This window comes from Pinus tabuliformis, chromosome 4_1 (assembly GCF_031772625.1).
Source record: "Pinus tabuliformis cultivar Carrire ecotype Pingquan chromosome 4_1, CPIR1, whole genome shotgun sequence".
In the NCBI taxonomy this organism is placed as follows: domain Eukaryota; kingdom Viridiplantae; phylum Streptophyta; class Pinopsida; order Pinales; family Pinaceae; genus Pinus; species Pinus tabuliformis.
Genome location: NC_142303.1, coordinates 770,272,241 through 770,416,419, shown reverse-complemented (window position 1 = coordinate 770,416,419; position 144,179 = coordinate 770,272,241). Strand labels below are relative to the sequence as shown.

At 38.4% G+C, this 144,179-nt stretch overlaps 3 pseudogenes; all 3 read left to right on the top strand.

Moving 5' to 3' along the window:
• The first annotated feature begins 56,433 nt into the window (after positions 1–56,433).
• On the top strand, positions 56,434–111,016 carry LOC149178420 (ent-kaurene oxidase-like; annotated as a pseudogene).
• LOC149178422 (uncharacterized) lies at positions 96,092–97,049 on the top strand (annotated as a pseudogene).
• Positions 97,182–107,666, top strand: LOC149178421 (uncharacterized; annotated as a pseudogene).
• Positions 111,017–144,179: the final 33,163 nt, after the last annotated feature.

Genomic DNA, 144,179 nt, shown 5'->3' with positions numbered 1-144,179 from the left:
CAAGGTTCAAGCTCGTTAAAAAATAAACCTGCCAACTAAGCATATGTTCCCCCAGAGTTCAAGCTCAGTAAAAAATGAACCCACCTTCAATAAATAACCCTCGTGTTCGCAATTACATCAGCCTTTTGAGCCTTGGTTGTGTTCCTACCATCACCTCCATTATTTTGGCCGATCATACACTTTCACTTCATTATTTACCATTTTGAGGAACATTTGCGATGAGTGGTCTTGTTATCCACCCTCTTCACATCACCATGTTTTGAGAAGTTCCAAGATTACTCGCTACCCTAAATTCCATTCGTTCCTCAAAAAATGAGTCCACTTTAAACTCTTTTTAGACTAATTAAATATGAAAAGATTGTTGAGAAATTAGCCTCTCCAGCTCGCTAATGTGATTGGAAGTGCCATCCCTCCTGTATATTTTAAACTTTTCAGAACTAAGGGATTATCTCATGAAAAAGTTTGAGCGCCTGTCTTTGTCAGCTCGCTAAAGTGATTGGAAAATTCATCCATTTTGTATTATTTTAATCTTTTTCAGACTTAAGGGATTATGCTACGAAAAAGAACTATTGGACTTTTCTTTTAGTCCCTTTTCACACTCTCTGAACATGAAAAGGACTGAGTTATCTTTGTCGTTAAACTCGTTAAAACAATAGCGACAAACTTGTCCACCCAGAGAAGAACAGGTTTCACTGTCATTAGACTTGGTAAACATAGCGACAGGTTTGCCCGAAGGGCAAATTATAGAACAAGCATATGTTATCATCCTCAAGCTTGACAAAAATAAAGAGGTATTGGTCAGCAATTACTAGGGAAAAAGGGAAGAAAACTTAAAGAATTTTATGGTAGCAGGTCGCTCTTGAACATGACACTTTCACTCCATCACCATGATTGAGTCAGGTTGGGTTATTCCGTTCACCGTTCATATCGCCATTGGTCCTCTGTGCCATCCATATTTTGGGGTTAACGCTACCAATCCATCTCAGTGTCGCCAATATGTTCAAGAGAACTCATTTAGAGAATTCACCATCCAGTCAATGCCTCATCCACTACAATACTTTCGCCCTCCATTTTTCATGACCACCATCCCTGAACCTTGTATCATCAGATTGTTTTCACCTCCAGAAAATCATTTGCTTCTTTTCGTGTCATAGATGTGGGATACATTAAGGGCCTCCTACAACGGGTCACTTCTTGTCGACATTAGCTCATTATCCAAGAAGTTGACTTAGAAACAACCCTTCAGTACTTTGAAGCTTGCATGCCTCAATGGCATGTTTCTCACTTCCAGTGACAGGTTTACTACCAATCCTAGTGGGACTAGCAAATCGAAAAGACACTACTTTTCCTGGAAACAATATCCCACCGTGAAGGGGCAAAGCAAAGGCGTTGAAGGACCTAGATACCACCAAATTTATGGTCTTTACACCACTGCTGCCAGAGAAGGTGTTGTTTGAAGGCACACTATTAGGGCACATTCCCTCACTGAATAAGGAGTTTGGTCAGCCATAATCGGAGACATAGTCGGTCATTGGATTCAAGGAGATGGTGATGTGACCTAGTGAAACCCCTTGGGATTTGGATCAGAGATTGAAAAGCACAATTCGTAAGGCTAACATGACATTGATAGATGCACAACATTGCATGTGGTTTGTGGCATCTTTGACACCACATCTGAGGATGACGCTATCACAGCAAAAGATCTCAACCCAAGCTAGAGCATTAGAGACCATATCAAGATTGCACAAAACCCCAATACAGGATGCAGGGTTGGGAGTTCAGCAAATCCACGTGAAAATACAAAACCTATGTTTAGAGATGTGAAGTTTGAAACAAGGACAGGCGCCTAGATCAGAATTGTGTGAAGAGGTGTGGTGTATCAAATGCAAGAGCCCGAGCCATGATAAGGATCACTGTTTAGTCTTTGCGAACTATGTGATGACGGGGGGACCAATACCATTGCGACCAGAGGTACAAGCAGGGCCAAGAGCAGTGCCCATACTCTGGTGCATGATCTGTCAAGTGGGAGGAAAGCATTCCATGGACAACTGTCATCTATTACAAAACCTGAGATAACCCCCCAGTAGTTATTCTAGAAATTTCGTAGGACAATTGGCCACGATGAAAGAAACTGCTGAAGTGATGAGTTGTTGTTGAGTTGGTGTACAAGATGCAGATGTAGGCGCGCAGGTAGGATCCTGCTACAGCAATAGCAAAGGGTGGATTTCAGGGATGCGAACAGGGACGAGGGGGAATGGGACCCGGACGCGGATGCGGACAATTAATATACTATAATTGTGGGGGACTAGAGCATTATGCGCATGATTGCACAAACCCTACTAGAGGCTGTTTCCCATACTGTTACCAGTTTGACCACGAAGAAGTTGATTGCCCCACGCTAATTGCTCAGATGTGGGAAAATGCGGTGCTCCTGGCTACTCCAACTCAGAACATCCAAATGATGAAGGCTGAACCACACGCGGAAGACCCTAACGTGAATATGATGGTCAGAAGTGATGCAACTACCAGAGAAGATAAAGGGAAACAACCAGAGGAGGATGCATGGGTTCGTAAGGCTCCCACAAAACAACTGGAATTTGATTTCGAGCACGCAAAGGAAACATTTATGGAGGCCAAGAAGAACTTCGCGGAAGCTTCTACTTCAAGTAGCAAGGATCAAACAGAGTCAGAGAGGGATACTTCTATGCTAACTACCTTCTTAGAGGCATGCATGAAGCTACTGCGGGACACCAAAGCAGTGAAGGGATTGCAAGAGTCAATAACTCAGTGCACAGGATCAGATGAACCTCGAATGGTCCAGAAGTTGGGCAAGCATACGTTGCAAATTGGGCGGGAAATGCGCTTGACTGCCAAGATTGGGGACTATGAGATTGGTAAGGTTGTTCTAAACTTGGGATCAGACGTGAATGTCCTACCTAAACAAACCTGGGAGCACATGGGCAGACCTGCACTGCAATGGTCCCCTATCCAACTACGAATGGCGAACCAACAGAAGATCTTGCCTATGAGGAGACTGCAAGGAGTTACAATAGATATTAATAGTGTAAGTACACAAACAAATTTTGAGGTCATAGAAATTGTGGATGACAACAACCCATATCCTACATTGTTAGGAATAGACTTGGCAATGGATATGAATTGAGTCATCAACCTAAAGAAACAAAAGATGATATTCGAGAAAAAAATATCTCCGCGTAGTGGTTTTGCTAGACCTAGCCGAAGGGGCACATTATACCTAACCCATTCTTGATGAGGACAGTGATGATGAATTGGACTATATCTACCAGACCACAGCATAGGATTAGGACCGAGTGAATTTGACAGCAGATGGAAGAATCTCATGGGACCGTGACAGTTCCTGCACCTCAGACTCAGATGAAGAGATTAAGCAATGGCAAAACTGACTGCATGAGGTAACAACAATAAACTGTAACAGGATAGTTAGGGAGCGACCAGTTGTTGAGGATGCCATGAAGGATGATGAGCCAGTTGACCCATGCGAAACAACGAATCTGAGATGAAAGCCGCAGGATGGAGCCGTGAATACACCGTGCGTGAAAATTGTTCACGAATAGAATACATACCCAAAGATTTGCCGCAGATGTCAAAGGCAGATGCACCTACGGGTTAGAGGGCAATCCAATTTTCCAGTTGTCCACGATAAAGTCGGGAGGGGAATAGGGGGAAGCACACTCAGCGTCTGTTCAAAAAAATGACCCACTAGGAAGTTGCGGATACCACGGGTGCGATGGGCCTATAGTAGAAGAAAGGCACAGATAAGAGTGTCAATAATTAAACAGGAGGGAGCCCAGAATAAGCGGGGTAGGAGCAGGCCTCATGAAATTAAAGCACTATGGGCACGACTAAGAAAGAAAAGTGCGCTAGGCGGGGAAGGAATTAGCAAGATGAAAAGTAGCGATGCCCATGGAGGTTGAGCAGATCTACACCTAAGGGAATCAGGCCCAGTCGGGTATGTCACAGAACGGGAATGAGCGTGACCTTACTATCATGGCTGTGCCTGTACCTACACAAGGATACACCCCACACAACAGTGCGCGAAGAACTAATGGCTACAAAGACACTTAGAAGGTGTTGGCAGCCCAGGCTAGCAGGCAAAAATTGTACCAGGGTGCGACCACCTGACTAGCTGTAGACAACATTGTCTCAGCACCCCAAGCAGTTGAAAGGAGGCGCGGGACTCTAAACAAGTCTGTGAGAGGATGGCACAGAAAAAGGGTTTGGTACAGAGTCATTCGGTCCACAAGCTCACAGCTGCGGCTGACAGATGGCGATACCGTGCAGAAAGGTCGAAAGGTGATCGTTAACACCAATGTTCCTAACAAGAAAGTTGAGTTGTGTCAAAGAGGAGGGGCCGGCGGGCCATTAAGATGAAAGTTCTGAGCTAGATACAAAAATATTTGTCGCCTAGACTTTTTTAATAAGTGGGAAGGGTAGGGAAGGAATCCATTCAAAATTACATGTTCCTCTAACAACCTATGGATGGCACCAAGATCTCTGAGCTTTGAACCAGTAATGACCAGTAAGCACTCGACTACTAGGTATTCCATGAGTACCACGGCGAGAACCCGAGCATGATTCATGAAAGAACTATACTCCACCTAGGAGGAGCTAGATGAAGCCGCCACAATCCCCGAACTCCCGAAATCCCCATGCACTTTGTGCCTCAGAAAAAAAAGAAGCCAACAGGGCCAGTCAGGATATCACCAAGATTCAATAAGTTATTAGGAGTTAAAAAGGGCAAAGAAATCACCATCAAAACAGAGGAGGACGATGAAGATTTGAAAGCTTTGATACCGAACGACTTGGACACTACAAAGAATACGCTCCAGACCTCGCTTCTTCTAGATGAGATACAGTTCGATGGGTTGCCACTGGGCCGAGTTCTGAGCATCAAGTTCAATTATTGGGACCTTGCAGATAGCGACAAGTTACCCGAATTGACCGAAGATAAATTACTACCATAGAAGTGGTTACTAGGTGTGGGTAAGGTAGGATTACTTAATCTAAGGTTGATACCTAAGTATCACCGCATGGCCATCACCATATTCATTATCCGGTAGTTACCCTGTCTGGTACATGATGGGTATCTCTGGTTGGAGGAGCCGATTCCTATCACAGCTGATTTAGTACACCAGATTACCCACTTTCCTGTAAAAGGGAATGACCCCACAAACATAGTTGGAACAAGTAGCGATGTGGGTCTCGCCGAAACAATGAAGGCTAAATATAAGTTGGAGAAGTGGAAGCGGGGGTATGTAATAGCAAGCATCAAAGATCGAGGGGTATGAATCACCACCCAGTTACTAGCCAGTAAACTAATGAGGAAATGCCGTGTAGATGAAGTACCAACTCCTATCATTGCGCTTGTAGAATAGTGCGCGAATGGGGTTCAGTTCAACTAGGCACAGTTCTTATGCGACGAATTTTTGAAAAATTGTCAGGAAGCATAGGACAAAGGTAAGACATTTTATTGTGCATGGTTGCTACTATCAATCCTTCTGGTTGCAAGAGAACTACCGTAGGGTAGCCAGTTTCCCAGCATTGAAGATAGTCTACTAGAAGCAGTGTAGTATACTTCGCTCTAGGCTACAGAGGACATAGCAAGCGTTTCTGACATCAAGGTTTTCGGACCTTCATGGAGGGGAGTATCCAGACAAAGATCGCTCATAGGCCACAGATATCTCCAACAATATACGACAATCTGTAAAGCATGGTTGAGTTCAAAGTGGACACGCATAACTTATATATCCGAGCGCGGAAGGATCCAAAGCGAGCATGGGTCACGCTTCTGTTCATTGCAACAGATGATGCTATTTATGAGGTATTGGCAACATGGACTCTAGAGTGACACACCCTAGACAAGGTCATACTAGAAAGAATGGCAACACAGCAGCGAAAGAAGGAACTCCAGTAGCGACTCACTCAATTAGACCCATCAGGGACAACATGCAGCTTCGCAGACGAAGGCAACGAAGGAAGTGATAGTCGAAGAAATCAAGGAAGATCAGGAAATGGCCTCAGAACAGGACATGCAACAGGAAAAGGAGATACAGGAATGCACGAACCATATTATAGAATCACCCAAGACAAGCGACCATGCAACAAAGAATCACCGTACATGCACAAGAAGTCAAACACAACAAAAGCTTTGGAAAAAGAGTTTATTGATAGAAACGGACTAGCGAGTAATGTCCCTACCAATGCATGGATGGACCTGATCATAGAGCAAAAAATTGTGTTGGGGGAGATTCGAGCACAATTGTAGGCATTACAGGTGTGACCCCGGGCGGGGAATCCTAAAATTAACAGAGGACATAGCCACAACTGAGCAGATGGTGTGCACAAATACAATGAACACCTTAGCGTTGCCAGTGGGCACTGTCTTAGTGGAAGTAGAGGGGGATGTGCGAGGTTGGTGGTTGAATCTAGCCACTCTTCCTAGAGAAACCCTGTACCAACTTCAAGATGGGGTAACCAGTGAACTTCAAGCCTGGGAAGGTCGTGCCCTCCAAACATTGATGGAGCACAAGGCAAATCTGGAGCAGGTCACTCTCCAGCGAGATGACTTGATCACACACAACCAAGAAGTGGAACAAGCCATGATGGAAGCCTACAGCAAGGCACCATAGTTAGTTATCCCAGCTGAACTTCCAACAACTGACAAGATTCAACGCATGGACACAGGATTCTGAACGGTCCAAGAGGACGTCGTGAATGCTCAATGGGAATTAAATCTACAAATTTTAGAGCTTAGGCTAAAGGTGCAATTGGCCACATCACTACAAATTTGGGAGTAGCACTATAGTAAAATTCAAGCAGGACTGGAAATGATACAATGCGCTGTCCAAGATTGCTGAGGACTGCTAGATAAATCCCTCCTTACACTCACCTCCCTCCAGGAAGAGCCAACCATACAACAAATAGAAACCAAAGTGTGGGAGTTGTAGTAGGCTTATGACACAGTCCGAGGGACTGCGCAGATGGTCACTATCATGTAGAGGTTGGCTAAAATGAAAGAGGCGTAGGCTCTCAAGGCACAAGTTGACATTGCGCGACAAAAGGAGGTAGTGCTTAAAGAACGCATCCAGCCTTGGATTGATAAAGCATTCACGGTCTCCACAGCCATCGAAGGAAGGTTAGCGCACATGATGGTAGTAGGTCATCCCAAATAGGCAACTGCAAGTGATACGGATGCATCAATAGCTCACCTAGAACAAGTACAGAGGATAGTGATAGAGTTTGTTGCAAGCATAAACGACGCGCAGAAGTTGCTAACCGACCTCTGCGCAAAGATTGTCACACTAGCCGAGTGACTCAAGATGAGTCAAAATGATTGTGTTGGGGGACTGTTGGGTAGCAGAGGGCCCGCTTAACAGTTTTGGTGCTCAAGACCCACAATTTTGGGAAAAGGTATGGTAAGGACTCCGCGAAGTGCGCGGAGCATGAAATGTAAATGAGTCAAGTCAAAGGGTTGTCCGCCCAAAAATAATGTAAAATAATAGTAAGTGATTCGACCTGCCCATGGTCCGCAGGCCACGGAAATGTATAAATAGAGCAAGGCTCTAGAGTTAGAAGTTAGCTTTTGGTATGAACTTTTGGATCGGGAATGTGATGGGTTTTTGAATAAAGAAGTCTTGGAGCATCTGTAAGTTCAAGTCAAGGGTGTTGGTAGGTAGATAGAGGCTCTACAACTATGTGTGTAGAGGCCTGGTAGAGTTCACAGTTGTGTGCACGGACCCCTATAGCTAAGTGTGCAGGGCGGATCTGGATGTATTGGCGAAAGAGTTGAATAAAGATAAGTTGTTTCTGAAATACTATGCTGAATCTGGAATATTGTGGATCTGGTTAATTTATGATTAATATATCTGTTTGATCTATGTGCTTATGCTTATGTTATGAGTTTATGGAAATCTATAACTTTTATGGGTGCACGAATTGGTTATCTCTATTAAATGTTTGCTTAAAGATCGTAAAAGGTAGATCTGATCTATAATAACTCATTAGTAACAAGTATCAAGGAATTGCCTTATTTCAGATCTACATGGAAGCAGAGTAGCGCGAGGCCACAAAACGGTGCATGAACCCTCCAGACCACATCAAGACATCCCAAGGGTGTAGAAACCTAGTTTCAACACCCTCCCATACTACCTCAGGTGAGACCTCAGTCCGCGCGTTGTGGGCTATTGCCGAAAGGGCTGGTAGCTACGGGATTTGTTAGGCTAAATAACTCTTTCAAACCTCGGTCAGACCCATATAAGCTAACATCTTTTCCTGCAAGATCATGTGGAAGTGTTGCATGGATAAGGTTTTAGTGTCTATGATTTCATTAGCTACATAATGTGTTAAGGGTGTGTAGTACAACTGGGCACAGTACCTCTACAAGGAGTTTTTGGTGGAGGCCTAAGACGAGAGAAATTCATTTCATTATCCTTGGCTACTACTATTGATTGTGCTAGTCTCATGGAGGCTACCATAAGACGATTAATTCTCTCCACAAGAACCTGATTTACTAGAAGCTGCAAAGTTCGCTTTGCTATGGGTGACAAAGGACCCTATGTGGGTCGTGGATCTTAAACGTTTTAGGTGTTGGTTGATATGGATCTCTGCTTGCTGATCAGCTAGAGCCTGAGGCTGTCACTCAACCTATATGAATAACTATAATATTAGGTAGAGTTCAAGGCGAACTTTCACAATGTGTTCATCCACGTGAGATGGGATCCAAAGAAAACATGGTACAAGTTACCCTACCTAGTGAGTGAGGCAGACGAAGAGGAGGTCGTTCGGAAATCGCCAAGGGAGTGGCTACACACCTCAGATATCAGTGCAGGTACAAGAAAGGTAGGGGAAAGTTCCTTTGCACTGTCCATAGCAACACAAAAGCAAAAGGCAGTTGTGCACATTGCAACTCAAGAGAAAGTTGCACAATAAAAGAAGGAAGTTGTGGCCAAGGCAGTTGCTGAAAAAGAGCAGGTCACCAAAGAGACTACTATCAATGTTGAGAAGTCTGCTTCTCAGCACACTGAGGACCAGAAGGAGTCTGATGTTGAACGAGGTAGGGATTTAGAGCAGGGCACCCCCTTTAGAGTGCAGAAGTGCTCCAAGGAGAAAACTTTAGGGCCTATGAATAAACAGAAGTCTGACAGGCATGCACATATCAATCCAATGGTCCTCACTGAGGGGGACTTGGAAAAAATCAGAGAAGGTTTGTGACAGCACAACAAAACTGTGGATGCATTTCAAGTAGCAGTATTAGCAGGCGCTGGGAAGTGTGCAAAAGGATCTCTACGATCTGCAAATTCAAATGGGATAGCTGCAAGCGAGCATGGGCCATGCGAGAAAGATTCAGGTGAGCCTACAACAAGTGAGTGCAACTGTGCTAGATATATATTAGACTCTAGATCTCAGAGTCATTCAATTGCCAAAGGGGTCCCTGCATGCACAGTCAGAGGAAGCGAACACCTAGTTGTCATAGCTCAAGGATCTGGGTTTCAATCTCACAAAACTCCCTATCTAGACCCTCCATGAACTACACCAAGGAGTATCCAACAAGCTAAAGGTCCTGGAGTAGCACACGCTAGTGGTGATCAGCTAGGTCAAGACCAACAATGTGTAGATATTTGCAAAAAAGGTGTAGGCATTGAAGGAGAAGGAAGAAATGGCCACGCACATCCAAAACTTGGAAGCAACAATTACATAAGCATGTAATATGTTGTGAGAGCTCAACATTCCCGAAGACGCAGAGTCAACATCAAAGATTCAGAAGGTTGATGCAGCAGTCAGGGAATCAGTCAATTTCCAGTTGCATACAGAGATCAGATTGACTTCGGTGAGCCTAGAGCGTTGGAGGAGGCCATCCGAAAGTTGAAGCATTATTATGAGCAGTTGAGGCACAAAGTTGAGCCTAAGCATGACTTGAAAAGAAATGAGAAAGCTAAAGGAAAATGGCCACCAAAGAGAGGAAGACCCCAAGATGCAAGTAAGAAAGAAAATGCAATTCCTTACAAGAGATTCAATATAGTTGAAAAGGGATGTGGAGAGTAGCAAGCTAGAGGAAGTGGTAGGGAATCATTGCAGTGTTGGATATGTGGTAAGGATCATCATAAGAGGGATTGCACACAGTCTCAAAGTGGTGGTATACCCCAGATCGATAGTTCTTAGGAGGTGCATACAATTGGTGATGTTGGTCATAACATTCATTGGATCTATGTAGTTGTGAACAATAGGCAGGCAAACCATCAGTCAACAATCATTGAGATGGACAATAAGCTTTCTAATCAAGTTGTTTCTATTTTGGTTGATGTTAGATGTAAATATAGTTATATTAACCCTAACCTGGTGGATAAGTGTGGTTCGAGAAAGGGAGTGAATGCAAAATCTTGGTTCATACAGTTGGCTATAGGTATACCTCGCCAATTCTACGAACCTCAGGTTGAAAATTAATGACAGGGGTTTAACTCACAATTAAATCACCCAACACTTCGTATGAAGGAATTATTTTGATTACATGATTATTCAGAAAACATGAAAGCAAAGATAGCCACTTTGAGTCTCAAAGGTAAAGAAAATATTTGGTGGGAAGACGTGAAGAATGTAAAAGGTATACATGAGGAGGATTTGACTTGGCATGCATTTGAAAGGCTCTTTAAGAAGAAGTAATTGTTGAAGAGGTATTATGATGACAGAGATAAGGAGCTTTATGGGTTCCAGATGGGTCATATGACAGATGATATGTATACTAACATGTCTTTGGAGTTTTTCTAATATGTGCATTATCTTAAGGAGGAGAAGGCCAAGGTTCAAGGATTCATCATTGGATTTCTAGTTGCATATAGAGATCAGATTGAGTTTGATGAGCCTAGATCATTAGAGGAGGCCATCTGAAAGTTGAAGCATTATTATGAGCAGTTGAAGTGCAAAGTCGATCTTAAGCATGATTTGAAAAGAAATGAGAAAGCGAAAGGAAAATGGCCACCAAAGAGAGGAAGACCCCAAGATGTAAGTCAGAAAGAAAATGCAATTCCTTATAGGAGATTCAATACGGCTGAGAAGGGACATGGAGAGTAGAAAGCTAGAGGTAGTGGTAGGGAATCATTGTTGTGTTGGATATGTGGTAAGGATAATTGTAAAAGGGATTGTACACAATCTCAGAGTGGTGCTATACACCAGATCGATAGTGCTTAGGAGGTGCATACATTTGGTGATGTTGGTCATGGCATTCTTCTGATCTATGTAGTTGTGAACAATAGGCAAGCGAACCATCAGTCATCGATCATCGAGATGGACAATAAGCTTTCTAGTCAAGTTGTTTCTATTTTGATTGATCTTTGATCTAAATATAGTTATATTAATCCTAAACTGGTTGATAAGTGTGGTTTGATAAAGGGAGTGAATTCAGAATCTTGGTTGGTACAGTTAGTTATCAAATGGCACATGGAGATTTAGCTCATCAATGTAAAGAGAGAGGCTGAAAAGGCTAAGGCCTTACTTGATGAGGCATATGCACAATATGGTGAACATATTGATGAATAGGTTCCAAGAAGAAGGCGAAGGACTAGAGGCCTAAAGAGATCTTTGGAGCTAGAAAAGCAAAGGGAAGTGAAACTAGCCAATGAGCTCACCCTAAATGAGCAATTTGCCAAAATGGTAAATGAGAACCGGGAACATTGGCTCGAGAGGGTGAACACTGATCTTGAGAGCCTCTTAGACAAGGCCAAAAGGGATATTAATATTCAGAGAAGGATGGCAAAGTATTATGCCATGAGAAACAAAATTGTAAGTGCCAAGCTATAAAGAGCTCATGCACAGATTGAAGCCTTGACCAAGCAAGAGGAGAAAAGGAGGCTAGACATTCTTGCCGAGGCATCACTCCATGCCTCAAACATATGATCAGCCATCATCCCACCAATTTTGATAATTTTTGAGAAAATTCTGCAAATTATGAATTTCCGTGTTTTTTGAGGCATTTTTGGCACAATCAAAAGGTCAAACATGTTGGGGCATCTTATGAGAAAAATGTCAGCATATTTGGATTTAGAGTGATGAGGACATGAACCTTGTGCATTTGGAGACAAATGGGCCAGCCAAAAAGGTAAAAAACCACCAAAAAACCACCTCTCTACCTCATTTTTGGCTTGGGCAATGCGTGTTTACCAGTCTTGGGAGTTTGTGTTTTTTACAAGGAAAATGAGCCCAAAATTAAAAAATGAAGATTTATCTAGAAGATAGACTTGAAGATATTTCTAACAAGCTATCTTGGAGCAAATTCGGACACCGAGAAGGCACCCAAAATTAGTCCTAAACTTCGAGGGCATGTTTGACACCGAAAGGGTGTGTTTGACAAAGAGAGGGTGCGTTTGACAATCTTCCCCAATTTTCACTATTTCTCTCCGAATTGATTTTCACCTATGGGAAATTGATGTTTACTCATGTAATTGATAGGGATTATGTAATTATTATGTTTTTTACTTTTATCTAGGGTAAATACATTAGTTAAAGGGCCTACATCACTTATAATGAATCAATTTTCTTAAGTTAGGGATGAGTCAATTTGACCACCGTATACCATAGATATCAGTTTAGTCTTTCTTGCAACTGCTCCTCCTCTCATGGATTCGACCCCTGAGACTAGGATGAGTTGGTTTAAGGCCTATATTGTCTATTTTCTTAGTCATTTTACAGGTTGGAATCTCTTGGATTTTGTAATAGCTTTCATACTTTGGCATGGAATATATTGGATGAAGTTACAACTATTTTGGTGGGATTCCTGTGGCATGGTATTTTGATCTTGTTTCATCTTCAGATTCATATGTGTGAATATTGTGTTCCTTTCATGATCCATGTCACTCTAATTATGTTTGATTTTCAAATTGTGATAAGCAGAATTCATCATTGCATGCTCTGTTTTGGGAAAATCATCATAGATTGTTTCATTTCTCTAGTTTTAAAAGAATTCATGACCCTCGTGCTCTTTTTAGAATCTTGTCAGGCGGAAAGAGTCGATTGTGCGGACACAACCAACCTCCCTAGGAGCCTAAGACTCTCTAGTGACAAACAAGACAAACAAGAGCAATCCTTCTCTAAACATGCATTTACTATATAAGAAATCAAGTGTTTAGATCCTACCTGTAGTCCCACGCTATTGTAGCAGTCCAGGTCCACTGATCCGGATGAGCTCCTCCTTCACTTTGAAACCTGCATCCACTAACAATCAAACGATTAAATAGCACTTGATAATCTCATAGAATAAAACATATTTAACACATAGACCAAGGAGTACATGAAACAACTCATAAATAACAAGTTATTGAGAAGAATGGACTCATTTGCATTAATAGGTAACAAAAGGAACAAATACAACCTGAGCCTTGGTGTTGTGCAAGTCCCTCCCAGGGTCCATCAAGAGTTCTCCTTTACTTTGACAAAGCTCACCCACTTCCAAATAGAACAAGAAAAGATGGCAATCTCTCCTCACAAGCTTCTAAATGGGAGTCCTAATTCCTGCAGCATCTACCCATAGAAATGTATAGCTTCCAACCTCTTTTCCTTCTGGCCCAATGCCTGTATTTATAGTGCTCAAGAGGAAGTTAATCAGGTCCACCATCAATGGGATAATCCCCTCTTTGGATGGGATAGCTCCCTTATTGATGGGATAAGTTCCTCTTTGGTAGGGGTGCATGAACCATCTGGAGGCGCTCAATACACGTCGAACAACCTTCTAGAATGCTCTAGAAATGACCACAAGTAACTTTTTAAAGATGAAACTTGCGCATTTTGACCTTTACAGGGGGACGCACCTGCCCCTTTACATACAGAGCGTCCAAAGACGCAGCTTTTGTGAACATTGGGTGCGTACCCGCAGGTAAGGTTGAGAGAACCTGCATACCCAGAGATAAATACATTTGTAAAGACTTTCTCTCTTTTTGGAGTTTGACATGGAGAGCAGAGGCATAAGACTTGCCTAAGAGGATAGCATGACTGTTGATAGAGCCATACTAACTGTAAATAGCCATGGTGACATTTTTTAGTGTAACAGATTGCCCCCTAAAGTGCGAAGCCTGTAATAGATTAGGGTTTTGTATTATCTAGGAAGGGTGAAGCGCTTTATCATTTCAAGGATTATCTCGTGGAGAGCCTGGTCAGAACCTGCAATTTTCAACACAAAATACATGTATAAGATTATATCATCACTGAGGTAGGCATTCCCATACTCAGATCAAAACTTTAACTAACAGACTAACTACTCTGATACAGGAATGATCTTGCAGTACATCATAATCATAGACTTTTGTAGACACAGTATGGGTGCAGCCATCTGTTTATGATTAGTCTACTTAGATAATGAATACAAAACTCCTCGCAGCCTGGATGGTGGAAACTAGATCCAGGTTCTTCATTTCTACTTCCCGAATTGGTACGATTCTAGCCATGCGAATAAATGAGTTGATGTCGAACATGGTAGAAACCACTTGATTACCAGTCGATGATGTAAACTGTTAACAAGTGTGAGAGAGACCACCAGTAATGTCAATGGTTCTCAAAGTACCCAGTACAATCCATGAGATGTGAATGAATGAGTTGATGTCGAACATTTCACAGAATCCTTCGATCGAAAGTCAATGATGTAAACTGACGTCAAAGGCGAGAAACCTGCCATTGATGCATGCAGACTTCAAGGTACTGACGATTTCTAAGTCATCACTCTAGATAATGTGCTGATGTCGATAGAAAGCGACCCGTTGCAGGCAAGCCCACAACACGAAATCATTGTTCAAGTTGAAGAAACGTTGCTGTAAGGACTGACTCAGGGATGGTCAAATGGATGACAAGTATTTTGCAGATGAAAGTTTTTCTTGCAGACCTCTTGAACACATAACGACACGACAGATGGTTTGGTGATGAATAACTCAAAGTTAATCCCCGAAACCCGGCTGAAGACTTTCAAAGTGGTTTGATCAACTGTGAGGTAAAGGATTTCCCAACCTAGGTGAATGAAAAGTGTCGTGTCCAAGAGTGGTAATAAAGTTTCTTCTGAGACAAAAGATAACAAATAGGCTCATTCTTCTCTCTTTTCCCCCACCATTTCTGGCAAGTACCTCTTTATTTTTAACAAGCTTGAGGAGGATAGCATATGCTTGATTATAAGCTCATCCTTCGGATGAGTCCAACCTAGTTCTGATTCGAACCCTAGGAAGGAGTGGTTCGTTCCTATTTGTAATTGAACAGGTCCTTTACTGTGAAATGTTTAACGAGCCCAGTATAGGAGAAACTCGGCGTTTTTCAATTTTAGAGAGTCTGAAAAACTTAAGAAGACTCCAAATTGAACTTTTTCGTAGATTTGTGTCCCTCAAGCCCAAAAAAGTATAAAATAATACCTGGGGGAACCGCTTGATCTTGCGACCAAGGAGTACTTTCATAATTAGTGTCACTGACCTGAAAAGTAAAAAGCGATCAAGGACACGTCGTTTTATTTCCGTATCGAGTTTGAAATGACAAAAACCCGACAATCTTTTCCTGTTTTTACGGTCAGAAAAGAGCTATAAGGGGACCGTCTTTTAATTTCGTTTTAATGAGTGTAAAAGAAACGGTCGGCAATCTTTTCATATTTTAGGAGTCAGAAAAGGGCTTAAAAGATGACTCTGATATTTTGGTTCGTGAAAAATGACACTTTTCCCTCTAAATCCCTTTGTCCTGCACAAAAATGACACATTACTCATACCTGTTTAAGATAGGCAAAAATACATTGAAAAATATCCTTCCATGGTGAAAAATAAACAAACCTAGCATTCATTCATCCAAAAAACCTATAAAAAGACATTTTACCATGTCATTTTTAACATTTTACTGTTGAGGTTGAAAAAAGGGCTTTTGGCAAGAAACTTCCCGTGGTCGTTGCGGAGAATCCGACCGTCAGAATTGAACGCCGTCTCTTCCAGGTATTTCACAACAATCTCCTCTTCAATTTCATCCGATTAAAATTGTGTTTTAGGTTTTAGTTTTGATTTTTGGGGGGTTTTGGGTTTCAAAAATCGCTCTGCGGGGTACGCAGGTGCCCTTAGGGTGACCTGCGTCACAGCCCACCTTCAGGCCAGCTGCGTCCCGACGCTCTGTGTTCTAAACGCGGGGTGCGTCCCCCGCGAAAGGCGGAATTTGAAACCCCAAACTCCACAAACAATCATTTAAATTTTCCCAAATCAATTCTAATCATTGTTTCTTGGTGTGTAGGGCACTCACCATGTTGGATTGGAGAGAAAGAGAGCACGAGGACGTTGATTTAGCCGCAATTAATCATCAACCTTCCATTGATGCCCTAAAAGCATGCGGACTATATAAATACTGGGCCATCCCTGGCATGAGGGCTCAGGTGAGATTCTTGGAGTGGCTGGTTGAGAGATGGAACATTCATGAGCAATGTTTTTACATCGGAGGGCACCAGCTCGAGATAGATCCCTCTGACATATACTTTCTCACTGGCTTGCCAAATAGAGGCAAGCAACTCAATCTAGCCGGGACTAGGCCGGGTGGCCAATCCCTTGCTAGTCTCCGGGCAGATTGGTGCACACCCAATGCACACCATACGAAAGGCGTAGAAATCAAACACATCTCTCTGCGTGAATTCAAGGTTATAGCTTTCACGGTTACCAAAATTTGCGGTGCAGCCGCTTTACATATTGCCACCGGGTCCCAAATGCGGATGGCGATTGACTGTTTCCAAGGCACCATTTTCAACTGGTGTGATGTTGTGTCGGCCAATATGAAGGGCCAACTGACTAGGGCAAAGAATGGACAACTGAAGACCTTTGGATATGGGCCTCTAGTTGTGAGCTTTGCCTTAGAGAGAGTTCCGATGCTGATGCCTCAGCAACTTACTGTTGAAGTCTTGGGTCCTCGGGAGCCAAAGCTGATACGATGGGTTATGGTGATGGCCCGGCATCCTGACGAGGGCGCGGTGGTTGTTCGATTCCCTGATAGTTATTTTCACTGGTTAGAGGACCAGGTTTTTTCGATCCAGGACTTTCCGTATGCCGGAGTAGATTTTCGAGGTGATCCGGACATGGTTCTTCCACAGGGAGAACAATGGGACGACAGAGGTACTTCATTTTTCACAAGTTTTCAAATTATATATATATATTTTTTGTTTTTTATATATATCGTCTCAAAACTGACAGTAAAAATTTTCAAAATGCAGATGTTGGTCCACAGCGCCCAACCAACCTCCGGCCTTTTGAGAGGAGACATCCAGTTGCACCGGTACTGGCCCCATAGGACACGGCTGCAGAGTCACTAGCTGAGTTGGAGCAGGATCTAGAGCGTCTGACGGTGGATATACCTGAGACTACCATAGATGATATTCCTATCAGACTTCAGCGCTATGTAGTCGCAGTCCCTGGACCGTTTAGGAGGTTTTTGTGTAAGGTAGCCCGTGCAGTGGTGTCGTATAGGGAGCACCACCAGTGATTGACTAGTCACTTTTGTAGACACATGTGACATTTTGGCTTTTTGTACTTATCATTTTTGCCGATCATAAGGTGTTTTTCAACCTATGATCGAAGACGATGTATATTTTTTGACACACTCCTATCTATATATATATATATCACTATTACCGGCTTATCTTGTTTAACATATGTGATGAAATGTTTTTAAATTTACTTGCATGATTATCGTAAATGTCTGTCCAACATTCGAGAAGCAATTGCATCTGCTAATGTATTTAAAGACCTTGGAATATGCTGATATTCAATGTAATCAAATTCACGTTCCAAGAGACGCACTCTCAAAAACAACCTTAATAACACAGGATTTCTAATGGCATATACTCTATTAAGCTGTAATACAACAAGTTCAGAATCTAACCTCACTATCAAACGTCGAATTCCAAATGAAATAGATTCGGATAATAATTCAACCACTGCACGGTATTCTACAATGTTGTTCGTTGTTTGACCGAGGCTTACCCCATGCATAGAAACTAACTCGTCAGAGGGCGAATAGATAACCCAAGCTGCGGAAGAGACATTCCGTGTACTACGATAAGCACCATCAGCAAATCCAATGTATTTTTGGAGAGGCGTCGACATCTGCAATATCAAGAGTAAAACCAAGATAAGCCAGAATAACGACGAAAAACACACTCTCTAAGCTAAGCACACTAACTAAACTAACAAACACGCTAGCTAGAAAGAAAATCTAACCTAACTAAAAATTCTCCATACCCACCATTTAAGCATAATACCTCTTTAGGTAAAGTCCATTTCTGGGTTTACCCAAAGAGTCCCCATCAAAATCTACCAGCTCATAAGCCCCTTTTGCTAGCTTTCGCTTTACAATGTAGGGTCCATGCCACATAGGAACGAATTTTCCAACACCTAGCTTATCGTTAGCTTGATCATATAATAGCACTAGGTCTCCCTCCGAAAAACTTCGAGGGGTCACATTTCTATCATACTGAGCTTTCATTCGCTTCGCGTGAGTCTCGATTGCCAATGCAGCGTCACGTCGAGTCTCATCTAATTTAGCTAAGTATAATAAACGTTTCTCCTCTTCGGAAGTAGCTGGAAGTAATTCGACAGCCATTTGAAGTGATGGGATTTCGCATTCAATGGGTAACACAGCTTCCAAGCCATAAACTAGCTGGAAAGGAGTGAACCCTGTTGAAGTTTTCACTGAGGTTCGGTATGCCCATAGCGCCGAAAATAACATGTTGTGCCAATTCGACCGATGAATACCAATGGTTCGTCGGATCATGATAACCAGAACTTTGTTGATAGACTCAACCAAACCGTTGGCTTGCGGATAATAAGGAGTAGAGCTATCGTGGCGCAAACCAAGTTGGCTTGTAAGCTCAGTCATCATGATGTTTCGAAAATGGCTCCCATGGTCAGTAATGATTGCTTGTGGGACACCAAACCTAGTTATAATATGATTGAATACGAAAACTGCAGCTGTTTTGCCGCTTGCGTCGAATGTAGGCATCGCCTCGGCCCATTTAGTAAAATAATCAACCGCCCTGTTGAAGTTTTCACTGAGGTTCGGTATGCCCATAGCGCCGAAAATAACATGTTGTGCCAATTCGACCGATGAATACCAATGGTTCATCGGATCATGATAACCAGAACTTTGTTGATAGACTCAACCAAACCGTTGGCTTGCGGATAATAAGGAGTAGAGCTATCGTGGCGCAAACCAAGTTGGCTTGTAAGCTCAGTCATCATGATGTTTCAAAAATGGCTCCCATGGTCAGTAATGATTGCTTGTGGGACACCAAACCTAGTTATAATATGATTGAATACGAAAACTACAGTTGTTTTGCCGCTTGCGTCGAATGTAGGCATCGCCTCGGCCCATTTAGTAAAATAATCAACCGCGAGGATGATATACGCATGCCCCCCGGCCAAGTGAGTGTTACAAGTAATAAAATCGATACCCCATTTGGCGAATGGACCAACGGCAATTATAGGGTGGAGAAGAGCAGGTGGTGCGCGCATCTTGCGATCAAACACTTGACAGTTGTGGCACTTCCGGACTGCAATGATATAATCTTTAAACATAGACGGCCAGAAATAGCCAGCGCGCAACACCTTCTGAGCTGTGGCATACCCAGACATATGACCGCCACAGGCTTCTGAGCTGTGCGTCCCCCTGTAAAGGTCAAAATGCACAAGTTTCATCTTTAAAAAGTTACTTGTGGTCATTTCTAGAGCATTCTAGAAGGTTGTTCGACGTGTATTGAGCGCCTCCAGATGGTTCATGCACCCCTACCAAAGAGGAACTTATCCCATCAATAAGGGAGCTATCCCATCCAAAGAGGGGATTATCCCATTGATGGTGGACCTGATTAACTTCCTCTTGAGCACTATAAATACAGGCATTGGGCCAAAAGGAGAAGAGGTTGGAAGCTATACATTTCTATGGGTAGATGCTGCAGGAATTAGGACTCCCATTTAGAAGCTTGTGAGGAGAGATTGCCATCTTTGCATGAACCATCTGGAGGCGCTCAATACACATCGAACAACCTTCTAGAATGCTCTAGAAATGACCACAAGTAACTTTTTAAAGATGAAACTTGCGCAAATGATCCTCTTCACAAATAAGACAAGGATATCGAGGTTTGCGCTTTTCGTCATTGGTTTCCGACTTTTCCGTTTTCTCCTTCGGAGCCTTGTCTGCTTTAGCCTTCTTCTTTCCTTTCTTCTTTCCACCATTTTTTGATTTGGCCGTAGATGACTCTACAGCGTGAATATCGGCGGTAAGTTCAGGAGAAGACTCTCCTGTCGGGGAATCGGGAAAAGTGATTATAGGAGTAGTCGAAGCCTTGGAAGACTTCTTCTTGCTCTTTGTATTCACGATACCAATCATACCATCAGCGGCATGAGATCCCGAAGGAGCAGCAGCGATTTGATTCGATTTTGGAAGATCCGGAATCTTCTCGTGTAACGTACCCGACTGAGTGTAAACTAAGTCAAGGTATTGCGCCTGAGCAATGACTTGCTCCTCAGTAACTACTCCGGCCTTAGCTACATCTTTAGTAATCTTCGGTAATAATGATTTAACAAACCATTCAGCTAAGATTTGGTCCGGGATAAAAACTTTCACTAACCTTCTTCGACATCTCCACTCATGAATATGATCAGAAATATACGTGGACGTCGATTGTTTTAGTGAAGTTAATAACTCCGTGTCGTTATCGTATCTGACCGGCAACTGAAAGTGAGTTAGGAACAAAGTAGCTAACTTGCTGAAATTGTAAAAAGAGGCCCGTGGTAACTCAATGTACCACTTGGCCGCGAGACCAATGAGTGTACGCTGGAAAAGACGTAAGCGGATCGAATCATCCGAGATAGAATTTGAAGCACACCAGAGGTGGTAAGTCATCACATGATTGGACGGATCCTCTCCAGACTTACCTTTGAACTTCGGTATATCACTGGGCAACTTATTTGGCATTGGCAGCCAGAACTGAAGATATTGAATTGGATCGTTCGTTAGGCGCGTCAAGTCTGGTAAATCCAAAGTTGCGATAAACGGTAACTGCCGGTTAGGATCTCTAAAACTCTGGGTCACAAGACCAGTCCCAGGAGGAGGATATCCAGGATAACTAGGAACATGAGTCGCATTTGGGATATTATATCCTCCTGGAAAACCAGGATTAACCGGACCGTACTGGGGTTGTTGAGGTTGTTGATAAGTGTACCCAGGATACGGTTGATACTGGTAAACCGGTTGTTGGACAGCTTGCCCAGGTTGGTACTGTCCCTGGTACTGTTGGTGAACAAATTGAGGTTGAGTAGTGACAACGGTACTTATACCAGGCTGACCTGTAGGCATCTGGACCGTGGTTTGAATCGTAGATCCAGACAACGGTAAAGATGTCTGAGGAGTGGTTGCAGAGACAGTAGAAACCGGAGCTGTCGATACTCCAGAAGTAAGTATGGTAGATGTGGCGGTAGTTGCAGCAGCCGTTTGAGATGGAGTACTAGGTGCAATTGGCGGCTGAGTAACTACCGAAGTTACAGAAGTTTGAAGATTTGACTGGACAGGTTGCGGTTGCTGGGGTGGACCAGAAACTACGGGTTGTCCAGCTTGAGGTACCAACTGTAAACTTGGCTGCAACACCTGTTGACCTTGTGATGGATCCCACATTAACATTCTGGGGTATTGACCCGTAACAGGTTGAGGATACTGAGATCCATAACCGGATTGAGGATAGGATTGATAATTGTAAGGTGCAGTTCCCATACTTGGAACATATGACTGACCTTGAGGCGGTTGATAGCCTTGACTCGAGTATTGACCTTGAGGTAAATACGGATACTGGGGTTGACCTTGACCTTGAGGTTGGTACCCTTGAGGTTGATACCCTTGGGGTTGATACCCTTGGGGTTGCCATCCTTGAGGTTGCCATCCTTGAGGTTGATATTGATACTGAGGTTGACCCTGGGGTACATATTGAGGCTGGGGTTGACCTTGAGGCATGTATTGCACCATAGGTGCATACTGACCTTGAGGTTGCCCCCCAGACACGATTTTTGTACCTTGAGGTTGCCCCCAGGCGTTAACTGAGGTTGCCCCCCAGGCGGTAATTGGCCACCTTGAGGTTGGGAAACGGGAACTGAACCTGACATCATGTAAATGTCTCCTACACCCAATGGTACATTACCATTGTTTCCAGCTAATAACCCATGATCAACGGGTTGAGGAGATGCCCCCGCAAAGGTACCAGAAAGTGATTGATACCCGGTGGGAACAAAAGGACCGCCATGTAAGAAAGATTCAGGACTTTGAGTAAACACGGACGACTGACCAGACATATTTACAGGAGTATAAATACCTCCAGGTGGAAAAGGAGTACGAGGTGTACGAAAAACCTACCCCTGAGTTGTCTAAATAATTGGTTAACGAAAGGTACCAAGTAGTACTTCTAGGAGGACTGTAAAAGATGGATTCACGCTCCCTTAGATCAATAGTAAGTTGATCTTCAAGGTTAGAGACGCCTATTTCTTCCTCTGGAGCAAGTTCTTCTATAGCAATCAAACCAGTAGGAAGATTTTTGGTGATAACTCGTTCTATTCTTGGTGAATCTGGAACACTAGAAGTCAGAGTAACAGGTTCAGATATTTCAGGTTCTTCGCCTGTATCACTAGCAGACGAAAAACTACCAACAAGTTCAGAAACTGTAATAGCTTCGGGATTATAACTTGTCTCTAAGCCTTGGTAATCTGAATGGACTACCAAGGAAGATTCTCCTTCTTCAGGTGAACCTACTCTACTGCCACTAGGAGGAGTTACAAGGACCTTTAAACCTTCTAGATTACCGGGGTCGTCTCAAGGAGGTGATCCCCTAAGTCTACGGGATCTTCTCAACAATTCGGCCACAGAAACAACTTCAGGAGACTGGCCCCAAAGTCTACGGGACTGTCTTGGTAATTCCGCCACAGCTAAAAACTTTTAACTACTACACACGAAAACAAAGTAAAATCTCAAATCAAACCACCTAAAGTCTCTAAAGAACCAAACAAATTTGAATCACACGCCTAAAGAATCTAGGGTGTCAAACCAAGCACAAACAGTAGCCTTCCAGACTGAAAACGCTAGTTGGTGATGAAGCCCAACATCGCCGGATTCAGTACAGAAGTGGCAGGTGGAACAGTTACCCCGGCAACCTGCTTAATGAATAGACCGGCACAAGTTCTTCCACTTTAACCGTCTCGAGTGAAGTGAACCCCCTAGAAAATCCAAGTGAGTCTAGCCGACGTCTGCTCTAGGTACAGTGGGATCTTCCCTCCACCGTCACCTCGGTAGAATCCTAAAGATAATGGTCACTAAGGTTACCAACCGCAACAAATGCACCTGGGGGAACAGTCTACACTCCGACAGCACGCAAGGGCAGAGTATCAAGCTCAATCCCCTTGCCGGTTCCTTGACAATAATCCAAGGTTTACCGACAAGTGACCCCTGGCTCCTCGACAATGGTTAATCCGAGGTTTACCGTTTGTAATACGTGTGTGTCTGGCGTCGTTCCCAACGAGGGGGGATTGATCCCCTCACTGGTTCGGACACGAGCTCGTGCTTCTCCTTTAAGAGGAGCTTTCCCAGAGTACAAATGAGACAATTGGATTTATTCTATCACAAGATAAGCTACTTGTTTGGTTTTGTTGTCTTGGAGAGTTAATTACTCACCTACTCCAAGACACTAGCCTGATCTAAATTGGTGTTTCAGAGCCCTAGTAAATAAAAGTTACTACGTCGATTTTACTTTAAGCGTTAATTTTATGGTTTTTCTTACAGACAAAAGGTAGCGGAAGTGAAACCAATGGTGTGTAGACTCAACTCAAACCACTACAAAGATGCACCTAAGATGATTTACGCTACTTTCCTTTTTTCAATGAAATTCCTAACTAAGAGAGTTGAGAAATGCAAATTTTATAGAAAACAACTTTCTTAGTAAAGAAAATCAAAGAAACAATTCTCTTTATCTTTCCAAGCATACAAACATGACCACTCCTTACGTGCACGAAAAACTCTTTTTCTTTCAAAATGCCTCAAAGCTACTTGAAACAAAACTTTTCAAAGGAGATGTTTTTGTATTTTCTCTTTTTAATAAAGCATATAAATCTATTTTAACTAAAATCAATCTTAAAAACTATACAATCTATGAAAACTTGACTCACAAGCAAATCAAAAAGAAATTTACTCTAAGCAAATCTAACGAGGCAAAAGCCCACAAAGATGATTCTAGGTTGTTTTACTTGACCAAAATCAAGTCAAGGACTAGCTAATGCAGAATCAAAAGACTAGTCAAAACAAAACTCAAATCTTTTTGTTCTTTTTGTAAAATGGAATTCAAGACTTAATCAACAAGCACTTCGAAATTTGCCCAAGAGACCAATCAAAGGTAACTTGCTCTCACAGGTAGACTTTATGACAGGTCTGACTTCTAAGAATGCTGACAAAACCAGAGAGATCTAAGGCTTGACAACTTCTACCGCCAAAGTCACTACAAGACCTACTCAAAAATCAAACCCTAGGGCTTAAACTTCTATGAAAACCACTAAAACACTCAATGCTATCGAAACAAGTTCAGGTGAAGATCTTTGACAAGAGACTAATGGATCTGGGCAGTAAAAACTAAGAAAAAGCAAAATCTAAGAGAAAAAATGCAAAAAATGGAATTTTCTCAAATTTTAGCAGGGGACGCAGGCAACCCGTTAAAACAGGTGCGGGCCCGCTCTGTGCACACAGCGACAGTGCGTCCAGGGACGCACTGTGCAATACTTAGAGGGTGCGTCCTACTGGAAAATTCAAGAAAAACTAAAATGAATCTAACCCTAGGCTAACCCACCCAAAAACAAAGTCACAGAGCCAAAAACCAGAAAAATAAACCAATTTTCTCAGAGCAAAGTTCATACAAAGGAAAAGACTTTCACATCAATGGAGTCCCCAGCGGAGTCGCCAATTTGTCAGGCGGAAAGAGTCGATTGTGCGGACACAACCAACCTCCCTAGGAGCCTAAGACTCTCTAGTGAAAAACAAGACAAACAAGAGCAATCCTTCTCTAAACATGCATTTACTATATAAGAAATCAAGTGTTTAGATCCTACCTGTAGTCCCACGCTGTTGTAGCAGTCCAGCTCCGCTGATCCGGATGAGCTCCTCCTTCACTTTGAAACCTGCATCCACTAACAATCAAACGATTAAATAGCACTTGATAATCTCATAGAATAAAACATATTTAACACATAGACCAAGGAGTACATGAAACAACTCATAAATAACAAGTTATTGAGAAGAATGGACTCATTTGCATTAATAGGTAACAAAAGGAATAAATACAACCTGAGCCTTGGTGTTGTGCAAGTCCCTCCCAGGGTCCATCAAGAGTTCTCCTTTACTTTGACAAAGCTCACCCACTTCCAAATAGAACAAGAAAAGATGGCAATCTCTCCTCACAAGCTTCTAAATGGGAGTCCTAATTCCTGCAGCATCTACCCATAGAAATGTATAGCTTCCGACCTCTTCTCCTTCTGGCCCAATGCCTGTATTTATAGTGCTCAAGAGGAAGTTAATCAGGTCCACCATCAATGGGATAATCCCCTCTTTGGATGGGATAGCTCCCTTATTGATGGGATAAGTTCCTCTTTGGTAGGGGTGCATGAACCATCTGGAGGCGCTCAATACACGTCGAACAACCTTCTAGAATGCTCTAGAAATGACCACAAGTAACTTTTTAAAGATGAAACTTGCGCATTTTGACCTTTACAGGGTGACGCACCTGCCCCTTTACATACAGAGCGTCCAAAGACGCAGCTTTTGTGAACATTGGGTGCGTACCCGCAGGTAAGGTTGAGAGAACCTGCGTACCCAGAGATAAATACATTTGTAAAGACTTTCTCTCTTTTTGGAGTTTGACATGGAGAGCAGAGGCATAAGACTTGCCTAAGAGGATAGCATGACTGTTGATAGAGCCATACTAACTGTAAATAGCCATGGTGACATTTATTAGCGTAACAAATCTCATTAGTCTAAACCATCTCATCACTATACTATGAATTTTAAAGTACCTTGCCTATCTTGCCCCATTAGATGTCTGCAATTCTGATTCACTTTGCCCTGACCTAGTTCATTCTCTGACCTAGTTCACTCATCCTTGTGACTACCCAACCAAATCAAATCAAACAACCCTATGCACTTTACATCTAGCCTAAAACCCTAATCTATCCAACCCTCTTGGCTATGATCCTTTAGAGAGAGCCCTCTCCAACTTGGAAGGGCTAGCTACCAAGTCAAAAGGTTGTTCTGTGGTTACCTCAGCTAGACTCTTTCTCAGCCTTGGAGATCTGGAGGATTGATAACACCTTCACAGAACCAAAGTGGATTGCTTTGACAAGGTCATTAAGTGTGTGGATGATAGTGGGGAAAAGATGACTTTGTAGGGAAAGAAGAATCCTACATTAGCGAGGATAGTTATCGCTATGCTAGCTAAGAATAGTTGCAACAGGGATGTGTGATGTTTGTGATACACATTTCTAGTGACAAGGGTAAGGAGGTTGAGGATGCTAATGTGTTAAGCAAGTACACAATTTTGTGGTAGTTACAAGATATATTTCATGAGGATAGTATAGAGTTGCCACCTCATTAGGAGGTAGACTTTTCAATTGAGTTTTTTCTAGGGACAGCTCCAGCATCAAAAACACCTTGCCAGATGAGTACACCTGAGTTGGTAGAGTTGAAGTTGTAGTTAGAGATGCTTGACAAGGGAAACATTAGGCCAAGTGTATCTCCTTGGGGCACATCAATGTTATTAATGAAGAAGAAATATGGTACTCAGATTGTGCATTGACTACATGCAATTGGACATAGTAACGATCAAGAACAGGGACCTGTTGCCCAGGATTGAGTATTTGCTTGATCAATTAAAGGGAGAAATAATGTTCTCTAAGATCGACTTGAGATTAGGATACCATCAGGTACGCATCAAGGAAGAAGATATCTTCAAGACTGCATTTAGGATCAGGTATGGGCATTATGAGTTTGTTGTTGTTCCATTCGGCTTGACTAATTCTCCAACTACCTTCACATGTTTGATGGATAGTGTGTTGCATCATTATCTGGACAATTTTATTGCTATGTTCATTAATGACATTCTAGTATATTCGAAGAATGAGGAAGAACATGCAGAGCATTTAAGAGTAGTATTGATATTACTAAGAGAGCATCAGTGGTATACTAAACTTAGAAAGTGCAACTTCTTTCAGACTCCGATACATTATTTGTGGCATGTTGTCTCCAAGGATGGCATAGCAGTGGATCCAGAAAACATAAGGGCTATTATGGAGTGGGAAGCTCCTAAGAATGTTGATGAGGTGAGATCATTTATGGGATTGGAAAGTTACCGCACGAGGTTCATCAGGAATTTCTCATGCATTACATATCATATCATGTCATTGCATTGGAAAGGTAAGAAGTTTGAATGGACAAAGGAGTGTGAGGCTTGTTTTGAGGAGCTTAACCAATTGTTGACACATGCATTGGTTTTAAACATTGTAGATTCGGTCAAGCAGTTTTTAGTGTGTATAGAAGTTTGCAAGAGAGGACTTGCTGGAGTTCGCATGCAAGAAGGATAGGTAGTGTGTCGTGACTAGCTGAAACTGAATGAGCATGAGCAGAACTATTTGACACATGATCTTGAGCTACCAATGATTATACATGCATTGAAGATGTTGAGGCACTATCTCCTTGGAAAGAGGTTTACATTAATGAGCAATCACAATGGGTTGAGGTGTTTGTTTGATCACTCGAATCTAAATTCCAGGAAAGCTAGATGGTTTCCTACCCTTAGTGAATTCGACTTCGAGATTGGATACATAAAGGGGAAGGAGAACGAGGTTGCAAATGTTCTTTGCAAGAAGGTACATGTAAATCATGTAGCACCCATGAGCTCTTATGGGACAAAGTTACAGGATAGGATCTTGCAGGAAAGACAATAGAATCAAAAATACATGAATATTATGCACAGGTTACAACAGAGAATAGTTATAGGTACAGGTGTAGGTATAGGTATAGGTGATTGAGATGCAGACTATCATCTCACGGGAAATGGTTCGCTGATATTAAGAGACATGATCTATGCATTGAATTATAGTGAGGTCAAGAATATTATCTTTAGGGACTTTCATGTCAATCTATACTTGAGTCATCCAGGATATCAAATGACATTGATAGCAGTAAAGAAGTTATACTATTAGCTGAATATAAAGAAGTGGCATATTTCGTGGTTAGATGTTTAGATTATCAGCAAGTCAAGAAGGAATGTAAGCATCTAGGTATTTTACTACATCGTATAGTGATTCCGGAATGCAAATGGGAAGTTATTTCCATGGATTTCCTTAGAGGTCTTCTGAGGGCAGTGAGGTAACACAAGTGTTCATCAGAGAGATAGTGAGACTACATGGTGTTTGAAGGAAGATTGTGTCAGACAGGGATGTAAAGTTCACTTGCAAGTTTTGGAAGGAGCCAATTGCAGGCTTGGGTACAGAGTTGGCCTTCAGTACATCTTATCATCTATAGACAGATGGACAGATAGAGAGGGTCAATAGGATCTTGGAGGATATTTTGAGGATGTACGTGATGCACTAGAAAAGGAAATGGGTGGATTATCTTCCATTTCTTGAGTTAGCATACAACAATGGTTATCAGGAGTCATTGAGGATGAGTCCTTTCGAGGCATTGTATGGGCGGAGTTGTAACACTCCCATCAACTGGAGTGATCTAGTTAACATGGTACTTATTGTACCAGACATGTTGATAAACATGGAGAAGGAAATGTAATCTATAAAGAAGAATCTAAAGGTAGCACTGGATAGAAAAAATATTTATGCGTATTAGAATAGGGTGTTGAAGGAGTTTCAGGGTGGGCACCATGTGTATTTGCGCATCAAGCCCAAGAAAATCTCTTTTAGGATTGGTTCATGTGCCAAGTTGACACCACAATATTGTGGGCCTTTTGAGATCCTTGAGAGGATTGGACCAGTGGAATATCTACTTGCACTACCACCAACAATGAAATTCCATGATGTTTTCCATAACTCATTGCTTAAGAAGTATAAAAAGGATGTTGATCATGTTATTGATTGGTCTGTATTATAGGTGGAGCAAGAAGGAGAGTTCCAGCTAGAGCCTTTGTGCATATTGCAGCGGGAACATCTCATGCTTAGGAACAGAGCCATAGAGCAATTGAAAGTGCATTGGAAGCATTTTGGGCCTGAGGAAGCTACATGGGAGATGGCGGATCAGATACGGGCCTTGTATCCTTCATTGTCTATCGATTGAGGCAAAGCAATTTTGGTTTGATGTTTGTATATGTTTTGCATATTGTTTGTTGATGTTTTGGTACATGTATGTATATGTATACGTATGTAAATACCACCATGATCTAAGTTATAAAGATCTAATAAGCAGTATGGGTGTCATGTTATTATGGTTGTTATATTTTCATGTTGTCATGATGTTTTTATTTTGAGCATGTCTTCCATTGTAGATACTACATCAACCTAAGTTATAAATTTGCATGAGTAATATGCTTTCCTTTCAGCGGTTTTGCTAAGGTCATACTGTGGTTTAATACTGAGGATGATGTTCCCAAGGGGAAGTGTTTTGTAATAGCCATGGCAAAAAAGTTCATGTAATAAAAGTTAAAAAAAGGAAAATAAGACCACGGGTAAGGGACACCTATTCCAAGTTGAATGTTGGGAAAATATATCCTAGTGGGCATCACGGGATGTGTGTTTTAGCTAAGGAAATTTGGCAAAGCATAAGGAAAAGGCATTAAAAGAAAAAAGGCATTTTTGGTACATTTATTTATGAAAATAAAAGAAATTAGGAGAAAAAGGAAGGCAAAAGGTCACAAGTTGCATGTGAGGAGGAAATTGAAGGAAAATAATGGAAAATTAATATAACAGAGGCCTCATTAATAAAAAGGCTTCTGAGGATCAGTTGGTAACCCTTTTTCAGTTTAATTTTGGAGCTCTCTCATTATTATCTCTATCTCTCTCCGCTTTCTCTCTCAATCTTGGTCACTTAGAGTTTTCTTGGAGCACTCTAGGTTTTGATCAATGAAGGAAAAGCAAGAAAAGGGACAAGAAGGAAAGCAAGGATCAAGGAAAGGAAAGAAGGATCAAGCAACTTCAGCATCAATACTTGCATACAACCTTTCGTATGTGTGATTTCCTAGCTGGTTTGGACATGCATGGCTCTGCATGTTGGTGTATAATGGTTCTGTTGTAGTTGGTGGAATGGTTTTCATGGGTTATGAGAGTGGTTTTCAGCCTAGCCTTGCATTTTTCTAGATGCCATGGGATGTGGGGATGTTTATCTCAATTTTGAGCTTTGGTTTGCCACATCGATTTCAGAATCCAGGTCAGAGGTGGTCTGAAGGTTCATTCCCAAAGGCCTAGGAATCCCTTGACTGGTTTTGGAGGGTGTTGATGGTGCTGGACTCGCTAACATCTCAAAGAATCTCCTTGGTAAGATGTCCCAACTAGGCCTCAAACTGTTTGGAGTAGGAGTCCCAGTAGTGGGTAGTATGGTATCACCTTGACTGTGGTTGTGCCTAGAGGTAAGTAAGATGTCTTTATTGGAAGAAAGGGTGTGACCCAAGTCAAGGATGGTGCATGAAAGGCTTTAACACATGGAAGGGGGGAAGAGTGCACCCCTTAGAAGCTTGTGATAACATGCAACTTGAAAGCGAACACACAAGCTTAAAGACATCACGTGACGGAAAGCAGGATAACCAATGATCCAAAGTGATGGATTATACCAAAAAAATGCTTGAATAAGATTCATACAAACATGTACAGAATAGTTCATACATACATGCGCAAATTATAGCTACATACATCATTAGAGTAACCAGGATAGCCGAACAACAATAAAAACATATGCATGAAACTTGTTGCCTTTGTTATATGAAAATAGTGAAAGATCCACCCATATATACAACCATGAAAGCCACTAGCCCTAATAGCGAAACATTACAGTCTCTACCACCTGCTCCTCCAAAGAGATGTACTAGCTCTGCACTGTGGAGAATCCAAGGCTTGCTACAATACACTCTAAGCTTTCTCTAAGTTATAACTATCGGAAGCTTAGCTCCCAAAATCCTATGCAATGAGTAATTATGTTTTATAACTAGAAAAGGGTGGGGTGACCCTTGACATTCCCCTTTGTGACTCTTCTTGTACCTTTATGACTCTTCAAATTACACATGACTGTTACATTCTACTATTAACACTTCGTATTTCACTTTACAACATGTTTACAATACAATTTGCACATGTACCCATGTGAGAAAAAAATGGGCTTGAGTATGCCATGCAAGACATCGGTAAGACTTAGAAAGTTGTGGGAAGACTAACTCTTTGACATATTCTCAATGATTGACATTGGAAAAATGATGCCAAGTTTTGTATTCTATTATGTTGTCCATGTACTCTGTGGTGAAATCCTTCTAAAAGTGAACCCTTGCCTCCGTTGCATCCGAGTACACTGATTTGGCACCGCTGTCCAACCCGTTGGATATGACATGCATCATCATATTGAGTGCATCCAAACCAACAACATACTGGTGTATAGTGTCTATGCTCATCTACAAATTTGTATGGCTAGCTATGCGCATCAACTGATCAAAGTACATGTCCAGCTCCAACCAGACTTGGTTCTTTGCTTTCACCTCGGTGAGTCGGCCAACAGATGGGATCCCATGCATGTGCATAATGACATCCATGTTCCTGAATACTCATGCATGTGAAGCCTATAAGCTAGTGATGAGATACAAGAGTTCCTCATAGTTCTGAATTTGACTCTCGATGCATGCCTTCAACTCCACTGCTTTTGGCTTCATCATCTTTGGCAAGTGCAATGGGGCTCCCTTGTACCTCAGTGTCCATATCTACATGTGATTGACAACAATGTGTATGCTTCACAAGATGTGTTCTCTCCTAGCATAGCGCTGTTGCCCAATGTTAAGATGGACAACTGACTTATGCACGGTGATGAAGGTGAAGTACAAATTCTGCATGAATGTCTCGAGAGACGATACTTCATCGAGTATCATTTTCTTCAATTCTACTCTAGTGGATAGTGTAGCTTGCTCTTCTCCCTACTTAGCTACTTGTAGCTCCTTAGCCATGCGCTGATTCTTAGCTATCAAGAATCTAACACTTGAGATGGTGCCTTTATCATATTCCTTGGTAAAATAAGTCATTGTGGCTAGATTTATGTGCACATTGGACACGATCACCAATTCTTCAAACTGCATAGCAGATACATGGAAATCTAGAGTGGGAACTCTGTGCGATCTCACAAGTCTGTTTTGTGACTCGTCGCAGGATATGTTGTGCACATCTGCTTCCATATTTTCCTCAAGGATTTATGTGACTCCTTCCTCACTTGGGACTTCCTCTGCTTCTGGATCTGGCGAAGCTAGTGGAGTGGTGTCTTGGTTCTTAGGAATGTGGTCAATGTCCTGATATAATTCAATATGAACCACATTCGTGTCCATCTATTCAAACATTTGTTCAATCTCTTGAGCAATGTCCTTGTCCTATGACTACTCACCTTTCTTGTGTTGGAATTATGATATGAGTGTTTTACTTGATGGCAACTCACTCACAGGTCAGTTCTGATTGATAAAAGGAAACTCACAGTGTAGTAGGACAATTCAAAGGTAACATGGCATTGGTACAGGATAACAGGAAGTTGGAACAATGTTCTACTGATCAGGATCAAGAAGTTGAAGGAAAATGATGTTTTCAGGTAGTTTAATTTGTATACACATGTTCACCTTGTCAAAGGAGTGTATACACACAGGTTCATAGAACAAAAATAGTGTATACGCATGAGCAGACTTTCACAAGAGGAAAAATGCGTATGGGTTGGAAAATCAAGGAAATTCAAGTTTAAAGAATACCAAGGGCCAATACCATGGTATTAGCCCACAATGTTGAGTGAAGTAATGGTTATTTGATCCTGTCTAAGAATACCACCAAAAGCTATATAAGGAGGAGAAGATCAAAGGACCATGTGTGCAAGTGAAAGGGTTTCTTAGGAATACTTCTATTTGAAGTATATTTTATGTTGCAGGGGCTATGATTGTGAGATGATTTGAAATATTTTGTGCACCTTGAATTCAATGTTGGATCAGGATCATGTGACCTGAAATGACTTATCGTTGAATGATCTGACATTAGTTGGGCTAGATCTAATTTCTTACACATGTTTTATTGTTTAAATGTCATGACCTGGGTATGTCTATAGCAATGAATTTGTGAATTAATATTTGTAGATCTATAAGCTGGTTTGCCTCAGTAAAGGCGCGTATACACACAGGTTTGACTCTTCCAAGTAGCGTATGCAAAGGAAAATCCTATTCTTCAGAAATGACTGATCTATCTGATTAGTGTTGCTATTTTATTATTGTCTATCAATGAAGTCTTCTTAGATCTGAATGTAAAATTGAATGCATAAGGAGTTTTGTGTATGATTGATTGATTGTTTAAGTGAGAAGGGTTATCTCTACTACTGACTGTCTAGAGCTCTGTAAATTGACAGTAGATATTTAGAATATTGCTAGTTGGTACAGAATTAATTTAGAAGATTAATGTTTCAGTACTTTTTAAGGTATATGCAGGTTTGGTTAAAGGAAGTGGCATATACACGCAAGTTGGGTTCACTAAAGTGTTGGGCTATGCAACAAGTATAAATTTACCCTTGATTACATTATATTTTTCCTCCTTTTTACACATTTGTGCCATGATGTAATAAGGTTTGGATAGAATTTTGATAGAAAGTGAACGAAATGACCTTTGATATGATTTGGCTATCAAAACTAACTTTCATTTCTTTTTATGCAGAGATTAGCGAATGGGACATTTGTTGTTCAATCTATTGAGCAAAAAAGGCTAAACAAGGAGAAAAGACCGTGTCTAATGCGGTCAAGTTGAGAAGTGAATCAGAAGGATCACTACAGGATGGAAGATTGTTCTGATAATAGCATTTGATCACGAATTCCTCACGATCTCCTGATCTTGAGGAATCGCAGTTATCTCTTTTCCTCTTTGACTATAAGAGGGGAAAAATGAATAGAATAGAGAAACTTTTTCCTTTTTACTTTGGTTGTAATGTTAAGAGATAGAGCATTATTCTAAAGAACACATTATTATTGTAATGACATTCAAAGTTAATGAGTAATATATAATTTGGGTTTCTGTTTGCTCGTGATATTCTGCGTAACTAGTTTGTAATCAATGGCGGCTTGGGCCCGGTCACTGGTGGATTTCACTGCTTTTCCCTGTGATATACTTTTACCTTTTTATTGCAAGTCTAATTTCTTTGTTTTATAGTTTTACAATTGATCTACTTGATATATAAATCACCGGTGTTCAGTTTGTACATTTCGTGCATTATTTCTTAATTATGTTGATTGGTTTCATTTATTTATGTTGTAGATTGATTCAATTATTAGATAAGAGTTATTTCCTATTAATTGAGAGCCAGAGTACTATCGGTTAGATCAGGTGTATTACTATTATGTAGAAGTTTTTATTCAGCTGAAAGAGCTCTATTACCACTACAGTGCACTCGATTGATGTGCTTATGGCCTGTAATTGGAATTAGAGGTTTTTGATTGAGATTAAGTTTTGATGCTTGAATAGTTTAATTTCTTTGAAGTTACAAGTTTGGTAGTTTATGATTTGATCTGTTTACTCTTGTATTGAAATCAATAAGTTATCTTAAATCATTACTTTCTGTAGATACAACGATTTCCATTACCTACACATATTGTGTACACTCTTGAAACATAAAGACTTACCCAGGTCGATAATTAATGTGAGGCATTTAGGAGTTCTAAAGACATCTTATATGCACCCAACATAAAGTAGCTTATAGATTCTGATGTATGATTTTTTAGGTTGCAGTTGGTTCTGAATGATGATGTAGGTTTTTGGGTTCAGTGCAGTGTTCTGGTGATAGTGATCTGATTGTTTAGATTAACTGAATGTTAGTTGATGCAATTTGAGTTTCAAAGTTCTGATGGGTCCAGTGTGAAAATTTAATGAAATGAGGCCTTCATATTGTGTTGTTGTGTACCGGGAGCATCCAGTGTGAAAATTAATGAAACATGGTCCATGGAAGAAAAGAGAAGGCCGTAGCCTTCTGTAGGCCGATGCCTATGTACTAGTAAACACATCGTCTAGTACAAGAGCTAGGGGGGTTGTAGCTCCCATCTAGTAGATGCTGGAAAATGAGAGAAGGTTGTAGCCTTCTGCAGGTGGGTGCCTGTGTACTGGTATGCGTTTGCACCAGTAAAAGATTGTAAACAAATTTTCATTATATTAAAAGAAGACAGAGATGACAAGAGCAAGCAGTTTTTCTCTCACATTGGGTTTCCAGCTTAAATCTTGGTGTTCATGTGTGTTTTTTATGTGTGATGGTTCATTATGTTATTACTACACATAGTTAATGTATAATAAGTTAATGATGCACTGCTTAAAGATGAACACATCATAAATTGACTAAATCATAATTTCTCTAGGTATACACTGGTTTCCTTAATCACAGTTGCGCACACACGCAAGTTCACTTCACTGAAGTAGCATATATAAATTTGATTGGGAATTGAAAATACTGATTCACCCCCCTCTCAGTATTATTTCCAACAACTGGTATCAGAGCAGTTCCTTCAGAAGAAGCTTGATAGCTTGAAGGGGGATCTTACAAATTGAACAATCACGAAGGCATGGGATCTATCAAACCATGAATCATTAATGGGAACAACTTGGTATATTGGAAAATAAGGACCAGAGCCTATGTTCAGTCACTTGGATCTGATGTTTGGGAAATGGTGGAAGGAGGATATCAATTTCCAGCACCAATACCTACAGATTCAACAGGTACAAAGTTATACGAAGCGAATGCCAAAGAAGTCAATACTTTATTAGGAAGTTTCCTAGAATCAGAATTCATCAATTTCATGAAACTTACGATAACCAAAGAGATATGGGACAAAATCATTCAGAGCTACAAAGGAGACTCCCAGGTAAAACGTGATAAGCTCTAAACTCTCATAATTTAGTATGAAACTCTTAAGATGCATAGTGATGAAAGTATTGCTAGTTACCTTTTGCGCGTAGATGAGCTTGTTAATTGTATGAAGAATCTGGGTGAAGAGATAAAGGAGGCTACTTTAGTAGAGAAAATTTTGAGATCCTTGTCTTCTAAATTTGAGTCAAAAGTATCTGCCATAAAATAAAAACAACATCTTCAATCTATTACTATGGTTTAACTTCATGGAATTCTAACTGCCTTTGAAATGAGGAAAGGAGGTCCATCAGATATTAGAGAAGCTACTTTCAAAGCTTCAAATAAAGGAACAGGAAAGGAAGAGCACAATGAAATAGGATATATTTCAGAAGAAGAATATGAGGTAAACTTTGTCAAGAAGCTTCAACGGGGCTTTGGAAGATTCATAGGTAAGCTTCAATTCAAATTATTTGCTTATGGTAGAGTTGGTCATTATGTTGCAAACTATCCTCATAAGGATAATCATGAAAAAGGAAAGGAATCTACAAAAGGCTATAGAAAACAGGTTGTTAATAGAAGAAGTTACTATACTCATAAAGACAGTGATGGATTATCTAATAGTGATGAAGATGAAATTGAACAATATTATAAACTACTCATGGTTTATGACAATGATGATTTCTTGGATGCCTTATAAGAGGAAGAATTTCTTGAAGAAGTCACTAAACTATAAATCTGTTTGGAAGAAAAGAATATGACCATAGACACGTTAACACACCAACTCACTGAAAGAGAAAAGAACAATGAAAAACTAGAATGTGAAGTTGTGGGTCTAAGAAAAGAACTTGAGAAGACAAAATATCTTAATCTTAGATTTGCTAAAGGATTAGAAACTTTAAATGAAATGATCAAGGTTCAATGTTCTCCTCTTATAAAGATAGGTCTTGGGTATATTGAAGAATCATGCCAATCACCAAAGACATCAACCTCCACCAGAAGCTATCTTGATGCAGCAAAGACCAGTGAACAATATGTCAATCATCAACAAAAGCCTAAAAGTACTCATGAGGTAAATCATGCTCAATTTACTCCAAGGATGAACATCAATAAAAACATCAACCAAAAGGTAAACAATACCAAAAGATTATATCATCACAGAAACTTCTTTAATGGACAATGTTTTTCATGCCATAACTTTGGGCATAAGGCTACTCAATGTCTTGCTTACAAAACTATCATGACTAGAGAAGAACAAAATCAAAGGGGCGTAACATGAATAAATAAAATTTCTTATAATAATATTTCTCCTCTTGAAGATGAAATCAAATGTTTGTTTTGTAATAACTTTGGTCATGAAGAATCTAAATGCAGGAGAAAATTTTGGCCAACACTTCAAAAGGAGAAAACATGATCAAATTCTATGGTATGGAGAAAGAAGGATTTTCAATCAGAAATATGTGGCATAGCTCTATTTGCAGAAGGACAAGAAAATTAGTGGTACATTGACAACGGATGCTCTAAACATATGACATGTGATAAAGAGAAATTTCATTTATATAATCCTTTAGAAAAGGAAAATAATGTCTCCTTTGGAAATGACACACCAGCTGTCATTAAAGGTAAAGGTTCTGTTTGTATGAAAGAAAAGGTTCAAGATGGAAATCTCATGTATGTTGATGGTTTAAAACATAACTTGATGAGTGTCAGTCAAATGTGTGATCAAGGAAATGAAGTTGTGTTTTTATCAAATGGATGTGTGATACAGGAAAGACCATAATCAAAGGTACAATCACTCCAAAAAAATTATACGTAATGAAAGGAGGAAAAAAACATTGTTGTCAAAGCAAAACAGATGAAAACTGGTTATGACACAAAGGATTGGGGCATCTAAGTTTTTTCTCAAATAAGAAAACCATGTAGAATCAAGGTGATTCGTGATCTTCTAGATATCAACATCCTAGAAAATACCATTTGCAAACCATGTAAAGTCGGTAAGAAAATGAAAGCTCATTTCAGTGAAAAGGACAAACCAGCTAGTAAGCCTCTTAAACTCATCCATACAGATTTGTGTGGACCAACAAGGAAAAAGTCACCTCGTTGAGAATAATACTTTATTTTATTCATTGATTATTTTTCTAGATTGTGCTGGGTAGGTCTACTAAAGCATAAAGATGAATCATTTGAAAAGTTTAAAGCCTTCAAAGCTTTAGTTGAAAATGAATCAGATCGAAAAATCAAATGTCTTTGGTCTGATTGAGGGGGAGAACTCATATAAGATTAATTATTTTACTTTTGTGAATAATGTGGAATAAAAAGTTCTTTGTTGCCATAACACCTCAACAAAATGATGTAGTAGAAAGAATGAACAAAACAGTTCAATAAATGGCTTGAGCTATGCTTGATGAATCTGGAACTCCTGCCACCTTTTGGGGTGAAGTTGCATTTGCTACCATGATTATTCTCAACAAAGCTAATGTTCTGGTAAATAGTGATCAAAAGCCATATGAACTTTGGTATGGAAAGCCTCTCATTGTAAAACACTTTAGAGTTTTTGGAAGAAAATTTGTCATCAAAAGGACTGATGAAAAACTTGGTAAGTTTGAACCCAAAACAAAAGAAGGAATTCTTCTTGGTTATTCATCTACAAGTAAAGGATACAAATGTTATGATAAAAGACTTCAGAAAATTATTGAATGCACTGATGTAGTAATTGATGAAGCATGTAGAAATACAAAACAAATGAAATCAACAGAGGAACATGACAATGAGGAAGAATATGAATGGTTTCTCGTATCAAATCAAAATGATATAGAGGAACAAACCAATGAAGCACCAGAAGAAGGTACCACAGACAGGGAAAAGACTCCATCCAGGTATGTTCAAAAGAATCATCCAGAATCTCAAATTCTAGGAGAAAAAGGATATGGAGTAGAGAAAATAAGAACTCTTATAGGAACCTCAAGTTATCTAGCATTACTATCCTCCATAGAACCATAGAATGTAAATGAAGCTAGCAAGGACGAATGTTGGGTTAAGGCCACAGACGAAGAACTTGACCAAATTGAAAAGAATGATACTTTGGAATTAGTTCCTAGGCATCATGATAAAAATGTTATAGGAACAAAATGGATATTTAAGAATAAGTTGAATGAAAATGGAGATGTTATTAGAAACAAAGAAAGACTTGTTTGTAAAGGGTATGCTCAACAAGAAGGTATAGACTTTGAATAAACTCTTGCATCTGTTGACAGACTTGAAGCCATCAGAATGTTTCTTGCTCTTTTTAGTTTTTGAAAATTCAAATTATATCAAATGGATGTAAAATCAGCTTTTCTTAATGGAGATTTAGAAGAAGAAGTTTATATTGAGCAACCAAAAGGATTCATTCAAGGAAATGATGCTAAACATGTATGCAAGCTCAAAAAGGCTCTTTATGGACTGAAACAAGCTCCAAGGGCTTGGTATTATTGCCTTGACAAATATCTACAACAACAAGGGTTAACAAAAGGATCTGCAGACAACAACTTATATACCAAGATAGAGAATGATAAACTACTAATTATTGTTGTTTATGTTAACGATATCATCTTTGGTAGCAATGAAGAATCTATGAGTCAAAACTTCGCTTCAGTTATGCAGAAAGAATTTGAAATGTCCTTACATGGTGAACTTACATATTTTCTTGGTCTGTAAGTTCAGCAAACAAAAGATGGTATTTTTCTTTCACAAACAAAATATCTCACGCAGATTCTGAAGAAATACAGAATGGAAGATTCTAAACCAGTGTGTACTCAATGGTAACATGATGTAGTATCAGCTCTAACGATGAATCACCTACAGTGAATCAACCAGCCTATAGATATATGATTGGAAGTCTACTCTATCTAACAGGTACTAGACTTGATATCATGCATGCAATAGGAATTTTTCGAAAGCTCCAAGAAAATCCAAAGGAATCACATCTTCAGGCCATAAAAATAATATTCAAATATCTTCAAGGAACTCAAAGATTTGGTCTATGGTATCCTAAAGATACAAATCTTACTCTTCATGCATATACAAATGCAAATTGGGCAAGAAATGTTGATGATCGAAAATGCACAAGTGGAGGTGCATTCTATATGGGATGATGGTTAGTATCTTGGTTAAGCAAGAAACAAAGTATGATTGCCTTATCTATAGCTAAAGCAGAATATGTGGTTGCTACATCTTACTGCACACAACTACTCTAGATGATACAAACATTGCAAGACATTCAAATCACATTTCTCCACCCATCTCCATTTTATGTGATAATACAAGTGCCATCAGTATTTCGAAAAATCTTGTCATGCACTCCAAGAGAAACCACATACCAATTCTCTAAGAGAACGAGTTCTTGAACAAAAGGTTAAATTGGAGTATGTTCCCTCCAAAGAATAGGTTGCTGATATATTTACCAAACTACTTTCGAGATAAACATTTGAATATCGCATACAAAAGTTGGGAGTAGTTTTTACATCATCCTGCTATTAAATCTAGTTTCTAGAAGAAGGTTCCTATACGCGAGTTTCATGAAGGATAGTCATGTATGTACGTGAGTTTCTGTGGTTGAAGGAGTGTATAGTTTTTTTTGATAGAAAAATAGTGGGTCAGACTCTGACATGGGTGTTTAGTCTAATATTGATGATTACTATCTGTTGATATGCTTTGTTCATTGATTTTTATCTCACTGATGAAGATTCCTTGATTAATGGTTTGTTGACAATGCACAGGTAGCACAAGTTTAGGTGGAGAATTAGCCTTCACAAACATTATGCATTGTTGGCATTATGGTTGCTGATTTCAGCTATGGTTTCAGATATTCATTGTTGCATAGGTCATCTAAATATCTAGGGTGTAATATGTCACATTCGGTTATACTCTATTTTCAAATGAGTCTTATTGGACATATGATGTAATTTGTTTCCCCACTATGCATGGGAAGGATGATGTAATAATTGTTATATTTCAGCAATGTATAAACAATGGTGTATCCCGACTTGGTTGGGTGATTGTTGTATGTATGATTCATTGGTAATAGGAAGGTCATACTCACATAGTTGAGTTATAGAGTCATCTTATTCTTTTGAAAAATATATCTACAGACTCTGCATGTACTAACGGGGAGCATGGATAGCATCATGTATCTCAAAGGGAAAATATCTTGGTCTACCCTTTGCCCATGATGTTAAAGTGGGAGAGTATTTTGGTGTTGCTTGATATCTCTAACAATTTCTGTAGCTTGCAGTAATCAACATCAATATAGTTGCCATCAAGTCCAAAGGGGGAGATTGTTTGCATTATGATACGAGTGTTGTCATTGATGGCAACTCACTCACGGGTTAGTTCAGATTTGATAGAAGGAAACTTACTGTGTAGCAGGTCCATTCAGAGGTAACAGGGCATTGGAACATGAGAATAGTAAGTTGGAACAAAGGTCTACTGGTCAGAATCAAGAAGTTGAAGGAAAATGATGTTTTCAGATAGTTTAAGTTGTGTACGGATGTTCACCTCGTCAAAGTAGTGTATACATGCAGGTTCACAGAACAAAAAGACCGTATACATATGCATGCACTTTCACAAGAGAAAAAGCATGTATGAGTTGGAAAATCAAGGAAATTCAAGTTTAAAGAATACCAAGGGTCAATACCATGGTATTAGCCCATAATATTGAGTGGAATAATGGTTATTTTATCCTGTCCAAGAATACCACACACTCTAAGTGTTGTTTTTGTCTGAGGTATTGAGGAAGGCCAAAAACTATATAAGGAGGAGAAGATCAAAGGACCATGTGTGCAAGTGAAAGGGTTTTTCAGGAATACTTCTATCTGAAGTATATTTTGTGTTGAAGGGGCTATGATTGTGAGATGATCTGAAATATTTCATGCAGCTTCAATTCAATGTTGGATCGGGATCATGAGACCTGAAATGACTTATCATTAAATGATTTGATATTGGTTGGGCTAGATATGATTAATTACATGTGTTTTATTCTTTAAATGTCCTGATCTAGGTATGCCTAAATTATAAAATAGGAACAAAGTTGTGAGTTAATATTTGCAGATCTATACATTGGTTCACCTCGGTAAAGGCGCATATACACATAGGTTCGACTCTTCTAAGTAGCGTATCCAAAGGGAAATCATATTCTTCAGAAATGACCGATATATCTGATCATTGTTGTTGTTTTACTATTATCTGTCAATGAAATCTTCTTAGATCTAAATGTAAAACTAAATGCATAAGGAGTTTTGCATCTGACTGATTGATTGTTTAAGTGAGAAGGGTTATCTCTGCTATTGACTGTCTTGAGTTTTGTAAATTCACAGTAGATGTTCAGAATATTGTTGGTTGGTACAAAATTGATTCAGAAATTTTATGTTTCAGTAGTTTTGAAGGTATATGCAGGTTTGGTTAAAGGAAGTGGCATATACAAGCAGGTTGGGTTCAGTAAAGTAGCATATACATTATGTTTTATGATTGTTGAGGCTGTAGCTGGTTCTGAATGATGATGCAAGTTTCTGGGTTTAGAATAGAATTCTAGTGACAGTATCTCTGCAAACATACTTGAGGAGATTTCATTACTGTCCTACCATTTCATATTGATCTACTTGTCTATGAACAACTTAATATCTTCATAGGTCGGCAAGCTCACAAACATTTGCTTGACCACATCGCTAGTTGCACTTTCAATGGTGCCATTTGACCATGTTCTCTTGGAAGCCATTGTACATGTACTACTGAGAGACTGTTGAACACCTATGATACCTAGAGATAGAGAAACACTCATGGCAAGAAAGTTGTTAGTTGAAAAGAAAAAGTAGTTTGAGGACTGACATGCAACACAACTGGGTGACAACCTAGAATATTTGCACAATTTTCGCCGGGAGGTAGCGCGACTGACTTCTAGAATTGTGAAAAACACATTCCATACTATTAGTGAGTTGAATGACTACTAAAAATGTGTAGATCACAATCCAAATTGGCCTACTAAGGTCTAAAACTACACAATGCATAGTTTTATTAAGCATGAATGCAACACGTAAAACTGCACTGCGTAATTTCGGGGTCCAATAGGCACTGCCTCTCAGAAGTGCACATAGAAAGCCTTGGAGGCCAGTGGGAGGCAAGTTATGCATAATTTCCGGTAGAAAGGCATAGCCTTTCATCCCAGAAATGTGTAGTGTAGGTCGGGAAACGCAAGGTCTTGGCCAAGGCAGCTTAGACCCGCTGACTGGTGACTGAAAACAATGAGGACTGAATGCATGTGCAAAGCTGGGTACAGACATGAGTAAATGAACATGCATGCATTCAATGAGTGTAGGATTCAGTAAACAAGAAAGTGTGTGAAGCGAGTCACCGCAATGACAAATATCAGTCCAGAAAAAGTGTCGTGCATGCGACAATAAGGAGATGCAATGGAAAGCTTGAAACAGTGCTTCTACAAGCTAACATGTATTATAACAATATCAAGCATTCAACAAAACCAAGAAAAAAACAATTACACAAGTTGAAATACAAAAAGTGATAGAAAAGCAAAAAAAGACATGAGAAGTGGACATACCCGAAAAAAGATGAGCTGAGTGTGATGAAGATCCCTAGATGTAATGGGAATTCCAGAGCTCAGGGATTGAAGTGAAGAATGAGCTCTGAAGTGTCAAATAAATAGTTTTGATAAGATCAAGTCTTATGATGCACATGCCACAAATCTAGGAAAAAGAAACACTTAGCAGGAGGCTTCTACAATGGTTTTTGCATGTAACCTCCAACTGTTAAAAATAGATGCATAAAATATAGGTATGCTTTTGCTTTTTGATTTTTTCTTTTTTGGGAAAAAGATGCCCATGCATGCAAATCAATATTTCTCAGTCCTGGAGGGAAACGGTCAACTTGGGAGCACATGTAATAGATTTCAAGCCCTGGAGTGACTTCTACACAGTTTGTAGGCTGACTGGATCTTACTGCCCTTCAATCTCTGTGTAATTTCTGGACTGAAGCCAAGGTTGTTAGCCAGATCTGTGCAAATTATGAGAGCAATCCCAGTGATGCGATGCTATGTGCAATTTTCAAAGGGAACGCAATCTGCTTGCTCTGTGCATTTATGGAGAGCAGTAGGATGCTTTGATTCTCTGCACAATTCTGGAGAGAAAGGGTAGTTTCCCTCCAGTTCTATGCAATTATGCAAGTGAGCAGAATAAGGAGTTAAAAACCAAGTCTTGGGATGTCAAATTATGGGTGAATGGAAAACATGTTAGCAAACACAATATGTTAAGCCAAGAGACTCAACTGAAAACATATGTACCTGGGGAGTGAAAGACATGCTACTAAGGATGGTTAGTAGGGAGGCTCCAAAACAAAGCTAAGGAAATAATTTGGAAGATGGTGTAGCCACTAAAACAAAGGGATACATGGTAAATCCTGAGGGAGAAGTCTCGGTTTAGGGCCTAGTGATCCGGGTTTGTATTATGGTAAATCCTGAGAGACTGGTCTTGGTTTAGGGCCTAGTGATCTGAGATTGGATTGTTGTAAAGCTTGAGAGACAAGGAGATAGAAAATTCCTCAAGGATAGTGATGGATTTCAGATGGCATTCCAAGTTCGGTTCGATTGTGATTAGAGCACCAATTTGGTGTGGTCATGATTTGATGTGGGTGGAGGTGCCTTAACCACTGGATTCCCTTTGTTGTTCATGGATTGGTTGTTCTATGAGATCCCACATTCATGCTTGGAATATGGCATGAGGGTGACTGGTTGAAAGAGAGATTTGGTTCAGCCATGTCTCTGGTCGGGTGGTATGTGTAAGTCTCGAACCTGGTCCACGTTTCCTATGATTAATAAAAGCTAGGTTCTCTTAGTTTTGCACCGGTTTATATGTGTATTTAATGGTTGTCATATCTCTGATAATTATATCGTTTTATGCTGGTTATAAGCATGGTTAAATGACTGGTTCATGTCATGTTTATTTCATATATTTACTTGTAATTGTTAACTAGATGGATGCAAGACCTAATTGATGATATACTATCTCCATGGAGAACGAGGTGATCCTTCTAGTTATGTTTCATGAGTTTTTTCATGAATTTATGCTTTGCCATGTATCCTAGACTTGTAGGTTGTATTGATGCCAAGTGTTTGACATAATGTCAATCCCGGTTGGCGATGCTCATGCCTAGTCTTGAGGTTGATTTTTGAAATGTTTATATTCCCATCATGTATTTCATGGATTCTGAAGGTTATAACAAGTTCTCAGAAGAGGCCATGAATCTTGTCTAGAAAAGTGGCTCAATTCCCGAGGATGGTAGCACAGGCTTGTGAGAGAAAATTTGGCTTTTGGTCACTATCTTGCCTATAGCATGAGAGCAACCATGGGTTAAAAGGCCCAAATCATCAACGGGACTCAAGGACAGGATGTTTGAGCGGCTAAAATGTCCCTTGAGGTTTTTGTTTCTTATGTGGATGGGTTTGTTTGATATATTTCGTCAGTTCCATTTCCTTAAGGTCACCAAGGAATTTGAATCCATTATAGTATCCTCTCTCGTTGCATGTTTATCCCAGATGGATGGTTTCTTTAGCAGATCTAGGAGGGGTTGTGACAAATGTACTTTTGCAATGATCCTAAGCTGAAGTTGCCTGAGGGTGACAAATGGGATGCTTTAGGTAAGATACTTTGACCATTAAGGTTTGAAAGTTTTACGATTTTTTTTTGTGTTTTTTGATGTTCCTGAGACTAAACTATTTGATGTTTTCATGCATATATTGGACTGGTTCGACCAATAGGTGCTACATATATCCGTCGCATAGAGAGGCAGACACAGGAGGAGGTAGTGGGACTAGCACAAGTCACTGCAGTAGGACAAGATGCACTACAATATCCTGAGGTAACAAAGATCCTATTAGGGGTGGAGGGCCACATGGAAGGACTGACACACAAGATTGATGAAACCATGGTCAACCAGATTCCATTGTGACTTCAGTGACACCCAATAGGAGTGCCTAGTCATATTGGTCAATATTGTGCAAGATAGCTCATCTATTATCATTTTATCATGAGCGCCATTGATTTATCTACTTAGATGTTTTTCATGTAGTTTTTATATGGGCGATGTAGCCATATGTGTCTCAGGGCACACATTTTGTATAACTAGACTTAATATATATATATATATATATATATATATTCAGTGTTTCCTAGTCCCTATTTAGCTTTCAAATATGATGTGATGTGAATCTTAAAGTTATTTGCATTCATTGCAAATGTCAATTTAAAACAAAATTAGTTAGGGAATCTTCTAATGTGTTAATATTTATGGAAATATGTTCATATTGTATGAAATTGAAATGTCTTTCCACAATACACACTCTCAAAACCATGTGAAGAATGACATCATTTCTCACTGAGTAGATATTAGCGAGTTGTAGTACTATGGCTTGTGAGTCAATCCTGATGACTATATGGAAGATAACATGTGAAATAGCATTAAATAGTAGCTCAACCACTACACTATACTCAACAATGTTGTTCGTAGAATGACCAATGAAAATCCTTGACATGCTCACTAGCTCGCATTTGGAGCAAAGACAACCCACGCTACGGAGGATATGTTCTAATTACTATGGCTAGCACCATTGGGATAACCAATATATGGTTTGGGAGAGGTCGAAATCTATAATAAAGAAAAAAAGAATCAACAAAAACCATGGGAAACTATGAAGAACACACTGTAAACACACTAAACACACATATAGACAGTATGTACATAGTGTACTACACATGGGATGCAACGTAGTATTTTTTGAGGTACAACCCATTTCTAGGCTACACCAGTTGAACTCCATCGAGGTCTACTAATGTGTAAGCCCCTTTTGTGAGGACTCACTTGAAAACGTATGGGCCCAACCACATAGGCTAGAGCTTTCCTAGACCTAACTTGTCGGCCTCCTTGTTGTATAAGAGAACCAGATCTCCTTCCCAAAAGACTCTAGGCTTGACACGTTTTTCATATTCCACTTTGATGCACCTTTTATGGGCTTCATTGGCTAATGTGGCATCATGCCAAGTTTCATCCAAATGAGTTAGATGTAAAATATGCTCCTCCTCTACAGAAGTAGCAGGAAGAAGTTTGATAACTAGTTTTAGCGATGGAATTTCAGATTTGATGGGGAGGATCACTTCTAGATCATTGACCAATTGGAATGGTGTGAATCTAGTAGTAGTCCTGACTGAGGTCCAGTACGCCCACAAGGCAACAAAGAGAAGAAAGTTCCAGACCAATTTATGGACCCCTATCATACATTGAAGCATAGTCTTCAGAACTTTGTTAATCAACTCAACTTGTCTATTAGCCTAAGGATAATAGGGAGTGGAATTTTCATGTGAAAGTCCTAATTTGGAAGCTAATTTGGTCATCATATGATTCTGAAAATGCTTCCTGTGATTCATTGCTATTCCTTGTGGAACACAAAACCTAGGAATCACATGGTTGAAGAAAAGGTATGCAGTTGTCTCACTAGTGTTGTTGAATGTAGGCATCACTTTAGACCACCTGGTAAAGTAGTGAACAATGACAAAAATATAGTGATGCCCCCCAATGGAATGAGGGTTACATGTCATAAAATTGATGCCCCATTTTGTAAAGGCAACGATAGTGACAATGAAATCCATACAAGCTCGATAAGATTAGGTAGGTATACACCACTGATATCATCTTCAATGATCTATGGGAAGGAGGAATGATGATGATGTTCATCCCAAGGAGGATCATCTAACATCATGATCTCCATGATGATTTCGTTTGTAGAGAATGTATGCAAGAAAGGATCATAGGGCATCTCATAATCCAGTGATCAATCTACCAAATTGATCAAAGAAAACACATGGGCCACACAAGCTGAATAAATGGCTTCATAATATTTCTCAATGGGGCAAAGTAGCATTCGGTCACCAAAAATATTGATGTCAGTTTCATCACATACAATCCATGCGTCGGCCAAGGTCATAGAGGATGATATCATGTTGATATAAGAAACTGAAGGGGAGGAGATGGGAAGGAGAGGGGCGGGGGGGGGGGGAGCAAAAATGTTCCCATAAGCAAAAAATTGTTAGAGAATTATATATTACGGAGCAATGGAACACATAAAATATTGCAGAAATATAAACATAGAAAACACATAAAACAAGAGAGACACAGATATACGTGGTTCGCCGAGTTTGGGATACGTCCACCCCGAACAACCAGTCCTTCCTTTCTATTATCCAACAAATGAAGAGACACAACCTACCGCAGATCCACTGTAATATCCTCTGTTTTCTCTCACAGCCTCAACTCCCTGCTTCTCGCTCGAAGAATACACATATATTTCACAGACTCAATACAATGCCCTAATGCAAAGAGAGGGCTTTCCTTCTAGGGCAAAAAAACCCTAAACTAAAAATAAGTTCTACCATCAGATCATCCGCCTAATGAACAACCCAAATTGGCTAGAACTTACTATACTTTTACAAGGCAATTTTACATTTGTTTTTAGCTTCGAGGGTGCTGCCCCCGAAACCCCCTGCCAGGGGGGGAACTCCCCAAAGGTCGCAGTCGGCCCCCCCTAGACCCCCCTGCAGTGAATATTTTACGGGCAGCATTGCCGCCCCATTTCGAACTGGGGTCCAATGTGGCAATACCTTTGAATATAGAAGATAATCAGGCTCCACACCCAACAATCTCCCACTTGGAGACTGATTATAGCAACTCCACCGCTGCTTCATTTGCTAGAAAATGACTCGTCTTTGGACCTGGCTATTTCTCATCTTCATCGTCATCCTTGAAGACCAATTGAAACTGAGAATATTCTCAGTTTCTCCCTAGTTACAACTTTTGTTAGCATATCTGCAGGATTCTAGCTAGTGTGTATCTTTTCCAGCTTCAACTCTCCATCTTCCAACACTGATCGTATGAAATGGTACTTGAGTTGTATGTGTTTAGTCTTGAAATGAAATGTTGAGTTCTTTGCAAGATGAATGGCACTTTGGCTATCACTGTATAACGTGCCCATATCATGCTCCTTACCCAATTCACCCATAAACCTTTGTAACCAAATCATTTCTTTACTAGCCTCTGTAGCAGCAACATACTCTGCTTCTGTTGCTGAAAGTGCAACAACACTTTGGATTTTTGAAACCCAACTGACAGCTATTCGACCAACAGTAAATACATATCCTGTAGTGCTCCTCCTATTATCTCTATCACCCGCCATATCCACATCAACATATCCCTGTAGAGAAATGTTTGAACCACCAAAGCATAATGCTTGATTTGTGGTACCTTTCAAATATCTGAGAATCCATATCACTACCATCCAATGTTCCATTCCTGGATTGGTCATGTACCTACTTACAACTCCCACTGCATGTGCAATATCAGGCCTTGTGCAGACCATTGCATACATTAAGCTTCCAACTACTGATGCATATGGAACTTTAAACATATAATCCATGTCTTCTTGGGTCTTTGGGCACATTTCCTTACTAAGTTTGAAATGGCTAGAAAAAGGTGTACTAACTGGTTTTGCATTGTGCATATTAAATCTTTTCAACACCTTTTGTATGTACTCATTCTGAGACAATGTTAATTTATGATTTTTCCTGTCTCTAGTTATTCTCATACCAAGGATTTGTTTTGCAGCTCCCAAATCCTTCATTGCAAATGAATTTTCCAATTTTCTTTTGAGCATATTTATTTCCTGCATGTTAGAACCTACAACAAGAATGTCATCTACATACAATAACAATATCTTATAGCTGCCATCATTTTTCTTTTTTCAGATAAACACAATGATCAGAGTGACATCTAGTATAACCTTGTTCAGACATAAACTTGTCAAATTTTAGATACCACTTCCTTGGAGCTTGTTTTAAGCCATACAAGCTCTTACTCAACCTGCACACTAGTTTCTCCTTCCCTTGCACTTCATATCCTTGTGGCTGGTGCATATATATCTCTTCCTCCAAATCCCCATGGAGAAAGGTTCTCTTTACATCTGACTGCTCAAGATGCAAATCTTCAACTGCTACTAGACTTGAAATAGTTCTCATTGAAGTCATTTTAACAATAGGAGAAAATATTTCATCAAAATCAATACCTTTCTTCTGTGCAAACCCCTTCACCACAAGTCTAGCTTTGTACCTCTATTTTCCTCCATCTTCTTCCTTCAGCCTGTAAACCCATTTATTCTTCAATGTAGTTTTTCCTGCAGGCAACCTAACTAAGTCCCAAGTTTGGTTATGCATTAATGAGTCCATCTCTTCTTCCATGGCTACCTCCCACTTCTTCCTGCTTTCAACCTGCATTACTTCTTCATAACATTCGGGTTCACCAGAATCAATCAACAATAAATAATATAATGAAGGAGAGTATCATTCAGGGGGTCCACTTATCCTAGTAGATCTTCTAACACCACTTTCAGGTGTTTGGGGTGCCTTTTGTTGTTGTGGTGGTTGCTGTTGTTGTGGTTGTTGATTATTATTATTTTGAGGCACCTTTAATTTTTTAGTGATTTCATCAAGAACCGCGTATTCCTTGTTTTCTTTTTCCTGTTGCTTTTCCTGCAACTGATTCTTATACAAGACCTTTTCATTGAATATTACATCTTTGCTCCTAATGATTTTTTGATTTTCGTAATCATATAAGTGATAACCAAAATCATTAGCACCATATCCAATAAAGGTACATTTCTTTGACTTTGCCTCAAGCTTTGTTCTATTTTCTTTATCAATATGGACAAAGGCCTCACAACCAAAAGGCTTTAAAAAAGAGTAGTTTACCTTTTTACCTATCCATGCTTCCTCTGGAACACCACCATCCAAGGAACTTGAAGGCCCCCTATTTATTAGATAAACAACAGTATCTACAACATCTGCCCAAAATTGTAAAGGCAATCCTGCATGCAATCTCATGCACCTTGCATGCTCCATGATTGTTCTGTTCATCCTTTCTGACACACCATTTTCCTGTGGTGTTCTTGGAACTATCTTCTCTCTGTGAATTCCATGCTCTGAATAGTACCTATCAAACTCTTTGCTGCAATATTCACCTCCAATGTCTGATCTGAGACACTTTAATTTCTTTCCTGTCTCAATCTTAACCAAAGCTTTCCATTTCTTGAAAGTATCAAATACATAAAATTTATTCTTAGTACAATAAATCCAAGTTTTTTTATTTGCATCATCAATAAAAGTAACATAATAACGAGAGCCACCAAGAGATGATACCTGAGCAGGTCCCCATACATTTGTATGCACAAGCTCTAATTTTTCGCTCTTCTTTTCTTTCCCAACTCTAAGAAATTTGACTTTCTTCTATTTTCCATAAATGCAATTCTCACAAAAGTCCAAATCAACATTCTTCAAACCCGGCAACAAATTCCTTGAGTGAAGAATCTTCATCCCCTTTTCACTCATGTGTCTGAGCCTATGATGCCATCATGTTGCATCTGCTCCTTTGGAAGTTAAAGAATTAACAGAGTTAGAAATACCATTGCATAAATACAATGTACCAACCTTTTCGCCTTTTGCTATTACCAGGTCTCCTTCGGTAACCTTCCAAGCTTCATCTGTGAAAGTTGTCACACAACCTTCACTGCCTAACTGCCTTGTTGAAATCAGATTTTTCTTTAGATCTGCAACATGCCTTACCTCCTTTAGTAGCCATTGGTTTCCATTCTACTGTTTTACAAGAACCTTACCCATCCCAACAATTTTACAAGGTTTATCATCACCCAAATGAACTTGTCCAAAATCTCCTTGAACATAGTCATGAAAGTATTTCTTATCAGGTGTGGCATGGAATGAGGCCCCTGAATCTACCACCTAGGAATCAGTAATATTTTCGAAAGAAAGAATCAAAGCATCTTGTAACACCTCACCTGTCACATTTGCTTCATGATTGTTTTCTTGTTGTGCATCTCCTTCTTTTCCCTTCCGAGATCTACAGTCTTTCTTTAAGTGTCCTTTCTTTCCGCATTTCCGGTACACTATCCCTGATCTAGACTTGGATCTTCCTTTCCTTGATTTACTGCGATATCCTGAGCTCTTTCCTCTTTCCATTTTTTTCCCCTAGACGTTGCACTCAAAGCATTACCTGATGTCTCATCGGAGCTTTTCTGTCACATTTCCTCGCTAAGGATAGCACTGACAACATAATAAAACTTTAAAGTACTAGATCCAGAAATAGAGTTACTAATGGCCATTACTAAACCATTCCAACTTTCTGGTAATGAGCACAAGAATAACAGAGCTCTAACATCATCATCAAAGTTTACCCCTACAGAACATAACTGACTTGTAACAATATTAAAATCATTTAAATGGTTTGCAACAGATCCACCTTCCGACATCTTAATATTAAATAATCATTTCATAAGAAATACCTTGTTTGAGGCCGAGGGTTTTTCATATAGTTTCTCCAACGCCTTAATCAAACCCTTTTTCATTGTTTCCTTCAAAATGTTGAAGTCGACCGATGCTATGAGGCACAACCGTATTGTTCCAAGTACCTTTCTATTGAGAAGGTTCCATTCTTCATCTGTCATTCTCGTCGGCATCTTTGTTTTTCTACCCAATGGTAGGTACAGATCTTTATGATACAGATAATCTTCCATCTGCATCTTCCACAACGAGAAGTTTTGGCCATTAAATTTCTTGACCCTAAACTTACCATCTTCAGCCATTGCTCCCACTCGAACAAGGAACCCTTCTTTCCTGCGAGTTTATCAACCAAATAGACCTTTAGCTCTGATACCAGTTGTTAGAAAATTATATATAACGGAGCAATGGAACACATAAAATATTGCAAAAATATAAACACAAAAAACGCATAGAACAAGAGAGACACAGATATACATGGTTCACCCAGTTTGGGCTACATCCACCCCGAACAGCGAGTCCTTCCTTTCTATTATCTAGAAAAATGAAGAGACACAACCTACAGCAGATCCGCTGTAATATCCTTTGTTTTCTCTCACAGTCTCAACTCTATGCTTCTCTCTCAGAGAATACACATATATTTCACAGACTCAATACAATGCCTTCATACAAAGAGAGGGGTTTCCTTCTAGGCCAAAAAAACCCTAAACTAAACATAAGTTCTACCGTCAAATCATCAGCCTAATGAACAACCCAGATTGACTAGAAATTACTATACTTTTACAAGGCAATTTTACATTTGTTTTTAGCTTCGGGGGCAGTGCCCTCAAGACCCCCCGCCAGAGGGGGGGGTTTCCCCAAAGGTCATAGCCGCCCCCCCTGGATCCCCCTGCAGTGAATATTTTACGGGAAACGTTGCCGCCCCATTTCGAACTGGGGTCAAATGTGGCGATACCTTTGAGTACAGAAGATAATCAGGCTCCACACCCAACACAAATCCTTAAACAAACCAACTTTGACATGCTGATAGGAATGTAGGGCTTCCCCTACAAGAGGGACACTTATAGTAACATTGGAATCAGAGGCAAAAAATATGAGTTTGTCTATGGCCACGATCCCACCTTTATGAGGAAAGGAAATCATTCAAAAGTACGTTGAAATGATGGAAACCATAGCATAAACCCATGTACGTCCCAATAGAAGGTCATAATCTAGAGGTCCATTGATAAATTCTACTTCAACGAAGATGAATTTTTTCCCTAGTTGCACTTGGAGGGAATTCAAAATCCCACATGGTTTATATGTCCTTCCATCACAGGATTTTAATGTGGTGGTTGATTGACTCAGTTGGGGTGAACCAATCGCCTTCTAGCAAGAAAATACATGATGCAGGTTGAGGCTCCCTCATCCACAATAGAACGATGAATGTTCTTACCATGGAAAACAACCTCAGTAATAAAAGCTAACTGAGAAGGAAGTCGAGGGGCATAGTTTTCATGAGAGAAAACCACTAGGTTGGAATCTGATGGATCCATACATCTGATAGCAGACAACAAGGCCTTCTTTTGGGTGGGGCAGTTTTGCAACACTTCAAGAGTTGACATAGCCAAAGGAGACTGAGTGAAGTCTTCAACTAAGTTGTAATTTTGAGGGGCTCTCAAACGACGGTCGAAATCAGACTTACAAATAACACCCTTCGGAGGCTTTATAGTCAATTTTATAGGAACCAAAGGTGAAACAACATTAGATGAAGGTGGTGCCAAACTGGCAGGTTGATCGGGAGTCTGACCATTCGGTGATTCAGATTACCATAATCCTTGTTCTGAGTGGCCACCATGATGTCAAATTTCAACTTCAAGAAGGAAAGTGTCAAAATTGTGTTAGAGGAAGAAGCATCCCAGGCAACCATATGAGTCTCCTAATTGGGAAATGGGTCAATAAACACAGTGAGAGAAGTGGATGATTTAAGAAACTAATTTACTTCATCATGGTGCAAACAATCACTTGTAAAGTGATCCTCATTACAAATCAAGCATGGGTATTGAGGCCTTCAGTTATCATTAGAAGACAAATTTGTTTGTTTATCCCATGGTGAGGAAGATTTGTTTTTCTTACCTTTACCTTTCTTCTTACTTCCATATTGTTGTTGAGACTTGCCTTTATCAGATGAGATGATATTTATCTTTGAAGTAGATGTTGCAAGAGGATGATATTGAGGTTTTTGTGCAGGAGAGGTAAGTGTAGTACCAAATGGTTTACTCACTGACTGCGAAATAGAAGAACCTATAATGCCATCAGCAGCATGAGATTATTTCCCAAGTGGAGGACGAACAATATTTGAGGGTCTTTGAGCATTTGGTATCTTCTCATAGAGCATTCTTGATTGGGTATAAACTAGATCTAAATATTGAGCACAAGTAATAAATTTTTCTTCAGTCATGACTCCACTTTTGGCCACATCTTCTATTATGGGAGCTAATAGAGATTTGATAAATAATTCTACTAATAAGTGATCAGGAACATAAGGCTTGACCAACTGAGAATAGCGCATCCACTCAAGAATGTGATCCGAAATGTGAGTGGAGTCTGATTGTTTGAAGCTAGTCGATAGTTCTATTCTAGTCTTGTATCTGATGGGGAATTAGAAATGTGTGAGGAAGGTAGTGGTTAATGTGCTAAAGTCATGAAACGATGCTCTTGGTAGATAAATATACCATTTAGTTGCGGTACCTGTAAGCATTCGCCAGAAAAGACAGAATTGAATGGAATCATCGTTAAGGGAGTTGGATGAACACCACAGATGATAATTGATAACATGCATCGATGAATTTTCTCTAGGATTCCCATTGAATTTTGGGGTATTAGAGGGAAACTTAGTGGGAATAATCAGACACCATGGAAAATGAGCAATGTGGTCATTAGTAATATGAGTTAAATTCAGTAGTTAAAGAGTAGCCACAGAAGGCAACTGTTGATTAAATTCCAAAGGTGGATGACCTGGATATGAAGGGATAACCTGGGAAACAGACACTTGCATTCCTAAGTAATGGAGGGTTCTGATAATAAGAAACCTTGTTACAAGAATATGGAGGGCTTTGATAGCTAGCATACAAGTGAGTTTGTTTCCCAACCCCAGGATGGTGATAAAGCTGCTGGAATGCTTGGGTTTGTATTTGTTGGCCTTGAAAAGGAACTTGACATGATCCATGCTATTTCTCGATATGGGTTTGTATTTCCCCCTAGTACGAGATCGATTGATACTGCACCAAATTTTGAATAAGTTGACCTACCAAAACATGAGGAGTACCTTGCACAAGCGATTGAGAAGGTGTAGGACCTTGTACAAGTTGACTAATCGAGAACTAGGGTGAAAAAAACCCATTGGAATGGGTTGTAAAGGTTGGATAACATGTATTTGAGCTTGTTGAGTTGTTGATAGACATGTAGGAATTTGTGATGAAGACGATATAGTTTGAGGATTAGTAGTTGATCCCAAAATCAACTAGGTTGAACGGGTAAAGTAGGTTTCCAAACAATGGAAGCCGTTTCGAGATAAGGAGGATAATAACTAGGAGGATTACCATATTGAGGTATACCAACAATAGGCTGCCCCCCTACCATGGGAGGGGGGGATGATGGAGGAAAGTGTGATCCAGATGCAGGGTACCCAATATAAGGAGGCTTGGGTTGTTGAGGGTAAATTTTCGTATTGATATAAGGGCCAATATGCTACTCTATTGTGGATGCATATGTAGGAAGAGGAAAATACTATGTTGAATTTATAATACAAGTACCAGACATTACTCCCGAATCGGATGACATGGGAGAGGTACAAGGACTAGAACCCACACCAGAAAAGGTACCAAATAATGACTAATATCTAGGTGAGATGAATGCACCACCATATAAATGTGTTTCTGGTGATGTTACAAACATAAATGAGGAAGAGACATTGGATGTTTCAACCAGAGTGGTTAATACAGCCTATGAGTTTGAATCCGTTCCAGTCATGGTTGATAATCCCAATGAAGATTTCCATGAGAGATCCGCAGGTAGGCCCAAATAATTAGGTACAAGAGATTATGTCGAAGGTTGAAGAGACGGAAGTGGATTGCTTTGATAGAAGTAAAGTCCTTCCCAATGAATGAGTTTATAAGGATGAGGCTCTTCTTGATGGATATCTTCAATACTCAAAAGTCCGTGTGGAAGCCACTAAGCCCAAGATATATTGGTATTGTATCACACAAAGGAAGAGAGCAGGAAGGTCCCAAAGACTTAGATGAAGATGGCTAAGGCTCCTTAGGTTCAATAACCTTAGGAAACAAAGTTTGTGACTGATGCAAATCATATTGAATGACCTTAGGTAACAAAATCTTAGGGACTTCTATTTCAATTGTGTCAGTTTCACCAATGGGAATAAATGTAGACCCGAGTTCAGAACTAAAAGGGACAAATGATTCTAGCTGAACAAAATTAGGAGGAGGGCTAAAAGTAGTTCTTGGTCTTCTTGATTTGATAGTTTTCATTTTCCTATGCCTTGGACAAAGGTTATGAGTAACCTCTGGAGGAAGAGGAGGCTTATTTTTCATTCTACACGGATGACGGGGAGGGGAATTTTGTTCTCCCACGTTGGATAGTAAATTATATTACCAAGAAACCATGAACTACAATATACACCTTGGGAAACCAAGGACTTAATGTACGACAACCAATCTCACTGAATGTTGTGTTCGATATGTCACGGAATACAAGGTTGCAAACTTAGTTATCTATGGATTGATAGAAACCTATTGGGGACTCCAAAAATATATCTGATAGTACATGGGAGTGTAATACATAGTAGTGTTGTCTAATGTGTAACCATTTTATGAGAGTGTTCCCATATACTTTACGTGCATGGAGTGCCACCAATATACCCTAAGGTACATGGAGTACGATCCTATACACTCACTACATGGAATAATATTTTGTCCCCAAGATGCAACGCTAACAAACAATGATGACTCCTATGCTTAATGATGTCATAACACATCTCTAGCCTATAATTCTAAATGTTTTCATTAATGTTACAAATTCTCCTTAGGTCGATTCAATAAATTTTACTGCTTATATTTGATTATGTTTCAGTTTTTATGCTAACCATGAATATCCTAAAACGCAAATATAGCATGAGAAAATATAAATCCTTTCTCTTTCAATGAAAATATATCTAAGGAAGGGAAGAAACACTCAAGATGTAGAACACAAAATGTAGCAAACAAGATGCAAGATGAAATTTCCTTTCCAATGCAATTGTTCCTATGCTAATTCACATGCAAAACATCAAAGGCAGATGCAAAATTTTTCCTTTCACCACACTTAATTTTCGAAATGAATAAAAATAATATGAAAATGTTTAAATTTGATTCAATTACACTTTTTAGAATGAGGACTAGAACAACAATTCATTTAAGAAATCAATAATTAAACGCAAATCAATTTTCAAGTGACCAAATGATAAGAAAAAAGAAAAATCAAAACCAATTCGTATTAAAGGAAAACAACACAAATGAAAAAGGCTTTAGAGAGACACAAGACACTGAAGGCTTAGGGAAGTTTAGCTACAAGTAATATTACCAAATATAGGCTCAAGAACCAGGTCAAAATTCATGCAAACATAGGGGCTAAGGCCAGTGCAGAAGAGACACCAATGCATTACAACATTGGTGTAGAGTGGGCCAGGGTGAGCTACAATGATCTGTCAAAGGCACAAGGAGTGCGTTGGGCCTAGGAAAGAGGATTTCGACACAAGAATTGCAAAGAAGGCTCAATGAAATCACGTCCTAGGTATGTTCTTGGTTGGATGATACAACAAAATTATTTCAAGGAGGTAATCAAACATAATGGACAAGTAAACCACCAAGAGAATACTATGATCCGCAGCAAAGTCACCAATTTGTTATATGGGATTTATGATTGTGGACAAAAGTATCTCCCCTAGGTCACTGGCTAACCTCAAACGACGGAGAGACAAGGAACACAATGATTTTTACTTAAAGTAAATAGATGATGAACTGAGGCAAACCTGGAATCCTTTGCACACTTCGCTCTTTCTTTAGCTTGGAAGCTCCAATTATAGCTCTAAATGCCAAAATTAGAACCTCCATAATCGGATAACACAAGCCAAGAAAATAAAATATCTATGCAATATCATCTGAATACTTCATTTAATAGATCAAAACGGTATTGAAATATATGAAACAACAACATCACATATAGGAAAACAATGAAATGTTTTCATTATTATAAATGGAAGGATATTACAACCATAAGTATTAGTTGATCTTGTATAAGAGCTCCTCTAAGTTGTTGACTTTTCCTTTCCTTATCACAATATGAATCTACCATCACCCTAAATACATGAGATGATGGCCACTCACTACAGTAGCATAAGGGCATAATTACACTACAAAATCCATCCCCTAACCACATAGAAGGTTGGGAATATATAGAGAAGTAGAGTAAGTTGGGAGTTCTTATCCAATTATCATTCTAGGGTAATAGGTCCACCTTCTATGGAGGGATATGATCAAAGGATAAGTTTTGAAAACTCAAAAGTAGGGAAGGATATGATCTGAATGTTTTATCCAAGGTAACTATTTGAAACAACTTCTAGAAACTACTAGAAGGGGAAGCTTCCAGAATCCAGATCATTCTGTCGAGTTTCTAGAACCAACATGGGCATAAAGATGAGAAACCTATTGGTGACCAATGTAAGCTACAATGGAGAAACACGTATATGATCGCACCCCTATAGGCTTGTAAGGAGCTTTGGTGCTCAAACTGGCTTAATTGAAGAAGTTTAGGGCTGAAATTTTGGGGGATGAATGGAACATGCATAAGGCTTTGTACAAGATGGTGACAAGGGGGAATAGGATGTTGATTGATCCCATTAGGAGGAACACTAATCGAATGTGACAAAATAGCATATAAAACCACTAACACTCCTCATATTGATAAAAAAGAATAAAAATAATTATGGTGTGGCCTTGCTCTATGTGCATTTGAAGAAGAAGATCAATGGTGCATTGATAGCGGATGATATCATCACATTTCTAGAAATGAGGACAAATTTATCTCTCTTAAGAACAAGAGTGGTAATATCATTCTTGGAAATGGTTCATCTGTAAAGGTACTAAGAATGGATAATTATTATATTTATGTTAATAATAGAGAAGAAACAAATGTATTATTAGTTTAAGGGATACAACAAAACATTCTAAGTGTAAGCCATATAGCTGATAAAGGGAATGTAATTATTTTTACATCAACTAGATTCAAGATTGTATAAGGAGGTACTGAATAAGTCATGGCAAAAGGATTCTAAAATTCATATAAATTATATGTAGTAAAGAAGAATATAGGAAAAAATAAGAGGTATAATGCATCTTATTCAGATTCATAGTAAAAGGAAATAGTCCATACCGCATTCTATTAAATCTTATGTTATTTATGAAAAGACCATAGAGCAATCAGGTCAACGGGATTAGAGGTGCATGATATCAGGGGGAGACTTGTAACGATGATTACGTATATTGTTTGATTATTCTTTGGATGATGAATTATGATTCTAACACGGCATCTGTGATGAACATGATAATATATTGAATGTTAAAGGGGAGCTACTTAGTTTATTGTTGGAATTATGGTTGTGACTGTTGATATGTCGATCTATTGTGATCATGATTGGTAATTCCCATAGGTTCAGGGGGAGCATATTCTATGCTTCTAATAGTTCATTATTGGTTCATGATGATTTATGGTTATTTTTGTTGTTGGTATTGTTCCATTGTTCTTCTCATTATGGATTAATTGATGATTGATTATTGTCATCGCTCGGTCTTGTTGCATCTCTTAATGGTGATTGACAAGTGGGTTGATGTTTAATATTGATGTTGTATGGACATGACTATTTCAAATGCTATCAATGATTTACATAGTATATCATGGTTGATGATTGGTTAATATAGTATGGAATGTGGTATCGTATGCTACTATTGATGATGATAATGAAGTTTGTATTATGATACTACTTGTTGATGGTAATTTTTCCTTGGGAAATGAATGATTTTGTTAATAATGTTTATCAATGTACTTATGCTTTCTTCATTCATCCTTATACATTCAAAGAATGCATTATATGCTAAGGGGGAGCATGGTCAGTTGAGCTCTCTTTTTTACATCAAAAAATCAGTCTCATAATGTTCCATATGGGAGGGGAACCCCTTCTCTCAGTTTTGAACAACTATTTGCAATTGATGCCAAAGGGGAGGAGAGCTTTGTTTTGTTGCAGAAGGTTTCCATCAAGTCCAAAGGATGAAATTGTTGGCATTATGGTTGTGGTGTTGTCCTTCAATGAAACCTACACTAATTGCTACATTATCTTGATATTTGATGCTTTCATGGATTATATGGATTGGTGTGCATATATGTCATAGTGAAAGCTTGATGAACTTCATTAAAACAAGATTGTATGGTTATCAATATGTCTACATTGAGGATTTTTTTTATCATTTTTCCATCTCTTACTTATATGTCTCCTTGATGGTCAACATTTTTTTATTTCATGATCGATGTGTGAGATGTACCAATGCAGGATTAGAGAGTATAGTACAAGATTGATTTTACAGAAAAGATAGAGGTTTGTAAGGTGTTCCAAATGTCAAAGGCTATTATAAAGGTGTCAAAGAATGTAAGGAAGAAGTTGGGCAAGTTTTAGACGGAGAATATAAAGTTGTCTCCTATTCTCTACCCTAGGCTCATGGAGGGCTTATGAGTGTTTCCAGAAAGCTCCAGTTGCAAGGAATTGAGCATGTGGGTCTAATCAGAGGCTTTCTAGTTCAACAGAAGAAGGCTTGTGGGTGTGGTTGGGCTTGTAGATGGGAAAATAAAATATTTACACAAAAACCAGGGTTTCTCCCACAAGAATTAAGGTCATCAAACTAGATTGATTTGGTAAATAATTACTATGGTTGTTTTGTACTATAGTTTTTTAGAAATCTAATGTAATGATCTGAGTATTGGAGGATTGAGAAAATATAAAAAGAGATTGATCTAAGGCTTTTGTGTGTGAAATTCATGAGTCTCTTGTCTCCTATCTCACACAGGACTGCCTCATGGCCCACGAACATTCTCTAATATAGTGATTTGATTCCAGGTGCAATGGAGGATTGGTTCTATTTCAAATTGATATATTCGCGTATATAATGTTTGATCTTCCATCATATTTTATTTACTACAATATATATTGATGTGTCTAATTATTTACTTGTTAATTTCTTGAGCCTGAATGTGTTAGAAAATAAACTACATTACTGAGTTATTGATAGTAAGAATTTCAGTATTAAATTTATTCGACAATGCTCATGAATGCAATAATTAGAGTTGCATATCAGTGGAAAAGGGCACTTATATTCATATATATTTCCATTTCTCACTTATGATTGTCACTAGTCTCTTCAGGAAGATACTTATGTTCTTCCTTGATAGTGAGGATGCTTTGTATGGTTTGGTGACTAATGTAATCAATTGAAGTCATAGAGATGAATATTTTATGAAGAGATAGATGACAAAGATTTATATGAGAGAGAGTATATTATTTTTATTATAGGGGTTTGCATAATAAATGTTTACATTGATCAGTATGTAACTTGTCCTTCGATTTACACAATGATTGAATGTTGAGTGCATTTTCTATTTTGTAAGCTCGGAGATTGTATATGATATTCTATGCATTTAAAATGCGATCTTCTCTTGATTGATATATGGATATATCTGAATGTATTAATTTATATTTTCTCCTTAGTATGCAATGGTTGTTATTAATGGCAAAGGATGTTGTGACAATATTATTCATAGATCTAGACATATGTGCTTGAGACTTATTGAAACATCCAATAATCAGTTTACCCATTGAGTATCCTAGTAGTGATTTATGCTTGATTCTCTTCATGTTGGATCGGTGGTATGGTTGGTTGATTATTGATGGGATAATGACACCTACTTTGTAAAACATATTGTTTTGTGACCTATTGGATGGAGATACTTCCTATTTTCTACTATTGTTCTCTTATTATAGATGATGACACTTTGAGAGAATTGATGTTGCATATTTCTAATAGTATTTTGTTTGTATGGTAAAAGTTGTAAGGGCATATTGGCTTGAATTAATGTAGATGAGTAGTGTTGGCTTGGATGATTTGGTATTGATAGTAAGAGGGTTTACTTGGCATGTTGGTATTTTATGATTAGTTTGATTTAAGTGATTCAATGATTGGTTTGCTTATCTGATTCAGTTGTATTCAGTGATTTAGTTGTATTCAGTTATTCATTGATTCAGTTGATTCAAAGACTCAATGATCTAGTTTTCAGTGATTTCGTTATTCACGAATTCATTTTGATATTTAGTTTAGTAATTTTTTGATCTTATTTTTTGGTGTGGGTCAAGTTTGAAAGTATGATGAAAGGTGGCCTACATGTTTTTTATGGTTGATTGAGACAAGTGGATCAAGTATAAAAATATTGAAACACAATCAATGAATTGTTGAGGGTTGTAGGCTTCAGTAAGGTAATAGGAGCTTCCTTCTAGTAGGAGCTAATCAACTTGAATAGGGGGTAGTATCTCCCTTCGAGTGGGTACTAGAGAATGAGTGGAGATTGTAGCCTCATACAGGTAGGAGGCTGTGTGATGGCAAGATTCTATGCTAGTGAAAAATTGTAAGAAGAATTTTCCTTATAATAAAAGAAGAATACAAAACAACAATAGTGGTTGTGTTCTCCCACATTTAGTTTCCACCTAAAATCCTGGTGTCCATATGTGTTGATGTCTTTGGATTCTTATGGTTTATATGATGTTATATTTAATGATGCTCATGATGTTCTAAATAGGCTATAATCTATAACACTATCATCTGCTAATTAAGTAATGGTTTAAGAAAACTATGAATTGACAAAATAATTTAAGTGAACTTAAGTTGGGAATGAAATACTAATTTTCCGCCCCCCAAGTATTGGTAATGATGGATTCAAAATTTGAACAAGAACAATTGGTTTCTTAAATAAGAAGAATTAATGGTAGATACTCTTAGATCTTTTGATGAAGAATATGTTGCTTTCAAGGGCTATTTAGAACCCTTATTTTCCAAGAGATTAACTTCACTGTAAAACAATGGACTAGGAGGAGAATATCTCATTGATCTTCCTATACTACCCTGAATCTTCCATCTTCCACCTAACATCATTGAGATGTTGTACTATTTATTTTCTTCCTCTTTTCTTAAAGTCTTTTATTCTCCTTCCTCTTCTTTGGTTGTGATTCTTTGAACACCTAATTGTGATGCTTTAGCTTATTGGAGGTAGCTTCCATGAGGGTGATTTTCTTGGGAGGAATGGTGTTCATTTCAATTTGGAAACCTATGTCTTGAAGGGCCATCATATATACACCTTCAATGTTAGCAAAGACCTCTTCTTATGCCATGCGTGTGTCCTCTCTTGGTTCGGGATACATTTGCATTGAATGTACTTATGAGATGGAGTCGTCTTTCCCTTTCCGTATTTATTCACTGGACTTCTTAATGAAAGGGTGGATTTCCATGATAGTTTCTTACATTGGCTTTGGGAATTCTTCTAGGAGATCTCGCAACACGTCAAAGATATTTTTTGTTCCCTGATGTTTTAGAGCTACAAGAGTGTTAGATTTTTTGTTATGGCACTTTTTGGAAGAGATCTTGGTGAATCCTTGTCCATTGATGGCTCCTAAATATTTGGAATCTTGCTTTGGTTTTGTTGTAACATTTTTTGACCCATTTGAAGTGTTACATAATTTTTTGAAAATAGCTATTTTGTTCGTTGGCTAAACACTTTGGCATATACACATTTCCGTGCAAAAATCATTTTATACAAGTTATTGAGTTATATTTAATGATATATATTTTTCAATTTAAATAAATTTGGATTTATGAAAATATTATCACCTATGGCCGAATCTACAAGTCATCAAACTACATGAAGAATCTACCATCTAGCAAGCTACGAACTATAAAAGAGAAGCCAAGACCGACTCAATGCATCAAGTACAAAGCTAAGGGAGGAGTATACTTTTGTGCTCTAGACATAAAAATAACTTGGGACTATTAGCATATGTAAACACTAATGAAGCTTCTCACTGAACCAATGTGGGTTATCTCCTCTCCCATAACAATAAAAAAAATCACCAAATGTATATAGAAATAGCCCAAGATTCTATGCAGTCTCCATGAATTTAATTGATGGCACTCAGTACGCCAAGTGTCAAGATCACATTGGAAGGGTAAGATAAATGGTTTGTGGACCCCCCAAGATATTCAATGTTTAACAAAAGTGGGTGTCTGCAATTTTTGGTTTTATGCAAACCACCTTTTCATACGTGACACCTTGTGAACAATTGCATGGGTTCCCTCCTGAAAACCACTTATTAGTAAGATCCTCTTCGCATTTGAATTTTGAAAACCACTATACAGTTACAACATGTTTTATAGGTGGCTTTTTCCTTAGTAAAAATGCCATCACTCTGTTGTGGCCGCAACCACCACCCTATCAAAAATTGCCTTGGCAGTAATTTTGAATTGGTCCACTGAAAGTTGATTTTCACCTCTCCGAATGATCTATTTTAGCATAAAGACCTTAACTCGTTGCCGAGTCAAACCTTCAATTCCTAATGGTTGAGCCCCCCTCTTTAAAAATCTGCCATATGATTCATTTCTAGCCCTTCCCAACCCTCCATTCATTTCCTCCATCGTAACCCTTCCTAACCCTCCAAAACCCTCTATCGCACCTCATCTCCATTGTAACTCTTTATAAAATAAATACTTAAAAAACACCCAACTTACCCATTTTCCGCTTAACGACATCAACACTAAAACACAATGCATACATGGCTTCTGGACCCAATGGTTTTATTAACCCAAATGCATATATTTTGGGTCCGGAGCCCCATCGCATATCGCTATCGGCAGGGTCCTGGGCTTTTATATATAGGGCGCGCCACTATACTCCGGACCCAATGGCGTTATTAACCATGTTTCATATACATTTTGGGTCTGGAATACGTACACAATGTCAATACAATAATTGAATCCGACAGCTTTATCAAGCATAATACATATGTGGGTTTCGGGTCCGCTTCCCCATCACATATCGCAATTGGTGGGGTTTGAGGTTTTTATATAATACATACCACTACCACCCAGACCCGACGATAATTATAGACCAGAGCACATAACATTTCAGGTCTGGCCTTATGGCTGGACATGGGGTTTTCCCATATATTCTTGTGTTTTTGAAAAACATTGAAGTCGGGACTTTTCAAAGGGAAATCATACATTGCGGACCTGCCAAGACTATTAAGTGTCATATATATATATATATATATATATATATATATACATATATATATATATATATATATATATAGATATATATATATATATATATATATATATATATATATATACATATATATATATATATATATGTATATATATATATATATATATATATATATATATATACATATACATATATATATATATATATATATATATATATATATTTCGGGTCCACCTACCCTGATCACTTATCGCAATCGGTGGAGCCCGAGGGTTATGCAGTTAGTGGAGGGGTGATAGCCGGACCCGATGATGATTATATGCCTGATTACATAACATTTGAAGTCTGGCCTTATGGCTAACCACAGGTTTTTCCGTGTTTTTCCTTGCATTTGTGATAATATGCTGGAGTCTGGACATTACAAAGGGATGTCTTATGTGGTAGAGCCAAAGGAATTATGAACCATGACCTATATGCATGTCAGGTCCGGCTAACCTAAAGGCACAATCGACATAGATTTAAGCCCAAGCACATGGCACGATGTGATGTGATATGGAAGACTGGATAGGGTATAGGTTCCCACCTATAGTTTTTCAAGTCTAGGTTTTGGATTCAGCTCTTTGTTTTGTGAGGATTTTCAGTGTAAATCAGATTTTTGCCTATGAGACTGAATCAATGCGTAGATTAAAGGCTAGGGGCTGATTCTTTCACGAGTTTTGCTCTTGATGTTATAAATTCTTCATGAAGGCAAGATTTGTGTTTTTTAAGCATTTTTATCATATCTATATAAGTGTGATTGATGTTGGCTATCTCTGTAGGCGAGGATCAAGAGAAGGCAAGTGAGGCCAAAGAATGGATGCATAAGCTTCAAGTATGACTCCAAATAAAAGATGCAGGAGTGGATCCGAAGAGTTTATCCATGCGGATATGTTTATTTGAAGATTCGATTTTAGGCGTTAGCGGTTATATTTCCAGGTGTTGCCTATGTATTCCGAAAGCGAAATTGCCCCTGATTTCAGCATGAAGAGGTGACACACAGTCATCCCCTCTAATCAATAACCATTCATTTCCCTACAAAATCAAGCACTACAGTGACAGGAAATGCCCTCTACGTGTCAGCAGTGACACTGATTGTCTTCATTTGCATATTCTGATCTATATAATGAAAGAGGATAGAGGGAAGGCAAAAAGGAAGATCGAGAGTCATTTCCAGTTGCATAAATATTCCCTCTGAATAGGAGAAAAGGGCTTTTTGGGTTTGGAAAGAACAACTTTGATTTATTGTGAATAAAGAAAAGTTGTTTGGTTCAATGAGGACCCTGTGTTTCAGATTGATTTTCCTCTTCTCTTATGTGTTTTGATCGTAATGGTGTTGCTGGCATAAATGCAAATGTATATTTGTTTTTTTTTGTGCATATTGGTAACTTATAGTTCATGGTTATGCCTGGTTATTTGAATATGATTCAACATCATGGTTAAATCATGAAAGGTTGCTGATTCGAAACTATGTTGGACATTAGTTGCAAGCTTCTCTTCCATAAAATGGAATGTGTATTCCTGTATGAATGATTGGATTGCAATTAAGAATTAATGCAGCCTTGTTCTTATGTGAACCAGTAATTGATTCATTTAGACTTGGAATTCATATATGATGTTTAACCTCTCTTTGTCATGCTCTTGCATGATAGATTATGATAGTTAGGACATAGACTAGAGTAGTTAGAAGAAGTGTAGATAGGATTCAATACATAGTGGTTATTTTATTTTGTTGATGTAATTGAAGCCTTCTTCCCAGAAGCAATCTTTCAACTCATTTAACAATTTATGGGTTCCCTTAAAACACGTTAGAACTAGCCATTCCAAACGAAAGTAGGTATAATTGGGGCTTGCGATCAGGTTAGTTCCCCTTGTTGGTATAGAAAAAATTCGCCATGTCAACAAATTGGCGCTAGAAGAACGGCCTGAACTGTCGTCCATAGCTTCTCAAGATTTCATCTATAAGTGCCATGCATGGATTCAGAAGGACTAATGTATGGATTGAAGAGGTTGAAAAGACTGCTCCACCCATTTGAAAGAGCCTCATTTCGAGGAAACAGAGACCTCTCTAAGTCTTTTTTCTGGGTCACCCAAGGAAGAGAGACTTTGGGAGTGCCTTGTCACTCATGAACAACTAGTCAAAAGACTTACTCAGGCTTATGCTTGTTCCCTATCCCAACTCCCTACCTTTCAGTCTTTACCTCAAATAACAGAAAGAAAGCCAAGGGTCTATCACATAAACGAAGAGACATCTGTAACCTCGTCTCTTTAAGATATTGTGCTTGGTTCTTTACAAAGTATTGACTCTCCTTGGGAAGAAATTCCTGAAGATTCCCCTTCTAAAGGAAACCCCTGGCCTGATTTGGAAAATCCTAACAAAGAAACCCTTAACCAGAACCTCCATATTCATAACATGGCTAACGTTCCTCCCCCAGGTGGGAATCAACCTCTACTTCTCCCTCTAGGTGGGAATCAACCTCCACCTACTCCAAGAGCACTCCCTCCCTAGCTTGTGCAGGATGCTGTAGCAGTACTTGGGCAATATCATCCCTTACCCAAAAACGCAAAAAGAGTATTGCCTAAATTCGACCCTAAGCGGGGAGATGCGGCTGATAACCACATTCATTCCTTCTTCCTAGTCGTGCGCATGTTGGGGGTAGCCGATAAGGATGTGGTATGTTGCTTGTTTCCTTTTACTCTGGTTGGTTCGGCTTCCACATGGTACTTTAGCTTGAGAATAGGATCGATCACCTCATGGGTTGCCTTTCAGCAAGCTTTCTTAGACAAGTTTGGAGATGAAAAAACACCTACGACCTTAGTTTTAGAGCTATCCCATTTGAAAATGGACACCGAAGAAAAGGTCAAGGATTTTAATATCCGGTTCAATACTTTGTTTAGTAGAATCCTCGCTACCGCTAGACCTACTGATGAGGTGCTCATGGAATTCTACATCTCTACTCTTCCTGTCCCTACTACGATGTGGGTCAAGAGATGTAATGCACAGAACTTACAAGGTGCTATCGATGAAGCAATCAAAGTTGACAACGAAATGATAAGTCTCACAACATGTCATCATACGACTAAAGGAAAGAAAGCCTCTTAGTCATCAAAGAAAAGTAGTGGGAATGATAACAAAGTGGCTGAGGGAAAAGAAAGGGACACCATGGATGTGGAAGGTTTGCATCAGATCATTAAGAAATTGACAAACATAGTCATAGATATGAAAAGGAGTTCTAGAGAGAGCGGAGTAGAGTATAACAACAGAAAACCATTCAAACCTTTCTTTCACAAGAGGACATAAGGTAGTCATGGTCAACTTGCGTTGCCTGCTCCAGCCAATGAAGGGAATCTAAATATGGAGGAGCTAGCTCTTATTGGATCTCTCCTTAACAAAGAAGAACCTACAGTGGAGCTAGAACCAGAACAAGAAAATGAGGAGGAATACCAAGTGGAAGAACTCGTGGATGAAGAATCTCAGATCAACGTACTGTGGGATTTCTACAAAAATGAGAATGATGATGACGAAGGAGATAGTATGGCAGAAATCCACACTAATGAAATCCACACACAAAGTAAGGGTCCACTTGCATGTGTGATGAAGTGTGTAGAACAAATAAAGAAAGATGTTCACCCTTTGAAGGCACCCGCTCCCAAAGTTCCTATTGAGAAGGGTAGACCAAGTGGTCAGTCCAAGAATACCCCAGTGGAAAACCATCAAGAGAAAGAGAACATAGCTCCCACTGCAATGAAGGTGACGCCAATTGGTAAAATTCATTGTAAGAATAACAAAACTGGTATGTTTACTTTGCCCTATCCTATTTATAACATTGATTACAATATTGTGGATGATCTTAAGAAATCTAGGGCCAATATCACATACTTTGACTTGCTAAAATTAACACAGCAAAGAGATCTGCTCCTGAAAGCTATGAATGAGTGAAATTCCAAAACTCCCACCATCCCAAGCAGCCAAACCAAGAAGTCAGTGCCCAGACCTATCAACACCTCCAATACATCCCAAATACCATCAGCTATGGAAGCCACTCTATCTAAAATGAATTAAAACCCCCAAGATGTCAATGCAGCCATGATAGGGAGGAAACCAAAATCCATGACTCTACCTTTCATTATCACATTTGAATTCCTCAACATGAACGTACATAATTTCTTGGTAGATTCTGTTGCTTCATCCACTGTGATGCCTTATGCTGCTGCCAAAAGAGTGCATGCGATACTCGAGAAAACTGGGATCGAATTATGCAATTAGGCAGGAGAAATGTGAAAGTGATAGGGGAACTGAAAGATGTGTTGATTTGGATGGCTGCTAAACCATAGTACAGACAAGTCATTGATATAGTGGTAGTCAATATACCCAAAGCTTATGGAATGCTACTTAGTAGGGATTGGTCAGCAAAACTCAATGGATATTTCTCAATAGATTGGTGCCATCTCTTGTTGCCTCATAAGGGAAAAGGTGATATGCTGAGAGTTCATCAAGAAAGATACATGAAGTATGTGGTAACAGAACTAAAAGGTCCCAATGAACTTGCAATGTTTACCAATTCCAGCCTTGGGAACTATAGTTTCAATGTTTATGCTACAGAAACCTGTTTTGGAGAATTCCATGCAGAAACATTTGAAGAAACTTTGACATACACATAGTTGGAAGCTCGCTCACATAATCCAACTGATGAACTATCTTGTATTATAGTAGATGATAGGAATAATTTCTTAGATAGTAGTTCAATTGATGTAATATTAGATTCTATATTTTGGACACTCTATTTTGATGGCTCTAACTTCCTTGAACATGCAGGTGATGGGAGCATTCTCATTGACCCACAGGGGAACCAACATTTCATGGCCAACCAGTTGGAGTTTTCTTGCACCAATAATACAACAGAATATGAAGGCTTGTTGCAGGGCCTAAAGAAAGCCATTGATATGAAGGTAAAAAATCTTCAAGTTTTTGGTGACTCACAGATAATTGTGGATCAGGTAAGGAAAAGGATACATTGCAATTCACCACACCTGGTAGGGTACCTGTTGTGGGGAAAAGTATCCAACATGGAATGACCCTATCCCACTCTAAGGGTGATAGTTCCTTAGCAACAGTCAAAGCAAAGCTATCTAAGATTACTTCTTTATGACATGCAAAAGAGGAAAGGAAGAGATCCACTTACCGATGTCTTGCGGAAATGGTCGATCCAATCTTCTCTCTTTGCTGCTTGCTCCCAGCTCCTTGTCTTCTCACGGGCCCAGCTACACAAGATCCTGCAAACAAGACGAGAAAAGGAAACTACAAGAAGCATGCATTCATAATTGATTCAAGGATTAGCATAAATCAAATACGCAAGTAAGACAATACATCATTGAAACACATGCGAATAGAAGAACCTCAAATGCTTTATTAATGGAAGAAAGTAAGGTTCAGGCGGTGATACAACCATAAGAGGCCCAATCCAGCATCACCTTCCCGACGGAAAGAAATCTCCTCTTCACCTCCCTCAAGCAATCACCCAATACTCTCAACTGTAAACCAACAACAATTCTTTGCACAAAATTCCGGCCTCTAGATCCCATGGGATGAGATCCTTATATAGAGTTTTGGAGTGAAGATAAGTCAGCTTGATGTGTGACTGTTGTCCTCTTCAACCCCAGTTGTTCTTTAGTTCTTGAGTCCACTCGGAGATTCTACCTTCCACTTGGAGTTTTAGAACCTCTTTACTCATCATTAGGCGAATCTTCTGATCCAAGTGTCAATTTGGAAGCTTCCTGAGCACTGGCACATTGAGGAAAGATTCCTCCACATGTCCAAACTCGCTCAGCGCAGGTAGCCTTTGATGAAGTTGACATTCAGCGCAGGTACACCATGGAGCAGTTGACATTCAGCGCAGATGCTCAGTGGAGCAGCTGCTTTGATCCAAAATTGACCTGTTTTTGAGTGTTTTTCAGTGGAGAACTGATCTGAAGTGCTGTGGTTTGCTGACCTTGTTCCTCTAGGGGTAGGAACAACATGTTTAGGGACTTTGGATCCCTTAGATTATTGACATTTCATGCTCTATGCTGTAAGGCACAAAAATGTCTATAACAGTTGCCCCCTAAAGTATGAGGTCGTTTATCGGGTGAAATGCTTTATTAGGAGGATCCGAAGTTCATTCAATCGTCGGGAGGTGACCTGTAACAAAATACAATACAATACATTCTTTTTCATACTGCTTTCATGATCTAGCTGATGCGGGCATTTCCCATGCTCAGCTTTATAAATACATTTTCTGTACATAAACAGACGATCTTCTGATAGGAGACTGATAATTCTCTGCTTAAATTATCATCCTTTTAGTAGGATGATCATCTGCTGCACATGTCTATGTCTTTATCTCCTGAATATATATCGCAGCCCGGATGGATGAAACTAGATCCGGGGTCTTCAAACTTGTCCGATCATCACTCTAAGTACAGGTCAATCCATGTGAGAATTCCTTGGAGTCGAACATGGAAAGACATCGCTTGATTACCAGTCAATAATGTAAACTGTTAACAAGCGCGAGAGGAATCACCGATAATGATGATGACCCTCAAGGTACTACAACACAATTCACGTGGCATGAATATAGGATTTGGCGTCGAACACCACGCAAAGTCTCCTGGTCGAAGGTCATTAATGTATACCTGTCGCCGGAAGTGAGAAACTTGCCATTGAGGCATGCAAGCTTCAAAGTACTGAGGGGGTGTCCCTAGATCAACTTCTTGGATAATGAGCTGATGTTGACAAGAAGCGATCTGTCAAAGGAGGGCCTTAATGAATCCCACATCAGTGACACGAAATGGAGCTAGTAATTGTGATGATGGTGAAAACGATCTGTGAAATATGATTCAGGGTGGCGGTCATGAAAGGATGAAAGATGATGTATGGCATGTGGATGGGACCCGGTTGACACTCTCTGAATGACATCTCTTGAACATATAACGACACTGATGTGATGGATCGGTAGCATTACCCCAAATGTGGATGGTATGGCGAGACCATGGTGAAGGGACCGGTGAATGAAAACAACCCAACCTGATGTTTTTACGGAGGCAAAAGTGTCATGTTCAAGAGCGACTTGCTACCATGAAGCTTTGAGGTTCTCCCAATTTTTCCCCAGTCATTTCTGACCAGTACCTCTTTATTTTTGTCAAGCTTGAGGAGGATAACATATGCTTGTTCTATAACCTGCCCTTCGGGCAAGCCCATCGCTATGTTTTAACGAGCCTAGCGATAGGGAAACTCGTTCTCGTCTAAAGACAAGTTTGTCGCTATTCAGTATTTTTAACGAGCCTAGCGACAAAGACAACTCGGTCCTTTTCATTTTTAGAGAGTCTAAAAAGGGTACATAAAGTTAACTCCAAAGGTCCTTTTTCGTCATCTAATCCCTTAAGTCTGAAAAAGTATAAAACAATACAGAAGGGATGAATGTTCGATAGCTTTATCGAGTCGAACTAGACTAGCGCTCGATCTTTTTGTGCAATAATCCCTCAGGTCCAAAAAGATTAAAATCTAGAGGAGGGATAGCTCTTCCGGTCCTTTTAACGAGCTGGAAGGCCAAAACTCGGCAAACTTTTCATTTTTTACGAGTCAGTGAAAAGAGCTCAAAGAAGACTCGTATTTTGAGGAACGAGTGATAAACAGGGATAGCAGCAGATTCCAGGTACAGGTTGGAATTTCCCAATCACGGCAGTGTCACAAGGATGGCTAGGTGAAATCACTCTTTGCAGCTGTTCCTCAAAATAGGTAAACAATCAAGCGGATGTGAATGATCGGCCAAATGAAAAAGTGGAGGTGACGGTGCAAACACGACCAAGGCTTTTTATGGCTGATGAATTTACGATCTCAAATGGTTATTTACCGGTTCATTTTTTCTGGATGAGCTCGAACTCTGGAGGAAGCTTGCTCACATGCTTATGTTTATTTTTTAACGAGCATGAATTCCGCGTTAAAACTGCTCGGTTTTGCATTTATTTTTTAACGAGCATGAACTTTGCCAAAACTGCTCGTTTTTGCGTTTATTTTTTAACGAGCATGAACTTTGCCAAAACTGCTCGTTTTTACCAGTCATAAAGTAGGAAGGTCTCCTGGTAGGTTGCTCGCTATTTTTTAAGGAGCTTCATCTCGCTATGCTTTGCTCCATATACTCTCTTTATGCAAGCTGGGTATCGACTTATCCTACGGGTTAGAGGAGTTAGATCTACCTAAAAACTAAAAAGTCGCCCGTGCTTGCATTCCAAGAGGTTTGCATGCCCCCAGGTATAAAGTCTAATTTCAAGGTCGCCCCTACTTTTCCGTTAAAAACCCTTGTTTTCAACGGGTGAGGCCTACCTCTTTCAGGTTACCCAAAGATTGTTCCGTTAATCTTTCAAACAAAACATTTCTTCGGCTATGCCTACTAAAGATAGACAATGGTGAGTAACGGGCCCCCGTCCTCCCACATAACTTTAACAAAAGAATCTTTTTCCAGAACAACCCCATTCCTAACTGCCCCTTCTTCTTCATGAGAGCCGGACTTTCTTGCCGGCTCTTACTCTTACGAAGATGAAGGAGGGGACGGGGTACGGACTAGTCATATTCTCCCGCGGAAATTCTACTTTACACCCAAGGTTTTTTCTGACCCCAGCAGACCAGGATGCATGCCCCCTGGGTTCCGGCCCTACTTTCCCGAATCACTCGCACTCATCAGGAAGAAGAACCGGAGGTAGGGACCTTTCTTGATCGAAAAGACCATTCAGGATAGGTATGTGACTATTTGCGATGCGTGATCCCGGAAATGAAAGTTGGTCTACGAGTTTGACCATTCTTCCTTCGTATGGAAAACACATTATTCGAAAGAGTGAGGAGACTATTGCTTCCACGCAATATATGTAGTCTCGTCGAAGGAGTAGGTTATAATCCAAGGGTCCTTGGACGACCATCAAATTCATCTTGACAGCCTTCCCTTTCAATGTAATAGGCACATTAGGTAGAATCCCTAATGGTCGACTGGTTCCTTTGTCAAAACCCGAGAGATTCCTTATCTCAGGCAAAAGCGCCGAGCAACCCAGTGTTTTCCAAGCAATAGAGGACAGGATACTCACAGATGCCCCTTCATCAACGATAGTTCCAGCCATCACCATTTTGTATATTTGGACTATAATTCTAAATGGTATACTGGCTGGCAACCGGGGCCTGCCTAGTTGGTTCCAATCAAAGGACACAACCAGGTTGCTTGGTGGTGGGACCGAATATACGGCCGGATATGATCCTGACGATGCTCCTTCCTGCGGTAAAGGAGTGGGCGCATTGCCCTGATGCTCATCAGAATCGGTGTTGATGAAAAGAATCTGGATGGTGTCATCCTTACTCTCTTCGGTGAGGGTGTCAGCCAAAGATGAATCTTCAGTGACGGTGTCATTTGAAGACGAAACTTCTGAAGGGAGAACCGGGTCAACTGCCATTTCGACCTTTGGACTTTCGTCCGGTCCGGATTCAGTAGGTTCATTTTCAGTGACTGACGCTTCAGCTGGCCCCACGAGCGGGGTAGCTGTATTTTCAACCAACGAAGGACTTGGCGCGAGTTTTTGATATCCAGGAGGAAGTAGCAACGGTGAAACCGGTTGATCTTCCAAAACTCTCTTTTCTTCGTCTAAAAAGGGACAATGGCGGAGGGTGTGATTGCCTTCACACAGTTCGCAGGGGAATCTCATTCCCCTTCGTCGTCTAGAACCTTCACTTTCGCTGGTCGATGGTAAGCATTCAACCTGGCTGTCAGAGGTTGATGCTTCCGAACTGTGCAAACGAGGGGACCAGTCCCTTAGTATTCGGGGAATACTGGGACAATCACGGTGGAAGTGGTCTCCTTCACATATGACACATGGCGCCTTAGGCCCGGTCTGTGCTGTGTGTGGATTTTGGTTAGATGTCTTTTGCTTGCCCCCAACCGCCTTTGGCTCCTTCTGCTTCTTTTCCTTCTTCTTCTTCTCCTTTTTCTTCTCTATGGGAGCTCGGCTTTCGGCGGCTCGACCTTTCGAAGAGGAAGGATCGGAAACCTTCTTCTTCTCTATGGGAGCTCGTCTTTCGGCGGCTCGACCCTTCGAAGAGGAAGGATCGGAGGAAGATCTGTAAGAAGCGGAAGGCTGGAGGGCAGCTCTAGACTGGTCTAACTGTTGACTCGACTGTTCAGGAACCGTGGTGGTCTGAACTACAGTGGTTGAGAATAGCCAAACTGGCAGGCCAATTGTCAGTCCTGGAAGCGACAACGTGGCCATGTGGGGCGTACCAACTTCTCCCCAAGAGGAGAAAGGGCTAGGGTTCCCATCATGTGGAATCCCTTGGTTGGTGTGTTCCATGTTCTCAACCTCAAGATCAACGCAGGAATAAGGGGTAATTATGTTCCGTTTAAAATGAATTTTATATGACGACGCTTTAGACACAACTTGCTTTTTCACCTTTTAAGAGTCGAGAAAAAGCTAAAGATGACTCTAGTCTCCTTCGATGTATTAATGAGCCCGAAGTGACAAATGCTCGGATGGACTTTTTCAGTTATAGAGTTTGAAAAAGGCCAAAAGAAACTACTCTGGAGTTCTAGGCAGAGGGTGTGCCAAACCTTTCGCGAAACCACAGAATACGTTTTACGGTACGAGTGGTCGATCTTCGTGAATGCTGTGTTCACTGCATTGCGATCAGTAGGGCGGCCGACACAGCTTCCTATGGATAAAGGCTTTGTTCCTATAGGGGTCTCCCAATATACGCGATGGCACGCGGGAGCACAAGTCCGTATTAGTGCTATCGTCCCTCAGGAGGAATCACCCACCTTCGTAGAGATCGACAGTCACTATGTATAACGACGCCGGAACACGTCTCTACCTAGACCTCTACTGTGTTTCGTTATGTTTCAAAGCGTTGTTATGTAAATTCAGCTCGTTTTAGGTTGATCTTGCTTAGCAGTTTGCCTTTATGGATCACCACGTGATGTATGATACAACTCCTAAATGCAGTCTAAGAATGATAAGCAAGCTTTTTTCAATTCTTTCAACTTATGAAAATCTTAACTACTGAGGGAAAAGAAAGACATCATCTTTTGAAACAGATCATAGAGCACACACTGATGCACTTTTCCTAAGTCGACATGCAAACTGTCAAAATGCACATGCACAATGCAAGTATTTCTTTTCTTCTTCCTTAATGTTGATGTATTACAAAAAGAAAGCTGTTGTATGATTTCGAATTCAATTTCAAGCGAAAGCAAACAAGCTTTTGTCCAATAATCAAAAGATCACCTTAAGATTCACTCGTTTCAACACAAGAAATACTAAAATTCGAACCATATGATGAAATCAAATGCTCAAGCAGCTATGAACAGCAATAAACTAGCTCTTAGAATCACAACGACACTTTATCACAGGTCTAGATCCAAGAGGACACAGCAAGACTAGTTCACTTTCGCTACGGGAAACTGTGAATGAAAGTAAGAAATACAATAAGAACAATCACAGTTTCTTCACACAACTGAGGCGGAATGATGGCAAAGAAAGATAGTTTCAGATGGGTATACAGGTTGACAACAGGCTGCAAAAACAATACTGAAAACTGGGCAACAGAAGGCAGGGAACCCCAGTTGCACAATGCAAAACTGGTTCAGCGCAGGTAGAACACTGTCAATCTGACATTCAGCGTAGGTAGCCCCTTCGGGACCTGCGTTGCAGCGCAGGTAGCCTTCACTGCAGCTGCACTGAAGAGAAAACTCTCGTCTCTCTTTGGTTCTGGGTCACAGATTGCTCAAAAATCAACTGTTTTTGGCCAAATCAGAGGCTATCAATCAAGTATACTCTAGAGGATGATTAAAGGAAGATGAACACTATCACAAAGAGCTAATAGGAGTCCTTGTGGATCAGCTCTTCAAATCATAAACATGCCCAGAACTGAGCTAGAGTAGCTGCCCTCTACTTTGCCTTCGAAGGATTCGAATGCAGTTCGATTCGGTACTCCCTTTGTTTAGGAAATGAATAGCAAAAACACAAGCTACCAACAAGACACGTTCCCCAGCAGAGTCGCCAGTCTATTGTGGGGAAAAGTATCCAACACGGAATGACCCTATCCCACTCTAAGGGTGATAGTTCCTTAGCAACAGTCAAAGCAAAGCTATCTAAGATTACTTCTTTATGACATGCAAAAGAGGAAAGGAAGAGATCCACTTACCGATGTCTTGCACAAATGGTCGATCCAATCTTCTCTCTTTGCTGCTTGCTCCCAGCTCCTTGTCTTCTCACGGGCCCAGCTACACAAGATCCCGCAAACAAGATGAGAAAAGGAAACTACAAGAAGCATGCATTCATAATTGATTCAAGGATTAGCATAAATCAAATACGCAAGTAAGACAATACATCATTGAAACACATGCGAATAGAAGAACCTCAAATGCTTTATTAATGGAAGAAAGTAAGGTTCAGGCGGTGATACAACCATAAGAGGCCCAATCCAGCATCACCTTCCCGACGGAAAGAAATCTCCTCTTCACCTCCCTCAAGCAATCACCCAATACTCTCAACTGTAAACCAACAGCAATTCTTTGCACAAAATTCCGGCCTCTAGATCCTATGGGATGAGATCCTTATATAGAGTTTTGGAGTGAAGATAAGTCAGCTTGATGTGTGACTGTTGTCCTCTTCAACCCCAGTTGTTCTTTAGTTCTTGAGTCCACTCAGAGATTCTACCTTCCACTTGGAGTTTTAGAACCTCTTTACTCATCATTAGGTGAATCTTCTGATCCAAGTGTCAATTTGGAAGCTTCCTGAGCACTGGCACATTGAGGAAAGATTCCTCCACATGTCCAAACTCGCTCAGCGCAGGTAGCCTTTGATGAAGTTGACATTCAGCGCAGGTACACCATGGAGCAGTTGACATTCAGCGCAGATGCTCAGTGGAGCAGCTGCTTTGATCCAAAATTGACCTGTTTTTGAGTGTTTTTCAGTGGAGAACTGATCTGAAGTGCTGTGGTTTGCTGACCTTGTTCCTCTAGGGGTAGGAACAACATGTTTAGGGACTTTGGATCCCTTAGATTATTGACATTTCATGCTCTATGTTGTAAGGCACAAAAATGTCTATAACAGTACCAGCATGAGGTATGGAGCTTAATTGACAGTTTTGATTCTTTTAGTATCACAAACATACCTCAAGGGAAAAACCAAGATGCTAATCTGATGGCTAGTATGGCTGCTAAGCTTTTGCCTGATTTTAGATTGAGGAAAAATAAATGTTCTATTGAATTGGTTTTCAGACCATCTGTGCCTAATAACATCTCAAATTGGTAGGTGTTCAAAGATGATGAGCAAATCCTTGAGTTCTTGCACTGCAAGAAGACATTCAAGAATGCAGTCATTGATGAAAAGGAGCATGACATGCTTATCAATGAGAGGGAAGGTGAGGAAAAGGATCAACCCAATGTGATTCCCAAGTCAGTTGTTAAGATGGAGCACTTGTATGACTTGCATGATAAATTCAAGAAGCTGACTAACAGCAAAATGCATAGCTCATCCATGAAGTATGAATTGGTCAACCTTGGGACTAAAGAAGGCCTGAAAACTGTTAATTGGGGCCTGGGGTGCTCTCCACAAGAAAAGGCTACATTTGCCAAGCTATTTAAAGAATACAAGGATATCTTTGCATGGAAATATGGAGGCCGAAAAAGCTTTGATACCAGTGTTATGCATCATGTGATTACTTTAGAAAAGGAGGCTAAGGCCTACCAAAAAAAGCTTCGCAAGAATCATCCAAGCCTATAACCATTGGTGAAGAAAGAATTAAACAAGATGCTAGATGCTAAAATCATCTTTCTGGTCAGACACACCAGCTGGGTAGCCAATCTCGTGCCAGTAAGGAAGAAAAATGGAGATATTAGGCTTTGTATTGATTTCAGAAACCTAAACAAAGCATCGCAAAAGGATAACTATCCTATCCCCTTTATGGAACACATCCTTCAGTGCATTTCTAGGTCTGAAATGTTGTCCCTATTAGATGGATTTTCACGATATAATCAAGTCTTGGTATCTAGTGGGGATCAGCTGAAGACAACCTTCAACACTAAATGGGGTACCTACGCATATCGTAAAATTCCTTTTGGACTTATTAATGCAAGTGCCGCATTCCAGAGAGCTATGGACATAGCTTTCTGAGGGTTTATTAACAGATTAGTAGTGGTTTACATGGATGACATCACTATGTATTCATACAATAGAAGGGATCATATTTATTACCTGAGACAGATTTTCTAAAGATGTAGAAGGTATGGAATATCACTGAATCACAAGAAGAGCATCTTCACAGTCACAGAAGGGAAATTGCTAGGTCATATCTTCTCTAAAGAAGGGATTTTTATTGATCCTGAAAGAATAGAGAACATCATGAGAATACAACCCCCTGCAAATAAGAAGGCCATGCAATCTTTCTTCGAGAAGATCAATTTCATTAGAAAATTTGTCTTAGGTTTAATGGAAATACTGCGCCCCATGCAGCTGACGATGAAGAAAGATTTTGTGTATAAATGGAGCGATGAAGCCAAGAAAGCATTTCAAGGAATCAAGGAAGCCATCGCTGAAGCTCCTACATTGGTCAGCCCCGATTTCGGCAAGGAATTCTTCCTATACACTTTTTCTTCTGATGTTTCATATGCTGCAATACTCACTCAGAAAAAAAATGAAGGCAACAAAGTCCCTATTTATTATATGAGCTCTAATCTCCAAGGGGTACAACTCAACTACCTAGATGTCGAGAAACAGGGCTTTGCGGTTTCCAAGACTGTAAAACATTTCCACCCTTATTTACTAAAGGCCAGGACCAAAGTAATCATTCCCCATTCTGCTATAAGAGCCCTCTTCATACAAAAGGAAATGGGTGAACGAAGATGGAATTGGATAACCGCCCTTCAAGAGTTCAACCTCAAGATTAAGCTGGCACAAATAGTTCGAGGGCAGGGACTTTACAGGCTAGTAGCAGAAGCCTTGGTGGATAAAGAAGGGGTGTCCGAAGAACCAAAAACATAGAGCATGCAATATGCACAAATGGAATTCAGGGAGGAGCCCCTATGGATTAATGAAGAAATGATGTATGGGCAAGAAATGTCAGAAACCTTTTCGGATCCTGAGTCATGGTACTTTGATATACGCTTCTATCTAATATGGGGATCACGTCTTGAACACATGTATGCATCACAAAGGAGAGCACTTAGATTGAAATCTAATCAGTATCATTTGGCAAATAACATATTATACAAAAAAAATTATGATGGAATCTCGATAAGGTGTTTGGAAAAGGATAATGTCGACCATGTCTTGAAAGAAATTCATGACGACCCAGTAGGTGGTCACTACGGTGGAGAGACCACTGCTCACAAAATATTAAGAGTTGGATATTATTGGCCCACAGTGTTCAGAGACTCGTACACTTACGCATGGAAATGCAAGGCATGTTAAACTGCCACAGGACAAGAAAGAAAGCCAAATATTCCCCTCTGGCCTACTATGGTTTATCGCCCATTCCAACAATGGGGCCTAGATGTCATAGGCGAGATCATTCCAAAATCTTCACAAAATCATAAGTACATACTCACAGCGACCGTTTACTTCACGAGATGGGCCGAATCCATCCCACTTTGGAAGGTAAATGAAGATGAGGTAATATCATTCATTGAGAAATTCGTCATCAACAGGTATGGCATCCCTGATGCTCTCATATTTGATAATGCTTCTTACTTTTTAGCATTAAAATTGACTAAATTTTCTATTGATAAATCAATCCACATAAGGTATGCAACAAACTATTACCCCCAGGGAAATGGAGTTGCAGAGTCCTGAAATAAAAACCTTATACACATAATCCATAAGTCTGTTGCTGACAACCAGAGGAACTAGCACAACGCTCTAAAAAATGCCCTTTGGGCCGATAGGGTCACCCCAAAAGTGGCCTTAGGAAACTCCCCATACTTCCTTGTCTACGGACAGGAAGCCATCCTGCCTCCCAACGTTACCCTCCCCTCTCTACAGCTCTCCCAAGCTTTAAGAGGAACCTCTTTAACCTTGCTTCAAGAGAGGATCAACCAACTGATGAGGTTGGAGGAATTGAGAGATAAAGCCATAAATAAATTCAGAAATCACCAAATGATTGTGAAAAGATGGTTTGATCATCATCTTGTAGGAGATAAAGATTTCCAAGTAGGGGAGCTAGTCTTGAAATGGGACAAGGTAAGTGAGCCAAAAGGTAAACACACAAAATTCCAACACTTATGGTTGGGTCCGTTCCAAGTTGTAGAAAAAATTGGTTAGGGAACTTACACATTGAAAAATTTACAGGGAGAAACTGAAAAACTCCCTGTTAATGGCCAACATCTCAAAAGATACTTGTAGTAGCTATCACATGGTGGTTACTTCCTGAGTAGGTTAGGATTGATTTTATTTTGTTGTTAGCTTATGTTGTGTGTGGAGCGTGATTATCATCCTAATTTAGAGGTCTTTGTTTCAGCCGAATGTATACCCCAGGAAGATTGTACACCCCTCCGCGCGGGGTGGTGCGGGGGGGGCTAATCCCCCCCAGCTGGGGGGTCCAGGGGCTAGCGGTCCCCTGGCGGCTAAAAACAAATGGAAAATTGCCTTGTAAAAGTATAGTAATTTCTAGTCAATCTAAGCCATTCCTCAGGCATATGATCTGATGGTAGAATTTATGTTTACTTTAGGGTTTTTTGCCCTAGAAGGCAACCCCTCTTTTTGGATAAGGGTATTGTATTGAGCCTATGGAATATATGTGTATTCTCAGATCGAGAAACAGATAGGTGAGACTGTGAGAGAAAACAGAGGATATTACAACAAATCTGTTGTAGGTTGTGTCTCTTCATTTTGTTGGATAATAGAAAGGAAGGACTGGCTGTTTGGGGTGGATGTAGCCCAAACTAGGTGAACCACATATATCTGTCTCTCTGGTTTTATGTGTTTTTGTTTTTCCGCATATTATATGTCTTGTATTTCTTTGTCATATATAATATCTTTCTAGCAGTTTAATCACATTTCCACCTTTTCCTTTCTTGTTTTTCTGCAAAGTTCATTTTCCTTCTGTTTTGAATTGCAACCCTTCTCAACCAGATGACTTCGGTCCTCTAGTCTTGTTATTACCTTTTCAGACCACACTCATACATCAACATCAGCCTTTACCTGCTATTGAGTCTGCCGATTTTAAATCCATCATTACCTTGCAAATCAAACAAATTTCCAATGATCCCATGAGAACCTATAAATCAACGGTGGAATTCAAACCAAAGCCACTCATTGTCATCTATTGGGAACTATGTGAGACCCGTTGATAACTTGGATATCTGGAGCATGTGGGAGCATCTTTATAAAACAAAAAATGTGTAACTACAGCTAGACTGGCATGGAGTAACACACTGCATTTTAAGTAAAGCCCACTCAGACCTAGCCTACACTTGTCTGTAAGGTTTACATCATTCTCCATTGGTACCCATCCACCATACTAAATTTTCCAATACCTGTTATCTACAAAAAAACCTCCTCTCATGGGTTAAGCTCACTATCATATACGTTATGGCAAATCCAATTGTACTCTAGTTCTTGTGCCTGAAAGTGGAAGGACTTATTTAAAAGAAAATAAAATGTCAAGTCCTTGTGCCAATCTAGAAGGATAGGTTGTTTAGGAATCTGGTTAGTGTAGAGACTGTTGCTGGGCTTAGAGTATCAATTGACACAACAAGCCTAACCTTGCTTAAGCAGTTTAAAAATATGGCATGATCCATGACTGTGCCCCATTCAATCATATGAAAATATAACACTGAAATTATTATATAAAGTGCAGATAAACATATCCACATCAAGCTTGATGAGCAATAAAGATCTGAGGTACACACCTAAACAGGTATGGATAGACCAGTGATGGACCCAAAAGTATTTTTGAAAGTGGGAAATAGGTAAATGAAGGTTAATGAAACCCATAACACTGCCATTGGAGAATGCATGTCAAAATCCTATCAGTAAGTAGAATATATTTGTCTCTATCCCATCGGAAGCAATTAATGTTGAAATGGAACCCATCCTTGTACATCTATATAGTGTGCATTTGAAGTTTATCCTAACACCTTGATGTTCTATTGATCCAAGGTTTATTTGGAAACAAAGATAACTGCTTCGCCTAGCAGTTCACTAATTGTTGTGGCCACAACCACCACCCTATCAAAACTTGCCTTGGCAGCAATTTTGAATGGGTCCCCTAAAAGTTGATTTTCACCTCTCCGAATGATCTGTTTTAGCCTAAAGACTTTAACTCGTTGCCGAGTCAAACCTTCAATTCCTAATGGTTGAGCCCCCCTCTTTAAAAATTTGCCATATGATTCATTTCTAGCCCTTCCCAACCCTCCATTCATTTCCTCCATCGTAACCCTTCCTAACCCTCCAAAACCCTCTATCGCACCTCATCTCCATTGTAACTCTTTATAAAAGAAATACTCAAAAAATGCCCAACTTACCCTTTTTCCGCTTAACCACAATCAACACTAAAACACAACGCATACATGGCTTCCAGACCCGACAGTTTTATTAACCCAAATGCATATATTTTGGGTCTAGAGCCCCATCGCATATTACTATCGGCGGGGTCCCGGGCTTTTATATATAGGGCGTGCCACTATACTCTGGACCCAATGGCGTTATTAACCATGTTTCATATACATTTCGAGTCCGGAACCCATACATAAGGCCAATGTGATAATCGGACCTGATGACTTTATCAAGCATAATACATATGTGGGTTTCGGGTCTGCTTCCCCATCGCATATTACAATCGACAGGGTCTGAGGTTTTTATATAATACATATCGCTACCACTTGGACCTGATGATAATTATAGACTAGAGCACATAACGTCTGAGGTCTAGCCTTATGGCTGGACATGGGGTTTTCCCTTATATTCCTGTGTTTTCGAAAAACATTGAAGTCAGGACTTTTCAAAAGGAAATCATACATTGCGGACCCACCAGGGCTGTTAAGTGTCATATATATATATATATATATATATATATATTTCGGGTCCGCCTACCCCGATCGCTTATCACAGTCAGCGAAGCCTGGGGGTTTTGTAGTTAGCGGAGGGTTGATAGTCGAACCCGACGATGATTATATGCCCAATTATATAATATTTGAAGTCCAGCCTTACAGTCAGCCATGGGTTTTTTCGTGTTTTCCCTTGTATTTGCGATAATACGTTGGAGTTCGGGCTTTACAAAGGGAAGCCTTATGTGGTGGACCTGGAGGAATTATGAACTAGGACATATATGCATGTCAGGTCCGGCTAACTGAAAGGCATAATCGACATAGCTTTAAGACCAAGCACATGGCACGATACGATGTGATATGGTGAACCTGATAAGGTATAGGTTGGGAGCCTATAGTTTTTCAAGTCTGGGTTTTGGATTCAACTCTGTGTTTTGTGAGGATTTTCATTGTAAATCAGATTTTCACCTACGAGACCGAATCAATACATAGATTAAAGACTAGGGGTCGATTCTTTCACAATTGTTGCTCTTGATGTTATAAATGCTTCATGAAGGCAAGATTTGTGTTTTTTAAGCATTTTTATCATATCTATATAAGTGTGACTAATGTTGGCTCTATCTAAAGGCGAGGATGGAGAGAAGGAAAGTGAGGCAGAAGAATGGATTCGTAAGCTTCAAGTATGACTCCAAATAAAAGATGTAGGAGTGGTTTGGAAAATTTTATCCATGCAAATATGTTTATTTGAAGATTGGACTTTAGGCATTAGCAGTCATATTTTTAGGTGTTGTCTATGTATTCCGAAAGTGAAACTACCCCAGATTTCATCATGAAGAGATGACACACAGTCATCCCCTCTAATCAATAACCATTCATTTCCCTAGGAAATGAAGTGCTCCAATGACAGGAAACACCCTCTACATGTCAGCAGTGACACCGATTGTCTTCATCTGTATATTCTGATCTGTATAATGAAAGAGGACAGAGGGAAGGTGAAAAGGTGAAAAGGAAGACTGAGAGTCATTTCCAGTTGCATAAATATTCCCTCTGGATAGGAGACAAGGGCTTTTTGTTTGGAAAGAACAACTTTGATTTATTGTGAATAAAGAAAGATTGTTTGGTTCAATGAGGAGCCTATGTTTCAAATTGATTTTCCTCTTCTCTTATGTGTTTTGATCAGAATGTTGTTGCTGGCATAAATGCAAATGTATATTTGTTTTTTTTTGTGCATATTGGTAACTTACAGTTCATGGTTACGCCTGGTTATTTGAATATGATTCAACATCATGGTTAAATTATGAAAGGTTGCTGATTCGAAACTATGTTGGACATCAATTGCAAGCTTCTCTCCCATAAAATGGAATGCGTATTCTTGTATGAATGATTGGATTGCAATTAAGAATTAATGCAGCCTTGTTCTTATGTGAACCAGTAATTGATTCATTTAGACTTGGAATTCATATATGGTGTTTCATCTCTCTTTGACATGCTCCTGTAGGATAGATTAGGATAGTTAGGACATAGACTAGAGTAGTTATAAGAAGTGTAGATAGGATTCAATACATAGTGGTTAGTTGTTTTATTTTGTTGATGTATTTGAGGCCTTCTTCCCAGAAGCAATCTTTCAATTGATTTAATAGTTTACGAGGTCCCTTAAAACCCATTGGAACTAGCCATTCCAAATTAAAGTAGGTCTAATTAGGGTTTGTGATCGGGTTAGTTTCCCTTGTTGGTATAGCGAAAATTTGCCATGTCAAGACACTCTTTTAGTCAAATGCAAGTGGGAAGCATGAAGCCAAATTATGTTATTTTTATTGCTCTTTTGTTGGAATGTAGTCATTCAAGGGCCTCTTGGAGGTCGAAATACATTTATAGGGCTCCTAATTATCAAGGCATTGATACATGTTACTTCTGATAATCCTATTCTAATAATATGATATAATAATAGAGCCCTAGTCTATGAGTTTTAAAAAAGCCAGGTAAGTATGTGATCTAAAACAACCAATGTTATTCTAAGTGAATATATAGAGGATCACTGTTGTGTTGTACACATTTTGAAAGGGTGGTATATCATCCATGTTTGGGGCTACTACCATAGTCTTGGTTTGAAGGAAAACTTATAGAATGAACATGGGGATCAAGAATTGTTGCTATTTTATGTAGCTTGATGGTACAATAATGGATTTAATCACCTTGGTGAGCATGATCCAAGCATGTGCACATTTTGTATATTTACAATAAGTTGTGTTGGGCTGGTCCATCACTAGAAACATGTTTCATTTGAGTGAAAAGAAACCCCACCATACATTCATGAAATGTGAGAGGAAATGAAAACCTATTTATTCCAGTCACATTGGAGCCACACCTATGGTAGTTATTAATTCATCAAAGGTTGTTACAAAAGAATTAATGGTCACCAAATTCTCCACCATCTCAAGTAGGAAATTACCAAATGCTCTATCAAACCTAACCAAAGAGAAGACTATGGTCGTAATGAGCGATTATGGACACTATGTTAGGTCCCTATAATAATACTAGTGTTTTCCCTCATTTTTATTATCCGTGTAGCCCCCATATTCTTATTGTTGTGCCCATGTAGTCCCCATATTTTTATCATTGTTCCCCATAGAAGCCCATTACTATTATCTTTGTGCCCTTACATTATTATTGTTATGTCAGCACTGATTATATTGTGACCCTTAGACTCCTATATATAGAAAGGAGGATTTCTTCATTTGAATCATCCAATAATTGTTAATTTGTGAAATGTAAAGTAGGTTTCCCCCTTGAAGAGGCTAATTATGAGTCGTTGATATATCTCTTCTACTATTTTGTGAGTTGGTTACATAGCATTTGGACTCAAAGTTGACATAACAATAATAATGTAATGGCAAAAAGATAAGAATAATGGGGTTCTATGGGGACAAAAATAAAAATATGGCGACTACATGGGCACAACAATAAAAAAAATTACAACAATAAAAATGAGCTTTGTGATATTGAGATACTAACAATAAAAATGAGGGAATACACTAGTATTATATGGACCTATCAGACTACCACTGCATTGTCAAGAAAGGATACTAACAAACCTTCTGGGAGATACAAATTAGAAACATAATAACATCCATTCCCTTTGAGAAAATATGTTGTAGAGCATAATTGATAACATACATTCTCAATTAGTGTCTTTGGAGGGTGTGTACTTGAGGCTAATTTTCATTAATTAATTGTTTACATTTTCTGTGAAAGTTGTCATAGGTTGGGACATTGAATCCATGTGCATTGAAAAGATAGGTAGTAATTTCTATAAATGGGAAATCTACGAGATATTGTTAGAAGGCCCTATGAAAGGTGTCATTGAAGTGGACTAAAGGGATTTCCTTCCTTATTTGAGGTTGGTTCCTTAACATCACATGGAAGAGAGCATGAAACAAATGGATAGGAGAAGAAAATCCATGCTCAAAGATGTGATTGAATACCAAAAGAAGTTTCTTCATAAGGACAAGGAGAAGTACAAAGCTCGAGTACACAACTTCATTATTTGATGATGAGCCACTCATTTCTTTTATGCTACTATCATCATGCTTTCAAAGATGCATAAAGTTCATATGGTGCAGTTATGATGCAAGATTCCTATAGTTCTTGGTTCTCACATGGATGGGGAGTGTTGCTGTTGATGATATCAAGAAATCTTGACAAATTATCATGAGCTCATGGTTTGCTAGATACATCTTTCCATGATGGATACATGGATGATTACTTAAGTTACATATTGACAAATTTTGTTAGTTGGCCAAGAGAATGGTGCTATTGTAGGTCTCATGAAGACATAGCTATTTGAAGACACGGATGTTCGAAGACATCACTTACTTAGTCACATACATATGATATAATAGTACAATCAAACTTTTGTATTTATTCTTAAATTTTATTGGTTCTTGCACAAAAGCACTATTTTATGCACTATAATAAAGCTTGTACAGTTGGAGGTGTTTGTCAGTGATTTAAAGGATGAGAACACTTGGTAAAAATATTAAAAATCGTCAATTTTATCATCTTTCTACTAGTTTTCTTACTAGACTTGCCACAACTTGGTAACATACATGAGAGAAATGCAAAAGAAAGTCAATATTAGTGAGGATTTCAAAGAATTACCTTTCAAATTTCTTAAGCCTAGTGTAAAAATGTTGGTACATGGTTAGATTGTGGAAGTTTGATGAATAAATACAAAATTTATTTGATAGTAAGGAGATAAAATAAAAATTCCAACCACATAAAATATTATTCTCCTAAAATAGAATGAAAAGACAATTGGATAAACAAGTGGCAAAACTAACACAATTTTAAAGGGTAGTTTGTAGATTTCTAGTGGATGGTTTCAATAAATTCATTAGTTCTAGATTTCAAGCAAAGAACCTAGCATTCAATACTTATTCAAAGTTTGAGGATCAGACCAAGAACAAAATATTTTGTGGATTAAAGTCAAATGATAAGTGGAAAATGAAACTAGAAGTTCCAGGATTGAAGGGAAGTTGACAGATTTTCAAGAACAACTTCACAAACCCAAGATTTTAAGGCACAAAATTATCGATTGAAAGAAAAGTGGCATAAAATCAACAACATAGGGTCAATTGAGCATACCTTATGCATCAAGATCTGTATATTCACATCTTTGGTAGCACATGATTATTCTAAATGCAAGGAATTCAACTCAAGCAATTCAATAATTCGAAACATTATGCAATCAGTTTATAGATTTAGTTTTATTTTAGTGTATTATTATATTTTATTTCCATAAAGCCAGTGACTGCTTTGAAATGTAATTTTTATACATTCGTTGATTTTTAATAAAGAAGGGATGGCTTTTGATTCCAAAACCCTGATATTCTCATGCAATATGATATCTCAATATTCAATTAAAGACTCTTGAATCCATTTAATGATAGGATATGTTTCACACGTTTGTCCTTTCCTGTAATTACATATATGTTTATGCATATATTTGAGGTAGCGCAGGACATTGGGAAGGGTTGGACTGATTATCAACCTACCTGAAATTCCTATCAAAGTCATGTTTTACATTGAGTAAAAGATTAAACAATTTGTTTAATTGGTCACCCAAAAATCACTAGATTGATACTTCTAGGCTATGCTTAAATGTATTAATGTCTTACTGTAGATATTCTTCTAGATGTTTCTACTCTCATTAGATGATTATCTATTTAGGGAGGATATCTAGTTCTCTAATTTCTCTTGCATTCCTCCATTAAAATCTTTCAAGCTATATTATTATGCCATAGTTGAATGTTGGCACTTTGATAAGGCCTATACAATAGAAGGAATTATTTGTTACGGGATTTGTGAATCATCAACAACCACCTATACAACAGACACTAGATCTGCCCATTTTGATTTATAGATTGTTGTTTAGTGATAGTTAACAACATTAAAGCCTTATAATACTTAAAGGATCCCCCTCTAGTTCAAGAGCCAACTCAGACCTAAAGTTGTGTTGATAGTGATGTACCCACCAACATTCAGGGGATCACGCCAGTATGAAGTCCGAACTAGACCTCACACCATTTGGTGTGGCAGTCCCATCCGGTATGATGGCCTAGTTGCCATTGTCTTAAGGATTAGCCTCAACTCTTACTTGTCAACACAAGAGAATGGTATACTTTTCCTTCGAGAAGTGAGGTTCACGTGCATGGTGAACGCTAGTGTACTTGTGTCAATGGTTCTTTCATTATAAGGGGAGAGGGTGAGAGTGAGTCCCAAGTTGGTTGGGATGAAATCCCAACTTGGCTATGAACAAATAACACAACAACACGTGCACAACTTCCGAAGGAGCAATCCACATGGATGTGACAGTCACAACACATAAGGTAAGATAAAACGTACAACACTTAAAGGATGAGTCCAAACGAGTGCAATGGTTGTTACAACAAGCTTTATGTGAAAGGTCTATTTGATGTCCAGGGAGATAGCCACCATGGGCAAGACAACATTAACAACATATACAAAACATTTCCATTAACATATTACATATTACAACAAGTTAAATAGTTTAAGTGTTCAACACAGTTTAAAGCAACATGCATTACAAGTGTTCAATATTAGTCTTACAACAATCACAATACATGTGTGTAAACATGTTGGCTTGTTAGTAGGCTTCTAAATTAAGCTAAAGTTCCAAGACACATCATTACACCATACATCAATAACACTGAGTGTGAGGTGTTGGAGCCAGTACTTACTCCTCAAGGAAAATACTATAGACTCTCTTGGCTCTGTCGGAGGAGCTGAGGTGAAAAGTCCTTTCATGTACAATTGAGGGGATATTTATAGCCAAGGGTGAAACTGACCCTTGTGGTTGTTCGACTACCCTCATGACTGTTTGACTTCCATGACTTTTCGACTTTGTATTACATTTTGTACAACAAGTGGGTCTCTTGGACTTCCATGTTACATTACACTGATTAACAATATAGCCCATAGTAGATATGTGTGTGACATGACTCAACATGACAATGCTAGTACATTTGTGCTGTCGCTGGAGTGCATATCTAGCTACAGTGCAACTAGGTGATCCATGTCTTCACGGTGTAGCACAACTTCACCTCCACATGGCAAAGTGTGCGGAGTCTTCGATGGTCTTTGGCTCGATTGATGATGCTTTGGCACATTGTTCCTTGCATGTTGGAAGGCTTGACAAACTAATCTGTTCGTGAAAGGTGCATGTTCGTCCATACGTCCATCCGTGAGCACATATGGCATGTTTGCTCGTTCATCCGTCCGCAAACACATATTTGCATGATCATCCGTTCATGAGCACATCTCTTCACATGCATCATTCATTCATTCATTGGTGAACCTATCCTTATGCATGTGTTTCCTTCGTTCATCCATTTTGTTGTTCCACCATGTTTGTTACTGTACATGTGTCTGCAGTCACTCATGACGAGATGACATCAAATTCAAAAACCTCCTAGTGTACCATGACACATGATCATTTCGAATGCAAGTGACCAGGAGAGGTAGTAAGGTTGTGAAGTGGGATGATGGCTCTGGGCATTGCTGATGAAAACAAAGCAAGAGTCACTGAGTGATGAAGATGGGCAATCCAAGTCGACAATGATTGTCAGCGAGGTCTGGCTTGGATGGAAGGAAAATTTGTGAAAATTTTGGGAGGGACAGTCTAGGCTATAGGAAGATAAGGTAGGAAGAATCTATTCAGTTTCTAAAATGACCGTGCAGCAAGGGATGGAAGGAAAAAATTTCACCATTTTCTAGAGGAATAGGTCGGGTTGCAGGCAGGATTAGCAGGGAGAAATTGCACAATTTTTGGGAGGAACTAGCCAAGAGCCTGGCAGTCAAAACTACATAATTCTGAGAGGGAACTAGCAGTTGGCTTCTAGGTCACTGGTAGTAGAAACTATGTAATTCCCAAAGGGAATAGGTAGTGAGCTGCTTGGAGCTTGGTAGCAGAAACTGCGTAATTCTTGGAGGGAACTCGCAGTTTACTGCTAGGAGCTACTGGTGAGGGTAACTGCACTGAGGCTGATAGGCCAACCTACTAATCATCTCTACACAATTTCTTATCTGAGCAGACTGCTGGGCAGTAGAAGGCCTGCTTATGAAAACTGTGCAATTTTTTGGATGAGAAGTCGGTCGACTGTCGAGAAGACTGGTTGGCAAAACTGCACAATTTTCTAAGGGAGATAGGGATGGGCACTTGGTGTATGTTCTACCTATCTATGCAATTTCCTCAGTCAATGGAGTGGGCAAGGTTAGTGGCCTCTGTGTAATTTTTTAGGGGAGTCAGTCTTGGTGTGGCTGCCATGTTCGAGTGTCTGGGTGGTCAGCATGAATTTTGATTGAATTGTTTGCGGCCATCACAACTTGAAAACACTTGCTTGGTGTTTCTTCATTATTTTGGGTGATAGTCGATCGAGTTGATGGCGAGGTGATGGTCTGGCTATCATAGGGGAGTCTAGTCATCATAACTTCAGCAAAAATGACTAAATGTGTGAATAATCGAAATATACATAAGTCATCATGCAAAGACACACTCATATGACTCGAGGATGAGACGACTCAAACCATCCAGACATACATGTTCAACATGACTGACTAATGGTGTAAGCAACAAGTGCAACACTCATGATTGATCGCTGACTGACCATGATGATGCTTGTGCAACAGTGAATGGGACTCCGTGTGTGAGTGTGACAAATGATTTCATAGTGAACATAACATGTACATAGGGAGTGAAGACCTTGAGCATGACCAGAACTTGGTCGCAAGCAAGACATTGACATCAACATGCAAAACCTTGGTTGGAATGAACAAGAAAGGTGGGTGCGAATTCTCACACAAGCTCATGGAGTGAACCTGAGTGTATGCAACCATCAAGTGAAACTCTGAAGGGAGGCTCTAAATTTGGGTGTAGGCCAAAATTTTAGAGGGTGGTTGTATCCGCTACAAGAAGTTGGTTGAATTAGTTTCTCGGTGTAGTTTCGTAGCCAAAAACGACCTTCGAGAAACAATACAACATTTTGCACCATTGTTGGGGAACAAAGTAACAAATAAATTTTTTCGTAGGAGAATGATGATTGATTATATCTATTGCTTGCTGGTCAACAAGGAGTAGGCATTAAATACTTGTTGCATTTCTTTCACCTCGCAACTCCACTTTATTTATTTACTGATTCCATGGGTTCCAGATTCTACTAGTTCAAAATCACAAGTGAATCTCTTGTTATGATAATGGCATGCAGCTGCATGTTTTTCTTCCTCTTGTGATGATAAAAAGTATCAAACATCAATAGAGGATGCAATATTTAGAATTGGGTTGTAATTATCAGTCTCCTATGGAATTATATTTTCATATTGTAAATATTTTTCATATATTCAGTTTCTTGGGAAGGGGGTATGTTAGTTAATCCAATGCTCACATGGTTGTGCTCGAAAGATTACTAGACTTGATCATTTATAGCTTCATTTCAATAGGGTAGTTGTGTCTATGATTAAATAAGTCTGTATTCAACAAGTTTGTAGTAGATCAGTTGATTATGGTGTGCAGTTTATGGATATATTTATTTCAACAAAGTAACATTACAATTTTAGTGGCAATGTGGGGCTTGATTGGGATGTGTAGAATAAGTTGCATATTTTCAAGGTCCTTTGATTATGAAACTATTTAAAAAAAATCCAAGTCAAACATTACAACAATATTCATTTGTGTGATCAGTAATGGGGAAGTGATATTGAAGATAAAGAATATGAATATTTGGAGAATTTATGAATTTTTCTAGTGTAGGCAAATGACAAGTTGCAGATTATAGAGTATTTAATTAAGGTAGAATGTTGACTCCATAGCCCAATAGGCTTGATTAGTAGTTACAATATGTGTTTGTTCCAATAAATTTGCAGAGTGTCGGTTGTTGTTTTCAAGTTTCAGGTTACAACCTATAGGTAAAAGACAAAATTGAAATGAATTGATATGACTCCATTGCCCAACATAAAGCCACAAGTCTACCAATTCTCTACATAGCACAATGGGAAGAAGTTCCTTGTTGGATTTGATGTTGTAACATATTTTGACCCCTTTGAATCTTACAATTTTTTTGAAATTAGCTAGTTTGTTCTCTGGCCAAATCCTTTGGCATATACACATTTTCGTGGAAAAATAATTTTATACATGTTGTTGGGTTTTTCTTCATGATAGGTTTTTTAATTTTAAATTGATTTAATTTTATGAAAATATTATCATATAATTTTATAGAATTATTTATTTATTTAAAAGTATAAAAAATATTGGACTTATGCCCCAATATCCAAGTCATCAAACTACATGAAGGGTCCACCATCTACCAAGCTATAAAATATACAAGACAAGACAAGACCATCCCAATGCACCAACCGCCAGGCTAAGCGATGAGCATAGTTTTATGCTCTACACATCGAAATAACTTGGGACTTTTAGCATATATAAACACTAATGAAGCTTATCACCCAGACAATGTGGGATATCTCCTCTCCCATAGCAACAAAACAAAAATAAAAGTGTACATGGAAATATCCCAAGCCCCTATGTAGCCACCATGAATTTAGTTGATGGCACTCAGTATGATAGGTGTACAGATCACATTTGAAGGGTAAGATGAACAGTTTGTGGAATTCCCAGGGTATTTGATGCTTAACAGAAGGGGGTTCTACAATTTCTGGTTTTAAGAAAAGCACCAGTTGGGATCCTATAATATAGGGATCAAAGTCTATTTGTATGACTATTCATTTTGGGTGTTTGTTTGCAAGATTTAGTGTATGAATTCACCAAGTATCATAGTATAAGAGGTATTTGTACAAAGGAATAAAATTGGTCAATTCACTGTAAATATGTGTGTCAAAAGAGGTCTATTAGTCTTGGTTTGAATTGTAGGGTCCATAAAGGGCCATCAATTGAAAGTAGTAATCATCCTATTTTTGTTGCACTTAACCTTTTGATCTTCCTAAAATACCATTATTTTCCAAAGGAGGAATTAATTTATCTACAAAGATATCAAATTGCATGAAAGTTCATCCTTCAACCTTAAAAGGTCAAAGACATTTCATCTCCAAGGGATTGAAGAAGATCAATTTTGTCATTATGCACAGGCTCCAAGGGAGCACTGCACACAGCTCAAAGGATCAGTTATCATCATCAAACACGGGTTCCAAGTGTTTTTCTTAATAGTGATCAAATTGTGAATGAGATTGAGTTAGATCGGTGGGTGTGTCAAGGAGATTGACATGGGGAATTCTGAATTGAAGAGGAAAATTGCGTAGAATCCATTATGCATGGTTTAATTCAGCTGTGGGTGAGGGCTCCATAATACTTGACTAGTAATTCTAATTTCCTTGTTTGTCTGAAATGCTCAAATTATTTATCCATTAGAAGAACCTTTGGGCATCACTTATTCTTCATTAATAATTAGCTAACATGCTTGCTTGGAGTTTATTTTCATAAGGAATTTAAGTTGTTGTGGAATCATTATTGTTTTTGTAGTCATGAAGCTCGATGTAAATGTGTTGCAATCTTTATCCAAGGATGAGTTTCATGTATTGACATCCATCAAAACGTGCAAGAAAAATCATGAAATTGTCCCAATAGAGCTTGTGGATCGAATTGTTGGTCTCAAGCATGGGGGCACTTACAAGAATTTGAGAAAAATGCTTAGGCATAAGCTTGTGCATCATGATTCATCCAAATATGATGGTTATCACCTAACCTACATGGGATATGACTTTCTTGCAATAAAGACATTTGCAAATGACAAGATGATTATAGACGTTGGTCGTTGAATAGGTGTTGGGAAACAATCACACATTTTTGAGGTTGCACAGAAGATGGTAGAACATTCGCAATGGAATTTACAGATTGGAACATATATTATTTAAAGTTGTTAAATCTAAACATGACTATTTGAGACATCAAAAAAACTATAATTGTCTCTAGCTATCAAGACTTGCCTCTCTTAAAGAAATTTACTTTATGAAGGCCCTTGAAGAAAACGATTTTCCAATTCCTAATGCAGTAGACTGTAATTGATATTGTGTTCTAATGTCTCTTGTTCTAGGGTCCAATTTAAGTAGCTGCAACATCCAAAACAAACATTTAATGCTATAATTGGCCTAATTTTTTGACTGGCATAACATGGTCTCATCCACTATGATTTCAATGAGTTCAATATTATTATTGATTGATGAGGAAAATGTCCCAATGATTTACTTTCCCCAAATGGTTTATGTCCCTCATCACAATGCATAAATGTATTTTGATAGAGATGTAGATTGTATATTCAAGTTCATTGAAAAGAGGCTTGCCACCTCTGCTGCTGAGGGGTCAGACGTGTTAGAAGAATTAGATTCATATTCAGATGATGACAAAAGGACATGCTTTGAAGAAATTTCTAAATCAGCTAGTTCCTTGGATAAGGCACTTGCTGCAAGTGGGTTTAGAGAATAGATTCAATATGATTTCGAAAATTTTGTTTTTTGGATGGTAGATATGATGCCACATGTTTACATATCGAAGATAATTGCAGAAGAATAATCAATTTTGCAGGAGACTCTTCTTTTTGGTGAAAATGCTAGTCATATGGAAACAATTTCTGTAGATGTTAATGGTGATTTTGCAGAGGTTTCAGATCATGGAGATAATGTAGATAGTTGTATTGCAAGTGACAAGGTTGTTTCCATTTCTCTTATTAAAGGATGCAATATGTAACAACAAATATCTGCCCAAGATACAAGTATTCAATCCATTCAGTGCAAGAGGAGAAGGAGGATGAAGGGAAGTTCACGTTCATGAGGATGAAGAAGAAATATAAAGATGTGAAGGAGGATCTTCAATAGTCCCAAAAAAGAATTCAATAGAAGGACATGGGAAAGCTATATTTGCTGGTTAAGGTGGTTGAAGAAGATAAATCAAGTGAAATATGAGTTAACAATTGTTACCGATAGGTGTTGTGCACACGTTCTTTGCAAAAGATGAACAACAGGACTAGGGTTTTTCGAAAAGTGATTTTTTTGGAATTTTTTTGTCATTTATAGGTCATGTACACCTTCATCATAGTCAGCAAGTCATCCACCAGAATATTTTGACAAATGGGCATCCATCTATACAATCAGAGAAAGAACACTCTTTTGTTGCACACACCTGTTGCACAAAAATAGAGTAAGATTTTTGGATAGAATTTTTTTACCCCAGCATTGGAAAAAGAAGGATTATATCATGTCATTATTTATGTTTTATTATGTAAACGCTTCATTCATGATATTTTGTACAAGTTCGATGTATTAGGTACGTAGGCAAGATTATAGGTAATAGTCAAAGATACTTTCGTAGTTTCCAAAATAGTGGTTTTTCTTTCTGATCTTTATGAAATCAGTTCCATCTATTGGGGAAGAGGTGGGTTTCAACCTCCTTTCATATAGAAATAATATTTTGTATAGAGTAGACAATTTTGAATGTAGAAAGGTAGGTATGTTGGTCAAATTAGAGAAGAAACTCTTTGTGCATTGCATATTTTATCAAAATTTTCTACTGAATGAATGAAACATAAGGTGATTCGCTATTCGTGAGTCATATTTTTGGTGGTTGTGTGGTCCTTTTATTTTTAAGTATTATTATTTATTTTGATTCCTTTAATGTGCATATTTTTTCTTGGAAAAAATCAAATGTTTGATACAAAATGCACCCTAATGATGCTTTGTTTCAGTTTTACCAAGTTTTCAATGTTTTCTACGTAAAGCAACACTTTAGAATTCATCTATTCTTGATGCTCTGTTGTGTTTTTCTTTCTCTCTTTCTACACTCACCTCCTACAACATTACAATCTAAATCGACAATTGAGGTTGCCAACGTTGCCCGTGTAAAAACATTCCTCTCTTTTCCCTCATATCACTAGACAAAAAAGTTAATTTGAAATGACTCCATTCCCAATGCATCTGCCTCTTTTCTCATCAAGAAGCCTCTAAAAGAAAACTTTTTGAGATGATTACCTATCCTAGTATCCTATTTATTGAAGTAAACGAAGTGAAATATCGCTCTCTAGGCTAGAAGTGCTAGATTTTGGCCTTAAGTGGTTTATGGTTACCTCTGCAATTTTCCTCCTTAGCCTAGGAAAACTACAGAGTGCTAACATTCTGGTGACCATAATAGAGATCAAAAGGTTCCATCTACCCTGGGAAAGATAATGGAGTTTGAGATCTGATTACTGATGATGGACAATAGTCAGACACAAGAAGGCTGTACCATTCCCTTGGCAACTCCAATCAAGAAAAATCCATATTTTCAAGTCCCACTAGTGTTTCCTCATTTTCAAGATGAATTCTCAATCTAGAAGGTATGCTCCCATGAATCAAGATCACATTCTAGGTTTTTCAAATTGGATTCTTTGAATAGATTAACAATCATATTTTCCAAAATTCAAAGATGAAAAAGGAGATGATGTTGCCTTTCATTTGACCAAATTTCATATGCACATACAAAGATTATGAGTTGATTTTCACAAGGACTATTTAATGAGGATTTTTATGGTCACTTTAGAAGAAAAATCATGGTGTTGATATGTAGGATTGTATGATCCTAGTGTTTATTCCCTTAAAGACTTCTACACAATGTTCTGTAAGAACTATAAAGACAGTTACTCTTCTATAATGTTGGTTGAAACCTTTTGTGGAGGTTTTGATAGTCTTCTTCAACATTTGGGAATTGATATTGATGATGAGGATTTGATGGATAATGAAATCAAGGAAACCCTATCTGAACTATCTTCTCATCAGGAAAGCATAATAGTAGGAGCTAGCTTCCATGACATTTAGGACAATCTTTAGCATAATACAATTTCTCCTTTTTATTATAGATCAAAATTTTGATGTTAAAATTCATAGTTTTGTCCTTGAGAATGATGATGAAACTCTAGAGTACTCAAAATATTTAAAGAATGAAAAGAGTGATTTGGATAAGCTATCATATTTTGGTATTCTCCAACTGAGTCATTTACTCCAATAAACAATCTGATTAGATTCAATGAAGATTTGATACCTACATATGACCACTATGATTTAGAGCTTAAATTAGGATATAAAAAATGAAATGTTGTTCTAGGTCCTTTGGATAACCAAAATGAGATTATTTTGAGTTGAAAAAATAATGTTTTGATCTTTTAGCTCATCATGAAGAGGTTTATCAAAGGAATATTTTTGAATTTGTATATGATACTTTATAGCCTGAAATAGGGGAACACAACGAGGGCATAGTTATTTTTTATTCCTTTGAAGATCAAGGTTATACTCTTGTTGAAGTACATGAAACTTTGTGTTTAGACAATCTTAAAACACATGCCATGGTTATTATTCAAAAATCTATAGATCTTTTCCCTGAATTGCATGATAAGAGAGATGAACACTTGTCTCCTTTCTCATTCAAGGATGGTCTAAATACTGTTGAATAAGAAACAAAGTAGCTAGTAATAAATCGTGAAAAAAAATCCTTACTCAATGATCGACAAATACATAAGCAATCCCTTCATGATTTCCATGACCCTTTTAGCGGGTTGTTGTAATCATTAAAACATGAGAATGTGGTTGTATTTATGGAATTTGAAGAGGTTTTTAGTGGAATGTTTGAGTTTCCATTTTATGAGTTTATTTTTATGATTGTAGAAGCTCAACGCAAGATTTAGTTATGTAGCCATTTTCTTGACTGGTTTCATTAGAATTTTTTTATTACTTGATTGGGTAGAGACTTTTAATAGGTTAGAGTAAGAAATTACATGAAATAAGCTTGCTTGGGAAAGCATGAAATTTGGTTTGGTTTTCAATAGTAATGTGTGCAGCTTCAGTATTGGTGCTGTTAGGATATTCCGACACATAGGAAATAGTTAAGTTCAACTTGGTCTAGTATAGAGTTAGCTATAGAGTTAGGTAAAGTGTGTTTCTTTACCGTTGTACATTTTGTAACTTACAATCCGACGGTCACGATATGTAGTGATCCGACGGTTCACTCTCTCCTCGGTATTACCGACACTTAATCCGTGGCTTGACACCCGATTGGTCCATGAGTTCTATTTAAAGCGCATGGAGGGTCATTGTTCGGGTAATCCGTGCATGAGAGAAGCTTATGTAAATTTTCATTCTTTGATTAATAAATTGCCTGTAGTAGCCACGTTGGCACAGGCCGTGGATTGTTTCCCTCTTTGAGGGTTTTAACCACGTCAAAAATACTGGTGTATTGATCTGTGATCTGGTTGTGAGCGGTGTCCTTTTGGTGTTCTTTCTGAGGAACTTACCCTGTAGATTCCTACATGGTATCAGAGCTATTTGAGGGCCGCGTCCGTTGGTGATCCAAATCTGAAGCTGGTAGAACTGCATCCGACTGTCGTTTCCTAGATCTGCTGTTTCTAACTGCTTTCGGGCCGAGAGGACTGCTCTGTTGTGTTCGGAGCATCTATTCCAGTGAGGAACCCCTTTCGTTTCACGCGAAAAGGTTTCCGGTAGCCCTAGCTGCATCATTTTTAAGATCTGGAGGTATACAGTCTTTATTTGCAGTTTACTGTTATTTTCTCTCTGCTTATTTTGGTTTCAGTTTATTTAGATTTTTTCTTAACCGGATCTATACCTTTCATTTCTGCGTATGCTCTTTGCCCTGCGACTCTGTGCGATCTGGGAAAATCAAAAACAGAAAGGAAGGATTTTTCTCATGTGTATGCTCTTTTCCCTGGACCTTAGTGTGATCTCGGAAAATCAGAAACATTGAGAAAAATATTTAGTTTTTCGGCTAAAGCTAACTTTGAGCCGCAAGGTTCATTTTTTAAAATATCTAGTTTTTTGGCTAAAGCTAACTTCGAGCCATAAGGTTCGTTTTCTTTGCATGTCCGTGTTGGGTTTTGTGTTTTGTGTTTTGTAGGGAAAAAGAGCTTTCTCAAGGCAAGCACGCAAACCAAGGCCCCCACCCCTCTCTCTCACTCTCTCTCTCTCTCTCTCTCTCTCTCTCTCTCTCTCTCAAATTTTTTGTATAGATCAATTGGTTCAAAGCTATTTTAAGAGAGTAGAGGTCTTGAGTTCAAGTCTCCATTTTGTGGGGGCGGATTTTTTCATTTTCGCACATTCGCGCACTTTGCCGGCAACTTCAACAATTGTTTTTCAAAAATCCATAACTTCTTCATCCGGAAGCCTTTTTCAGAGACGTTTTTTTTAAAACCGCCTAATTTTTCGAGATCTATCCATTGGAACACTTACTTTCAGCATCTTCAGCTTCAGTTTTTTTTAAAATGGAAAGTCCATGCCAAGTCATTCTTGACAGCACCAACTACTTCCAATGGATATCCTACATGGAAGATTTACTTAGAAGTAAATGTCTCTACAGAATAGCCACAGGCCAAGAGAAGAAACCAAAAGATGAAGACAAGGCTGCAAAATGGGAAAATAGACAAGATCAAGCACGTGGTTTGATAGGAATGTTTATTTCTCCTGATCTTAGATTCCATATTGCAGAACTTGATACTCCTCATGGAAGCCTTGGAAGCAGCAATGAAGAAGCATAACATCAATTTGGGGCAACCTTCAACTTCAGGAATGGCACTTTCTGCATGTCATTGTCAATCATCTCAGTCTGGTTATGCATTAAATGTATCTTCTTCTTCTCATTCTCATGAGTGGCTCATTGATTCTGGAGCCTCTTATCACATGGCCAAAAACCAAGCCATGTTTTCTTCTTTAAATGATTGTAACACCAAAAATATATATGTTGGTGATGATAGATCTCTTAATGTTGTAGGGACTGGAACTGTTCATCTAGACAATGGTCAGTTTAATGATGTTTTATGTGTTCCTACCTTATCCTGCAACCTTCTATCTGTATATCAGATAACTCATTCAGGTGAAGGTAAAATTGTTGAATTTTCACCTCATGATGTTGTAATCAAGGATCTGAGAGATCCTAAACAGATTCTAGCTACTGGTATTGCTGATGATTCCACAAGGTTGTATAAGTTTCACAACTTTGGGTCATCAAATCTTCCCTCAGTATTTGTTGCTCATAATGATGAAGTGAGCAAACTTTGGTCCATGAGCGATTTGGTCACTTAAACTATCGCTCCCTTCAGCGTCTATGTCAAGAAAATATGGTGACAGGTCTTCCTATGGTATCTTGCAGAGATGGTGTTTGTTCCGGATGTGTAGTCGGAAAACATCATCGGGACAGTTTTGAAAAACGTGCCTCTTGGCACGCCTCAGCCCCTTTACAGCTTGTGCACAGTGATTTATGTGGTCCACTTCCTGTTCCTTCATTCTCTGGCTGCAAGTATTTCTTAACTTTCAATGATGATTTCTCCAGACACACTTGGGTATACTTCTTAAAACTCAAGAGCGAAGTATTTAACACATTTTTGGCCTTCAAAGCCTTTGTTGAAAAACAATCTGGACATCAAATTCCTAAGCTAAGAACTGATAATGGTGGAGAATATGTTAAAAACACATTCATCAACTTTTGCACCGAAAATGGAATTCAAATGCAACATACTGTTCCATACACTCCACAACAAAATGGTGTAGCTGAAAGGAAAAATCGCACCTTAAAGGAAATGGCTAATTGTATGCTGCAATCTAAAGGACTCAGTATTAGTTTTTGGGCTGAAGCAATTAATTGTGCAAATTAGATAATAAAATCGCACTCCTACTAAGGTTCTAAAGAATATCACTCCAGAAGAAGCTTGGAGTTCCATTAAACCAGATGTAAGTCACTTTCGTGTTTTTGGAAGTGAAGCATGGGCCCATATTCCAGATGAAAAGCATAAAGCTTTAGAACCTAAGAGTGAGAAATGTACTTTTGTTGGATATTCTGAAGATGTAAAAGGTTATAGACTTATTCCATTTAAGTCCAAAAATGTTATCATTAGAAGAGATGTAAAATTTGATGAAAATAAATCAGCCTGCGAGCCTAGTCCGGCGGATGTGCCACCTCTTCCTATCTCTTCTACTTTTGAAAACATTTCTTCTTCAGATGATGAAAGTGAGGATGACAATCCTCCCCCACCTTCTCAGGATCCTCAACTTCCACGATGGGTTCGTGCTACTCGGGATGCAGCAGGTGATCTTGCCGGTGATCCTACAGATCAACAACGTACACGTTCTCAGTTTGAAAGAGCCTCTTCTTTACTGGCTCAAGCTCCAGTAAATCATGATCCTAACACTTTTGCAGAAGCTTCAGGCCATCCACATTGGGAAGCAGCTATGAATGAAGAATATCATTCATTGTTGGCGAATGATACATGGGATCTTGTTCCTCTACCAAAGGGACGCAAACTTGTTAGATGTAAATGGGTTTACAGAACCAAGTATGGACCAGATGGGAAAGTTGATAAACATAAAGCTCGTCTTGTTGCTAAGGGCTTTTCACAGGTTGAAGGCATTGACTACACTGAAACCTTCTCCCCTGTTGCCAAAATGAACTCTATCCGCCTTGTTCTTTCCCTTGCTGCCTCTTTAAAATGGGAAGTCCATCAGATGGATGTTAAATCTGCCTTCTTGCATGGGGACTTGCATGAAGAAATCTATATGGAACAACCCATTGGCTTCATCCAAACAGACTCCAGCCTTGTATGTCGACTTAAGAAATCTATTTATGGTCTCAAGCAAGCTCCTCGGCTTGGTATGCCAAAATGGATAGCTTTCTTTTAGAATCTGGCTTTTCTAGGTGTTATTCTCAGAATACTGTCTACACCAAGAAAGTGGGCAACTCCCTTATCATCCTTGTTCTTTATGTTGATGATCTTATTCTTACTGGTAGTGATCCCAACCTTATAAACCATGTGAAGTCCAGCCTTAAAAAGAAATTTGAAATGACAGACTTAGGACACTTACACTATTTTCTCGGTCTTCAAGTCTTGCAATCCAAGGAGGGTATTTCCCTTTCCCAGTCCAAGTATGCTTGTGATATTCTTCGTCATTTTCACATGGAAGACTGTAAGCCAGCCCCTTCTCCCTTTCAGTCTGGAGTAAAACTTTCAGTCTCTTATACTTCTCCTGAAGTTGATGCTACCTTATACCGTCAACTTGTAGGAAAACTCTTGTATTTAACCCATACTCGTTCTGACCTTTCCTTTGTTGTTGGCCTTGTTGCTCGTTTTATGCAAAACCCCCGTGAAAGTCATTGGAAAGCAGCTAAAAGAATACTTCGTTATGTTCGAGGTACAGTACAGTTTGGGATTCATTACAGTGCCAAAGCAGCTCCTCTATTAGTTGGTTTCACTGATTCTGATTGGGCTGGTGACCCTGATGATCGGAAGTCTACTGCCGGTTATGTCTTCACTCTTAGTTCAGGACCTATTACATGGGCTTGTAAGAAACAGGCTGCCATTTCTCTTTTGTCAGCAGAAGCAGAGTATCGTGGTGCCGTGGAAGCTAGTAAGGAAGCCTTGTGGCTTCGTCAGATCCTATCAGAGTTTGGCTTTGAGCAGCAGCATCCAACCACACTTTGGTGTGATAATCAAAGTGCCATTCAGCTATGCAAAGATCCAGTCCAGCATCAGCGCAGCAAACACATTGAACTGCACATGCACTTCATCAGAAAGCTCATTCATGACCATGTTCTTGAAGTGCAATATTGTTCAACAGATGATCAGGTTGCAGACATCTTCAAAAAGGCTCTCACAGAGGCGAAGTTCAGTAAAATTCGATATATGCTAGGAGTTCAGGAAGTTGTCACTAAGGGGGGATAGGCTCTAGTGCCTCCTTCCTTCTCCTATTGTGTCATATTTGTAAATCCTTCAATCCTATCCCAAGTTGTTCTTAAGGGGGGATGTTAGGATATTCCGACACATAGGAAATAGTTAAGTTCAACTTGGTCTAGTATAGAGTTAGGTATAGAGTTAGGTAAAGTGCGTTTCTTTACCGTTGTACATTTTGTAACTTACAATCCAACGGTCACGATATGTAGTGATCTGACGGTTCACTCTCTCCTCGGTATTACCGACACTTGATCCGTGGCTTGACACCCGATTGGTCCATGAGTTCTATTTAAAGCGCATGGAGGGTCATTGTTCGGGTAATCCGTGCATGAGAGAAGCTTATGTAAATTTTCATTCTTTGATTAATAAATTGCCTGTAGTAGCCACGTTGGCACAGGCCGTGGACTATTTCCCTCTTTGAGGGTTTTAACCACGTCAAAAATACTGGTGTATTGATCTGTGATCTGGTTGTGAGCGGTGTCCTTTTGGTGTTCTTTCTGAGGAACTTACCCTGTAGATTCCTACAGGTGCAACGTTGAATTAGCTTTAGTTTTTAGTTTGAATAATGGTTTTGATTTAGCTTGAGGATTGTAACAAGTTGTTAATTTTTTTTAAATTACAATGGTTCCAGAGCATACACCATCATGAAATGATTAGGCTACTAGTCTATGGTGTTCTTTGCACCTCATTGGGATGTTTCCATCCCCATTGAAGAAAATTTTAGTGTCCTATAATACAGGGATCAAAGTGTGTTTGTCTGACTATTCATTTTGGGTGTCTATTTGCAAGATTTAGTCTATGAATTTACCAAGTATCATATTCTAAGAGATCTTTATACAAAAGACTCAAATTGGTGAAGTCATTGTAAATATGTGTCAAAAGAAGTCTATTAGTCTTGGTTTTCATTGTAGTTTCCATAAGAGGTAATCATTTGAAATTAGTAATCATCCTATTTTTGTTGCACTTAACCTTTTGATCTTCCTTAAGTACCATTATTTGCAAAAGGAGAAACAAATTTCTCTACAAAGCTATCAAATTGAATGCAAGTTCATCCTTCAAACTTCAAAGTTTGTGTACATTTCATCTCGAGGGGCTTGAAGAAGATCATTTTTGTCACGATGCACAGGCTACATGGGAACGCTACACACATCTCAAAGGATCAATTATCCTCATCAAATGCGGGTTCAAGGTGTTTTCTTAATCGTGATAAAATTGGAAAGAGGTTGAATTAGCTCAATGGGTCTGTCAAGGAGATTGACATAGGGTAGTCCCCATTGTAGAGGAAAATCGCCTAAAATCCATTGTGCATCATTTAACTCAGCTGCAAGTAAGGGCTCCAACGTACTCGACTGGTAGCTTTGATTTCCTTGTTTCTCTGAAATCCTCATATTATCCAAGCTCTAGAAGCACCTTTGGGAAGCCATTACTCTTCATTAATAATTAGCGAGCAAGATTGCTTGGAGTTTCTTTTCAGAAGGGTTTTAAGCTATTGTGGAATCAATCTAGTTTTCTAGTCACGAAGCTCGATGTCAATGTGTTGTGATATTTATCCAATGATGAGTTTCGTGTACTCATAACCATCGAAATGGGCATGAAAAATCATGAAATTATCGAAGCAGAGTTTGTGGATCGAATTGTTGGTATCAAGCATGAGGGCACTTACATGAATTTGAGAACATTGCTTAGGCATAAACTTATGCATCATGATTCATCTAAATATGATGGTTATCACCTAACCTACATGGGATATCACTTTCTTGGAATAAATACATTTGGAAATCGTGGCATCATTGTAGGTGTTGTTCATCGAATAGATGTTGGGAAAGAATCATATATTTTCAAGGTTTCCATAGAGGATGGTAGAACATTGGCAATGAAATTCCACAGATTGGGTCAGACATCATTTAAATTTGTTCAATCTAAGTCTGACGATTTGAGAAATCGAAACAACTATAATTGGCTCTACCTATCACGACTTTCTACTCTTAAAGAATTTTCCTTTATGAAGGACCTTGACCAACATGGTTTTCTACTTCCTAATCCAGTAGACCGTAATCGACATTGTGTTCTAATGTCTCTTGTTCGAGGGTCCAATTTAGCAACTGCAACATCCAGAAAAGAAATTTAATATTATAATTGGCCTAATTTGTCGACTAGAAGAACATGTTCTCATCCACTATGATTTCAATGAGTTAAATATTATGATTTATCACGAGGAAAATGTCACAATGTCTGACTTTCCAAAAATGGTTTATTTCCCTTATTGCAATGAACAAATATATTTTGATAGAGAAGTAAATTATATATTCAAGTTCTTTGAAAAGAGGTTTGTCAGCTTTACTACTGAATGATTAGATGTGCTAGAAGAATTAGATTTAGATTCAAATGATGATAGAAGGCCATGCTTTGAAGCAATGGCTAAATCAACTCGTTCCTTGTATAAGGAACTTATTGCAAGTGGGATCACATAAAGATTCAGGATGATTTGGAAAAGGTTTTTTGGGAAGGAAGATAGTAATCATGCCCCAATTTTAGATATTGAATAAAATCTAGAAGAAGAATCAATTTCCCAAGAGGCTCTATCTAGTGGTGAAAACACTAGTCATCTCAAAACTATTTTTTTAGATGTTAACGATTATTTTTCAGAGGTTTCAGATCATGGGGATAATGTAGATAGTTGTAGTGCAAGTGATTGCGTTTCTGCTATTTCTATTTTAAAAGATACAAATGGATCAAAAAATATCTTCACAAGATACAAGTATCCAATCTAGATAGTGAAAGAGGAGAAGGAGGATGAAAGGAAGTTCACATTCATGAAGATGAAGAAGAAATATAAAGATGTGAAGGAGGATCTTCAACAGGCCCAACAAATAACTCAACAAAAGCATAGGAGAAAGCTATATTTTCTGGTTGAGGGAGTCGAAGAAGAGAAATCAGGTGAAAAGACGAGTGGACAATTACTACCCAAAGGTGCTGCATACAAGATGAGCAGCAGGAATAGGGTTTCTCGAAAATGGGCATTTTTAGAAAAAAAAATTGGTATTTACAGGTCATGGACACCTTCATCACAATCAACAGGTTATCCACCAACAATTTTCAACAAATGTGCATCCATTTATGCAGTCAGAGAAAGAACGCTCTTTTGATGTGCACAGGTGTTGCACACAGATACAATCAGCTTTTTGGACAAAATATTTTTGACCCCAACATTGGAAAAAGAAGGATTTTATCATGTAATTATTTATTTTTTAGTATATAAACACTTCACTCATGATATTTTGTACAAGTTCAATGTATTAGGTATGTAGGAAATATTATAGCTAATAGTCAAAGATACTTTCCTAATTTCCAGAATATTGGTTTTTCTTTCCTGCCTTTAAGAAATCAATTCCATCTATTAGGGAATAGGTGGGTTTTGAGCTCCTTTGATATAGAAACAATACTTTGTATATAGTAGAGGATTTTGAATGTAGAAAGGTAGGGATGTTGGTCAGATTAGAGAAGAAATTCTTTGTGCACTGTATATTTTATCAAATTTTGCTAGCGAATGAATGAAATGGAAGGTGATTTGCAGGGATTCATGAGTCATATTTGTCATGGTTGTACACTCCTTTGATTTGTAAGTCTTCTTATGTATTTCCATTCCTTTAATGTGCATCTCCTTACTTGGAAAAAACTAGATGTTTGATACAAAATTCATCCTAATGATGCTTTGTTTTAGTTTTCCCAAATTTTCAATGTTCTCTGCTTAAATCAACACTTTAGAATCCATTTGTGATTGATTCTGTATTGTGTTTTTCTTTCGCTATTTCTACACTCACCTCCTACAACAATTTAATCTAAATCTACCATCGAAGTTGCCTATCTTGCCCCTGTAGAAAAAATCCTCTCTTTTCCCTCATATCACTAGACAAATTTTATTTTACATGATTCCATACCCAACGATTCTGCCTCTTTTCACATCAACAAACCTCTAAAATAAAACTTTTAGAGCTGATTACCTAGCCTAATATCCTTTTTGTTGAATTAAACCAAGTGAGATAGCCCTCTCCAAGATAGAAGGGCTATATTTTAGCCTAAAGTGGTTTGCGGTTTCCTCTGCAATTTTCCTCCTCAGTCTAGGAAAACTATGGAGTGCTAACACCACCTTTTCATATGTGGTTCCTTGTGAAAAATTACGGGGGTTACCTCCTAAAAACTGCTTACTTGTAAGATCCCCTTCGCATTCGACTTTTGAAAACCACTATACAGTGACAACATGTTTGCTAGGTTTTTGTTACCTTACTACAAATGCCATCACTCTTTTTAGCTAAATGTAGGTGGCACGCATGAAGCCAAATCATGTTATTTTCAAATTTTTTTCTTGGCACGTAGTCACTCATGGGACTCTTAGAGCTTGAAAAACATTTATAGGGTTCGTAATTGTCTAGGAATTGTTGCAGGTTAATTCTACTTGTCCTATCATAATAATATGCTATACTAACAAATTCCAAGTCTATGAGTTTGGAAAAATCTAGGTAAGGATGGGATCCTAAACCATCAGTGTTACTCTAAGTGAATATATAAAGGAATGATGTTGTGTAGTCCATGTTTTGAAAGGATGGTATATAATCAACGTTTGGGGTTGTTTCCACAGTCTTGGTTTGAATGAAAAATTATAGACTCAACATGGGGATTAGGCATTGGTACTATTTTATGTAGCTTGTTGGTAAAATAATGGATTTCATCACCATCGTGAGTGTCATCCAAGCATGTGGACATTTCGTAGATCTGTAACAAGTTTTGTCAGGCTGGTCCATCATTGGAAACTTACTATAGCTGAGTGAAAAAAACACCACCAGAAATTCATGGAATGGGCAAGGAAATATAGACTTGCTTATTCCATTCATACTCAAGCCACACCTAGGGTCGCTGTTAATTCATTGCAGGTTGTGAAAAAATTAATGGTCACCAAATTATTCATCATCCCAAGAAATAAATTATCAAATTCTGTATGAATCCCAACCAAAGAGAAGAATATGGTCATCATGAGTGATTATGGAGACTACCACTGCATGGTCAAGAAAGGGTACTTACAAAACTTCTTAGAGTTAAAACTTAGAAATAGAAGAACATCCATTCCCTTCACGAAACTATGTTTCATAGCATAATGGATAAAATAGATTCTCAATTAGTGCCTGCAGAGGGTGTGAACCTCAAGCAAATTTTCAACAATGAACTATTTACATTTGCTTTGAAAGTAGTGATAGGTCGAGACATTGAATCCATATATGTTGAAGAGATAGGAAATATATTGTTTGGATGGGAAATCTATGAGATATTGGTAGTTGACCCTATGAAACGTGTAATATTTGTAATGGATTGAAGTAATTTATTTCTGTATCTGATGTCGGTTCCTTAATAGAACATGGAAGAGATAATGAAATGAATAGAAATAAGAAGAAATTTCATGCTCATAGCTCTGATTGAAGACCAAAGGAAACTTTTTTCTCTTGGAAATGATCCCAACTATTATCTAGATATATTGTTGATTGAGGAAGCATGATAGTTGATGAAAATATAGTTGGATATGTTGATATGAGAGAAAATCAGTGAGGCCATCGACACGACTCTCATTACTGTAGACTGGACAATGTTTTGACTCTCTAAGAATCGTCATTCTCAAGATTTCCTATACAGAGTTTGCAAGAGAAATTTTTGACAATATGAGTATAAGAAGTGTGGTTGCATAGACTACAATTATTTTTGTTTATGTTCAAAATGGTATGGAAAATGAGGCCTTCAATCTGTTTCATGAAATGCTACAGGTAAGTGTTCCTCCTCACCTGGTGAACATGAATATGGAATATATGGGAATGGTGAGGATGTTCTTGTTATTTTTAGTCAAATACAACATAGATACTTGTAGCCAAATGGCATTACATTCATTTTTATTTTATTTAGATGTAGTACTGCAATCCTAGTGAATTAAGGTTGGCAATGATATAACTGTATGACTCTAGACTATGTGATCACACATGTTGTAGAACACTATGTCTACATGGGCGACCTTCAGGGTGTGTTGCGCATCCAAATGAGATACAATAATCTATTGGAAAGATGCCAATATAACCTAGTACTAGTGTGTGTGGGGCCTTTCTTGGTTCATGCGAAATTCATCACAATATAGATCTAGGAGAACATGTGGTAGAACTTCTTTTCAAGTTAGACTATGATAATATCAGGTATTAGCTATTGTTGTATAATATAAATGATTCATTTGCTAAATGGGATGATACAGTGAAGATGAGAATAATGATGAAAGATAAGGGGGGAAGAAACCCCTATACATCTAAACTTGTAGGTATTTGTAAATGATCCATAAGATTGAAGGAAAATCCTCAACTTCCTAGTTATGAGAATGAGAATGCCAGAGTTTTATTAGTTACTAGGGCCCAACCTACATAATCTGACAAACTTATCCCTAATATTCAAATATCCTTATTCAAAAATATCCATAAAGAATGCAAGAAAGGAATAACTTTAATTGCAAAATGAGCCAAGGTAGCACAATTACAAATAGAAAATAACACAATAGCAACGTTAGAGTGTTTTCTAAGAAACAAAACATGAAAATGTTAGATGGCAAGGTTGAAAATCAGTGAAACATTCAAAATTTAAAGGGACCAATACGCATTAGAATTTATCAAAATAGATAATGTCTTGCATATAAAGATTGCACAGAGCAATACAAGGAATTTAAAGTTAAGAATTTTTTTATTTTTATTTTTCAATATGCTATCATTTGGAAATCCTTCAAGGGATACACCAAAAGGCACAAGTTTATGTGGAATATATTAAATGCTTCTAATCGATGAAGGGATCAAGTATATATGTTTTGGCCCATGGGTAAGAAAATCACTCTATGGAATTCTTTCAAAGAAAAATGGCTATGAACTCTCTTGGAAAAGGGAAGTTTTCATATTTTAAGGAAGGAACAGGTTGAGTTTTTCATGCACTGGACTTCACTAGTCAAAATGGGAAGACAAATTATGCATTTATTTATTCATTCTCAATTTATGATAGTTGCAGTGCTTGCTGTTAGATATTATGGAAAACTTATTGATATAGCAATATAATCAAACTTGTGTTTGTTCTTAAATTGTATTGGTGTCTGCATGAAACCACCAATTTGTGAATTATAATAGAGGTTATACAGTTAGAGGTGCATGTCAGTGATTTAAAGGATGAGAACACCTGGGAAAAATATTAACAATCGTCATTTTTATGATGTTTGTGCTAGCTTTTATACGAGACTTACTATAGTTTGGGAACATACCTAAGAGGAAAGAAAACATAAAGTCAATGCTAGTGATAAATTCAATGTATTTCCTTTCACATTGCCCAGTCCTAGTGTAAAGATGTTTGTACACAATTCTATGATGGAAGTTTCATGAAGAAATACAACAGTTGTAGGATAGTATGAAGATAAAATAAAAATGTCAACAACAAAAGATATTATTCTCCTAAAATAGAATGGAAAGATAACTGGTTGAAGATGTGGCAAAATTGACCGTCTCTTCAAGGGTAGTTGGTAGATTTCTAGTAAATGGTTTCAATAACTTGTTTAATTCCATATTTCAAGAAAAGAACCCAACAATCAACAGTCTATTCATGGTTTGAGTATTTGATAAAGAACAAAATATTTTGTTGATGAATGTCAAAGGATTAACGGAAAATGGAAATAGTAGTTTTATGATTAAAGGGAAGTTGACAAATCTTCACGAACAACTTGAAAAACCCTATATTTTAAGGCACAAAAATATTAGATGAAAGACAAATTATAGAAAATAAATAGGTTCAGTTCAGCATATATTTTGTATAAATATCGGCATATTCACATATTTAGGAGAAGAGGATTATTCCAAATCCAACAAATTTTACTGAAGAAATTCAAGAATTTGAGACACTATGCAATCAATTTCTAGATTTAGTTTTATTTTAGTTTACTATTTGATTTTATTTCCAGATAGCTAGTTATAGCTTTGAAATGTAATTTTTATATATTTGTTGATTTTTAATAAGAAAGTGTCCAATTTCGATGTCAAAACCCTGATATTTTTGTAAACTTTTCTATTTCAAGATTTAATCAAAGGCTCCTGATTCTAGTTAATGACAAGATTTGTTTTACATGTTTGTCCTTTCCTATAATCACATGTATGTTTATGCATATATTTGAGGTAGTGTAGGAAATTGGGAAGGGTTGGGTTGAGTATAAACCTCCCTGACATTGGTAGAAAAGTTATTCTTTACACTGAGTAAAATATTAAACAATTTTGTTAATTGGTCACCTAGAATTCACTAGAGTGCTACTTCTAGGCTATGCTTAAATGTATTGATGTTTTACTGGAGAGGTAATTCTACACGTTTGTTCTCTCATTAGATGATTAGGTATTCATAGAAGATATCTAATTCTCTAATTTATACTCCATTCCTCCATCAAAATCTTTCAAGCTATATTATTCTACCACAGCTAAGCACTGGCATTTTGATAAGCCCTCTGCAATAGAGGGCTTTATTTGTTAAGCAGGGATTTGTGACTCATCAACGACCACCCAAGATCTGGTCATTTTTCTTCATAGGTTGTTTTTCAGTGACAATGAACAACATTAAAGCCCCATAACACTTCAGGGAGCTCCCTCTAGTTCAAGTTCCATCTTAGATCTAAAGTTGCTTGAGTTGGTTTCTCAATGCAATTTCAAGGCCAAAAACTTCCTTTATGAAATGATACAATATGTTATTTGAGGGTGCAACCATGAAAGAGGTGTCCATGCTTATGGAATTTCTGCACCAAAAATGAACACACTCATATTAAAGTGTTTGGAACCAATATTTGTCCTCATATTCCAAGGCTATTTCTTTAGGGATGGAGCCTAAAATGTTCATGTAGATTAAGATCCAAACATAAAAAAAATAGAAACGATGTCTGGTCTTCTTTAACAGACAGAAAAAATGTCATAACTTGTTTCCTATATCTTGCAGTGATTATGGTTCCTAGTATTCATATGATAAAGAGTACATGTGAATCTAGACTGGAGCCTAGGAGAAATCTTCGTTATGTAGGATGAAGTAATATGTCCAACGACAGATGTACAAACCAATGAAGTTGAAAAAATATAGGCCTCCATCCATGAGTACTCTCTGGCATTCTTGGTGAGAGAATAGCATAGTAAGGAAACCCTTGCACCCAAGTTTGACTTTATAAAGAGCCTTGGGTTTCGAGTGTTGCACAACCTAGTGAAGGAGGGTTTTTTTCATTGGCTGGATCATTATGAACTTGTAGATTAGGGCATGATCTTGCATGCATTGTATGTTTTCATTCAACCTTGAAGGATGCACATGTATTAATAGAATCTCTACAGATTTCTCTATGCATGTGCTCATGTTCCTTTGTGCAAAAGGTGTGGTATTCTCTTAGCCACTAGTGTCCATAGAATTAGCTGGAAGTTATTCAACGCCATTGGAATTGTTGACATTTTGATTCACAATGGATGGAAGAGCCACATATTTTATAGGGTGAGAGATGATAGATGGGCCAAGATTGACTGGGGGGTTGGAGGCACCAAGAATCCGTCCTCCCTGGGATGTCATGATGCCTAGGCCCTCAACATGAGGGACGTTGAATTAAAATGGAGATGGGTGGGCTGGGCTATCATGATGCCTAGACCCTCAACATGAAGGACCTAGAATTAAAATGGACATGGGTGAGTGCAAGTATCAAGATTTGGTCATGAACCATTAGCTTTGAATAGGTCATGTCTGAGGGAAGAGGAAGCTGTAGAGCCAACTTACTAACTTCAAAATATTAATTTTATCACTATTTTTTAAATCTTTCAATGAAATTCAAAATTTTATAACAAAAAACATTGCAAAGAAAAGAAGACAACACAAAGTTGAAATACCCTTAAAAAACAAACATCTTAAGAAGAAAAATAAGAACAAGAAGAATACAACTTGAAAAATGGTTAAATGAAAAAGAATTTAAAAATATGTGCATGCTTAAGACATAAGAAAAATTAAAGTATAAAAATATGCCCCTGTAAAAAAGAGAGAAGGTTGATGTCACATCAACACTTTCAAAAGAAACATGAAAATGACCAACATATAAAAAAAAATATCCATACCTAATACTAATAAAATTTAAAGTGTCAAAGATAGCCCCTAAAAACAAAATAAGTTAATGCCATATCAAAAATCTTCAAAATTGGCATGAAAAACACTAACATTAAAAAAAATATCCATACTTAATAGATAATAAAATTTAAAGTGTCCAAAATATTCTCTAAAAAACAAAAGGTTGATGTTGTATCAATAGTTGTTAGAATTAGAATGATAATCATGACTTTTTGCGACCTCTAAGAAATGTGAACTTGGTACAATTGTTGTTAAGTTGGTAACTTTGTTGAAAGAATATTAGCTACAATGCAAAAATAATGGAGAAAAAAAGAAATGATAGAAAAAGGTAGGGAAGCAAGGATTTTATTTATTTCTTCATGAAAAGAGTTACAAATCATCCCACAAACACTAATGGGATTTGATATGGAAAGGGGATGTATGACTCTCCTTAATGAAGCTCCCTTTTAACTTTCTTTGCAAGAATGATCTCTCCTGAGATAAGTCCTATGAGTGCTATCAATGATGGACTGTTTGAACATAAAGGAATGTTGATTGGATTAGTAATTCAGTATAGGCTTCACTCTTGTTTAGGTCACAATTCTATTGTTATTTATAGGTCCAATCTCATGCCTTTGCTCCAATTCGGTCATTTATGAGATTCGATTTAGAGGGAGACAATGCAGAGAACTTTGGAGGCTCCTCAATTCTAATTCAAGAGTGAAATGGCTTACAATTGAGATAACTATCCTTTTCTTGTTACTAGTTGGTTTCTCAATTAAGGAGAAGTCTTCCACACTTTGCTTAGTTGTCACTTTTGTAAATTTATATGGCTATTGAAGAAACATCCATAGTTAAACATGAAAAATTGATGAATTATTTTTGCATGGTTTGACATTTTAAATGAGAACCCTAGAAACCTTTAGTTTTTTTTTTTAATTTATGATGTATTTCAACCTTCACAATTACACATGCATGTCTTTCTTCAATGATGGTTATACTGTCAAGTGTAATTGACTATACACTTTTTCAATGATAACAATAATTATACGAAAATGAAGGATGAAGATTAAAAGAAGGAAAAAGGATGTGAATCCAATAATGAAGAAGAGAGAAGAGCATCAAGGTAAAATATACAGTACGATGTGTTGATGAAAAATAGTGTGTCCATGGAAATTTAATCCCTTAAAATTTCAATAGTTGCTAATATTTTTTAGATCATCAAGAGAAAATGGTTTTGATCCAATATTTGTATAAGCGTTGGATTCTCATGAATGCAAATTTATAAATTTAGATACCTAAAGATAAAATGATGCAATCTTAAGAAGGCATCAATGTATGTTGGCTTGAGGGGGCATGACCTAGGTTCAGTGTTAATTAGCCAAACACATCCCTACACTACTGGCCCTTTCGGCATCATCCCGCGGATCATGGACCAAAGTCACACCTGAAGCAGTGTGGGGGGATGATGGAACCAAGTTTCCGCACCCTGAGATGGTTGTGATGTCGTTTGATTTCTTCTATCCTTGCCTTCGTGCAGGTGATCCCGTTCTAGAGCTTGCAAGACAAACTCTGTGTTCTGTTCTTCAATACCTTCACAAAAGTATATGATAAACCTTTGTGCAACCCTAACCTTGGGCTCAGGTACTTTCACTATGTTATGGCAGCGTGTCGTGTAGATTCCTTAATTACCCTAAGAGATTTGCTTATCTTGCCGAATACTTAAAGTTATCACCACATAATCACATATTTGTAATTGCATTTAATTATTCAATGTAACTGTATTCATTCACACATCATGGAAGCATCATAAAAGAAATTGATACAAAATATATCCAAACCCATCAACAAAACAAATACACAGAAATTACATAATAACTCCTTTTATTAATATCTTCCAAGTGTTACAGACTTTGTTCACCCTACGCACACAGCTGTAGGGGTCCGCGCAGTCAGCTGCAGAGCCTCTACCTACACTACAACCCAAGACTTAGACTTCTTTCTCTAAAGCTATGGCTCTCTTACATGTTGTTTCTCAAAATACTTAGAGCTTATCTCTTTTTATGCAATCCCATGGTCCGTGGACCATGGGTAGATCTCTCACAGCCGAGTTTACTTTACAAAACTAAGGGCAAACTACCCTTTATGAAACATAACACGTTCACGCTCCACAAACACAAAATGCATAGTATTTAAAACAATATTACAAAAGTTGACTTAAACATGGAATTTTAGCCCAAAAACTGCCCTTGGGGGATCCCACTCCCAATAGGCCCCCAACACAAATATTGTGACTCACCCTCAAGTAACTTGGTAGGTGCAGAGATCAACCCTGATCACTACAACTTCGTTTGTGCACTGAGCTGTTGCCTGCTTCGCATCTTCGATTATCTTCTTAGTTACTACCCCTGTGCTGTCAGCCTGAATCTGTTGTTGTGTCACTTGTAGAGTCACAAGCTTTCCTTCAATGTTTCCTGTAACTACATAAGCTTCCTCCAGCCAAGGATTTAGTCGTGCCTTCAGTATTGCTTCCTTGTGCAGCGTTGCATCCACCTGTTCCTTTAGCTACTTGGCTTCCTACAGCTTGGCTAACCTCTGTGTCAGTGCGATGGTTCGCTTTGTGCACTTAACTTCATCATAGCGCTATTGGAGCTCTCATGCTTCCATCTCTATCATTTGAATGTTTGGGTCCTTTTTCAAGCCGGTTAGGACCCCAAACAATTGTTCGAACAGCTATGTGTAGTCTCCTACTGCACTCTTCACTGCCACACCTGCTTTTATGACAGTAGCTACCTGCTATTCCTATACCTTTGGTGGTGTTGAAGGCTGAGCCCTCAACTGGAGCTCTGTAATCTATAGGTTCAGCTCCAACTCAACCTGCGCCATCTCTGTCCAAGTGTCACGCACCCTTGTGGCCAATTTACGGATGTGGACCTTCATTGACTCCTCCTCTAGAATGGCCAATTTTGGGACTATTATGCAGGCCTCCTCTACGACCTGTATGATCTTCTTGCTCTAGTTGGTCACCTCGGCCTCGGTGGTAATGGAAACACTCCTCTATAAGACCATCTACTCATTGTTTATTTTATGTACACTAATCACCTAGAGGGCGTGGTGTTCACAGGCCCTCAGCTCTGCAATGAATACATCATGCAAGAGGTGTAGTGCTTTGCACGAGAGCACTTCCAGGTTCAATCCCACTCCCTTCCAGGCGCCGAAAGTGGACCTGTCAACCTCATTTTTTGTTGTCAGTGCTCCATTCTAGTAGTCTCCAACCTTTGCAAATTTGGGTTCTGCCTCCATACCAATTTTCACTTGTTTCATTCTCAATGACGCAGTTATATCAGGGTTCTCAATTTGCGGTCCTTAAACCACGCGGTAGCCTTCTGTTTCTGGAATGTTAATCTTCCATGGATCCTTGTCCTCTTCTTCAGGAGTTACATTATAACATTCGAGTGCACGACTTAATTGAGTAGCCCATTTAGGTTGAATTAGGTCTAAAGGTTCCTATGGTATACTAAAGATAGCTGCTTTAACCTATTGTAGCACTTCATCAATACTGTCAAACCCGTCCTCAAAACTGAATGCCATCATGAATCCTTCACACAGGATATCCCATTCGCCTGTCCCATGGCAGAGCTCTATTTCTATATACCAATTCATTTACCCATCATACTTTTCTGTCATTCACATCTTAGGCTTCCCAAATCGTGTTCTCATCATCCTCCTACATTCGCACCCATCATCAAAGCTTCCCTTGTGCGTACCCCACCATATTGCGGGCGTAGTGCCTAGTCGAAGGCCTAGAAGTGCTACTTTTCTGGTACCTCCCTTTCAAATGCATCTAAAAATATATCCACCTCATTTAGATAATCATAAATAGGTAGATTTCTTACCTTTGACGACACACACTGCAGTGATCGGGTCATCATGTTGCAATTCAGCATAGTTACTTCATGTAACCGATTCTACCAGTGTTCTATTTATTCGTCAGAGTCCGAAGTGGAGGAACTCTCACAATCCCATGCAATTCGTCCATCTGCAGAGGGATTCACCCAATCTTGGTCCCACGTTGTTATCTTATAGATACAGTCGAGGTCGTCATCACTCTCATAATCACGGACAAGTTCGGTATAGCGTGATCCTTCAGCAAGATCGAGGGGTACTATTATGCATAATGATTTCTCTCAAAGATCATCTTTCACTTCTTCAGATTCATTACCTTTTTCATATCAGTAGCCCAGTCAATTCCCAGGAGTGTAGGATAGGGATTGCTATCATCCACTATCTTTATTACTTCAAAGTCAGTCAGTGTGCTCGCTCCCTCAATATCCATGGTCACCCCCTACAGCCACCCCATGGGGATGATTTTCTACTGATTCACCATCCTTAGCTGAATCAGAGACCATTGCAATGCAGGTCTCCCCATTCACTCCCAAGTATTTTTTGGTAGGATATTCGCATCTGACCCCAAGTCCAAAATGACCTAATCCATTTCATACTCTCCTATCTGTGCGATCAGTCTCATCTCCCATCCCGTCCTTTTTTTATGCTTGACAATCTTTTGTACTACACATGGCTCACCTAGCGTGGTTCTGGCACATCTATTGATGAGTTCCTATAACCCTTTTACAGCCTTACTTTCGCGCAGTAACTTCATATAGGTTTCCAGGAAAGTTGTGAGCATAGAGGGGTCCATCTCCACCTCAGACTTATCCTTACTTCCTGAGGTGGAGGCCTCAGCGAAGCTCTTCTTAGCTTCCATGAAGGCTTCACAAGCGCGCTCCAAATCAAACTCAACCTCTTTTGTCGGGGCTTTGCGAACCCATGTACTATCTTCTGGTTGTTTCCCCTTGTCATCTCCTATCGCAATTCCACTTCTCAGCACTATATTTACATTTGGATATTCCTCGCGCAGCTCAGACCTCATCATCTGCAGGTTCTAAGTCGTGGGTGGTGGTAGCTCCCCTTTCTCATGTATCCTAGCTATCACCGTAGGACATTTTTATGTTTCATGATCAAACAGCATGCAATACTTGCACGACAAACACATTGGATTAGTGCAATCATGGGCACAGTGTCCTGATCCTCCATAATTGTAGCAAATCAACTATCCTTGACTGCTGCTAGGTCCTCCTTCGCCTCGGCCTCATCTGCGCCATCCATTCATTCTAGTCAAGGGGTTGTGTTTCTTCTTGAACCCTATAGGCACGAGTTCTATCCATCATCAACTCATAGCTCCTGGAAGTACGCTCATGTCCTACCGGCCTACAAAAGTTACAGAACAGTTGTTGCGGTGCTTGTACATACTTCTGTAGCAAGTGATAGTTATCCATGGCATGTTTTCCAGCTACTTTACAGATAGCACACCATAATGTAGGCCCCGCGCTAGGTCCTACTTGAGCTTGTGGCCTTAAAGGCATCGATCCTCCTCCTGCAATTTAGTTTGCAAAGACCGGGCAATGGTCTTTGTCATGACCCTGACTCTTGCATTCCAAGAACCATACCTCCTCAGGTAGCTCTGGTTGGACCTTCCTGTCCTACTTCAGACTTTGCATCTCAAGGCATAGACTCTTCAGCTGCGCATGGATCTGTTGAACCCAAAGATTAGGATCTTGCATCGGAATCTCATGTAGTCTCATGGAAATATCTAACGCCTCTGCCTGAGTTGTTATCTTCTGCCACTACAATGCACTCCTTAAGTGTGGTAGTAGCGAACCACAAACCACTTGCGATGTTGTCCATCAGTCAAATTCATATTGGCTTTACAGATTGTGCATTTTAGCCTCTGATCTAGTTCCCAAGGCGTCTTGCCTGGTTGCGTTAGGATCTCTTTGAATCTCACAATCAACTGCGCCTTAGATTCAGGCCTACTAAATTCCCTATTTAATGTTTCCTGGATGTCTACTACTCCAGCATTCGGGTTATCATTAGAGTACTTAATATACCAGGTTAGTGTACGATCTTGCATATCACTAACTAGTGTCTCCTTCTTTATATGATCATCTGTAACACCTTGAGATTCTCATACAGCCCTCACAACAAACCAAAATTGGTTTGGGTCCTCATTTCCCAAGCCTTTGAACAAAGGAAACTTCACTGTATTTTCCATACTAAACCACGGTGGAGGTGGAGGTGGTACGAGAAAAGTTGGAGGTGAGGGTGGTGAAGTTGGAGGTGGTGTGGGTAGAGGTGGTATTCGCGAGAATCCTTGTCTTATTAACTGAATAGCACTTCGCAGAGAAACCTTCGCTATTCCTTCATCGTCACTTCGCAAAGGTGAAATCAAAGGGCTATACTCCAAAGCCTTTTTACCTTCATTTCTGTAAGTTTTTCTGCTTCGTGTAGTTTCGAACATCAAGGTAGCTACATAACCTGTTTTTTTCATAATAACATTTTAATCCAAGTATTCAAAGATTTTTTGTACTTACCTCACAATCCTTTGGAAAAGCGTCACTCTGGCTCTCTATAGCTGACTGAGGTGTTGAGCACAAATTCAGTCACAAATCCTCCTATGACGCAATCGAGCCAATGATCAACAACGTGGTTTATCTTATCCTATGATGCTTCCAACCTTTGCACTAGCTCTGAGGTCCACACAATAGGACCATCAAGTTTCCACCTTCCTTAGCTATCTGCTAGCTTCGCGATCCACTCATATAGCTCGATAGGTAAGGAGCAGAAAAATATCTCGTGGATCTCTGTATATAGGTATCTATCCAACCACTATTCTTTAGTCAGTCATCGGTTTCCATTCTCTTGTGCTGGGAATTTGTGGAATTTTCTATCCAACCAATCTCCATTCTCCTTCTTAGTTGTATTCCAATGATATGACATCACACATCTCTTATGCAGATACCGGTCCCGGGAATCCATTTGTCGACTTAAGGGGGCCTTACCCAGGTTCAATATTAATTAGCCAAACAAATCCCTAGACCACTGACCCTTTTGGCATCAGTCCGCGAAGTGCAGACCAAAGTCTCACGTGAAGCAGTATGGGGGGATGCTGGAACCAAGTTTCTACACCCTAATATGGTTGTGATGTCATTTGATTTCTTCTATCCTTGACTTCGCGCAGGTGATCTTATTCTAGAGCTTGCAAGACAAACCCTATGTTCCATTCTTCAATACCTTCATGAAAGTATACGATCGACCTCCGTGTAGCCCTAACCTGGGGGTCAAGTACTTTGGCACTGTTATGGTAGCGCATTGTGTATATTCCTCAATTACCCTAAATGATTTGCTTATATTTCCAAATACTTAAAGTTATCACCGCGTAATCAAATATTTGTAATTGCGTTTAATTATTCAACGTAACTATATTCATTCATGCATCATCGAAGCATCATTCATGCATCATCGAAGCATCATAAAAGAAATTCATACACGAAATATCTAAACCCATCAATAGAACAAATACACAGAAATTCCATAATAACTCCTTTTATTAATATCTTCTAAGTGTTACAAACTTTGTTCACCCTGCGCATACAATTACAGGGGTCCACGCACTCAGCTGCATAGCCTCTACCTACAATACAACCCAAGACTTAGACTTTTTTCTCTAAATCTATGACTCTCTTAAATGTTGTGTCTCGAACTACTTAGAGCGTAGCTCTTTCTATACAATCCCATGGTCTGTGGACCATGGGTAGATCTCTTACAACCGACTTTACTTTACAAAACTAAGGGTGGACTACCCTTTATGACACATAACACCTTCGCACTCTGCGACCATAAAATGTGGAGTCTTTACAATAATATTACAATAATTAACTTAAACATGGGCTTTTAGCCCCAAAACTGCCCTTGGGGGATCCCACTCCCAATAGTGCCCCAAAAATCTATTACAATGAAATTTTTTGATGTTATAAGAACTACCTTGTATAGGAAGCTTTGTGGTCAACTGAAACCATTGATGCAATGCATATTTTATGTTTGTATAAAAGAATTGATTTTTTTCATAAGTAGAATCCACATAAACAACTTGATGTTCTTTTTTTTGTAGTAAGTAGAAACCATATAAACCATTGATATTTTTAGTAACAAGGAACCAAAAAAATAACTCAAAGTGATGCACTTTTGTGGTAATTAGAAATAGAATAAGCCATTTAATGTGATGTGTTTTTTTTGGTAAGAAGAAATAATTTGATGTCTTCAAGGCTGTAATGGATATGCGTAAGTCGATGTAAAACCATTGGGTGTGATGGTTGAGGGTCCTCCACAAAATCCCATAGGCATAATGATTATAGGTCAATGAAAGAAAACACAAGATGTGGTTATGGTTAATCCAAAGAAAACCCAAGATGGTAATTAGTCATAATGTAGGATTGCTGATTCCTTTTAGCTTTTTACAAATACAAGATTAAAATTGAATAATATGAAGGATTAAGAATAAAGAAGACCAAAGATCACAAAGTACTTAAGCTTAAGACAAAGAGAAATGAAGATAAAGAGCATGTAAGTTGAAGATGAAGAAGGGACCTTTTCAAGGAGAGTTGAAGAATGAATATCGAGATCGCAAGGATTGGTTATGTGGGAGTATGAAGGAATAACTCCCACATGTTATGTGAGAATTGATTGAATTTTAGTTCGAGCATAATAACAAATTTGAGATAATTTTTATGGTCACATATAGTTATATAAGGGACCATTTGTACTCTAGAAAAAACATTGGGGAGTGATATAATTCAATAAAGTTTTCATTTGAGGGATTCTTGATCTCTTCCTACCTTCATATTAATTCTTATTTGTTTACATGTGTTTGTTACTATCTACCAAAACCATCAACAATATTGTATATTTGTTCACTAAGATATAATTCTTAATGAATTATGTTATATGTAAAACCTTAGTTACTTTTCCTCTCAACCATATCGGAAGCTTTATTAAAGCCTAAATGACATCCTCTTCCTATAACATTGTAGGTGTTACAAGCCATTTGTTGTATATTGGATCACTCTGAACTAGTGCTTTAGGTTATAGTTAAAAGTTAAGTTATTTGTGCTCCTAAGCACATGGAAACCTTTATTAGAGCTTAAATGGAATCAACAGGATCATCTCCTTAGAAATTCGTAGTAAAAGGTGTCTTTATTTGTAACAACTCCACCTTTACCTTGTTTTTGTAATTTAAATATGATGACCAAAATGCTATCATGGAGGCATAGTTGGCTGAGACAACTAAAACTCAAACTCAACAAATTTAATGTATCTTTAATTATTAGATTGGAGGAATTAAAAAAAAAGGATCCATTGTCTAAGGGAGGAGGAAACCTCACCTATTGGAAAGACTATGATATAGCACGAGGGTTATTGTTGAAGTCATGTATAACCCAATCGAAGAACAACAACCTAACGAAGGTTATGAGATTAGACTTGATTATTGAAGGGCAGGGGACATTCCTATTCCTCTACAAGATTAAGGAGATAATAAGAGGGGGATGAATTTCTAGGAAGATAAGAGATTCTAAGAAATTTTTGAGAAGGGAGAAGAAAAAAATAGAGAGAAGAGAATGCATTATTCTAAAATGATGGAATGTGAAGGAAATATAAATATGAAAAACAGAGAAGGTGGAGGGGTTATTTTTCTTCTACTCGTTATATTTCTTCCTTATTTTGTTTTCAAGCCTTAAACTAAGAATACTAATGTGAACAACATGGACCTATGAATCATGACTAAAAGAATTTGAGCAAATCATGGATTATTTACTAAGATATATATTATGTGACGTTTTGGTGTGATTCGCAATATTTTTTGTTTCAGGCCATTAGACTCTGGTCCATGCCTAAGCTATCAATGGGAGGGTTAGTGGGCGACTGAATCAATATGATAATTTATTTGTTACTAATACACCACATGGATATGTAATTTGAGTCACTGTAGTGCTTTGTAGAAAGCTGATAAAAAACTTGGAAAGTGGACTATACACCCTTGCGGTGCTTTCTATGAAAATTAAATTGATAAACCACCTAGATAGTGTATTCAATCTCTTGGACTCAGAAATACACCATCCATACCTTGGGTGAATCCATGTGAATGGAATTGGGAGATTAAGTGAGTTACTATGGTGGTTGATATGAGAGTATAGTTGATAAACCACCTATATAGTGAACTCCATCTCTATGTTCCTACTTAAGACAAATTTGTGAAGTTTCCCATAAACAATATTTCCCTCAAACTTTTGATTCAACATGGTACTGGCTCGTTACAATGAAGGTTGTAGCGTACTTGGCCTATGGTTGGGTGGATAATTTAAGTTCTTCGCTGATTTTCCAACCATTATATCATATTCAAATATATATATATATATATATATATATATATATATATATATATATATATATATATATATATATATATATATATATATATATATATATATATATATATATATATATATATAAGTTATGCATATTTTCGCTACAGGTTGTGATATACTTGTTATGTTGATGATTGTTAATATGATCATGGATATTCATTTGTGAATACCTAAATATTTTTGTTACACTCACACTAGATATATTGCATGTGTATGCTTTCGAAGACTGGTGGCACTATGGAGTTGTTGCCATTTTCATGAATTATAATCTATTTTACATGTTGCGATTTGGGTGAATACATGGGCTGTGATAGTAGGTATTTACCTTTTTGGTTGTTGTTACATGATATGAGTTTCATCACACTTTATTTATTGTTATTATTTGGATAGTAATCTATTAAAACAAGGGAGTTCATGATGTTGCGAAATGAATAATAATATTACTTAATAAGGGGTTGTAGACTTGTGTGAGAAGGTTGTTAACTTGTGTCATTGATTGAATGATCAAAGTCCAAGTTTGGACTATTTTTTTCAGGAAATTTTGATGTTTGGTATAATGGAATTAGCCTTAGAAGCTTTTCCACAATCCTGTTTCCTTTGCATGTCAATAGAATTTAGAACTCCAGGGGTTTATTCTAACATAGAGAAACCTATGTTGTAATAGTCCAAATTGCATGGGGAATGAATTTCCTTCTAAATTGGAATTCATATCCTGGGGTTTCATCACTGTTGGAGGTATGAATTTGATTATTTTATTCTTCACATGGGTTTCACACTACATAGCATAGCTGAGGCTTGTGTTAGTCACTTTATATGTAATATAGATCCAGGGGTCCAAGCATCCATTGGTGGTAGAGAAAGAACCTATTTGTAATGCCTCGATGTATACAAAAATAATTCCACAGAAAAAACCAATTATTCGGCTACCCAGGGATTTGAGGTTGGAAAATTTTGTGTGCCTTTCACAGAGGCCCATATCCATGATTTGTTGGACCTTGCATTGTATGTGGGAGTGAGGAATCCAAGGGTTGGTGAAACATACACACCTTTTTGCAATAAAATGAGGCATAATATGGATATGCTACCTAGACACTAGAAGACTATCCTTCTAAGGGATCATCCCCAAATGAACCTTGATTGCCAAAATGATGCCATCGAACAGTCGGACCTCAGACATTGGGCATTGGTAACTTCTACTCATGGTAAGATTTGTAAGGAAGGTTTGATGCCAAAGGGGTAATGGTAAGATAGATGAAGACGAGTATGGAACCTTGATTATTGGAACCATGTGATTAATCATCGAGTCTTGGAAATAATATCTCGACACAAAATATGGATGGCGCCAAAGAGAAAAACCCAATGTTGAGACTCAAAGATGATATTAGAGGTGATGTGATGATGATGTGGTGGTGACATGGCATTTTCATTACGATAACATCACAAAAACATGGCAAGTGTTATTTCTATGGTAGTTTCACCCTACCCTCAAAGTAGGATAGGACTCTTTTTCGCACAGAAAAATCACTTTGATTGGCCCTAAAGTATGTAGTGTGGTGTTACCTTTTTACCCATGAGGTGGTTGTTAAACTCCATGAAAATTAGCTAGGTGAAATCCTTTTGAAGATGAGATTGACAATTGAGATCAATTAAGGGAGCCCACCTCATAGTCGATGTATAACGAGAAGGGGGGACGCGATTTGGATTCACACAAAACCATCTATAAACAATATATGGTTGAGATCAGTTCCAGGTGACCCATTCCCAAAATTCAAACCCACCATTGGGGGTGTCCACAATATTATTTGTTTACTCGAGGTGGTTTAACACGCCAACATGGTGCACATATGGCAGGTGAATGGTGAATGGGTGAGTAGTTAGAGTGGTGCAACATGGACCAAGAAAGTGGCATGTTGGTCCATGTAGATATTTATAGACCTATGTGGATCCTTATTTTTTGAAAAAAGTGTAATCAAGATAACTTTTGATCAAGGAAATTGATTAAGATAAAAATAAATAAATAAATAAATAAAAAATGGAAAACTCTTGATAAGTTGGGTATGCCAGTGAAATCAGAATTTGTTTATAAAGAATGGGATAAAATGAAGCTCTATAACCCCACATTCATATAATATATTGGAGATTCAATCTAGAGAAATAGCTAACACCTCCCACAACCAAGAGAAGAATGGGGTGGGAGAGAGTATTATAGAGTGGTAGCATAGCTAGGTTAACAACTAGGTGTTCAACGACTAACACAAAAGCACACAAGATTTAATATGAATATTTAATTATTGTGTACACTAATTATTGATTTTAAGTGGGTGTGGTTTCCAACCTTGATAAAGTGTTGGTACTTCCATTTGGTATGGAATATGTAACTGACATGCATTTTGGTTTTGTGAGTAACTTCATATCATTGTGCTTACTACTAACAAGCCAATGCAATACAATACTATACTCATGCCATATTTAACTAAAAGTTATGTCTATGACAACACATATGAAGACACAAATTCCCAAAATAAATAGAGTAATGGTTAACATAATGGTATTGTACAACATAAGAATATCCCATCATAATAAAGAAGAGGGCTCAATTAGAGGTCAGAGGAAAATTCACTTGATTGGATTGATACTCATAGGAGCTTGAGGGTTGAATTGAGAGGTTACATGGAAGGAAATGAAAATATTGCTAGATCTCAAGAAAGGGAAGCAAATGTGAATGTTATGATTTTGCAGAGCATGTCAGATCTAAAGGTAAAAGCAACATGAGCTTGGTGCTAGTTATCTAGGCAGGTACAAATCCAAGGAAAGGCCATTGGTGATCAAAAAACAAGGGTTGGAAACTAATGGGGAAGAATGTAGAAGGTCAAGTAAATGGAATAGGGGGCAGGTTAAGAAACAATGAGAGGATAAATCCCACTCAATACTCAAGAAAGAGAGAGTCAAGTAACCATGATAAGTTGTGAAATGCTACAACTCAAAGACACTACTATCAAGGCATAAGTGAGAATAACTAAATGCTGGCAGAGTTCAATAAAGAAAATCCCCCTAACTTTGATGGATCAATTATGAAGAATGAAGGTGAAAAATCCTACTATTGGTATTGTAGAAGTAATTTAGAATCTATTACTACTCTGAAAACATAAAGGTCAAGGTATCCATCTTTAATATGAAAGGTAAAGTTGACATATGGAGGGTAGATTTGAGAAATATCAAGGGCATTATAGACAAAGAACTACCATGGAGAAAATTTTGAGCAGTATCTGCATGCCGATTCCCATCATTTCCTTGCTCAGAAGATAGGTGTCCTTAACACCCTCGCTACTCGAGCCCTCAGGATTTCTGATAATGAGAGCTTTGATAAGGAGAGATCCCATCTCCTTGATGTCTTTGTGGAGAATGGATATAGCAGATGCCTAGGTCAGAAGGCTTTCCTTAAAGCATCTAGGAATGCAGCTATTAAAAAAGAACCTAAGGAACGCTGAATAGGGGTCCACCTTCCCTATGTCCAAGGAACCACAGACAAGATTGCTCGGATCCTTAAGAGGTATGATATTCCCTCTTCTTTTAGATCCCTCAACACGTTTCGTAATTCCCTCCGATCTGTGAAAGATCCCGTTAACCCCAAGGACATGAAGGGTGTCTTCTTGATCCCTTGCTCTTGTGGGACCCCCTACATCGGGGAAACGGGGCGCTCCATCCATCGGAGGATCAGCGAACATGAAACTGACCTAAGACATGGGAGAACCAAGTCTTCAGCATTAGCAGAGCATGTGGTGAAGACAAAGCATCATGTTTGTATTGAGGAGGCTAAGGTTGTTGCCAAGGTTGCCCAGTTCCATCATCGTAAACTCAGGGAAGCTATTGAGATTGAAAGAAGACCTAACAATCTCAATAGAGATGACGGCTGGAAGATCAGTAGGTGTTGTATCCCTGCCCTTTCATCTTAGTTCGCCCCCCCCCCCCTTCATCTTTTTCGCTTTCGTCGTTCCCCTGGAGCCTTCCTGTCTCCTTTGGTTTATCCTTCTTACTCTGGACTCTTTCCGGTCCTTCTCCTTCTTAGTTGTATCGTTCCTTTCCTGCCTTTGCCGAGTTGATATTGGTATTCATATTCTTAACAATTTTTTATTTACTCATTATTATTTTTATTTTTTATCTATTTTATATGATTTTTATGTATATTTTTATGTATTTATCTATTAACGAAAATATATTAATAATATCAGTATTATTTATTTGCTTATTATTTTTTTGAGTCGTCCCCCCCTTTTCCCTGTTTGATATTGGTTCTTATATTATTAACAAATATATATTTACTTAGTTTTTTTTTTTCCCGTAGAAAAAGTCGTAATTTATATTCATATTGAAATAAATTACATTTTGTAGATGCTTAGAGCATATGCAGATAGCTGTCCATGAATAGGACAAGTATACTAATAAAAAAATATATAAAAAAGTTTACAATTACATCAAGCCTATACTTTTCTGCCCTTCTTCTTCTCCACCCTACGCCAACCCTGTGAGTCGGAAGGGGGAACAATGATGGCCTGTGAGTATTCCTGCGTGTTCACTGGAGGTTCTTTGTCGGATTCTGATCCTTCTGATCCATGGGTTCTTTTGTTGCCACTAACTTCCGGCTGTGGCATTTCCTGCTGCCGAACATGGTCCTCCATTTGTGGGTCTGGTGCTTTTTCTTCATGTGTGCCATTCTGTTCCATATTTATATCAGGTTCCTCTTGATTCACTTTATGCTCTGGCTGAATGTCCTCTTCTTCCAGCGGTTCTGTATTCTGCCACCCATTTGGCTTTTTTTGCTGTTTCTTGTTTCCTTTTGTATTCTTTCTGGCCAGTGGGCAAGAATTTTGAAGGTGTCCTATTTGCCGGCAGCTGCGGCATCTGAATGTTGTGTTTTCATAGTCTAGGGGTTGTATCCACTCAGTGTTGTTATAGTTTAATGAAATTTGATCAGGCAGCCCCTGACTCAAGTCCACTTCAACGCAAATTCTGGCAAATGTGAAAATCCCTCTGCTATATCTGTCTTCATCAACTTTTAGGAATTTCCCCAAGGAATTCCCAATGGCATATAATACTATGGGATGCCAGAAATGTAATGGGAGGTTGTGAAGCCTCACCCAAACAGGCGTTGTTGAGATTTTCATAGTGTTTGGGTCGAATTCGGCAAACCAAGGGGTAACAAAGAGACCTGCATTACCCCAAAACCAAGGCCCCTCATTGATGATACTATCCCTTTCTTCCTCTGTGTGGAAGTTTACAATGAAAAAACCTTTTGAACATAGGTATATATTACATTCTGGTGTCCAGCGGGAATATATCCATTGATGTAAAGCATCGGATTTTGGCCAGAAACCATTAAATCTACATATAACAACATGTTTTGAGAAGTCAGAGTGTAGTGCAGTTACCTCTGGTATAGTAACTTTGAGCATTGAATGTTCCAGTTTTTGTTCTACTATATGTGGCCCAGGTTGCTCTGGTGGTAACTTTGGTTTGTCCTGCATTTTTTCTTTCCCCTTTACTGCATCACGAAAGGAGCCTGGAGTCTTTGAGCCAGATCCGTTGCAACCTCCACGCAGTCTTAGGTTAAGATATATGGTTGTATCCTGACAGATCCCATATTCCTGTAGAGTAAGATGGTCCTGTAAGCTACGACCTGCACATATCAGGTTCTGGTGTCTTGTGGGTATTCCAAATTGGTTTTGTATTTTGTTTTTTAGCTCTTGTATGTTTAAACTCTTGCTAAGTCGCATGCAACGGTGGCTGCCCCCTGTTTGTTTGATGAAGATTTGGATCCAATCTTTACCCTGGCAGAATGTTTCGGCCTCTTTGTGGCTGAGCTTCGGTAATTTGGATGTTTTCTGAAAAGAAAAACTCGCTCCCCTGTTATTTTTATTTTGTCCATCCCATGGGGTTTCCAGATCTGGTTTATACAGGTCCCCTGGCAGTGGCTCCCAGGCAGAGCCCCATGGTATGTAGGTAATCAGATCTGCACCATAAATAAACAGAACAACATTCTGATATTCTATGAAATGGGTTTTTCCTTCATACCTTAAACAAAATCTGCGGTTTTCCATCCTGAGGGCTCCATTTTTACTGAAGACCGCTCCCCCGCCAGGTTTGTTCTCGATGTCAACAATGTCCTGGTGGCGGCCTGACGAATGGTCGTTCAAACCGCTTGTGCCGAGCCTAGGGTTGTCGACAATCATCGTCTTCTGGGTGTAACCCATACTTGTCAGATCATGGCAAACAGGGGGATCGATCAGATCTGGGCTCATTTGTACAGGTGGTTGCAGAGGCGGACGATCGGCGTGAATTATAGCCCCTACATGCGCTATCATACCCTGCTGTTTCTGGAAAATGACAGATACGAAACGGCATCTCCAAACCCTCTGCGCATCGGCTGCCCTGACGGCACCCCCGCTGGAAGGGTAAGCGTCCGGATTCACCTCTGCTTTCGGAGGGTTCTCGCTGTAGCCGCAGACCAAAAACGCTTTGTTCTTTGGGGTTTTCTTCGACCGCCTCACAATAACTCCATTTTCTTTATTGCCGTAATTGACGTAAGCGTATCCAAGAGAACTCCTGGTGCTTACATCTCTGCAGATGCCAACAGTGAGAACGGGACCAATCTGCTGGAATAGCTCATGAATCTGGCCGTCCGTAACACTGGGCTTCAGATCGCCCACATACAGAGACGCCGTTACGAATGGATTGGGCGGATTGTTGCTGCCATTCCCATCAACCAGCTGCTGCTGTGAAACACCAGGGTTTTGGGGCTGGACTTGTGTCTGTGCCATTTTTCCTTTCGTTTTTGGATCTTGTCTTCAGGAGATCGAATCTAGTTTTCCTCGACAATTATATTTACTTAGTTTTATTATTAGTATATATATATATATATATATATATATATATATATATATATATATACTAATAATAAAACTATATATATATATATATATAGTTTTATTATTAGTATATATATATATATATATATATATTATTTATCTATTAACGAATACATATTATTCTTATTATTATTATTATTATTATTACTATTTTTTAAGTTATTTATTTATTTATTTATTTTAGTTTATTTTTTATTTTTATTTATTTATTTATTTATTTATTTATTTTTATTTTTTACCGTAACTAGCCTTTATATATTGTTATTATTTTATATAGTTATTAACGAATATATATTTTACTATTTCTTTCATAACTAATTTATATTATTTTATATCTTAATTTATTTAATTATATTATTATTGTTATTTCTTTCTAATTTTTCGTAACTAACTTTTATATAATGTTATTTTACAATTTATATATTAACGAATATATATTATTTTCATTTTAATTTATGTTTTATTATTTCTTTAATCTATTTATTTATCTACTAACGAATATTTATTATTATTATTTATTTAATTGCTTATTTTTATTTTTTATTTTATTTAACTATCAACTTACTTTTACCTTAGGTATATAAATGTTAGGTCTCCATTATAACTATTTCCCATTTAATAATTTTTTTTTTTATTAAATTTAATAATGTAACCCCCTTCTAATATCATTTCTTCTATATATTTATTGGTATGGTCATTAACTATCTTCCTCTAAATAATCAATTTGACTTTTTGACTGTCCCTTGGTCAAATCTAGCCGTTGACCTAGATAGTTGTTGGAGGCCCTGCTTAGACTATTTAACTTGCAAAGCTGGATCTGTTTCTTCAACTTGTCCTGACGATGAGCCACACTTGCTGGCTCGAAACGCGTCGACAAAGATCTCCTTCTATATGTGATTTACGCCGAAGCTCTTCTTACAACTATTTTCTTAAGAAGTACCTACTTGTGAGATACTATGATAACGAAACTAAGGATTTATATGAACATAAGTCAGGGAAGCTCAATTTGGATGCTTGTGCTAACAAATTTCCAGAGTTGTTGAGGTTTGTTCCATATATTAAGGAAACAAAGGTAAATATTCAGAGATACCTTAGTGGGCTGCTATAATCCTACCATGATGCAATTGAATTTGATGTATCAAGGATGTTAGGAGATACTATCGAGAAGGCCAAGTATTGTTATGATATATCTAAACATAGAGTTGAATTCTGAAGAGATTCGAAGAAAAAGGATAAGATCAGCTTTAAAGGAAAATGAGCAAAACTCTCAGAGAATAGGAAAATGGAGAATAAGACCAAGTTCATGACTCCTTCCAAGGGTGATTTCTTGAGAACTTTCCATTCCACCAATAGATATCGGCCTATCAAAAAAATCATGATAATAGGTTGAGGAGCCCAAGAGAAATCTATTACAATCTTGCATATTTGGAGAGAACCAAATGATGAAGGATTTCTCTTTCCAACTGAAGAATAATAAGATATTGTGCAATGTTCAAGAGGCAGCAATGATGAAAAATATGGTTGAAATTATACCTTGCATTTATGTGGAATTGGATAACATGCAAGTATATCAATAAGCTTCAATGATTGAAATGGAAGGTATGACTACCGATTAACATGTTTCAATTTCATTTGATTAAGTTCTAATTTCAGTTATAATAGCCCAAAAATTGCAGAAACTTGTGCCTTGTAAAAGAATGCACATGTTAAGTCATGGTTGTTCCAACTAGCAATAGGATCTAAGAAGAGAGTAGAAAAATGGGTCAAATCATTCCACCTAGAGCTAAGTGACTTGCACATAACCTACCTTAATTTATTGTCATTAGGTTCATATGACATGCTAATATGCATTGATTGGCTAGAAACCAACCTGACCAAGGTAGATTGAAATTAAAAATTGAAGGAATTCCTCTGCGATGAAGGAAAAGAAAGATTACTTCAAGGAGTAAGGAAGCATTTCTCTATCAGGCAGAGTTGAATGGTACTAGTAAGAAGTGAAACTAGAAGGGATGTGCCCTATATATGATCCAAGCAACCAGTGTGATAAAGGAAAAAAAAATAAAAATTGAATATCACCCTCTCTTAAATAAATATAGTGATGTATTTCAACCTAAGAGAGAAATAGGCTTCTTCATTGAGTTTATTCCTAGTTTGGTACTAATTTCTAAGGCACCATATCGCATGAGCATGCTAGAGATGGTAAAGCTAGAGAAGGTAGAATTAAAGATATAACTAAAAGAGATTGTAGAGAAGGGGTGTATAATACCTACTGTGTTTCCCTAGAGAGCCCCAACATTGTCTGTAAAGAAGAAGGATGGAAAACTATAGTTGTTCATTAATTATAGATAATTAAATTAAGCTACAATGAAGAACAAGTACCCATTGCCAAGAATTGACAATTTGTTTGACCAACTAAGAGGAGCCTCAATATTTTCCAAAATACATTTAAGATATGATTGTCATTGGGTAGGTATTAAATATGAGGACATTTATAAGACATCGTATAAGATAAGGTATGGGCACTGTGATTTTTTTTTTTGTAACCTTTATGCTCAAAAATTCACCAACCAAATTTATGTGCTTGGTGAATAATGTTTCGAAACAGTGTCTAGACAAATTTGTGTTAGTTTTTGTGGATGATATCTTGGTTTACTAAAAATCTAGAGAACATGACGATCACTTAAAGGTAGTGTTGCAACTGTTAAGGAAACAAAAATGTATGCGAAACCCAGAAAATGTGATTTACTTAAATCACAAGTTCAATGTTTGGGATATGTCATCTCAAAAAAAGTCCTAGCCATGGATATTGAAATGATTAAGGCCATAATAGAGTCATCCACTCTTCAAAATTCCATAGACATTAGATCCTTCATGGGATTGGTCAGATAATATCTTGGTTCATTCGATATTTTTTAAATATTTGGCATCGAATCAAAAACTTACATAGGAAAGGAGTCAAATTTCAGTGAACATTAGAATGCATAGCTTTCTTTGAATAAGTCAAGCAATTTCTTACATGTGCACCTATGTTTAGGATAAAAAACACTAAAAATTAGTTCTTGGTGTGCACAGATTCTTGTAAGGAAATTATAGGTGGAGCCTTGATGCAAGAGGGACATGTAGTCTATTAAAAGTCAAGGAAACTAAACAAACATGAAAAGGACTATGTCACCCATGACATAGAGCTAGCAACAATCATGCATGCCCTAAATATGTCGAGACAATACCTTCTTGTAAGAAACGATGTGTTGGTATCAAACCATGGAGGGTTGATATGCTTGTTTGATCAATCCAAAATAAATTCAATAGAATCCAGTTGATATCTCTAACTATAGGGTTTTATTTTGGGATCAAACATAACAAATTGGTATATGCCCTTAGTGGAAGTTTACAAGTGGCTCACTTGGAAATCATGAGAAATATTAAAGTTGACATCAAAGAAAGGATCAAAGAGGCACTGATAAATGATAACAATTTCCAACATGTGAAGGAATGCCTACAACAAGAACGAAAAGGAACAAGAACAAGGACTACAATCTCACAAATGCTGGTATGTTGTTGTTTAAATATAGGTGATATGTATTGTTGGGAAGTTGGACTTGTCTGAATGGTTGGAGGCATTTAGTATGTTGGAATTGATGTCAACTAGGCTAGTATTGGTGTGCACAGGGTGTCAAGCTTAGGGAAATTCCCATGGTTTATGTTGTCTCTTGTAAAGAATCATCATAGTAGCAGGCTTACTATAGACACCATGATATGATGACTATGATGGATGTGACTCCCAATATTTGTAGGAGATTATGTCTAGAGAGATTTGGTCAAATACTCTTGGAGATGGACTAGTTTGATAATGCTTAGAAATAAATTTCTAATGGTATATTGAAATCTTCAAACGGACTCCTGGATCAAAAGTTATCAACAATCAAAGTTTGGACCTCCAAAGTCAAATTTGCAGTGCTAAATGTAGCTGGAGGACCCATTGGAGCAATTTTAGTTTGGCAGCTGGATAGAGTTAGTGAAGCATCTAATAGAGGACCGGGCAGATGTGGCTCAACAACATTATAGATAGAGAGTTTTAATTGACCAATAGTGGATCCCACTCAATAGTCATACCAACGGATTTTATCATAGAATTTTTAAAGGGTCGCAGGTAGGAAGCACCGCGATGGAAGCGTCAGATGATCATGGCTCTCACAGTAGCGAAGAACAAGTCCTTCATTTTCTAGTGGAAGCTCCGATTCACACACAATCCTGGAAAGAGTACCTCGAAGGTTTCATTGAGCACAACAGTGTAAAAAGGTAGAGACCTTTATGAAAAATTAACAAATTTGCTCCAAAACAAAATGCTCAGGACCATTTTTCTCTCTCCTCTCTAACAACAATGTGGTAACATTTTATTGGCTAAGGTGATGTTGGCATAAAAAAGATGCATGTATACAAGTGGCAGGTGGATTAAACATTTTTTTGGTGGCTAATGGGCCAAATCCAAGTTACATATGTTACCACTCCTGAGGAACCACGTGGCACAGGTGACTTCCACATGACATCATCCCACGGGTTTGGGCCCAAAGTGTTTAGGCAATGTGCATAGAGGAAGTAGTGTGTTGACTGGGTGTCGAGTAGAGATGGCCATATCATAGCATAGGGCTAAGGAAAATGTGTTGGGCAGACCCCATTGGACATGTAAGTCCACAAGGCTCACCCCGGTGAAAATTAATGTCTTAAAAGGAAAATGGTACAGAGCATTACGTCGACACATGTCAAATAGATAGAAGTAGAACCAAGGGCCAATGGGAGTAAAGGTAGTTGGCCCCACTAGATAGATAATCATGCAAGGATCATCTAGAATAATTTAAAAGGAGAAAATTAGAACTTCCATGAGGATTGTGCTAGGAAATATCAGCACTGATAATGTAGAGCGAAATCCAATGAGAAAGGCACCATGAGGACCCCACTTGATATCACAACATGCAAACAAAATGCTCGATGATTTGAAGAAAGGCCAATGGAATGGATAATTAATGAAGAAAATAAGACCTCGCGAGCTCAAAAAGATTTATCTCCTTAAGGTTTTTGCAATAGTCACGACACTGAGTCCTATGGTGGACAAAGGCTAATTGCTAGCATGAGAGGGACTATAATAAAAAAGGGTTGCGGAGTTATATTTGGTAGCACTATTAATAAAAAACATCTTGGCTTCGAATGAATGGATCGGTAGCTCTTGGGCACCAAGTGCAAAAATTGGCCTTGGGCATGGTTGGGATAACAAAGAGCTTGAGAAGCCAAGCAAATATGCATAGAAAGTTCAATGTCACTGGCTTAACATACATTGTAGGAATTATTGGATTAAGATGAATAAGGCCACGATTATGCATAATGAATTAATGGAATTTGTCTTAGCGGTAGCAAGCCTCCTCTATTCTCAGTTTCAAACCACTAGCAATTAAATGGATAAGATTGGTGTGTGTAGAAGTTTTGATCACACAATGATGGATTCATGCCTGAGGTACATTTTTTGTTCCGTGGGATATTAATTAGCATGGGAATTCTTGTTGTAGTGTGCATTTTAACTGATAATTTATTCTTAGTATGGGGGAGACTCAAGTGCCCATTCTGTGATTTAATGTTGCAATGGTTGAGTGACTAGATCCCATTCCCAAAGTTTAATGTGGTTGCTTAGGTCAAGAAATTTGATGCAAAAACAACATGGGTTCCCAGGATGGTGCACTCTTTCAGGAAGTATGGAGGACAATAGGGAATGCATTGTTCCTTATGTAGCAAAGGAACCAAATTGTCGATTGCACTTGTCCAAAGTGGGGAATACAACATTGTTGTGAGTTAAAGTGTAGAGAGCAGCGTGAAGAGAGTGAGGATCTACATGTCCATGTGTGTGAGTAAAAGGGAGATGGGAGCTGAGAGATGACTACCATTCAGATCAATTCATGGATGAGATAAGAGTTGCTTGACCAGTGAAGTGTGCTGAGAAAAAGAGAACTATAGAGAAGAAGGGAAAGTGTTGTGTCGAACAAATGATCAGGTTTATATTTCACAACATTTCTAGAGGCCTCTATTTTTAGTTTTTAAATTTTATGAAAAGCATAATAATGGTAGAGAAGGTAGTGGCACACATTCATAAGAGGTTGGTGCCTATTGACAGTTAGTGGATTGCTATATTAAGGGGGTTGGGGCCTCATATGAGTGGGTGCTAACAAAAAAATTGATGTAATTAATTAGGTTCTTAATTTACATTATAATTACAAACAAATTGGGGGTTTTGTCCCTTTGGGTTTTCACGTAAAAAATACCTATGTCAATCTGTGTGTGTTGCTGAATGGATGGGTTGTGTGCTCATGTGAATTGTTCACTTTTACTTATATATATATATATATATATATATATATATATATATATATATATATATATATATAGTATGAACATTGTCACAAGTAACTAAAGAAAACAAAGTAAAAGGAAATCAATATTTGATCTTAAAGTTTTAAGAACCTCACTATTAATAATCCACCCCCCCTCCTCTCAGTAATTCCTTATTCCAACACTCGATATGAGAGCCAGGTTCCTTTAGGAACAACTTAACCACTAGAAGGTAGATCTATAAGGAATTATATCTAAACAAGGAAGTCATGATGCTTACTCAAGTAAGATACTAGTCTTTGATACTACTAACTATGGCTTTTGGAAAGTTAGAATGGAAGCCTATCTCATGTGCCTAGGGGTATATGTTTGGAGTTCTAGGTTGGTAGATTATGTTTTCCCTAATATCCCTCCCAAAAATGTAGATGGTAAAAAGATGTATGGAAATAATGATAAATCCAGGAATGCAATTTTCTTTGGCCATAGTGAAATTGAATAGGTAAAGGCTATGCATTGTTATTCTGCAAAGGAAGTATGGGTCAAACTAAATCAAAGTCATGAAGGAGATGATAAACTGAATCAGGCAAAACTTCAAATCTTCAGAATGATCTTTGAAATCCTAAGAATGAGTGAAGAGGAAAGCATAAAAGAGTATTTCCTCAGAGTTGATGAAGTGACCAACATGATTAGACGACTTGGTGAAGGCATCAAAGAGGATTTAATTATTCAAAAGGTCTTAGGATCTCTATCTATGATATTTAATGCCAAAATATTAGCCATTGAAGATATGTCTAATCTAAAATGCATCACAATGGACCAACTACTTGATACTCTCCCAACTTATGAGATGAGAGTAGGAAAAGAGAAGACTGAACCAAAGGAGGTAGCTTTCGAGTTGTCCAAGAAAGCTAAGGAGCACAAAGATCATCACGAGTTTTCTAGTTGTGAACCTGATCAGGAGTTGGGTAAGTTTACTAGGAAACTGAAACATGGGTCAGGGAAGTATAAAGGAATACTTCCCTTGAAATGATTTTATTGTGGAAGAGTTGGACAATTTTCATCCTAGTAGCATTATAAGGAAGACTCATAAAAGGATAATAATCAAAGCCCAAACGCAATGCTCAGAAATATAAAAATAAGAAGGGAATTTACTGCAAAGAGGATGGATTGGCACCAAATTCTGGTAGCGATAATTCCTCAAAGGATGAGTCAAATGAGTGTTTACTTATGGAACTTGAAGCTAACTTCAAGAAAAAAAAATTATAGACTCTGAAGAAGAAGGAGTAGTGGAAATTGAAGGGGAAGTCATCTGTGCTATTGATGAGTTAAAGAAGGCCATAAGAAAGAACAAGAAATTAAAAGAGAAATTGTTGTGAGTTGAGGAAGGCATGTATAAATCGGATAATGATGAATTTTTTTTATTAAAATGAAGAAAAAAATGGGAAACAGTAGAAGAAGAGAACGAAAACTTGAAGGAGTTGATCAAAGTAAAGAAGGAGATGATATGAGGAAGTTTCAAACAAGAGATTATGTTATTGAATGTCCAGCTAGAATAAATAAAATGAAAGGAATAAGTTATTAATGATTTAATTCATGAATGGGAAAAGAGTTGTCAGAGTCTAGAAGTTGAGATTGTCTCCCTAAGAAAAAATCTTTAGAAATTAGAAATCAAGAATGACTTGGATAAAAGGTTTTTTAAAGGGAATAAAAAGTTAAACAACAATCTCAATAGTCAAAGTTCTCAAGAAAAGAATATAGAACTGGGATATTTTGAATCGTAATAGTCAACTATGAAAAATATGAAGTTCAATTCCACAATATTTGAAGAACCTCAGGGCTATGCAAAGGTGCTTCAAGGAATATTAAATGAGGGTAAACAAAATTCTCTCCATAGGGACACCTCTCCCTTTGGACCAAGAATTTTAACTTTTCAAAGGAGTCACAATAGAGGAGAATGAATTGATCAGTAGGAAAACACAGGTACCTACAGCTTGAACAACCTCATAAACTTAAAATTTTAGGTACCATAATTTGTTTTATGGAGATTGCTATAAATTTTATATCTTTGGAGATAAGACTATTTAATGTAGAAGAGTCTAAGTTGAAAGCGATGAGAATTTTGAGTACAATATGTATCAGAATTTTAGATATCAAAACTATCCTCCAAGAAATAGAAATCCTTTTTCTCCTGTTATGCATGATTTTGAATGTTTCAAACGTAATAATTTTGGGCACAAGGTGAGTGAGTGAAAATCATATTTGAGTATGATTTTAAATCCTAGAATGTTTAGCAACCAACGTTTTGAAAAGAGAAGAAGAATTGGAAATCCAAGACTAGAAAAATCATGGAATGAGGGATTTCTTTGTTAGTTCATGATCAAGAAAATAGATGGTATGTGGATAGTGGTTGTTCTAATCATAAAATTGGGGATAAGAATAAATTCTTGTCTCTAAAATAAAAGGACAAAGGGAACAACGCCACTTTCGGTAACAATGCTCTAGTGAGAATTAATGGTAAGGGCATAGTCAATCTTGATGAAAAGACTAAGGCTCAAAATGTGTTGTATGTAGAGGGTCTCAAACACAATTTTCTTAGTGTGATTCATATTTGTGATAATGGCTATAATGTGACCTTTTGATCCAAAGACTATTAGAAACAGAAGGAACAGAATGGAAAACTAGTTGGAAAGGCAGTCAAAACTCACAATAATGCATATGTTTTTTATGACTCCAAAGTAAGATACTACTTGAGGAAGAAAAATAAAACCTAGTTGTGGCATAGAAGGCTTGGTCATATAAAATTTGACATATTAATAAATACCAGCAAATCATAAGTTGTAAGAGGATTTCCAAAACTGTTGAGGCCTGATGACTCAATCTATAAGATTCACCAATTTGGTAATAAGAGAAGAACTCAATTAAAGACAAAGGAATTTTCATCCTCTAAACTTTTAGGGCTAATTCACATGGACATTTGTGGCCCTACCAACATAAAATTATCAAGAGGAGAAAATTATTTTAATCTTTTGATTGATGAATTTACCATAACAACGTGGATAATGCTCTTGAAAGAAAAAATAGCTCTTAATAATTTCAAGATATTCAAAGCTCATGTTGAGAACACGATACATCTAAATATTAGATAGAAGTGGAGAATTCACTTTAGGATAATTTGGAGAGTACTATGAAAAGAATGACATAAGGAGGCAATAATTTTTTACTAGAACTCCACAACATAAATGAGTAGTTGAAAGAAAGAACAAAAAAATTAAAGACATGGCTAGAGCTATGATGGATAAGCAGATGTACCACACACCTTTGTGGGAGAAGTACCTCAACCAACAATGTACCTTGCAATTAGAACACCTCAAGCCTAATAGTGATAAGACTCCCTATGAGTTATGGAAAGGGAGACCTACAACAACGAAACAATACAATGTGTTTGGGAGCAAGTGATTGATGAAAAGAAATGATAAAAATATTGGAAATTTTGATCCTTTTGCTAATCAGGGCATATTTCTTGTCTATCAATCCCAAAATAAATGTTACAAGTGCTTCAACAAAAGGACAAAGAGAGTCAAGGTCTACATTGACATAGTAGTGGATGAAATAATACCACAACATGTGTCCTCCAAAGGAAACATGAAATCAGATGGAGAAGCAATTTTAGCCACCATATTCTCAAACCAATAATAAATAGAGGCAAATGATGAAGATGAATAAATAAGTGCAACACTAAGGCCTAAAACTCCCTCAAGGTATGTACAGAAATGACATCCTAAAATTCAAATTATTGGTGATCAAAGACTCAGTGTTCAAACAAGGAGAATATTCATTGGTAGCCCGAACTGCACAAATCCAGATCTGTTATCTCAAATTAAACCTAATAATATTAGTCAGGAAAGTGAGGATAACTCTTGGGTAAAGGCAATGAATGAATAGATGGATAAAATTTAGGAGAGATACATCTGGGCGCTTGTTTCAAGACCCAAAGAGAAAAATGTCATAGGAACCAAATGGGTCTTCAAAAATAAGCTCAATGAGAAAGGTCAAGTCATTAGGGAAAATACCCGCTTAGTATGCAAAGGGTATGCCAAAATAGAGGGGATAGATTTTGAGGAAACCTTTGCACTTATAGCAAGACTAGAAGCTATAAAAATCTTTCTTGGTTTTGCCAATGATAAAACATCAAGGTGTATCAGATGGATGTGAATTTATTTTTTCTCAATGGAAATATGGTATAATTTATGGAGCAACCAAAAGGGTTCATGCTCACAAAAAATTAATGGTATGTCTGCAAACTAAAAAGGGCCTTATATGGGATCGAACAGGCCTCTAGAGCCCCATATGCCAGATTAGATAAATACCTTCAGCAACAAGGCTTTAAGAGGGGAACTATAGATAGGAATATGTATATAGATTATGAAGATGATCATCTATTGATTATGGTAGTGTATGTAGATGACATAATCTTTGGCAGCGATCTTGAGACATTGGAACATCCATTTTCAAACTCCATGCAGAAAAAAATTGATATTTTCATAATAAGAGAACTATCCTTTTTTGTAGGACTACAAATTTCTCAATTAAAGGATGGAATCAAAGGATAAATGTTGGCTAGAACTCCTATGGTTATTGGTTCTAAGTTATGTAAAGAAGATGAGAAACCTCTTGTAAGTCAAACAATCTAAAAATTGATGACTGGAAGCTTTCTTTACCTCATAGCGTTTAGTCCAGAAATCATGCAAGTAGTAGGTTTGGTCACTAGATTTCAAGCTAGTGGTCGTGAAATTCATGTGATTATTGTATAATGGATTTTCAAATACTTGAAAGGCACAAAATACTATGGGTTGTGGTATGCTAGGAGTAGAGAGTTTAAATTAAAGGTTTATATTGATGTTGATTGGGTAGACAACATTGATTACAGCTATAATACTTCTGGTGCAACATTTTTTTTAGGAGACTCCATAGTATCTTGGATCAGCAAGAAACAAGATTTCATCTCTCTATCAATACCTGAAGTAGAGTATATTACAACTGCTACTTACTACTCACAAGATCTCTAGATGAAGAAGAGCTTAAAGGACATTAGGGTAGA